At 39.5% G+C, this 144,179-nt stretch overlaps 5 protein-coding genes and 1 long non-coding RNA gene across 12 annotated transcripts; 4 read left to right on the top strand and 2 right to left on the bottom strand.

The window, feature by feature from the left end:
- Positions 1-5,075: 5,075 nt before the first annotated feature.
- On the top strand, positions 5,076-8,354 carry pou3f3a (POU class 3 homeobox 3a). 2 transcript variants are annotated; one of them, XM_066686925.1, is made up of 2 exons: positions 5,076-6,937; positions 7,197-8,354. In XM_066686925.1, exons 1-2 carry the CDS (start codon positions 5,708-5,710, stop codon positions 7,302-7,304), a joined length of 1,338 nt encoding a protein of 445 aa, XP_066543022.1. In that variant the 5' UTR covers positions 5,076-5,707; the 3' UTR covers positions 7,305-8,354. The 2 variants fall into 2 exon arrangements, with proteins under 2 accessions (XP_066543022.1, XP_066543023.1); XM_066686926.1 differs by having other exon boundaries at positions 5,076-6,977.
- An 8,864-nt stretch (positions 8,355-17,218) lies between these two features.
- gpr45 (G protein-coupled receptor 45) lies at positions 17,219-31,107 on the top strand. Of its 2 annotated transcripts, none has more exons than XM_066641248.1 (3): positions 17,219-17,335; positions 28,965-29,119; positions 29,537-31,107. In XM_066641248.1, the coding sequence occupies exon 3, from the start codon at positions 29,612-29,614 to the stop codon at positions 30,755-30,757; it is 1,146 nt and encodes a 381-aa protein (XP_066497345.1). In that variant the 5' UTR covers positions 17,219-17,335; positions 28,965-29,119; positions 29,537-29,611; the 3' UTR covers positions 30,758-31,107. The 2 variants fall into 2 exon arrangements, with proteins under 2 accessions (XP_066497345.1, XP_066497344.1); XM_066641247.1 differs by lacking the exon at positions 17,219-17,335 and adding an exon at positions 24,138-24,432.
- Positions 31,108-32,669: 1,562 nt separating this feature from the next.
- c12h2orf49 (chromosome 12 C2orf49 homolog) lies at positions 32,670-38,509 on the top strand. Of its 3 annotated transcripts, none has more exons than XM_066686629.1 (4): positions 32,670-32,817; positions 33,649-33,803; positions 33,900-34,242; positions 36,971-38,509. In XM_066686629.1, exons 1-4 carry the CDS (start codon positions 32,692-32,694, stop codon positions 37,025-37,027), a joined length of 681 nt encoding a protein of 226 aa, XP_066542726.1. In that variant the 5' UTR covers positions 32,670-32,691; the 3' UTR covers positions 37,028-38,509. The 3 variants fall into 3 exon arrangements, with proteins under 3 accessions (XP_066542726.1, XP_066542725.1, XP_066542724.1); XM_066686628.1 differs by having other exon boundaries at positions 33,646-33,803; positions 36,974-38,509; XM_066686627.1 differs by having other exon boundaries at positions 33,646-33,803.
- A 9-nt stretch (positions 38,510-38,518) lies between these two features.
- fhl2a (four and a half LIM domains 2a) lies at positions 38,519-47,277 on the bottom strand. Its single transcript, XM_066686625.1, has 6 exons — positions 47,100-47,277; positions 45,451-45,627; positions 42,317-42,491; positions 40,681-40,850; positions 39,880-40,066; positions 38,519-38,830 (listed from the first exon to the last, which is right to left on the bottom strand). The coding sequence occupies exons 2-6, from the start codon at positions 45,604-45,606 to the stop codon at positions 38,679-38,681; spliced, it is 840 nt and encodes a 279-aa protein (XP_066542722.1). The 5' UTR covers positions 45,607-45,627; positions 47,100-47,277; the 3' UTR covers positions 38,519-38,678.
- A 30,982-nt stretch (positions 47,278-78,259) lies between these two features.
- Positions 78,260-134,182, top strand: nck2a (NCK adaptor protein 2a). Of its 3 annotated transcripts, XM_066641402.1 has the most exons (5): positions 78,260-78,431; positions 105,927-106,002; positions 120,038-120,279; positions 131,519-132,318; positions 132,596-134,182. In XM_066641402.1, exons 3-5 carry the CDS (start codon positions 120,054-120,056, stop codon positions 132,788-132,790), a joined length of 1,221 nt encoding a protein of 406 aa, XP_066497499.1. In that variant the 5' UTR covers positions 78,260-78,431; positions 105,927-106,002; positions 120,038-120,053; the 3' UTR covers positions 132,791-134,182. The 3 variants fall into 3 exon arrangements, with proteins under 3 accessions (XP_066497499.1, XP_066497498.1, XP_066497500.1); XM_066641401.1 differs by lacking the exon at positions 105,927-106,002; XM_066641403.1 differs by lacking the exons at positions 78,260-78,431; positions 105,927-106,002 and adding an exon at positions 111,064-111,077.
- LOC136664273 (uncharacterized) lies at positions 106,564-124,464 on the bottom strand. The gene is made up of 3 exons (XR_010795104.1): positions 124,202-124,464; positions 121,173-121,320; positions 106,564-107,848 (listed from the first exon to the last, which is right to left on the bottom strand). It is a non-coding gene; the product is annotated as an uncharacterized lncRNA (long non-coding RNA).
- Positions 134,183-144,179: the final 9,997 nt, after the last annotated feature.

The raw sequence follows: 144,179 nt of genomic DNA, 5'->3' as shown, positions 1-144,179 counted from the left end.
CTGGGGCTTTAATGTCTGACATGCAGTAGTGGGCTAGTGAGCTGGTGCTGTGAAGGAGAGAGGAAGAGAGGAGGACAAAAGGAAAGATAATCCTAGCCATCCTGCCTCTGTAAAAGGAGCTTTCTGTCAAAGAAGGCCTTGTGTGTTTAGCAGAAGCACTAGCTCTCACCTGCAGGAGAGAAAAAAAAGATATTTGAATGGTAAACACTTAAAGAAGAGAGCACTGCACATTCAAAACTTTTCCTCAGATCGTGATGAACTAGAACCACACCATGGTGTGCAAAAGTCAGGGACCTTTCTATTTAATTTAATTTCCAAACCATACAGGCATTGCGACATGTCAGTAAGTTTGGGAGATGTTATAAGAACATATTGCTTAAGGAAGAGGAAAGTTAAAAGAAATTAAATTAAAAAATGGGAGTTGGTAAAACTATAGTTGTAAAAGTTATTTAAAAAAAACAGAGAATGTAGAACCCCTAACAACCATGCAGAAACCTATATCAACATATCTATCAGTGACCGCAAAGACTACATTTCTCTTTAAAACAAAGAGGAAAAAAGTCATGTGTCAGGCTTCAGATCTGACAAAAAAATCCACAGGTGTTTACGTCCATCGATAGACTGTGAGAAGACAACTCAGTTTTCAAGAGTTTTTTTAACATATGCACAGACACACACAGCTACACAGCACAATGTAATTCCTACTCTATACGTCCTCATGGACGACAACACTTTTTAAATGCAAATGTTTAAGGTGATGAGTAGGACGTCCTGTATTAACTGAAAGTGTTTTAAGAACTTATGCTGAAATAAACTCCAAGGATGGACCCAGTGAATAATGATTAAAGCAGTTATATATAAATGTAGTATCAGTAGCCCTGTTTAGTCTGGATCAAAAACAGAACTTGGGCGAGAACACATTCCATATTTCTTTGGTTGCTGTGTGTTCTATGCACTGAATTCTTCTTGCGTTCATATAGTGGAAATCTTGAAAAAAAAATAAAAAAACATGTATAGAAAATAAGGGCTGAGTTACAGAGCTACGCCGATGTGTGATTCAATTTCGCTCGGATTTACTGTGATCCATGAGTGGACTCCCTTGGGAAATATGTACTTTGATTAATGTAATCCCACAGAATGGGTGAAATAGGTGTGTGTGTGTGTGTGTGTGTGTGTGTGTGCGTGTATGTATGTGTGTGTGTAGTTATATGTATGTGTGTGTGTGTGTGTGTAGGTGGAGGCAATGCAGGCGGAATCATTGGGGAAGAACACGGACACAAAACAAGCAACAGCACTTAACTCGCACCTCTAGAAATCAAATCCCACCTTGTATACTTATTTTAGTGATCAGTAGCAGGCATGAAGCATTTCAGCATGTGTATTATTAGCCAAACAGAAATGATGCTGGCTCACTGACTCCCATATCTGGTGTTACTATTACATGTGTGAGGCCATAGGCTGCTATAGAGCTGTATATGTACTGACAGTTCGAAAGGGGTTCACAATACTTTGGAGATGACTGCAGAACTGTGTAAAATAGCCTAATCATAAAACTATAAAAAATGACTGCAATAAATATACTAAAATACCTTTAGAAACATAATACAATATAACATACAACAAGTACAAAAAAATTAAAATAAATAGGCTGAGTAAACTTACAGAAGTGTAGAACATCTTAATGCATCCAGCGTCCATCAACACAGGAACTGAAGTGTATACAGGGCACTGTTCTTCAGTTTTGAAACTTTTTTCATCTAAAATACAACACTAAAGCTACAAAGTCAGTGTCGTGACCAACAACAAAGCAGCACACCAAAAATAAGCAGTGAAATTCATAACCAAAGATTAATGGATAAAATGACTCAGAATCAAAAGTAGATTCCTTTACTGTGTAAAATAGTACAAAACTAAATAAGTAAAAAATAAAAAGCATTACAATTTTAAAATGCACAAAAAAAGTGCTTATTTAACAGTGTTTTACTCAAGTATGTGTTTCAGGGTTTACACAAATAGGACCTTATATTGTAAAGACCAATAAAGTAAAGTGTGTTTTCAGAAAGGCTGTGGGATACCGGAGCTAAACTCGTCTGAATATTTTGCTCATCGTTTCTCTGGAGTGAACAAAGGTGAGACTGTATCTTCACTATGGTAAGCTCCCAGATTCTGTAAATGAGGTTAGAAAACTCTAACGAGCACTCTGTGGCTTTCAGTGCAGTGGTCCAATCAGCTTCAGTTCATACCTGAACTGTCAGAGTAAAAACATATTTCCAAATTAGGAATGTACTTCCATTCATTCAAATAAATAACTCAATAAATAAAACACATTATGTTTGGCCTGTTGTTAAGCTATATTTAATAAGCTTGTTTTCTACAAGGTCTTCAATGGGACAACAGTGTCACTGTAGCTCATGCATTGCTAACAAAAAAGAAGAAAACACACAAAACCTGATATGTACTGAGAAAAGTAAGTGCAATGAAGTTACATTGTAGTCATTCAATTTACAAATAAAGTTAGTGTATAAAGTACAAAATGTTTTTATTTGTTTGTTTGTTTGTTTGTTTACACTGCATTTTCCTATGGCAAAGTTATTTAACTTCTTATGACTCAATTTCTAAATGAAATATTCAGTATGTGGGCTCAATTCAAATTCAAAAATATATAATGATGGAATGGACTCTACCCTGTAGGCACTGAAATCTTACCCTTAAGGGTTCCACAGCCAGTAAAATATTTTGCCATATTTAGAGAACAAGCAAATTAATGTACTTTATCATTAAGTGTATACTGGCTAAGATAACTAAATTAGCAGGCCCCTCTCGCGCTCATATGTTTACCTCACTGAAGTTTAGCAAGCTAAATAGCCATTCAACGGAACAACTGGCAGGTTCCTCAGATATTAATCCTCATCAGACTTTCACTTCGGACTCACACTCTCAATCAAACTTTTCCTCCTCAGTCCTTTTATCAGGTTTTTGTTGTCGGACCTGTTTCACCACACCTTTCCCTCATCAGAAGCTAGTGACAAAACTGCGCCTCTGCTCTTCAGAGGAATATGGCGGGGGTCTATGGAAAATGCATACGTTATAAGAACATACTTAACAGCAGGGCATATGTCCTTCCTGACCACTTCCTCTGTGAAGCTTTTAAGTCAGTTGCCTGCAGGTAGTCAGTGTAAGTGAGCGTTTAACACAGTATGCGATACTAAAGTTCCTGTCCCTGCGATATAGATGTTTAATAACATGGTAAATGTAGGTTAGCTTCTGTTTGCTAATGAATCACTCACCTTGAGAGAGAGAGAGAGAGAGAGAGAGAGAGAGAGAGAGAGAGAGAGAGAGAGAGCCTACTGGTAGTGTGCTGTGCTCGGCCTCGTGTTCTCCTGCGGTGAGTTCAGGTTCTCCGCTCTTCACTCCGTTCTCCAGCTCTGCTCTCTGCTCTCAAACAGACTGAGTCCCGCTCTCCTGCGCTCTGCTATTATTTTGCTTTAAACAGATGAAAATTTATGCTAATGAAAATCAGCACTAACTGTTAGTTGTTATGCGGGAGAGTCTCCCTCTCTCTCTCCGAGCGGCTCTGCAAACAATAGAGCACAACCCGCTCGAGGAGGATATCCTACACAGTACTACCCCAACAAATAAACACATGCGGAAATCACTTCTTCCACCAAATTTCACTTTAAAATTCATACTCTAGTTGGAACCACTTTTCAGGGGGTAATTCAGACGTCTCTGAGACACCGCTGTTCGGTTTTCTAGCGCTATTCTTATTGGAATCTGATTGAACTCTATAGGCTGTATAATTAAACAGGTTACGGAGTTAACACAGAAATGGTGATAAACGCAAAGCTGCATTTCACAAATCACAAGAGCCTGAGCCACTCCAACGGCCTCAGTCCTAGTGTTAAACAAATACAGTGATATGTTAAATATAGCCAATGAGTAGATGTTGTATAATCAAAAAGTTAGGTCATATCAGGACGGGACTGTGTGAACAATTCGGTATGTAAATTTAAATATCAGTCTGTCAGTTTAAAAACTAAAATCAGACGTTAAAATGTGTTTTAAGCACAGTGTGCTGATGGCACGAAGACTACATTATAGATTATTATATAAACTGAAGGATATTTAGTTTTATGTTTTCAAATTCATAAAACAAATCCACATGTACTCCGCAAAATTCAGAGCTTTTACCGTCGTCTACAGGACAGAGCCGGTATGAAAAATCGACAGTTATGGTCACATTAACGGTTTTGTGGATTTTCTTACACATCCTCTAAAGGAAACAAACCTAAATTATACTTTTTATGTGGCTTTAAATGCACATTTATGGTTTAGTGTTGAGTTTAACATGTTAGCATATTAACTTTTTTTTCACAGGCCATATTTAATGTCTTATTTATTTAGATGTTAAATTCAGTAAAAACCGTAATTATATATTGTAACATTGGCTGTGTTTCTACGTCAAACATTCATTTCTTTCCAGTTGAAAAATCAATAAAATCTGGTCATTTAACCTGGGCCCAACTTTTAAAAAAATTAAATATTTTTCTTTTTCTTTAAGCAAGGTTTCCTTTTTTATACTTTACAATAGGCTATAATAAACAAAAGTGTGTATTAAGCCAGCCCTTGAGTTCCTCCATTTATTGAATAATTTAAACTGGTCTTAATCACAATTTAGAGAGTACCCTCTTTAGTTTTTCGACTAGATCAGAACCCGAGGGACTCCAGCCTAAAGACACACAGGCGGTGTAAATGGGCCTTTTTAAGAGCTAAAGTTTAGCTATGCCCCTCTTTAGTGAGTAACCCCCCCAAACCCAGCGTCTCCTGAGAAGCTCGAGCGCGTTCAGAAAGCCGCTGTGAACACACTCCGCTGCTCCGCGTCTTAAAGCTGAGAGCAGAGATCTGCCACGCGCACCGCTCACAGCCAATCATCGGCGACCTCGGGCGGCACTGGGCGCTGTGATTGGCTGCGAGCTGCGGAAGGATTTGCGCACGCCCCGACTGAACGTAAACATTGGCGTAGTCTGAGGCACTGAGGCAGGAACGCATAAAACTGTCAGAGGACGAGCGAGAGAGAGAGACAGAGAGAGAAAGCCCGAGACAGAGAGAGAGAGATTCCTCATCAGCCGCGCCTTTTAACACACCAAACTTGTATTAGATTTCAGTCAGAGGCGTCTGAAGTTGCAGTTATAGAGAAAATACAATAAAATACAATTGCGGACCAAGTGAAAGTGAATGGATCGAGGGCCGAAACAGCTTACAGGACGAGCGGGAAGTTTACAAAGGAAAAAATCGCCCTGATGTCTCCTTGAGGAAAAAATATATATAGCAGTCGATGATGTACCTCCATGTGGGATTTACCGAACCGTCATCTTGAGTCAAATTACACAGGACGTGAGACTTTTCATCTGTGTTCTCATTTTTGTCATTATTTTTTATTTATGATTGTTTTGGAATGCTGAGTTAAACAGATGTAGAAGCGATTTCATATGGACATGTGGATTTCTACGTTCAAAGTCTTCTCTAAAATTTGATGGATATTTCCGATTACGTTTTGGTGGATCAAACCACAATACCACATATTTTTCCAGGTTTTTAATAATTTATGAACTAGAGTGTCCTTCCCTGGAGTAGAAGGGGAAAAAAAGTTTGGACTGTATACTGGGAGGGGGAATAATTAATAGACTCCTACAAAGTCGTGAGGGGGATGGCCACAGCGGCTTCCAATCCCTACCTGGCTAGCAACAGTGTTCTCTCTTCAGGCTCCATTGTGCCCTCAGAGTCCGGAGGTGGTGGCATGCAGCCGGGAAGTGGTGTTGTGACTTCAGTGTCAGGAGGATACAGAGGAGACCCTGCAGCTAAGATGGTGCAGAGTGACTTCATGCAAGGGAGCATCGCAGCCAGTAACGGGGGCCACATGCTAAGCCATGCCCATCAGTGGGTCACCTCACTGCCACATGCCGCCGCTGCAGCCGCGGCAGCAGCCGCTGCGGCTGCAGCCGAAGCCGGTTCTCCTTGGTCATCAAGCCCCACTGGGATGGGAGGCAGCCCCCAGCAGCAAGACGTAAAGGGTAGTTCAAATAGGGAAGACCTCCATTCGGGCTCGGCAATGCACCACCGCCCTCCGCACATAGCCACTCACCAGTCCCACCAAAGCGCTTGGGGTGGCACGACGGCAGCACATATCAGCACCATCACTGGAGCTCAGCAGCAGTCGCAGCAGTCCCTCATCTACTCCCAGCCTAGTGGCTTCACTGTAAACGGGATGCTTAACCCTGCTGGGAGCTTAATGCACCCAGGGTTGATGCGAGGGGATTCACCAGAAATGGACCATCACCATCATCACCACCACCACCACCAGCACCAGCACCCTCATCATCATCACCAGCAGCACCACAGTGGCGTCAACAGCCACGACTCGCACTCAGATGAGGACACGCCAACCTCCGATGATCTGGAGCAGTTTGCCAAACAGTTCAAGCAGCGTCGGATAAAGCTGGGCTTCACACAGGCTGATGTGGGCTTAGCCCTGGGGACCCTCTATGGCAATGTCTTCTCGCAGACCACCATCTGTCGCTTTGAGGCACTGCAGCTGAGCTTCAAAAACATGTGCAAACTAAAGCCACTCTTGAACAAGTGGCTTGAGGAGGCAGACTCGACCACGGGCAGCCCAACCAGCATCGACAAGATCGCAGCACAGGGCAGGAAGCGCAAGAAGCGCACCTCCATTGAGGTGAGTGTGAAGGGGGCTCTGGAGAGCCACTTTCTCAAGTGTCCCAAGCCCTCGGCACAGGAGATCTCCTCCCTGGCGGACAACCTACAGCTGGAGAAGGAGGTCGTCCGGGTCTGGTTCTGCAACCGCAGGCAGAAGGAGAAGAGGATGACACCACCAGGAGTTGGTCAGAGCCCAGAGGACGTGTATTCTCAGGCCGGCAACGTGAGTGCAGACACACCGCCTCCGTCCATGGACTGCAAACGTATGTTCACTGAGACGTAGAGCTTGCATTTTGTGTACAGTTCAGTTAACTGGACCAACAAGACATCTGTTATTACCTTTATGAATGAATTGCACTTCTGCAGATATGTGCTTTTAAGAAAGACAGGAGAAAGACCCAAAGTCATCCTATAAACTTTAATCTGCCTGCTGATCTCCATTGTCCCTAACTCTAAATGGCTGTCTCTGCTCTGTGTTACAGGAGAGTTTTGTGATAGATTGCTTAAAAGATGCAAGTTTGAAAGGTGAACCAGAGGACCAGGTGGGGATCTCTTCCTGCTCCTATCGCCAGGTGGTCCTGGCCCATTGACACTCCGACCATGAGTAAACGCCACACTAGATCTTTTTTTATGGATTGCCCTCAAGAGAAATTAGAAAAATTTACAGTCATGGACATCATCCACGGTGAAGAAAAACGAGCTTCATGACGCTTACCCGGAGGGATAACGTTATTCGTGGCAACAAAAGGGAATTGTCTTGTTGCCTCAAGTATTGGCCCTAGTCCACTTCCCGAAGACTCAGCTTTTCTATTCCAGTTTTTTTTTTTTTTTTTTTTTTTTTTTTGTGGACCGCACTTCTGTGAATAGTTTTCACACAGGGAAAACACTATGGGGGAACCGAGGATCCAAAACTGCACTTATTCGTCATTCAGCCTGTTCTCTTGTGAACTCTTCTTCCTCTTCTCCTTTTGTTCCTTTTTTTTTAGTTATTATTTTATTGTATTGGCTGAATAATTGTGAACTCTGACCCTTTTTTTACTGCTATTTCCATGCAGTAATTTTGGCGAATTTTGATAAATCTGTGTAAACATTTGGCAATATGAATTCTCAGTGGTGATTGACTTGCTTTATATTTTTCACTGAAATCCCACTTTGGAATATTTTTCGGAAGTTCCCCGAACTGTGGCGAGCTGTGATCTTTCTCTTATAGACGTAGCATTTTCATGTGCATCGTTTCCCTCTCCTCTTTTGATTCTGAATTATATTCTATACACGTAGTAGGCTACCACAATTGTTATTCAATTTGCCTACAGAGCAGCACATTGATAAATCTGATAGGCCGACAAGTCATTGTCAAAAACCTTTTTTATTATTATTATTTTATTTTAATTTCTGTGGTTGTTATTTAAGTTCGGTATTGAGTCAGTCAGAGGTGATTGAGAATAATAAATTTGATAGATCTAACCCACAACTCTGTGTTGTTTTATTTCACTCAGGGCGCAACGTGGACAAAACCAGACAAAACGTAAATGAAAATGAGATTTTATTTGAGTTAAACAATATTTCAGTCAGCAAGGCTTATGTATATATGTGTTTGTTTTTATATTTTAAGTTATGTTTTATGTTGCATTAACTGTTAACTGGCTCGCTGACGTTTGGCATAAATGAAGATTAAACATTTAAATATAAAATATACACGGGATTTTATTTTATTTATTTATTTATTTTGTGTGTGTGTGGGGGGGGCGGCAATATCTAAATGTAAGGACATTTCTGTGTTATATAATTTATTTCTTCGGGATATTGAATTTATTTTCTTTGGTTTAATTTCATCTTTTGAAATAAATAGTTTTGACGGCTTTTTGATGAGGGGTTGGCCCAATCACAATCAGCATGCAACCTGTGCCAAATTATTAATAATTTACAATAGTGTTAACAGAATGATCTATCAGCAGTGCTGAACTTAAATTAATGCACATCACTAAAATATAAAACCACGGATGACTGGATTCAGATATGGACACTAATATAATACAACATTTAACACAGCTCGTGATGCAGTGTAAGCACAAGAACGGCACTGGTGTTCTATATTTAGTTGATGAGGAATTAAGAGACACGTTTGAGAAAATTAAAGCACCGTAGTTTTCCTGAGTTTTATTCTTGATGAATTCTGCTTCTGCGCTTAGAGTGAAACTTCGCGTTGTAGAGAACGGCATGGTGCAGACCGAACTATTTATATGATTACATTCCTAGTGATGAACGAACTGGTTTGTTGACATTGCTTTATTCTTGTTGTTGTTTAGAAAGGGAAAATAGATTTTTTAGACAACCTGCAGCCGCGTGGTGTGTAGGTCACTGCATCAGCACTGTTCATTCTGTCCGCTGTTTGTCAATACTGTCTCTTCAGTCGAATTTAATTGTTGAATTCAGTTACCTTTGCGTTCATCAACAACACTGACCCTTGTTTTAATTACAATGACTTTCGGACTGTAGTGAAATGTCCAGGTCACTTGATTGTGAACATTGTTTTTTTTTGTCCTTCTCACAGTATGAGAATAACCTAAAGGTCTCGAAATAATGGCAGGTTTTAAATGATTCTCAGTATTTTTGCTCTCTCTTCCTCCCTCTCTCTGTGATCTGTAAGGCCTGTTGTGTGTGTTTGTGTGCGCGCTCGCGTTAACGCGCTGCAGCAGAATAAAAGCACGCGCGTTCCTCCACGGCGCGCTGACGTCATGTGCTTGCTGCGCGCGGGTTCGTATTCAGTCCACGTAGCGCGCGGAGTGCAGCAGGCCGAGCTCCTCCGGCAGCAGCACAACACTGCGGAGAGGGACGGATGAAGAGAGAGAGAAACCCTAAGTAAAGCCCGCGGTTCTGCCGAGGCTCCTGACACACGCTCTGTGTGTCTCTCTCCCGGTGTGTGTTCCTGTGAGGGGCTGCGCTCTCTCTCTCTCGTTGTCCCTGCAGCTCTAAATGTAAGGAGCAGTTCAATTTGTTGCGTTTTTTCCTGCTCCTTCTTCTTGAAGAACTTTTGTCTCCGACTGACTGTTACCCCCCCCCCCCCAACCCCCGTTTTAAATTTCGCGGATGATTTACTACCCACCGGTTGCGTGGCAACCAAACCCAACCTGCACCCTGCGCGTAGCTGACTTAAGTCGGATTGAGCCCGTTACAATAAACCAAGGAATAGCAAGTTGGGTCACTAAGTGTTTTTTGATGCTTTAAAACAACAGCTATATAATCCATAAAATAATATAATTCTATAAAACTGTAGTGCGACAACAAGAATGTTCATTAAAAAAGCTAGAACAATAAAAACACTAGCGATTAGCAACACACCCAAAAACACCAATTACAAAAATAATATAACTAGCAAAAAAACTAACATCCTCAACCGGAAAACGAAAATAATTTTTAAATTCTAACAACAATAATGTTTTTATGAAAAAAAGTATTGAAACATTTAAACAACAATAACAATAATGATACTTTTATATTATGATTGTTATTATTAGTAGTATTCTTATTAGTATTAATATGGTCATACATAATACTGGGGTGATAGGATTCTACCACGCTAAGTATGTTACTAAATCTGTACTGTAGTATGTTGTAATATATTTTGCTGAAATAAACGTTAGAAATATTAAGAATGATAAAGTGTTCCACATGGCTGTTAAACATATAAAATCGTTTTATAATTCCTTTTTTAATTTACAGACATTTTATCACCGTCCTGCACTCGACAATCAAGGCTTTAAACCAATTCACAAATCCCAAAAATAAATCTTTTATTTCTATTGCATTTATTTTATTCATTGTTATTCGCTTCGGGTTTTTTCTTTTAAACGCTTTAACTCCTTGCTGAGGAGGTGTGCGGAGATCCTTACTTGACTTCAGTTTCAGACTCGAATATCTCCACTCGTCAGCGTTTATAATCAGCCTTAAAACACAACCTACATGTCCGAATATATCACCCACTTCTGCTTTTATACAGAATATAAAAATAAGATTTAGTATATAATGACTTTAAAGCGTGGAAAGTTGCTGTTCATTTCTTTAGCGCCATCTTTTGGACAAAGCGAGCGGTGTAGCTGCAATGGATCTCAGTAGAGCGGTGGTTGGTAATGATTTGTAGATAACTCGGGCAGCACGTGCAACGTGTGACTGCTGGCTTTATAGAAAATAGGGCATTATTTGTTCTATGCCCTGTTTCATTTTTCAAATGTATTATTTTTTTATTTGAGTTCTATGACTTTATATTATAAAGCTCTGGAATTTGCTATTCCAAATAGTTTATTATTACTATTATTATTATGATGTATTTCAAAGATGCAAATAATAATGAAAAAAATGTTAATTTCACTGGGATTCTGGACTTGAAGAGAATCAAAATATGACATTGCATGGTGATTTTATAAAGTTGTATATAATCACAGTAAGTACAAAAAATAATAATCTAAAACAAATAAGAAATATAAGATAATCTTTTTTTTTTCTATAAAATAGTAGGTGTGGGACTCAAAAGTGTCCGTAGGTGTGAATGTGTGAGTGTGTGTCGCCCCGTGAAGGATTGGTACCCCCTCCAGGGTGTGTTGCTGCCTTGTGCCCAATGATTCTGAGTAGGCTCCGGACCCACCGCGACCCTGAACTGGATAATCGGTTACAGACAATGAATGAATGAATGAACAGTAGGTGTGAGTGAGTGTGAAGAACAATGTTTTGTTCAGATTCTTCTTGATTGCATGAATTTGTTAAATCAATAGCACACATTAGTTAAAATCATTATTTATTAACCGCTAAAACTAGGTATTGAATGATAACCTCAAATAATATGGACTCCACAGTGAGAGATTTGGAAAAAGTTAAACCCACACATTCACACACAGAGTATCACACTCACTGGAATAATGTTGTTTGGTTTTATTCTAATGTTGGGCGTTACTTGCGGTTTGTTTGTTTGTTTGAGCAAATAAACACTCACTGTGCAGATAAATAGATTTTAAAATCTCATAATCTCTGGTGCCTAAAACCTTTGCACATTACAATATATAGAGAGAGAGAGTCCGGAAAATTCACTTTTGGTGTGAGTGAGTGAGTGAGTGAGTGAGTAGTGAAGTTAATGGAGCAGACTCTTCCAGTGGTCAGGGCTCCTCTGTCACACTCCTGCTGAAACCGGTGGCCAAGGTGTGGAGGGTCAGCTCTCGCAGCAGCAGGCCCCTTGCCCCAGCAACAGTCGCCAAGGTGACAGCATGTCACTTGCCCAGAGTTTAGGAACTGACTCGGAACGCATCACTGCCTCTGACCGCTAGCTGGAACTGCAGGGAGCAGGACAAGAGCATAGCAACAAACTAGTCCCTACACAAAGCGAGATTCAGCCTCTACATGCAATAATCCAGCAAATACAACAAAACGACATTACACTTAATGCCTGTTCAGCACTTAATTTCACCAGATGCAGAATACAGGCTGTGAACTTGAGTGACTTACATGATGATGTTTCATAGGAGGGAAGCAGGGTGAGAGCGAGAGATAGAGGGAGAGACCACAGAAGTGTAATAAAAGGTAGAGAATTAAAGAAAAGGAGGTGAAAGGTACTGCTGCTGGTGCTGTAGCTATCACATTAACCTGAGGATTTGAGGCACAGAGGAAATAGTCTGTGGGCTCAGTGGTTTAATAGATTACTTACAATTGAGCACAGGTATTTGGAGTTAGCCATTATACCCTAGAGGCCAGTGAGAAGTCTTAATGTGTGCTATGTGTTGGTTATGTCCAAAATAATAAAAATACTTAAAAAGTGATTTAAAAAAAAAACAATGCATTTTTATTTTTTGCCTGTTTAGTTTCACTTGCAAAATGTCAAATATATCTCCAACAAAAGCACGTGAGCAGGCATTAAAATTCTATAGGAATATCTTTGTTGTTTTTGGGGACAAAGTTCAGATCTTAGTCGGTGAGATGGGAGTGGAGACTGTATTGAGGTCATCAGAGGCACAGGCATCATTCCTGAGGGTTTCACGCACAGTTTACACAGCCATGCCATCTCTTTGATGGAAAAAAGGGAAGATCTGCACCTGAGCCTATTGGAAAAAGAAAAAAAAAGAAATCCAGTGATTAATACTAGAATATTTAAGTCTGTATTTCTCTGTGCATTACATAATGGTGCATGCAACAAAAAACAAAACAGATCCAAAAATGTAGATACGACCCACAATGAAGATAATGCCCTTAAACTTTCCTGGTAAAAACGGAGGATTCATTTGGGACGATAAACTCAAAATGTCAATTCACTGATGGATTATTTTTTTTGGTTGTTGTTGTATGTTTCATGGGACAACATAATCATTGTAATTAGACAACAACAAAATGGCACACTAACAAAATCAACAAAATCCTTTCATCGATAAGAGGATACTTTTCAGTTTCTATTCTATCATATTCCCATGTACTTATCTGCATTTAAAGGGGATAAGTGCAGGAATTCCTGTTGTTGGAGCTCGTCGAAACAAGCCACACGTTGCAAAGCAGAGAGTTTGGAGGCTGAAATAAAAGTAGTTAATTGGTGCAATACACCAAGGACATAATTATCTCTTTGAATAACTGGCGGTGGTTTAATTGCTGGTAATTGTTCTCCAAACCTTGTGTAGAAGTGATGAACACTAGATGGTTATTGTGCATCATGTGCTAATCCTGCTATTTAGGCTCAGTCATTAAAGTAGTGTGATAAGGACTCCGCAGTGGAAGAAAATATCATGAATGCACATGTTTAGCTGTAGTATTGCTGCTGTAGAATAGTACACACTCTCACGTGCAACGTTCCCCCCCCCCCACATGTAGCTAAAGAAGAATATAATGGGAACCATAGTTCTGAAAAACACAGACAAACACACACGCACACACTGGGATATATCCTCAGACATTTGGCATATTCATTTCAGTGGGCTTGCTGTTATCCTGTGTTTGCTGTTAATTATTGCCACATTGCAAAACCAGGCTTGGAGCTCCACAGGAAACAAACACTGATTAACGTGATTGGGCCTGCTGAGAATTAGAGTCCAGTTGAAGTGTGTTGACGGCTAAACTATTCCCACCCTCTAACCCCAGCAGTCTTACCCCACTGCCCTCTATGCCTTCTGAGGAAGATCAGCATTAAATTCCTACTCTGCCTGCCTCGGATACACAGGCTTTCGGCTAATTCAAGTCTTTAAAGGCTCAAATGAGGTGTTATGTTTGATAAATGTAATGACTTTGTCCATTGCGTCCAAAATTGGATTATGAGTGAGAGATGATAACAGTGAGACAGTCCAAAGCTCTGGAGTCTAAACACACAGACTGTTTTATACATGGAAGGAATCATTTTTCCTTACACTTAATAATCATTATTCGTAAGACTACATAACACCTACCTAAGACTTTCATGACACACGACACCTACAGAAGCATCTCGTATGCATCAGTGTGTCATAAAGGCTGCTTTTGTCTGTTTAAACCTTGAACCTTGATAACTGATGCTGAATGGATGTTCATGTAGGTTTATGTAAGGTGTCATGAAAGACTTATGCTGATGTACAGAAAAGTGTAAAGTGTTGCCAGTTTCTTAGTAGAAAGAGAGGAATGTGCACTTACAGTGTTCATTCATTATCTGTAACCGCTTATCCAATTCAGGGGCGTGGTGGGTCCAGAACCTACCTGGAATCATTGGGCGCAAGGCGGGAATACACCCTGGAGGGGGCGCCAGTCCTTCACAGGGCAACACAGACAAACACACAAACTCACTCACACACTCACACCTATGGACACTTTTGAGTCGCCAATCCACCTACCAACGTGTGTTTTTGGACTGTGGGAGGAAACCGGAGAACCCGGAGGAAACCCACGCGGACACGGGGAGAACACACCAACTCCTCACAGACAGTCACCCGGAGCGGGAATCGAACCCACAACCTCCAGGCCCCTGGAGCTGTGTGACTGCGACACTACCTGCTGTGCCACCGTGCCGCACTTACAGTGTTGTCACTTACAATTAAATTGTATTTATTTATTTATAAGCTCGGGAAGGAAAATTAAGGAGCACCCCAGTCTAGTCATTCATTCATACGCTCAGGGTTCATATCCTTTGGTCTGTCTATATGTTTGTTATGTGTATATGTTTGTGAATGTATGTGCATGTTAAATTGTGTGTGTGGGTGGGTGGGAGGGGTGTGGTTTAGTCTTGCCTCAGGTTAACTTATGAAGCATATATTTCAATGGTGTATTTAAATACACCTCAATAACCATTCATAAGCCATAAACGTATGCAGAAGGTAATGGTGAGACAATGTAAACCCAAATGTATTTACTCAGTGAAAGGGAGGCATTGTTTTTCATTCTAATTATCACTGCCCCCTACTGGTCTTTTGATCGAAATCTTGCACTTCACCGAGGGTAAGTCATTGACAGTATTGTGAAGGACTAAGGGAAGCACTGCTGCTCTACATTTGAGCTTTTATTGCTATTTTGTTTGCATAGTGAACAGAATGAGTCCTGTGCTCTTCTATATAATCACTTTTGTGACTGTCTTACACTGTAAATGTCTTCACAAATATTGAGGTGAGAGAAAAATGTCATCTGATGTCAGCTGAACTGATGCTTTGACCAGGGGGTCTTGTGGGCTTGGGCCCTTGTAATATCTTGAAGCTGTATCTTAATGACGTCAAATGATATTTTCACCAATCTGGTCATTTCTAAACGGCTAAACTGTCAGCTTCTTTAAACCTTATAACAATGCACTGTCTGTGTTGGGGTTTATCACTGAGTCCATAAGGGATAAATCACATTTAAGCATGACGGTGGTGTTCAGAGGGATCTTATTATCCATGCCACCAGCTGCTAAAGCTATTAGAAAATAAGAGTGCAGTGCCCAGTGAAGGGGATAACTACTCTTACTAAGCCAGTGGATCACAGAAAAAAGCCTTTTCTGCTCTAGCTTAAAGCTGTTAGTCCTATGTGTAGCCTGAGAGCTCAGGAGTATCCTATACATACACCCCTCACTGCAACAGTTACTGAGGCTTTCTCACAGCACTGACGCAGGAGGCTTCTCTGATTTTAAGAGGTCTACAGGTACAGTCCATAACTACACTGAAAATCTGTTTTTTCTATGTGAAAATTGAACAACAGAAAAACAAAACAAAGAATGACATCTTCACACAGCTGTTTCTGACAGAACACCAGCTTCAAAGGAAGGAATCTGACCAAAAAATAAACTGCTCTTTGTGTACGAAGGGCATAAGAATGATCTCGAATTTGCTTATATTTGAAAAGTGACTTTGAAAAGAGCAAACTATTGGACATTTTTGCTTCATTTCTTCTTACCAACTCCAGTGCACATGCTCCTTAAAGCAAAAGGAGGACATGATAAGTACTAATGCGATACAAAATTCAATCAAAGTGCTAACATGGGGGATACCAATGCAGACACTGAGAGATCACACCAAAATCCTCACAGACACTGAACTCAGTCATGAATTGCACCCAGGACTCTGAGATCCTGGTGCAGTGTGGCAGCAACACTTCCTGTTGTGACATCACACTGCCATATAGAAGTTATGATTAAAACATTGGGAAAAAATGAAGTAAAATTTAACAGACTTGTGCTCCTCACTTTTCCACTTTATTGTTGCTTCTTGTTGTTTCAGATTCAGCAACAGGTAGTTCCACTGTCAAGCCTCCAGATTCTGGGGTTCTAGGTTCAATCCCCGCCTCCGCTGACTGTCTGTGAGGAGTTTGCTGTGTTCTCCCTGTGTCAGCATCTTCTCCACGTGCTCTGCTTTCCTTCCAAAGTCAGTAAGTGTGAGTGTATAAGTAAATGTGTGATTGTGTGATGCCTTGTGAGGAAGTAGTACTCTGTCCATGGGCTTTCACCTCATGATTCTGGGTAGCTCACTGACTCAACACAAGTCGGTTCAAGATTATATGACTTTATGTTTGTGGTAACAAGCATGTAAACTAGCTGAAGTCCTAATTCTGTACATTATAATCTGTAAAAAAAAAAAACATACAACAACTGTGAATATAAAAACTTCTCAGTTTGCACGTGCGCTCCTGTACACTCCAGGAGTTCAGTGGAAGGTACTGGTGTAAGTGTCAATCTTTAAAGCCAAACAAACACTGTGGAAGGAAGAAAGGGCAATCTGGGCAGTCCCAGCCAGTGTTTGTTGAATGGTGAATTAGACTCAACAGGAATCAGCATGCATTCTGTTATCAGGCTTTAATCATCCATTCAATTACAGGGCAGAAATATCGCCTCTAATTGATCTGGCCTGCCGATTTGTTTCGATTTCTCGTTACCTCAAGTCGCTTATCCCCTCTACCCACTGGCTGCTAATGAATGGACTCGTTAGGAGAGGGCGTGCCTAAGTGAAAGTGACTCTAAGCATGGAGCTGCCAGATGCATGATGGCAGGGAAAAGGCCGAATGTTAAAACAGCAGGCAGTGTAATGGGCACCTCATTCCTGGAGAGGCAGGCAGGAGAGTGGGCACCTGTCCATTAAGCCCCACTGCGGGGGCAGGAGTTAAGTGGCCTAGTCACAGTGGAGCTGCGAAGGGACAGCTGTCTGCACAACACAGCTGCAGAAAACCAGAGGTACTGACTGTAATGTGGAAGACTATAGAGTTATGGAAGACTTAGATGTAGGCTACTAATGACTCCTTAATACACACAGTGTGTGCAAACACTGGGGGTTTATCCTACATTTTCTACTGAAATCTGAGGTATGGGGAGTTTGTTCCATGTTTTTTCCTCAACAGTTTCTGCTTTAAAACTGTGAGGATTTGATTGAATTTACATTAACATAAGGTTAGATGCTGTTGTTGGATGCTGGACTCTGGATGCCACCTCAGCTCATCCCACGTGTATGTAATAGTGCTCTGTCACTTTAGATAAAACAGTTACACAGCCCAACGCTGAAAGAGTTTCATGTTCCTAGCTGAGTACATGTGCAGTTGCTTCAGGGCATTATTTCACAATTGAATGTCTATGTAAACATTGGCCAAAACTTAAAGTCGTGTAATTCAGTCATTTTAAGTTGTCTACAACATTTCTTCATGATCATTTTCTCCATAATCTGATGTAGTATGTGAACACAGGGATGGGGAGAACACAAACAGGTGATTATGTCCTGGGGTTGCGGCAGTTTTTCTTTTCCCGGATTAAACCTCTGATTAACCATCTGTTTTTTTTCCCTGTCTCTGTATTAAGGTATTTATTTCAGTGCTGTACTTTCTTGTTCGATTTCTCTTTGTGCCTCAGTCTGCAGTTGCGATTAAAAGGTTCAGTATTTCAGTCCTCAATGAGGACATTACATACACAAGGACTCCGTATCCCTTAGTCATCCACTTACACTGACAGTGCCTTTCAGTCCTTATAAGGCTGACTCTACAAATATCTCACCCTCAAGTATATGTTAATGTATACACCTTTGGTCTACACACTGGTATTCATTAGCATTAGAAATATTCTCCCACTGTAGAATAATAGAATTTCTAACTAGCTACATGACTACACCTCATGGGAAGCAGATTTGGGAGCATAGTATTTAGTGATTAACCTTTACACATATCATAAGCATTCTTCTGTTGTACTATTTTAGTGGTGGAGGAGAAGCAATCACTGGTTTTACATTGTTTCATTGTTATTATTGAATGAATATAATTATTATTCATTCATTCATTCATTGTCTGTAACTGCTTAGCCAGTTCAGGGTCATGGTAAGTCTGGAGCCTACCTGGAATCACTGGACGCAAGGCAGGAGCATACCCTGGAGGGGGCAGTACAACAATTAGTTATATATAAATAGCTATAATTACAATTAGTAGTATTTACATGCCACTTGCCTTTTTTTGAATATTTTTTATTCTATTTTTTCAGTGTTAGCAAATGTTAGCAGTGTTATTCTTTAATAATATTTGATAATATTTTCAGTATCTAATTATAATCATATATGAACGAAATAGCAAAATATATTCTATTTTATTTATGAATATACCTTGGTCGTAGCTTAAACAGTTTTGTTTATATTTTCTACAGAACTCCATACTATTTTCTATGAATTATAAGTGAGCATCATTTAATATCCAATTACAGCATGGTTGTTTACAGTTATTTGGTTCAAGGGCTTACTCTCAATACGGAGGCTGTTGTGGAAATATTGTGGGTGGGGCAGTGAAGGAAGAGTGATTTCTCCTTACTCAACATCCATGGCTGAAGTGCACATCAGCTGGGCACCTAACCACAACTGCTAACCAGGCACCGAGCTGGCTGTGTGTGTGTGTGTGTTCACTGCCACTGATGGGTTAAACGTGAAGTCCTCATTTTGATATAAACATGATGATAAAAGCATGTTTCATGTTTTTATTTCCACATGTCACACTTCCAGCACCTTCTCAAATAAAATTCTTTATTAAACTATATTAAAGTCTATATTCAGCTCTGCTCATTGAGCTCTGTAGTCATGCCCTGGCTGTAGGCTTTCCTGTGCTTTAGCTTCAGGGCCATGTATTTGCGCTTTAAGGAGAGCTGGAGGATTAGAGCTGTTCTACCCAGATAGAATTAGAGCAAACATCTGAGGGGTAATTGACGGGGAGATGAATTCTCAATTCACATCCAGTGGCTGCTGGCGTAATCAGCATATACGTGCTGCTCTGTGTTCAGAATAAGCACTGCAAAATGCAGGATGGGCACATCAACACATGACCTCGATGCTAATTTTGACTACTTTTTGCCACCAGCTCACGTCAGTGACGTGGGGAAGTAACATTTGAAATTACTGATTTTGAAGGCAGATCATATTTTTCCCTGAGATAAATGTAACCTTAAAGGCAATGTTTATGATTTTATTAAAAAAAAAAAAACAATTTAGAAAAACTCCTCAACATTTGCTGCTCTCCAGTCTGTTTGTGTGCATGTGTTTACAAACCCCAATGTCTGTAAATGGGTAAACATTTCTCGCTTCAGTATGCTAGGCTTTCTCTCTCAGCTCATGGCAGGAAAAACTGCATTTTTTAGACAAAAAAGAGACTTTCTAATGTTGAAATGCTTGATCCAAGATGGATGGATGGACGGAACTGACTCTAAATTCATGAGAGTGCTAACTGCATGAAAGTAAACACAGACTGTAAGTGCTAGAAATATATACTCGATTAACAAATGAGTTTCTGTGGTAAGTTAAATTTAAGCAATGTACAGTTTCCCCCCATCCCCTCAGAGAACAACATCTCATGTAAGAGTGGAAACATCACAGAGATTACATTGTTGTTACATTACTATCAATTTGTAATTACAGTTATTAATAGAATGTGTGTCTTATTGCCAGGGCATCAGTTTATATTTAGAGTTGTATAATATCAGTTTCTGAATCACCTTTTACTTCACTTGTAGTTGAAAATGCTTTGTTGAGACAAGTGTAGGAGGCTTCTCTCTTATCAGCTCTTAGTTTGCATAACCCATTTGATGCGCTGATGCTGGATAGCTAGGCTTAGCTGGAGAAGTTTGATGTCAGAGTCAGATCTCTTCATTGACATGACATTTCCAGTGGTTCCTTTTTGATCAGGCATGTTTCAACAGCATTAGCTTGATCATTAGGTCATTATTATCATATCATAAACTCGTGAGTATAGTTTTCACACTGAGAATGCACTGTATATGACAGCAAGGAAAATGTTCCTTTGACAATGTGGCCATCTTCTGGTCAGGCTTGGTATGACAGGATGTGACTGACCTATTACTAACGAGTGTGATTAGAGATATTGATTGACACAGAAATGTTATCAGACAAAATCAGCAGTGATAGTGCTGGATAGTCAATCATAGGAGGCAATATAATTTTATATTCAAGCTGTTTGCTATTTTCCATTCTCAGTCAGCTGATGGAGGCCAGTGGAACAGATGATCTGGGGCTAAAGCTGCAGTGTCACTGACAAACAGGATGTGAGTTCAAACATTTCAGGAGTTTGTTTCTCTTTTATTGCAGTAACAACTTCTACTCATATTGGATGGCTTCACACTATGGTCTTAGAATGTTTCTGTGAGGATTTGATTGTACTTAGCCATGACAGCCTTTGTGAAGTCAGGTACTGGGGTGATTGAGCTTTGTTCAGTGTGTGTTATGCTGAAACAGTAGGGCTATTAGGAGTTTAAACTCCTCAGTGTCACTGCTGACTAAGAACACTCAACCATCCAGAAATATCCATATATATATATATATATATATATATATACATACATATATATATATATATATATATATATATATATATATATATATATATATATATATATATATATATATATATAAGAGATAAAGTGATTTAAACACATTGAACACTTAGCACATAGAACATGGGTTGAAGGGGCCATGTCCATTGTTTGTTAATTTCCCGCTCTTATGGTGTTTGTGTTGGTTTATTCACCAAATCCACATTTATATTTTTTTAATTTATGGATTTATTTTTTAACTGTGCAAGCCTTTTTATGATCTATTTTGCTTTAACACTCACACAACAAAATTGAGGAGCAGAATACATGTTCCATACCTCAGGTTCACAAAGGGTTGTATTAAACTAATAATAGTCACATGACTCTTCTGTGGTGGCCATTTTGGGGACAGTGTGCTCTCCTTCCTAGAGCAGCTTTAATGTAAATAAATGTGAAAAGTGGATATATTTATCTCATAGACAGCTCCTCTCCCTGCTCTGGAGAGCATAGGTGTCTCCATTAAAAAGCTCCACAGCCTCTTTGCGTCAGTGACTAAAGAATTGCACTTTGTTTCCTAATGAGCAGGAGCCAATATAGGCAGAGCTAGCTACATTAGTATATTTGTTATAGAATCTGACAAAAAAACTGAACATTTTAAGGCTGGTTTATAGTTGACGTGGACACGGGGGCAGAGTGACATCATCATTGCTGAAATGGCCGAGTACGCAGGCCACATATCACTTGAAAAATGAAACAACGCACACAGTGATGGAAACGTCTCATTCGCTCATTGGCCACAGAATGTGTTCCAGGAGGTAGGATGGGGGCGAACCAAGAAGAGTCTGCTTCTCTCAAAAGGTGTCAGATCAAGCAAATGGTTAAGACTGTTTTTTAAATTCATATTTTGCAACAATAGATTGACATGACTAGAGGTACTGGTAATAAAAACATCTTGCCATGGAATAAGGCCAGCAGATGGCATAAAAAAGAGTTCTTTAGATTTTTCTTTGACAATGTGAGTAAAGACATCAAAATTAATGACATCTTTTTTATTTTATGAATGCATATACACACTTGGGTGCAGCCGTGGCCTTGAGGTTAGAGAAGCGAGCTTGAGGCCGAAGTATCGTCAGGGCCTGCAAAAGAAAATTCATTCACAATTGAAGTACACTTGAGCAAGGCACCTAACCCTCTGCTTCGTTTGTGTGTGTGTTCACTGCTTTTTGTGTAGGTCAAGAATTGTTTACTAGTCTGTGTGTTCATGGATGGGTCAAATGCAGAGAAGCATTTTCCCTAAGGAGATTAATAACTGTGTTTCTTCTTTTTCTTCTTCTTCTTCTTCTTCTTGTACAGCTCTTAATTCATTGATTGTTTTAACTTTTTTATTGTACTTATTTAAAACTATTTTATGTGCAGTGTAGGGGCGGCACGGTGGCGCAGCAGGTAGTGTCACAGTCACACCGCTCCAGGGACCTGTGGGTTCGAGTCCCGCTCCAGGTGACTGTCTGTGAGGAGATGGTGTGTTCTCCCTGTGTCCGCGTGGGTTTCCTCCGGGTGCTCCGGTTTCCTCCCACAGTCCAAAAACACATGTTGGTAGGTGGATTGGCGACTCAAAAGTGTCCGCAGGTGTGAGTGAATGTGTGTGTGTTGCCCTGTAAAGGAGTGTCGCCCCCTCCAGGGTGTATTCCTGCCTTGCGCCCAATGATTCCAGGTAGTCTCTGGACCCACCGCGACCCTGAATTGGATAAGCGCTTACAGATAATAAATGAATGAATTAATGTATAGCGTAGACAGTGTATGTGCAATCTCTGTTGGTTTACACTGGGACTCTACTTTGTCCCTACTTACTGTGCAAACTTCTGTAATTGTGTTATTACACTTGGGTTTTGTTTTAGTGTGTAAGACACATGCACAAGCCATGTGTAATTTTGTCTCATTGTTTTCACTTTGCAGTGAGAGAATGGAACTTCTCTTATTTTAATTGCACTTGTAAATCCTGTCTGTTTGGGCTGAAGTGTGAGTTGTTTTTGTCTGAAAATGCAAGATGTTTGATGATGCTTCCACACCATGACAAAACTAAGGCTGAATCTCAAAATTCTCCCCACACCCTATGCAGTGCACAATGTAGGTCATAAAATAATGTTTTTTGCACTCACGTAGTGTATGTCACATTATAAAACCATTTATATTCAGCTATAAGATTCACATGCTGCCAAACACAACAGCTCTGTTTAGAAACTTGCTATGAGTAAATGGGCCAGGGTTCCTGAATTAAATATCTATAATGTTTCTTAATGAGATATAATGGTTTTAACAGAAGAAGTAAATCTATCTAAACATCCCAGTGTATAAAGAGACATAATAAACATGGAATGGGAAGAAAACTTCTTAAAAATGAAGGAAATATGTTAATATCTAGATTGTTGCTAGCTAGGCTTTACGCTGTTAAAATATTTGGGACTCATCACAAAGGTAGCTACTGGATGGCACTCTAATATTCAAGAGAATGTAATTAAACTGACCCAGAGCACAGAGCTGAGGGTCTTTATACCTTTATTATTAAACATGGTTAGCGTACTTCGTGCTTTTCTGTGGAGATAAGAACTGAGCTTCACTGAATGTCTGTCTGTGTAGTTTAAAGTGAAGGCCTGGGTGTGTGAGCTTATATAGAAATAGTGCCGCATTAGGACATCTGTTAAACTCAAGTTCAGATCTAATATGCAAATCCACAGACTCAGTGAGTGTTTGGCGAATCCTCTCAGGAGTGTGATGATGTAAGAGTGTGTTTATGTGTGTGTGAGTGTGTTTGTGTGGGAGTGTGTGAATCATGCTTGGTGGCTCAGGTGTGAGGAACTGACGTCAGGACGGACAGACGTGGAGTGGGTACATGCTGTTCTCCTCATGGGTCAGTGAAAGAAGAGGCTTTATGGTTGCCCGGGCGACGCTTTACTTAACGCTGGTGGCACTTTCAATTTTTACTGCTGTATGTATGTGGTGGTCACTTGTGTTTTGCCATAGGACACACACATGCACACACACACACACACACACACACACACACACACACACACACCTCAACTCCTAAAGATGATAAGAAGGTGATATACAGTGATTGATGCTAATATATGTCACTAGTGGGAAATGTGGAGACATACAGGACACAAGGAACGCGTGATTCCCGTCAAATGTTTTGGGGTACGGGCTTGAGGACATCCACAAATGAAGATGTTTTTGATGTAAGCGATGTTTGGATACTGTCTGTTCTTGGTGGTACCCGGCGATTAAAGACGCGCTGAAGGTGTTATAACACAGCAATATTCGGTCTTTGTTGTGGTGGCTCTTTAAGAGTGAGATTCCCCTCTTGTACGCAGCACGCGCCTCACGCTCCGCGCGCGCCCCACGCAAACAGCGCGAGGGAGACTCTCAGCAGCGACAGCACGCGCGACCCCTCAGCTCCTTCTCAGCTCGTGCTCCTCTCGGAAGAACAGGTAAAGCTTTATTTCTCAGAGTAGTCCGCTATCAGTCTCGTGTTGATCAGGAAACACCGCGCGCTCTGGTTCTGGCAGCGATTGAACAGACCCGCATCGACGAGAAAATACCGCGTCGTTTCTGTAGCAGCTCTCATGGCCATGTACATGACAACAAACCGAATGCAGCGCGGACACTGATACCGCTGCTAAACTCATACTGACTCGCTTAGGCAGTGATGTGTTGACAATGATTCAGTGATGTTATTTAGCTGATACTCTCTTTCAGTGAGAGACTAAGCTGTAGCCATGTTCATGCAGATACACTGTAATTGAATTTACACATCCATAATATACACATACACACACACACATACACACTGTGTGTGTGTGTATGTAACTAAATTGATACAGTTTATTAAAGGGTTAATAAATACATTTTAAGGCATTTTTATTTTTATATATTTATTTATATCATGTCCACAAAAGTATCAAATGCACACATTCACACATTCAGTGTTTCTTACATCACAAACCTTTGGAACAGGTCCCAAGAACTTGCATGTTCATAGATCCACAAGTACTGAATGAAGGCAAAGGTTAACAATTAAATCTAGGCATCATGTATTACATAAGAATATTCATTTCTTGGAAATCACATTGAGTATTGAGGTTTAGAGGTTATATCTAAGTCACAATAATTAAGCAGCAACATTGATCAAATCTGATTGAACTGAAATGATCTGTAGCAAAGTTTACAGCTGTTGCAGGTAAATAGCTCTAATAAAGTTTCACTAATACATTTTAACATGAAATACAGCATCCTAAGAATAATCTTTTTGAAAATATTAGTCTATATTTTCTCTCTTTTGATTGTAACTTCCTGTTGTGACTGTGCTGCTGTGTGTAAGATGTGACCACTAGGGGCTGAACCAAACTGCAATACTCCAAAACTGGTTCCTGACTGAGCTGCACATTTTTGGTTCTTGAAGGTATTTGACTCCACATACTGGTTAAAATGAGCCAGTCTATAATGTACAAGCTGACAAAACTAAACCAGAGGACTACAGGGAAAGGCAAGGGAGAGCTGATAATAGAAGGATGCAATCATGAAGTAAAGCATGTGATGTTTATTATAAAATTTGATTAAGGGTCTCCGTAACATGAACTAGGTCTTTAAACGTGTGTCTATTTTCTTGTCTGGGCAATGTGCATTTTGCAACTAGTAGGGAATCCCTACAGAGACTCTGAGACTCACTGAACCGAACCTTATTCAAGATTGATTCAGCGTAGCTTAATTACTCAGTTACACCAGTTCAGTGAGCTGATTTATTGCCAAAATTCGACTGGAAACTAGTCAAAATATCTGAAGAACCATTCTCATGAAGCATTGCAATCGACCTGCGTTTTTAAACCACAAACTACAGCTGAAAATTCTGATACTGTCAGAGTACTGTAAACACACACAAAAAAAAAAACCCTGGATATTCCTATAACTCTTTGAACTCTCTATTGTTGTGTCTGTATTGCTCTGACGTATGATTAATTTAACCTGACATTTGGAATTATAATATCCATAATAAATTTATGCAAGTGATACATTGATAAAAGTGCTACTTATTATTATAATCATACACAAAATAAGATGTAAAATACCCTATGCCAGTCCATTAGATCTTCACATAGGGCCCACCACACTCTCTTCCTAGCTGCAGTCACCAAAATTCCTGTTGAATCCTACACCTCAACACTACAGTTGCTGTGGCCTATGAGTACCCAAACCACCCACTGTATCACTAGCTATTTACAGGGGTCATCCTTTCGTTGGTGTATTAACTGAATTAAGCCCACAACTCATCCAAAATGCTCAACAGTGTATTGGTACAAATTTACAATGATACAAATAATACTCAGATATTAATGCAAGACAAAATGACACACTGATTTGTTAGTGGTTCACTGTCCTGGAAAACCATCAACTTATTTTAAAACAGGATCTTGAGTATTGTGCATTGTGTTCATATCAGTTGTTTGCAATAACTTACTTTGTTCAAGAAAGTAAACTCTTCAGACAACTGGTTTCTATCGCCAGCGACTCTGCTCATTTTCTACAATGGAGCATTTTGCACCAAACCTCTGTGAATGCCTTTGTTTATCCTCTCTATTGTATTTTTAATCCTTGTCCTGACAAAAACTCTGAGGAATCACTTTTTCATCATTGCACATTCACTGTGCCGGGCTACTTTTCACTCCAACCTGCCACGAAGTTGTGGTTAAGAGTTTTTCATGTGTCCTCTGTGTACCATTTAGCATTACTTAAGTAAACAGTGTTTCCACCAGCAACCATATGGATTAAAAGCAAGCCATTGCACTTTAGAAGGTGATAACACAAGGAAATGATGTTCTGTGAAATGCAAACTGCAGAAAACGGGTTTTGTAGCTCCACAGCTTTATGAAATCCACGATGAGAAAAGGTATGTGTATGAAATGGTCTGAGTGGTTTTAATGGAGGAGTGCTGGGCACCGTATTCAGTGTCTTTAGTGGGGTAATACAGATCAGTGTATATAGAGGGATAATACTGAGGAGTATTATCTTAACTCTGGCTCTTGAGGAACAGGAGAGGAGCTGTTGAGTTTAGTAATCACTGCAGGGCTTCAAGAGTTCTGCTAGGTCATGAGTGACACATCGTACAGCATTCCCTTCTGACCAACCCTCATTTGAAAGGGTAAATGGCTTCTGTTCTCTTAAACATCAAAATCAGAAATCTGCACAGCATTTCACACAGAGCAAACCATCAGTCCTGACGTTCACCGATCACAGCAAACCTGCCCATTCAGGTCTATTGAATATCAACATATTACATTACAAAATATTCAGTCTATGTTTATCCTGTTTTCTATTAGAAACTCAAAGCTAAACCTATTGTCAGACACTTCCTTGTTGTGGCTTTAAAACACAAACAGATTCATCTTTATTCAACTAAATCCCTGTTGGCCTTAGGTGTCAGAAACAAATTTTCAATTTGGAAATTATTGGATTCTATCTGGGCAGCATGGTAGCGCAGCAGGTAGTGTCGCAGTCACACAGCTCCAGGGACCTAGAGGTTGTGGGTTCAAATCCAGTCTGTGAGGTGTGTTCCCCCTGTGTCCATGTGGGTTTCCTCCAGGTGCTCTGATTTCCTCCCATGGTCCAAAAACACACGTTGGCAGGTGGATTGATGACTGAAAAGTGTCCGTAGGTGTGAATGTGTGACTGTATGTGTTGCCCTGCGAAGGACTGGTGCCCCCTCCAGGTTGTGTTCCTGCCTTGCACCCAGTGATTCCAGGTAGGCTCCAGACCCACTGCGGCCCTGAACTGGATAAGTGGTTACAGACAATGAATAGATTTTATCTTAAAAGTCTCTGAATTGATTAACAAAAATTTAAAAGAAGATTCTTATTAGGTTTATTACACAGTGTCTGTATCATATTATTAATAAATATTTTCAGGAAATCAATAGATGTTAAAATGCATAAACTCTACATTACACAAAGTCTTGTGTAAAAATATCAGGGAGTGTGTTGGAATATTTCAGTAAGGATTTGATGACCTTCAGCCATGAGAACATTAGTGAGGTCAGATAGTGATATGACATTTCTGGATCACTATCACCACTCCAAGTCATCCCAAATTTATTCAAAGATGTTCCATCGCATTAGTTCCACTGCAGTGGGGCTTCAGACCCTTCTTGTCCAACTCTCAAGCTCACGTGTCACTGCTTCAGAAGTGTAGCTTTATCAATATCTATAGAGAACTGGTTTACAGTCATATTGTGGCACTCTGAATTGAAATGAACCCAAACTACGAGTTGAGCAGGAGTTCCCATTCCTGACTGGTGCTATCTGCCCTTGATCATTTCACCTGAGAATTCTCATCTTTCACATTCTGTCAGAATCTCACTCCAGCTATAACGCATATTCCAAACTAATTCCATACCAGGGCAAAGAATAAGCCAAATCATCTACATGAGAAACTCTCATTTAATGAATGCTTTTACTGATATTTAAACATTGTAAACAGTGAATAAATCCTAATTCATCCTAATGAATTGTCACTGTAATGGAGAATCTGCATTCAAGTGATCATTTACAAAATAGGTCACTGTTACCCTGCCAGGGAGATTCAATAATGCTCTCCCTGGCAGAAAGGATCGACTTGTTGCTATGGAATTGACAGTCTGGTTGCTAAGGCGAATGCGTATGGAGAATTCTGCTACAAAATGTCTTCAGGAGAAAGTAAACACAAATTTTACATATGAATTTTTATTATATAAATAATGGCCTGCAAAATCTTTACAAAGTTTACACTCTCCAGTCTGTTTACTGACACTGACTCCAGTTTCATTATCATTTAAAAATATATAGTCATTAGTGGTAAAGTGAATATATTATAGTGATCACATTCCAGGGAAATTTAGGCAGATTTTATATCTTCAATACTGTAACAGACCAGGCTCCAGATTTAAGTGGAACTCCGTATGTTAACATATATTGTACGTGTGTGTGTGTTGCAGGTTCTTGCCTAATGCACCTTGACGTGTTTGACCATGTGTGTAAGAGAGATCTTCAATCATCTGTGTTGAAATTATCCTTTGCTCTGAACACTCGACCCTGTCCTCAACTGAGAACAGCCTGCTGCAGTTACCATGGCAACTGCAGCATCCAGTGAGTGAGTATCTTTGATCATTTATCTTTATTTCATATCTAAAATCTCCTATGCTTCATGTCAGTCACTTGGTTATGAGCACTGGACTTGCAAAATCGTATCATTGATGTCCGGTTTGGAAAAGATATGGATGGTATTGTTGTGAATGTCTTTAATGTTTAAAAGTTTCCCTCTTATCTCATCACTAACTCTGAGCCTTGACCTCACTGTGATTGAGTGTCAGCTTGTCTGATTATGTAATTTTCAACTAGCGTCAGAGAAACGTCAATCCCTTGCATTCCACCTCAGATCTCTCTCTGTGTGTCCTTCTAATTCTGGCATAGCCATTCCCACCTTCAGTTTTCAGCATGAGGTGGGCAGACGCTCCTGCTTTAGATTGTTTCACTTAACTTACTTTTTTGTTTTGGGTTATTTTAACAGTAGAGAGTGACTTGACAGAAGACCATGGTGGAGGAGTAGAGCGGACCCTTCAGCTATGGACTGACATTGGTTGTAATGGACGTTTACACCATGTCCATGTGTAATACCAGTACATTGGAGCCATGTGACCTGCTGGAGCCAATAGAGGCAGAGCTGCCCGACGTTGAGACGTCCCTCATGCCTGCCATGCTCAGGGTGGCACTGGCTGCCATCATGATCTTCATGATCACCATTGGTTTCCTGGGCAATGCCATTGTGTGCCTGATCGTCTATCAGAAACCAGCTATGCGATCGGCCATCAACCTGCTTCTGGCCACATTGGCCTTCTCGGACATCATGCTCTCCCTGTTGTGTATGCCTTTCACCGCTGTCACTGTGGCAACCACGGACTGGAGTTTTGGACCTGGGTTCTGTCGAGCCTCTGTCATGCTTTATTGGCTCTTTGTCCTGGAGGGTGTGTCTATTTTGCTCATCATTAGCGTGGATCGATTTTTGATCATTGTTCAGAGGCAGGACAAACTGACACCGCATCGAGCCAAAATTTTGATTGCAGCATCGTGGGCATTGTCTTTTTGCGTGTCCCTCCCTTCTGTGGTGGGCTGGAGGACTGCAGGAACAGCTAAACAGGCTCCCCAGTGCATCCTGGGATACAGTGACTCGCTGGCTGACAGAGGCTACACTGTACTGTTAGCAGTGGCTGTTTTCTTTGTGCCATTTAGTGTCATGTTGTACTCTTATCTGTGCATTCTGAACACAGTGCGGAGAAATGCACTCCGTATCCACAACCATGCCACTGAAGGCAGTGTGGGAATCAACCATGTGAGCAAGCTGGGTCTAACAGGTCTGCAGCGCCCCCCGCAGGTCAATGTTGACATGAGCTTCAAGACTAGAGCCTTCACCACAATCCTCATCCTCTTTATCGGCTTCTCTGTGTGCTGGCTGCCTCACACAGTAGTGAGTCTGCTGGCAGTGTTCAGCCGGCAGTTCTACTTCAGCCCGGCATTCTACCCAGTCAGTGTAGGGGCCCTGTGGCTCAGTTACCTCAAAGCTGTCTTCAACCCTGTCATCTACTGCTGGAGAATCCGCAAGTTTCGTGAGGCCTGTTTGGACTTTATGCCCAAAACCTGCAGGTTCTTTCCCAAGGTTCCAGGCCGAAGTCGCCGACGCATAAGGCCCAGCAATATTTATGTCTGTAGCAGTGAGACCCAGTCTTCAGTTTAGGATTTGGACAAAAATATGCTACATCAGTGTTCAGGGTACATCATTGGAAATACTTTTCATCCGTTCAGCACATACACCATTTATTCTGTCCTTTGCAGTTATCAGTCAGGACATAAAAGTTATGTATTTCCAATGGACTGTGATTTTGAAATACTTGCTAACAGAAAAAAAAACATGCATGTTTGCACTCTAAATTCAGGTCATCAAGATCATTTGTTAAAAATTTAAAACAATTTATTCACATTGTATTTGTCATGAATGTTCATCAAAGCAATACAAGTATGTGTTTTTGACCTATGTTTTGTGTAATATATGTTAAATCAATGTTCCAAATAATCAATGTGTGAATAAAGCAGCTGTCTGTGAACTGTGTCTTTACAATAAACTATATTATTATTATTTTTATTATTATTACATGTGTAAAATGGAATAACTCGACAGTGAATATTCAGATCCGATTTTTATCAGTAACATGGGGTCAAATACTAAAATTATTCATTCATTCATTCATTCATTCATTATCTGTAACCGCTTATCCAGTTCAGGGTCGCGGTGGGTCCAGAGCCTATCTGGAATCATTGGGCGCAAGGCGGGAATACACCCTGGAGGGGGCGCCAGTCTTTCACAGGGCAACACAGACACACACACACACATTCACTCACACCTACGGACAATTTTGAGTCGCCAATCCACCTACCAACATGTGTTTTTGGACTGTGGGAGGAAACTGGAGCACCCGGAAGAAACCCATGTGGACACAGGGAGAACACACCAACTCCTCACAGACAGTCACCCAGAGCAGGAATCGAACCCACAACCTCCAGGCCTCTGGAGCTGTGTGACTGTGACACTACCTACTGCGCCACCGTGCCACCCAAACTAAAATTAAGGTTGTAAAAAAAAAAAATTAAGATTGATAATTTTCTGTAACAGCTTCATCCTGTTCAGTGTCACAGTGTGTCTGGAAACCACCTGGAATCAATGTGCGCAAGGACAAACATAGGGATCCAGTCTATCAGAGGGCACCACACACACAGTCACTTATACACAAAAGTGGACTCTTTTAAGTAACCAATTCACCTACCAGCTTTAGTTTTTGAATTGTGTGAACAAATCAGAGGGAATCCACACAGACATAGAGAGAACACAGCAAACTACTTGCAGTCACCTGAGGCAGGGTCTGAATCCACTAACTCAGGACCCTGGAGCTGTGTGACAGCAACACAACTTGTTGCAGCACTGTGCCACCCTTATATATAAAATGGTAATATTCAACCAGTTAAGAGTCAGCCTTGTATTTGCTGCCACCTCCACCAGAAACATGGAAGGAGCTCTAAAATATCATTGCGGATAAGTATTTCAATCTCATGCTGAAAATCACATTTTTAATTTAAGTACATTTCTAGGAGGCTAAAGAGTTGTTTGACTGCCTTTTTTGCTAATCATACAAAAGCATACAGTGTATTGGGGCACACCCTGGACATGTTTCTGCTTGTCATTTCCAACCTGATTAAAACTGATTAATATGTAATAATGTGTAATTGCTTATTCATAAATAAGTTATAATTAAATCATTATAATGATATATTTAATTTAGGAAATTGGAGCAATTTGTTCTAAGTCCAGAGAATCAAAAAAATTATGTTTTAGAAAAATTATGTTTTAGGGTACTCATACATTCATTTGATTATATCTTAACTGGCCAAACAATCATTTGTGGAGAGAAAAAGGTAAAATAAAAATAATTGTAATTATAATAACTAATTAATAATTATTAAATAAATAACTTGGAAGTACTAATATAAACCCTGTCTGAGAGACATCGCTCTGTTTGTGCTCAGTATGAAAAATGTGAACTTGTTCTTTGAGGGCTTTTATTTGGACTAGTGTCACTCCGTCCCTCTACCGGTGTGTTGCGGAAGTGTGGGAGAAAGATGGCGGCGCGCGGCGGCGGAGGGAGCGGGAGGATGAGGAACTCTGACGGAGAAGCGTCTGAACCAGACCTCCTACTTCACCCCGAGCTCCTGTCTGAACACTTCATTAAACTCATCCTTCAAGAGGTCAGAACAGCGGTCAAACCTCCTCTCAGAGAAACAGTTAGCAGTTAGCAGTGCTAAGACCTGATAGAGGTGCTGAAGGGCTGTGTTTACAGTCCCGGGCCGCCGTCTACACAGAGCTCCGCACTCAAAATTTGGGTACGGGGTTACAGCTCCGTTTTCACAAGGGGCTGTGTAGTGGTCGAGAGATTAACAGTAAAAACATAATAAAATAAAAATATCCTCCTGGAGCGATTTACATTGTCCGATCGCGGTAGGTTGTAAATAACGTCCGGACCGATTTGTTTTAAAAGTCTGGGCAGTCCTGATTTATTCTGTAATAGCCCTCTAAATAGTTTATAAAGTAATTTCTTTATTTCTGAAAGGGCATCCTATTACTCTCGGATTTAACATGGCAGTAGACCGTGTGTAACCCCAGAAACGGTTAATGCTGTCAATACTGTCAGTGTCATTTCAGTTTTTTTAGAAACAGATTCAAATCCCATCGCATTGACCTTAAACCATGTGATTGGATTCATTCATTCATTGTTGTCTTCAAAATTAAAACAGAAAATTAGGGTTTATTGGTAAAATGATCAAATAGATACTCAACATTAATTGCACACATATTATTGTTTGAAATTCTCCTAGATGTTTTATTTTTTTATCATAAATATAGTGAATTTAATTATATTTGTATTATATTTTATGTAGAGACTAGCACACACTAACACACTGCTTCCACTACAACAAGCAGTATATTTCCTCAGATAAACACAACATGACATATAATATTACAAGATGGTATCTTTTTTTTTGGATGGTTTACCAACTCTTCATTTACTTTTCCAGAAGAAGATAAATACAGAAGATGATGAAGATCGCGACAGACTCACTGAGTTATACATCCAGCATGTTATCCCACTACCGCAGAGAGAACTTCCCAACAGTAGGTGGGGGAAGAGAATGGAGAAGACGAAAGCACGCCAGGTTTCGAATAGTGCACAGAGGTGACTGAACTGAACCACAGAATGGGTCTTTATATTTTTTCATATTTTTAAACTTTATTGGTATCTCTGAAATAGTTAACTGTTGTCTTTGTACAGCTCAAGTGCAGATAGTGGCAGGAAGAGGCCTTTGATTGTTTTTGATGGAAGCTCCACTGGAAGTGTTAAACTGAAGAGAGCTGACGAAGCACCAGCCGTTACAGATCGCTTAAAGCCCCCGCCTTCCAGCATCAACCTCTCCAATCCCATACGCAAGCTCTCAGGGTCCTCCACAAACTGTTCTCCATCCTCATCCACTGTGTCTTCCACCCAGGCTCCAGCATCAGTTTCAGGCAGCACCAGGAGTCCTACAGGCAATGGTCACCATAGTTCTTCGGGACAATCCAGCAACACATGCATGAAACTAAAGCGTGCAGCACCAACTGAAATGCCCAAAAGTCCTGTGAGTACAGCCAGAAAACGTAGACCAGGCTTTTGATGTGATTTAGCTAATATTATTATCTGTATTTTTCCATATTGGTTATTGATGACATAGTCATTTGTGATAAATATAGTAAACTAATCGCCAGACAACAAAAGGAACAAAATTAGAAGTTGAAGAATATTACTTGATGGTTCTGAACATTGCCAGCCTGATCAGTGAGGTGAGGTCACCAGTGAGGACCACTGAAGTCAAGGCTCAACTCTCAAACCACGAGAGTTGTGTTTTATAAATGTTTCGGAACATGCACAGTTTGGGATGTTGTAACCATCTCATGACACAGCAGTGAATGATGGGACTATTCAGATGGTTCTTGTTGACAGGTCATGAATTGATGAATCCTGGTTATTTAAGGCAGATCGAGAAAAATATTTGGGCATTTTATTTTGTTTGTGAACAGAACATTGGAGTGTTGGGCAGTGGAACACACAAGTATGCATATTAAGAAACTGATTTTATTGGTTTCTTAGAAACTATCTTGTAGTTAAAGGAAGTAGTTCCATATAAGACTGAAAATTACATCTAAAATGCACAAAAATGCTGTGTTTCCAGCCTCGGTGAGGTCTGAGGTACTGGTTTATTGTGCTGTTAAACAAGGTAAGCTGAGAGGTTGTGTATTGGTGCTTTTCCACTGCATGAAACCTAGTCTGCTCCTTTTGGCTCTTTTGCTTTTCCACTAGGCAAATCTGGTACCTTGTTCCTGAAAGCCAGTGCTTTTTTTAGTCCCTGCTCACATTTGGTATGAAACGAACAGAGTAGGTACAAAATGTGATGTTTAAACATTGCAGAGCCCTGATTGGCCAGAGAGACTTGTCAATCACCATGAAATGCAGACATCCACCACAACTCACCATCTGTAAAATCTTCAAGTTACAGCAGTGGTCACAGTTTGGTTTTATCTGACTCTCAGCAGCAGCTTGTAAAATTATGCTGTAGTCTCTTGAAGAGGTTCAAATGCTCCTTGGATCGGTGGCTGATGGAAAAACTCCAGTGAGAGGCAGACGTGCAAAAGGGGGAAAAAAAATCAATCCAGAAAAACAAAAACAACACGCAAATAAGCATGTTACCACTGCCATTGTGTTTTTCAAAGTCCACAGTTCCTGTTCGAGATGGGGTTTTGGGATGTCACTGGTTACATTTTGCAGGGGAGCTCTGGTAGTGGAAAAGCATGTTTACGCACTAATACACAAGAGGGAGTGCTATAACATGAGATATTGGCACTGGTGTGCCGTGTCATAGGCACCAGGCCAAAGGTCAATACACCAGTGCCAATATCTCACGTTATCGCATGAACATTGAGTGTGTAATTACGATTATACCACAGTTTTGTTATCAGTGTTTATTATTAGTTTTTAAGATAAAGAAGATCGTGAACATTTTTATGTTTGTTATGCCTTCCGTGAGGAAAAATAGTTACATTCCATCACACATTCCTTTTTGCTCTTTTCAACGAACTCTGGATCTTTAACTTGTGCGATGTTAAAACCATCTTAATCAGGACAGAAGCAGAGATAAACGAATCAAGTCAACAAAATGTCATGGTTTAACCTTTTGTTTACAGCGGATTCAGATCGTAGTGCTGTATATCATACACTGAACGATGCATGTTCTCTGTTTAAGTTAAAAGTGAGTATTTTAGAGTATCGCTCCAGAGCCGTGCCGTGGAGCTGGTGAACGAGAGCAGTGGAAAATAGGACGCGCCTTGACTCACGTTAAACACAGTCACAGAAACCGCATAGACGTAGCATTTTACTGTTTGTTTGTTTTTCTTATAAATAAGGTGTGCGAACAAACCTTTTCCCCATTGGGTGAAAAAGTCCAGGCACAGTCTTGTACAGTCTTGTAAGCGACCAACATAAATGGCGTTTTTATGGAAGCAAATCTGTCTCATCAGACAAATTACCACCTTTGAATTTGTAGCACTGAATTTTTTTGCACTGAAATTTTGCATCTGAATTTTGTTGCTTTTGAATTTAAGTCTTCAGCTTTCCATCTCTGAATATTTTGCTTCACAATTATGCATCTGAATATAATTGCTCTTAAATAGAACTGGTGAATTTTCAAGAACACGTTTTCACTCTTTTCATTCATTCATTCTGTAACCCTTATCCAGTTCAGGGTCGTGGTGGGTCCAGAGCCTACCTGGAATCTTTGGGCGCAAGGTGGGAATACACCCTGGAGGGGGCACCACACTCTTTTCAAGGTTAATAAATTCAGATAAAAATTCAAGCTTAAATTCAAACAATATATTTCGAAGTTGCTCAAATTCAGATGCCAAAATTTGTGTAAAAAAATTCAGATTACAAATTCGGGATACAAAGGATAAGCAATCGATTCATTAGGATTTTCTCTTTCACCTTAAATGCTGCACTAGTTGCATTCTGTTGCCGCTAGATGGCGAAATACGAACACAACTTCCACACCGTGGAAAAACTACACGTTTAGCTTCCTTCCGCGGATATTATTTCTTTATTTTCAAAGTGTCACAAACATCTGAAAGTCTCACTAAAGACACAATGTAACAGACCATTGATATCCTGAAGATGAAGAAATTTTACTGTGGAATTTTTTTTGTAATGGCCCTGTGAATAGCTTTCATATGTTTTTGAAAAAGGAGTGTCTCATTTGTCTTTTCACCGTCTCTGTTACTGAAAATGTACTTCTTATAAATACATTGTTCTTTTTGCAGCAGGAGCTGAAGTCACCTGAAGTGAAAAAGAAGATTCAACACGTCACATGGCCATGATCTCAGATGCCTCATCAGAAGCCCTGAGCAGGAAAGACTGTCGTTAGTTTTGGAGGCTCTGTTTGCTGTCGCTCATCTTTGTGCTTTACGACAGAAGAAGCCATAAACGGGACAGTGGCAGTGATGTGCGCTGAGATCCTCTTATTCACCTGCCTACGGTGTACTAGTTCGGCCGGAGATATACTTGCTGTTTGGTCAGGAGTTCATGTGGATAACGGGTTGCATTGAGAATGTAGCCTTTGTACTACATGTATTACCAGAGGCTTTCACTAGAGGGCAGGCCACTCTTTGTCCAACACTTTCTGCTGTTTACAGACACAGTGGTCTTCGTTTGTTTCCATTTATTTTTTTTAAATAATCCTGATCTCTCACTGGCTGTTCTGCCAAGCATATGTCACTGTGCAAAGGCAAGAGCACATCATTGGGGACTTGTTCACGCAGCCTGTCTTCAAAGCATTCTGCAGTCTGGACACTGCTGATTGCATGCACTGCCTCTACCATTGCTGGGTGAACAGGACCTTATGTATGCGTATTTATTATCTGACGACAGTCAACGCCTCATATGGACATAGGACACACAAGGCTGCCATCATGAGGGACAGGTTTTTAACAGCAAGTATATCACTAGCCTAACAGGACTTTTATCTGCTCCCTGGTCCCTTTTAACCACCTTGGTTATGGAAAACAAAGTGTATGGATTCCCTGGGAAACACTGTTAAAATGTCATTTTTACCTGAATAAAGAATGGTGTGTGTTCACTGCATCTCTTTCCAGCGTGCAGGGCTTTGTTTATAGAATCCATCAAAACTGACTGTTAAGGGTTCTGGGTTGTATATTTAATATTTTTAAAGCTTTCCTTCTAATAACATATTAAAGTGAATTTCAGTTCATATCTGCACAAGGATCCTCTGTTGATTACCTTATTATTAATAATATTAGTGCTTAAAGAGATGGCATTTGAAGTAAATTGTTACATGTTTATATACATTTACAAAGACCCTGGAATGAAATTAAACCTAACATGGAATTTTTGGTGTGTTTACTAAGAATGTTTAATATTTACTGAATTGTTCTGTTTTGCAAAGTGTTGTACTTGCCATGTTAACTCACTAGGCGGTGCTATTTCTTTGGTTCCCTTTTGGTACAGCAAGCATTTTTGGATACAACAAAAACAATGCTCAGTTTGTTCATATTTTTTATTGATGTTCTTGGTTACACACAATCACAATTGGGCCATTTCACAAATATAATGCCAGAGTGGCTGCATATTCAACTGTTAGTTGCAGGATGTTAAGTCACAATAATTATTATTTAAAAAGTGGAACTGGGGCTGCTCATTATGTCCACATCAGAGTCAGGGTCTTTAAGCAGATTAACTTATTAATGTGCATCACCATAACAACCTATTCATAAGATATCTTTTCCTAAGGTTATTTTCTAAGTGTCTAGGATTTATCATGAAACATTACTATTACTGCTCATGCTATAATAGTAAATAAATATTTAAGGCAAAAAAACTTGACAATTGTTTCGTCTACTACTGAAGCTGTTTATGGAAATTTCTTTAATTTGCCTCTTTCTATACGTGCACCATTGTGATAGCTAGTGTTAACATCTGAAATAATTCTTTTGTTATGTGTGACTCTGTGTTTCATATGTCTTTGCCACATTCAGGGCACAGAATGTCATCTCTCTCAGTCAGAAAGCCTCGGCCCACAAGAGAGACAGAGCACTTCTTGCAGTTGAAACAGTCGTTGTGCCACTGGCGCTCCTCAAAAGAGATGTATTTGCTCCCACCAAGACCTACAGAACACAGGTGACAGTTAGAGACTGGCAGAAATGGGGCTGTTTCACAAAACAGGATTTTAAAATAGCCAGCAGAAATAAGGCTTTCCTTGAAAAAGGGAATGATGGGATTTTTTAACCAGTTTTACTTTGGGCTTAAAGAAGCAACCAATCTATTTTGGAAAGAATAATTTTATAGGTATTTATTTGACTTTTTCTCTAAAAAGTACAGGTGACGAATCAAATTGCTTTGTAGTCCTTGAATGAACCTTTTTAACAGAGTGAGTCATCCACATGGGGCTTTGATTTTGTAAAATAGGTTTATTGCAAAAAGTGATTCATCCAGCCACTAGGTGTCACGTGTAATGGCTGTTCACCAAATTAAGTAGGATCATTGGAGAAAAGGAATTAATGCACCTGTGAATCTGGTTCTTCTCTTAATAATTCTGAAGAAAAGACTTTAAAACCCACATTAGTTTGCTCTCACACTTTCATCTATCAATTCCTTGAATTTATCAGCTTAAGTAAACTGTCCTTGATAGATGAGCCCTCTGAGGAGCAGGGCAGAGTGTACAAAAGATTCTACTTCAACAGCTTGCCAGGAAAACAACAATCTGACACAATTTGCTTTTAATATCATTGCACCTACATAATGTATAAAAATATTAATTTACTTAAGTATATGACTTTTCTATGAAGAGGAATTTGTGTGAATGTTGACAGTAGTTGTTGATTGTATATGTGACTGTGTGCATGTGCGGTCTATATATATATATATATTTCCCGAATGATTTTAGCTAAGGGGAGTGCACTGTCGAATAATGTGTTTAAAAACACCTAGTAATTTAATAAGCTTAACCAAATGTTAGAAAAAATGAAGTGAAATTTGATAAACACACATTTGATGCTGACTCATTAATCTTTGCATCATTTTCATACTTCCATTCTCCACCCCCTCAGAGTTATTAGGAAAGAAAACAAGAACAACCGAAGAAATAAGATCTACTCATTGACTGATATTGTCTTTTTTGTGTGTGTGTGTGGTGTGTGCGTAGATGGAGATGTACCACTGATGGGGCTGGTGCAGGCAGCACACTTCTTGGCATAGAGGTTGCAGAAGCAGTTGAGGCAGTATGCAAAGTCATCACGAGAGGTGAAGCGCTGACCAGACAGCTGCTGCTTGCAGCCGGTGCACAGGAAGCAGTCCTTATGCCACGGCTGTTCATGGTAGGTCACTCCTCCAGTGGTGATGGGCTGTGGAGAAAGAAAAAAGCAGAGCCATGAATATCCACACCGGGATTAAGTGTGCAATCCTGACATTCTCAGTACGTTGGTAATGACATTTGCTCTGTTTCTAAAATTCCAACCTATTTTCAGCTTTGGTGAGACGATGCGTTAAAATGCAGAATGTTAACAAAAATGAATTAGGCCAGAAATGTGACATTAAGCACTGTTCCACTCAACAGACACTCAGCAGCAGAGCAAACATACACACAATTAACTGTGTCCCTTTTTTATGTGTAACATTACAGACAAAATATATATATTTTTTACTCTTCATGTTGGAGATCAAGGTGTAGAAGGACCAAGAACATACATAACGTACACATAAACCACCCAAACCGAGTCAGAAAGGACATGTCCGGACAGCCAAAGAGTACAGTATAACTACATGTGTTTATCTCCTTATATATTGTCAGATTTGTTGGTTCTTTTCTGTTTTTGGTACAAACTTTATCATTAGTGATGGTTTAGTTTCAGCCAAGAATTTACATTTCAGTGCATTACTGTATTTGGCTGTTATTCAGTCTGTGTCTACTGCTGCTCTGCATTAACAAAACATAAATACATTTTTAAATAGGCTTTACCTTCTTGCAGTGCACACATTGCATGGCAAACTGCTTCTCATAGCAGGGCACACAGTAGTTATTGTTGTCCTTGGGGATAAAGCTCTTGGTGCCAATGGGCTGCTGGCAACGCTTGCAGGTAAAGCATGTCTCATGCCAACTGTTGCCCTTATGCTCCATCTTCCTGGAGCCTTTCAAAACAAGGAAAGTTACTACTTAGCGTTATTGGATTGATATAATTGTGGAAAATCTAAGACAATCCTAGTTTCAAGGTTTGACCCAGATCAGCCTTTTTAAAGGCCCAATATGTGGGTTTTCCTCACTTCTTTTTATTAAACTGTATTTAAATTCATCTTTATAACTGGCATCACAAAACAGCTTTACAGAATTCAGCCTCCAAACAACAAGTAAACATTGCTGAGGTGAAAGGGGCAAGGAAAACACCCTCAGAAAGAAAACCCATCCTCCTTTGGTCAACACCAGAACAAAAAGAACAAACAGAGCAGGTGAGCTGGAACCCCCAGTTCTTTAGTATTATATTTAAACTCTGCTAAAGGTCTATTTGCATAAATCCCTCCTGAGTCAACACAGTTCTGATAAATTAATGATAAGCCACAAAAACAGTCAGTATTTACTTTCATTATGATGTTAATAATTTAACATATTTCCAGCTATACCACCGATGAGATATTAACCCCTCCCATTTACAATTTTCTTTACGAATGAAACAGAAAACGAATAAGAACAGTAATAATTTACGTTTCAGTTCTAAAAAGGCATATTAATGAAAAAAAGTAGTACGAAATAAAAGATGTTTGGAAATGGCATTGTGATGATGATTAAGTCTTATTTACTATCATAAGTGGGTTTCTAGGAAGAAAAAAGTACTAAAAATACATTGAAATATTGTGATCCATGGTCAAGTCTGTCTAAAAGTATATACCTGATATTCAGTATCCTAAATAAAAGCTGAAAAGAGTCTTGTCAAGAGTTGAAAAGTCTTGTCAAAACATCAGATTAAACTGCTTTCTCCTTATTATTTTTGGAGCCTTTATGATGCAGAGCGTCCAGATTGAAATGCTAAAAAAAAGCCAGTGCTGCTGTGTAAATAAGAGCACAGAGCTGCATTGTTTAATAAATGATCTGGCTCGACCCATAGATCTTTCCTCTTACTGAACTTGGGATGGGGAGTGTTTCTCAGAAGACAGTGAGAACCTGGCTTATCTTTATAATACGTGGCCTGTTTATATGAATTTATAATAGATAACATTATTTAGCTTCCATACATTCACAGTTATAAGTTAACAATATTGCTTTGTGTACGAGATGAGCGGTCTGTAATTTTGTAGTGGACTGAATAGTGGAAGGAATTAAGAGTGATATGTCAAGTAACGGAAATGATCATTTGTACTATCTCCAGGTCTGAAAGTATAAAAATATGTAATACTTTAAAGTGACACATCTGTCTCCAGAAGTCCTCGGCTATTTTCCCAGTCTCAAAAGCAACACCTCATCTACTCTGTAGAGAGTACAGTGAGGCATTTATGTCTTTCTTAAGAAGAGGGGAGTCTGTGTTCCCTGGAAAAGCATTTTCATGAAGTAAATTGAGACGGCAGGATAAACTTCTGCTTGTCTCCCACACTGAAGTGTATCTCACCCGGCATTATGGTCTTCTTGCATTCATGGCACTTGGAGGAGTACTCATTGGAGTAACACTCAGTACACAGCAGCTGCTCGTCCTTGGTGGAGAAGGGTTTGTCCACTAACGAGCGCTTGCACTGGAAGCAGTGGAAACACTCCTCATGCCAGTGGCGGTCTTTGTATGACAGGTCCTTTAGCAACAGAAAAGGGAGAGTCATCATCCCTGAAGAGTATTTTAAGTACAAATCTAATTACATTTTTTTGAAAATAAAATTATTAAAATCTTGAAATAACCAACAGAAAATACGGTCAAATGAGCTCCACCATTGGTTAAACCTTCAGGAGCTGAAATGAAGGCCTAATGCATTAGATTAATCACTAACATTTTGGGAATCAACCCATGGTCAATTTGGATAACTTTACGCCAGCTCCCACTCTGGCCACTTTTATTACTGTAGCATGACGGTTCCTCATGTAATGGTTTCTGATGTAATCTTGCAGGCTAGACAGTCATGCACATACCAAAATGGTTACCAGCCTTGCATTAAACGTTTCTTATTTTTGAGCTGTTTGATGATTCCATGAAAATTGGCACTAAAAGCTGAGTCATGACCCATCTTTCCTGCAAACACTGAGCCTTTTGTTGAATCTCCATTTATAGCATTTATATTTACTTTTACATTGTCGGATGGTTCAAAACTGTGTTGTTACCATATCCTATAAACTGTGCACGTGTATTTTCGTAAAAAACTGTCCCAGCTTTTGGAGAGCGTTGCAGGTGTCAAGTTATACATTTGTTTATGTTCACAAAATACAATCAAGTGAAAACACTCGAATTCTTTTCTTTGTTGATTCATTCATTATCTGTAACCGCTTATCCAATTCAGGGTCGCAGTGGGGCCAGAGCCTACCTGGAATCATTGGGCACAAGGCGGAAATACACCCTGGAGGAGGGCGCCAGTCCTTCACAGGGCAACACACACACACACTCACACCTACAGACACTTTTGAGTCACCAATCCACCTACCAACGTGTGTTTTTGGACTGTGGGAGGAAACCGGAGCACCCGGAGGAAACCCACGGGGACAACACACCAACTCCTCACAGACAGTCACCCGGAGCAGGAATCGAACCCACAACCTCCAGGTTCCTGGAGCTGTGTGACTGCGACACTACCTGCTGCGCCACCGTGCCACCCTCTTTGTTGATTATATCCGTTAAATAAAGCTTCAAGAGAATAAAGAAATCACATTCTTGTTACTGTATTTAACAAAACAAAAAACCCTGTTTACTTAAAAAACACTGTTCTCATCTATGTAGACTTTAACACCAAATAAAACAGTACTTGGGGGAAGGGGAGGCTCTCAAACTACTGAAAACACATTGTTGAAGTCTAATAGATGAATCGACTTTAATCACACTTGTTATTTATAAGAACAGCAGATATAACGGAAACAAATCTCATCATCCCATAGAGGTCATTCACATGTGTGTTGTGTAATGTGTATTTTCTTGGCTTTCTTGTCACAATAGTGTGTGTCCGAATCTTCTATCACTTGAGTTAGAAGTGTTGCAGAGGAGTGTGTAACTGGTGAGTGCATGTGCTGGTTTGCATTTTTGTGTATTTGTCTTTATGTTCAGTGCTGCATTTCTCATGACTCTAATATTCACAAGGGAATTGTTTGAGTAGATAAAATAGATTATATATCATTGCGAAACATCCGTTTCTATTTCCTTTGGAACAGGCCAGCAGTTTAATTCTTTAGTTCATTCCTCATGAAATGCTCAGTGGATGTGTTTACTTTTTTGTGCCAATGTTTGTGTGTTTAAAAAGTAATAAATAAATATATATATTTTTAAAAAGCATTCAGGAGTGCAGCTCCAGTGGATATTGAAGGTTTCAGGAATAATTATTTAAATGCTGTCCGGATAGTATTTGGATAATAACTGACACAAAAAAGACATTTTCTTCATACAAGTTCTATAATTAAAAATAGTGTTGATGTGATTGCACCCCTTTGTGTGTGTGTGTGTGTGTGTGTGTGTATATATATATATATATATATATGTAAGAATACATATTAACACTTTTACACAGCTCCAGGGACCTGGAGGTTGTGGGATCAAGTCCCGCTCCGGGTGACTGTCTGTGAGGAGTTTGGTGTGTTCTCCCTGTGTCCGCGTGGGTTTCCTCCGGGTGCTCCGGTTTCCTCCCACAGTCCAAAAACACACGTTGGTAGGTGGATTGGTGACCCAAAAGTGTCCATATATGTGTGTGTGTGTTGCCTGTGGGGGATTGGTGCCCCCTCCAGGGTGAGTTCTTGCCTTGGCACCCAGTGATTCCGGTTAGACTCTGTACCCAGCGTGACCCTGAACTGGATAAATGCTTACAGACAATGAATGATTGAATATTAACTGGGCCGGTTCGATGCACAGAGTCTGCAAGCTATGACTGAATTGCCCTTGAGCAAGGCACCTAACCCCCAACTGCTCCACATGTGCCATGACTAGAGCTGCCCACTGTTCCGGGGATGTGTGCTCACTGCCCCCTAGTGTTCATTGATGAGTGTTCATTGATTAGAATCAATCTAATGATTCTAATCAGAGGACACATTAGTGGAGAGGCTGATGAGACTTTGGGTGGTGGGCACTTGCCAACAAGTTAATTGTTGCATGTGATATGTTTGGCCACTTCTTCGTGTCCTCCTTCCTCTGGAAAATAACTCTGAGGATGTGGTTGAGACTCAGTGTTTCTGTCTGTGTTGTATACATTGAGAAATGTCTCATAGCTTTCAACTCTGGCCAACAACTAACACAGCAAACAGGAAGTCTCAGACTGGAAAACAAATAAGGGCCATTACATACTTCCATGTTTCAAAATAAGATGGAGAGTGTTGCTTGTAATGCCCTGGTTTTAATGACATCTCCAAGAAAAGGGATTTGAAAATTAAGCAGCTTATTTTTGCTGCTATATTTAAATACATGGGTTATAAATACCACATTCTCAAACTTATAACAAATAGAGCTTACATTACACTCTTATTTGAAATAATGCAAGTAATGTTCAGGTTGTCACTACATGGACCCTTTTAAAGTTTTCCCTTTAAACGTGTTTGGAGGTACGAGTGAACACTATGTATGTAGATTACCCTGCTGTTGCAGCCAATTGGCTTCTTGCACTCCTCACAGGTGTTGGAGTAGAGGCTCTCATAACACTTCACGCAGTAGGGGTTGTCTTCTCGCAGGACATACTTCTTCCCAAACAAAGATTCCTTACAATAATGGCAGTCGTAGCGCTCCGTCATCCTTCCTCCTGGCTGCTATTCCTGCCCAAAAAAGGTGATACGAGTGTGAGCGAGACAAAGCTTTGAAGGAGTGTGTGCTGCATGTGCCAGAATCATTAGAGGAGTTAAGAATGTTTTGGATGGAATGAGAGTTCTCGATTTTGTTGAGGTTGTGTAATGCTGCGGGGGAAGTGAGCAGTTCCTCAGCAGTCTCTCTAAATCCCCCAATATCAGATTCATGAGATCAGATCATCAGGTATTCAGGGAAATGCCAGATTGTTAGGTAAGCATAGTTTCAGCATACCTCTCCTCCATTTTTAACAGTCTGGCCATCAGCCAAAGCCAGTTCTCATATCCTTTAATGCAGGGCAGAGGGACAGCAGGCCTTTACGCCTTTAACAGGGCTGAGGATGAAGCTGTGCACCATTCCTGACCTTACTATGTCAGAACATAGCAACCAGTCCATTACCTTCCCTCCAGCTGTCAGCTAGGACAATGGTGTGTGTGTGTCTGTGTGTATTTGTGTGTGTATGTTGGCAAGGGATGTTTTAAAACCCAGCAGGATTGATATATGTCATTTTTGTCAGACTGTTTCATATACAGTTGCTCAGAGTATATGCTGAAGTGCTACTATCTCTCTGATCTACAGACTCTGTGTGGTGACAGACTGAGAGAGAGAGTGCTTTACTATTGTTCTCATAAGTTGTAAGTGTAAGATAGATGATAAAATAAAGCATTATTTCATAAAAGTAAAATCAAGGGCTAGGACTGAGGTACATAAACAGTGAATGCAGAACACAGAATCCAGAATATGTAGCTGTTAGTGGTCACAGTACATAAACAGTGAAGTGTCTAGGAATAATAAAAAAAAATTCAGGTCATTGTTTTTTAAGCATTAAAAAAAGTTTTCTTATCTGTTTCTTTGGAACTGGTGTCCAGATCCTGTCAGTTGGAATACATTGACAAGTCTGATATTTTTATGACAATCTGTGAAGACTAGTTCATGTAAACTCCGTCAAACAGTGATAAACCAAGAACTTTCTAAACGAATGTAAATACATCAATGATTCTAATGTTTCTGCTTATTCTGATAATATTTGTAATATTTAAATTAGTAAAGGTTTTCAGTAGTGGTTTCATAACTATGGAATATATATATATATATATATATATATATATATATATATATATATATATATATATATATATTTATATTTATATTTTAATACAACCCTTTATTTATCTTATATTGTTTGGGAAGGAAGATATTCCTCATTTACAACCCACATAGACTGAACTGTGACACAGTTATTATCATCTAACAGCCACTGTGAAACTTGTGGAAGAGCTGAGTTTCATGGTAATTTAAAAGCAGTAAATATAGATGCTATGTTAAGGGCTAAGCTGAAAACCGTGGGGGTCTTGGCAGACAGGGAGAGTTTGATAGAGAGAATGATTCCTGCTGAATGATGGAGAAAGTTGAATGATGGCATGCTGCTATAATGACTACTCACGGCTGCAGCTGTCTCAGTCCTGGCCCTGTTAATCCCCTCTGTTTATCCCTCCCATGAGCCCTGTGGCACTGTGCTGCCAAGGGCCTGCTGTCTGTTGTCCTGCTGTCTGCTGTCTCCAAGTCGTGTGCGTGTGTGTCCTGCACGCGTTGGTCCAAATGCACAGCCCCCTGCTCTCTCGCAGAATGTGCCTCACTGAAACAGAGCACTGGTCGGCCTGTATTTCTTCACCAAATCCCCTTCAACAGTTTGACCATATATGGCAGTGAAGGCTGGAAACTGGGAGAAGCACACTCTCTTGCTTAAATTCCCTCTCTAAATTCTCTTCTCTCATTTACAGTCTCTAACTGCCCCCTCCATTTCTCTTTCTTTTCTCACTCCTTCCTGTTTGTCTTTGCCCTTTTCTGCACTCTCACTCATCCACACTCTCTTTGTCTTCCTCCATTTGGAATATATGGCAGGCCTTTCCACAAGTTTGTCTCCTCTCCTTGATCAGAAAAGTATGCTTCTGATTTGGCCATATTTCCTTCTTCCGCAGTTGCTCTGTCTCTTTATTTACCCTCCCACATGCTGAAATCCTGGGGATAGTGTTACTAAAGGCCTGAGCACACTGCAAAAATGCACATCCACTCGCTAACCCACCATTTGTTTCAAATCAGCTCTCTGCTAACTGCGGAGTGGCTGATCCACCGAGCTTTACATTTCTAGCATTTGGCTGGTTCTCATATCCAGAGAGACTTACAGTGGATATGTATGTGACAGAGCTAGGTTCATGTAGCATTAGGAGTCTTGCCCAAGGATTTGGGGATATAGAGTGATGTGCTTGCACAGGCATGGAATCAAACCACAAAAACCTTGACAACATATAAGCACAATTTTCTTTTATTCTTCCTCCTGTTGACCATCCATTTCTCCCTGTTTTCCCAGTCCAAGTTGTTTCCATTTATCCCACTCGATTAACTATAGCCTTTCCCAAAATAAAGAAGATTAACCAGATTATAAGTGTCACCATAAACTATTTTGTAAAGTTTTGCAGCTGTTGTTGGGATGAAATGACGTTCTCTCTTTGATCCTCCTGTATAAAGAGGTTCTAGATTTGGAACTGTGTTGGCCTCTCTGCAAGGGAGTGATTAGAGGGTATCAATATACAAATTTACTCAAAGAACAGAGTGTGATGAGTTCACAGACAGGCTTCCTGTCTCATGGTTATCAGCTGACTGACATTAGGCTTTATTTGTTGGTGATTAAATTATGGTTATACTGGAATGTATTTCTGTTTCTGAAGAATGCTAAATCTGTTTAATTGCAATCATCCACTAAAGTATAATGTGTTCCATTATGTTTCAGGGAGACGCATTGGCACTTGACACAAAGCTTTGAATTTGGAGTAAGGGGAAAAACCATTAAAGATTATTAGTGCCAGTATAATTTTATCAATATTATGATTGATAATTAAACATTGCTCTTCATCTTTGTCTTGATTAGATCCAAAACTTAGTCCTTCTGTCTTACATGTGTTTCAAGTCTATTAACAAGGCTATTAATAAACCTATTGGTTTATGTTTATTATTTCACTCTCTTAATGTGGAACCTCTGATTTTTATTGTTCATTTATTTCTATATTTATTGTAGAATTGGAAAGCACTAGTTGCTTTTTGCAAAGTAGTGAAATTGCAAGATGATCATCATTAATCACACATATGTATTGATTAAGAAATTGTAGGAGCCAAATTTTAATATCACATCTTGTTTTTAGGCATTTCCAACCATAATATCAGCTCCTTTATTACATTTAAAATTATACACAACTTTGTCATTTTTTATTTGGGACATTCATCCTTCACTGACCTTCAGACCTCTCTCAAGCTTCCATATAGTCTCCTAATCACATCCCCTTTCACTATCTCTGCCTATGTTTAGCAACCCTGCTTCCAGAGCTGCAGAACTACATCTCTCTCACACACACACCAGCTGAGAGTGGATGCTAAGACTTTTAAGAGGCCAGAGCAAAAAGACAGAGAAGACAGGTGGAGGGATCTCCCAAGAGATAAAAACTCATACTCTGACTCAGAACCACATCCATCCTGTTATCCTCTCAGTCCATATCTAGAGTCGATGAATGGAGGAATCCGACCACCCAGTATGAGCCTATAAACACCTCTAGAATTGTAGCATAGACTTTTCATAGACAACGTAAAGTGTCACATACAATCCCAGTGGCAGCCTGTTAACACTACAGCAGCAGATCAATGTGAAAATGTTTACCTCACATTTACATACTCTAAATCTCAAAACTATTACTAAACAGTACCCTGCCCAGTCCTAATGCTTCATTAAAACTATCATATACCGCCTTTGCTCTTCTGGGAAGGATTTACACCAGCTGTAGGAACAGTTCTGTGAGGATTTGATGGAATTCTGCCATATAAGGATTAGTGAGGTCAGGTCCTGATATTGGATAATTAGTTCTGGATTAGTTCACAAACGCCACTCAAACTTATTGCAAAGTTATTCTCCAGGGAACACAGTTCCAATTTGTACCTCTATATCCAAACCTTGCAAACAAGCATGGGTGACCTTAATATCATGCCTTTCTAAGATTTTACAAGTTGTGTGGGTGGTATTGAAAATATCCACACAGGGTGAACCTTAAATTATGAACTCACTCTTTCAAACAGGTGTCTACAAATGCTTGGCATACTCTGTAGCCAACAAACTATTTTCTTTCAATTCAATACAAATGTTCATGCATCCGATTCAACCACCCCAAACACACACACACACCTTCTGCCTGCATTTTAAACAGTGAACATATCCTTCCCCTGAATTTCTGGCACCCTCAAACAAACTAGCCGCTGTCCAGTGCATGCAAACTGAGTGCAATTTGACCTCATGAAGGAATGAAGATGGAAACAAAGAGGGATAAAGAAACAGTACTGGGTTTTGCTCTAGGTTTTTGAAAGGCCTGAATAATAACATGCACTAAATCATCAGACTTTGGCAGGGTTTACAGCTTTACTGAATATCACAGTGAACCAAATCCTGTCCAGATCCTGTTTTACAATCACATACAAGGCAAGCATTTGCAGGAATTCTTGCTACCTGACTGGAAGAAGAGAGTAGCTGAGGGAATATAGAGTTACCGCTTTAACCACAAGGAACGAAGAGGAAAATGTCTAGAAATTCTTTTAAAGTTCATTTGCCCTCACATGCTCAATGACTGGAGCACAAAGAATATTTCAGCAAATCAGTGGAGATGTTACATCCTTCGGATCCCAGGTTCACATACGGACTGTGATTTGAGATTTATGTGTTCACCTGGAAGTGGAGCAGTTCGTGTGTTTCTCCACCAGTATCTGGGTTAGTGATGTGTCTTAAGTTAAAACTATGAAAAGCTGCTGTCTAGCTTAAAGTAAGTGTTATTGTTAGCAGCATACCTGTGAGAGCAGTGGTCCTTACCTCAGAGAGCAGGCTGGTGGGATGAGTCTGGCTCAGACTGAGCTCTGTTGCTCTGAGACAGTGCTCTATGCTTCTCCTGATTGAATTACTCCACCTATGCTGTGGCTAATTGAGGTGGCAGGATCTGAACAGGCCCTCTTTATCTACATGGGCTATAAATACCCCCCAGTGCCACCAAAGATAAAGCCCACTTGCACTCATGTACACACACCCTCTTCAGTGCTGTGCCCTTTTAAGGCCCTTTATTGTAGTTCTAGTAAGGGTACCTATGTTTGCACACATCCAAACCCCAATGCCCCTTACCATTTTTTTTAACCATTGGTAAATTTCAGGCAAACAGCAACTTCCACACAACTATGATAGAAAACAACATTATTTAAGATTCAGAAGTTTGCCATTATCCTGTTATATATCCTCAGTTGAGCAAATGTGGTGGGCCTGACCACTACACATTACAGATTTCATCAAGTTTTCGTACTATTCTGTTGATATTATGCACTGTGAAGTACCTAAAAGGGCAGCACAGTAGTGTAGTGGCCACACCGCTCAAGAGCCTCTGGGTTCTGGGTTTGAACCTCACTTTGAGCTTGTGAATCTGTTGGTTGACTGTATCTGTGACTCTGTTGGTAGGTGAAATTGTCCACTTGTGTAAGTGACTGAGTGAGTGTGTGAAGCTATGTGGTAGATTGGCTCTGTGCCCAATATTCCCTGCCTAGCTCTCATTGATGCTGGATAGGCGTGTGGATAAAAACTGATGGCTACAGTGTAACATTAGGAATTTTTATGTAACAGAAGTGCTGAAGACTGCAATCCCATATAATTACTGACAATTGGTGATTACAGAGATGAAGATGACTGAGGAGCTTCAGTGGAGAGAATATGTACTAAGCAGTTCTCCTCCTGCATTATGCTTTCTACACAAATAGATTTAAATCAGGAGGGAGCCACACTAATAAATCTTCTCTACCCATCCCCTGCCCTCTCATACTCCCCCTGAATTTTAACAAAATACACACTGACTAATAGAGAAGAGCCAGAAACAACAAACATCCAGCAAATGTCTTCAGACCCCGTTTATGTTTTCATCAGAAAGAGAACTCCGGAATCCTCTCCAGTATAAGAAGGGTCTTGCCCTCCTGTGAAGCCAGACTGTTCATTTAATATTGTTTGCCTCCAATATCTAATAGGATTAGGATATTCTACGATCTAAAAACTGATGTGCCTGAAAAAATATGATGTGCCACAGATAATAATGGGTTTACTACTTGCTTCATTCATTCATTATCCGTTACCTGCTTATCCAATTCAGTGTCGCGGTGGGTCCAGAGCCTACCTGGAATCATTGGGCACAAGTCGGGAATATACCCTGGAGGGGGCGCCAGTCCTTCACAGGGCAACACAGACACACACACACATTCACTCACACCTACGGACATTTTCGAGTCGCCAATCCACCTACCAACGTGTGTTTTTGAACTGTGGGAGGAAACCGGAGCACCTGGAGGAAACACACACAGACAAGGGGAGAACACACCAAAGGTCCCTGGAGCTGTGTGACTGCGACACTACCTGCTGCACCACCGTGCCACCCCTACTTGCTTCAGTCCTAGTAAAAAATGTTGTTTTTTGTTTTGTTTTTGAGCGAGAACTTCACGTGATTTATTTTATTATTATTGTTTTTTTTTTTCATTTTGTTTAATAGTTTTTTTCATTTCATTTAATTTATTTTTGCCTGGGCAGCATATTGGGGACAGATTCTCAGGATTCAGAGTGTAGCAATAATGTAAATGAATGTGAATGATGGACAAATTTATGTCACACACAGCTCCCCTCCTTGTGCTGGTCTTATAAAACTTAGAAGCACAGATGCCCACCACCTTTTTGCGTCAGGGGCATAAGGGACACCAAAGTGTAGCATAATGAGGAGGAAAAAAGTCAGTTAAAATCAGTTCGAGACAGTGGCATTTTCATCATAGGATCTATAGCACGCCAGACTCTAACGCGTTTCTGTGCTCTTGTGACTGAATCTGAGTGAGTTATTCATACACAGATCATATACAAGCTTCAGTAATTGTGTTACTTCACTCGTGACTTGTTTCAGTGTGTAAGAGACTACAGACACAACATATTTTTTTGTCTAATTCTTTACCCCCCTGTCTACAGGGTAAAGAATCTGATCACACTGTCCCTGTGCTCTGAGAGTGGAACAGATTTTGGAGGGCAATGTTTTATAGCGACTGCCTAAATTATTCCTCTAGTTTGGTTTAAAGTTGAATAAAATAGCTCTTGTCTGAAAGCGTGAGTGATCAGTGAGGGAGGTTTCTATGCTGCAGTGAGGCCGAAACCTAGATGTCTCCATATACCCTCCATAGGGCACATTGTTGGTTATATTCAACTCACATAGTGCACTGAATGTTGAAAATAATTTTAAGTATGTAATTACTGTCTGTGTGCCATATTTGCAGTTTTATTAACTGTGATGTACACCATGTAGGGAGCCTGGTGCTACTTTGGGACACAGCCTGAGTTTCTCTATTGACTGAATAGAGCTGTTTACAAAACGTGACTTGAATAAATGGGTCAGGGATTCATACTTATATTTCTTTCATTTTTAACATCTAAACAAGGAATAAAGTTGCTGTCAGAAACAATAAACAATTCAAATATCACAGATTTTTATTTGAGTTGTGTGTTTGCGTAATGAGTAGGTACTCAATATGGCAGCTACTCTGTATTGTGACGTCAGCTGCATCCCATGGATAGACTTTAATTTGTTTATATTTAGAAGGCTAGACCCCTCAGACCCCCATAAATGCTACAGTCCTGTGGATAACTCATCAGCCCTGAAAATGTAAAGAAATTCCCCTTTTAAATGGGTTCCAGAAGGCTAAATGGTTCTAGCAAATCCCTTAAGATGTTTCAGTTCATTCATTTTCACAGATTCAATTGTTGATTTTTTTCTTTGGCTTCACTCTTCCATTCGGATATATGAGGAGGTATCTTCTATATAGATGGCTTTAGTACATTCTCCAGTAGATAACTGTTGGAACACAGTGCAGAGTTTATCACGGCCCAGAGCTATGTGTGCCTGAGTGAAGTGTGCATGGCAAGAGGTCAGAGATAGAAGGTTCTCTTTGTTTTTAACATCCTACTCAGTCTAGAGGTGCCAGTGGGTATTCTGGGCTCCTGGAAAATTAGTTGCATTGCCACACTTCATTTTCTGCACCTTTGCTGGGTCTTGGCCCTCAAATAAAACCCTAAGATTAATAAGTATGACATATACTGCTACTGGAGCAGGAGCTTCTTTTCTGTTAATGTCACCTACATTTGAATTGACAGACCTTGTGAATCACTGAGCATTTACCCAAAGGGACACTCTGGAGGGCTAACAGAATGCATAATGCAATATTATTGGCACTTTATCTAAAATTACTCTAATTATTATGCAATGAAAGAAGAAAGTTGATTAAAAATCACTGGGTCATCCTGAGTCCCCCTACGCTGTGAAACACATATAACTCTATTTCTCTCTATCTCTGCTCCTCCCTCTAGCACTCTCTACTTTTCGAGAAGTGTGCTGGGATGCTCTCCAGCACAGCTGTTGATAGATTTCCAGTAACTTCTCAGAGGCGCCACAACTCTTTTACACTAGTGATCCTCACCTACCTCAACACCTTCCATTTCCTACGTCAGTGAAGGCAGAGTCATATCCTGTGGATCTTTGGCCTCTTCCCCATTCAAATCTTCATCATTACTGGTAGTGACAGGCTTTGGTCCTCGTACAGTGCCTGGAAATGGAGGCACAGTTTGGATGAAGGCCTTGTTGACGCAGGTGTAAACAGTCCTACTCTGTAGTGAGCACACAGTGTGGTCCCAGTGTGTCTCTGTAGAGCTATCAAATGATACTGGCCTTTCCTGGAAGAAGCAGAAGCGTTGAGGGATGACATTGAGTGTGAGCATTTGGGAACTCCTTTCATCATCAGAGCAACAGATGGACCAATGAAGGCCTGTCAACTCTGTGCTTAAATTATTACCAGCAGCCAGGGTCATAGTGGAGGAGAGTGGCAATACTCCCTGTAGGCTGTTAATGAGCCACCATGTCTCAGGAACCTGCAGCAATTGAAATGTGGCCTGAGTTACAGCTGAAGAAGGATGCTTGTTTCAAGCCACTGGTTAAAGTCAGCACTCACCTGAACATTATCAAAACATTCCAAGCTCAGACTTCAACTTCCTTTGATTTCAGTTCCCGTCCAAGCTAATACTAGAAATGTCCAAGGATACATTTCTTAAATTCATTGCTTATCAGAACATCTACTTAAAGAAGGAAACAATCTAAGGACAATACGTAGAAGAAGCTTGAGGTTCAAATCTGGAGAGAGATTTAGAGAAACTGGGGCTTAGGGAAGCCTGGTGGTGCTGCTGGTAGTGTAGGTGTCACATAGCTCCATGTGTCTGTGGATTTTGGTGTGTTCTCCCAGTGTCCACATGGGTTTCCTCCAGGTTCTCTGGTTTCACACTGTGTACACACATGTGACTGTGTTGGTGGTGCTCTGTGAGGGAGTGGTGCCCTGTCCAGCATGTGATCCCTACCTTGAAAATGTCTCAACTCTGGAAACAATTAATCTGTGAGAAATAAGATAAAGTCAGGCTCCTCTTATTGATCAGAAAAAAAAACCCAGGAATTCCTATACATCTTCAACTGTGAGATGACACCTCAACCCTATGGGTCTGAAAGGGTGTGCAACTGTCAAGAAGTCATTATTGAGAAAAGGAAACAGAAAACCTAGGTAGAATATTAGAGGAATTGGGTTGTGGTATTCACAGAACAATGGGTGGGCCAACCCAGAGCCCAGAGCCCAGAACAGTGTATTTAGATTGATTCCTGTCAAAAAAATACGCTTTAGCCCTCTCCTGAATGGGCTACTGTGGAAATTCGAAGTCGAAGTAGTCGAAGAAGTGGAAATTCATTAAAGGAGAAGCCTGTTCTCTTACGTGCACATGAAATAGCAATCAGATGATATTAATTTGTTTCCCGCTCTTTCTCTCTTCCTCACACTCTGTATGGTTGATCTAATTCAGTTCTCATCAGAGGTATGTCTATTAGTGGGATAGAATAGTCATTGCCGACCCAGAGGAATCTGCTCATACCATAAAACTATCCCCCCTGCCACACTAATCAACAAATTGATCTACTCAGTCCTCCCTTCACTGACAAATTTATACCAACCAAAATATTCCAAATTCCCATCTAAAGATGACATTGTAATAATGCCTCTGATTCTCATCAGCTTTCTTCTTTACTCATCTCAGGCCCACTCAAGACCCTTTTTCCTCCTGTTCTCTCAAATGATCTTACCGCATCTGGAGGTATACAGTTCTATGATTAGTTTCAGATGTTGTTGTTTGGGCGGCATGATGGTGATGCAGTTGGTTTCACTGCCATAAAGCTCCAGTATCTCTGGGTCCTGGAATCAATCCTGACATCGATTCAGTGACTGGGTGAGGGTGTGTTTGCCCTGTGATCCCTGCCTGGTGCCCAATGACTTGGTAAACTCCACCACTGGGTTAGCTTCTGCCCTCCTTTCCACTGTGAGAGGATAACTCACTGATATAGGTCTGAAAGGATATGTATCAGCCAAGAAGCCATTACTAAAAAAGGAAATAGACAAAAAAAGAACACAGTTTGCAAATCAAACAAAGAAGCTGCTGGTGTTCTCACAATGTACCAACCAGAGTCCATACCTCAACATTTTTGAATGTGCTTGGACTCCTTCACTGGAGTGGTTGGACTCTTAGCCACTGTTTAACTTAGCTCTCTCAAATAAACCCTCCACATCTGGATTCATCCACACTTATACCAGCTCATCTGCAGCTCGTTTGAACAGATACTTCACTGTGCTTCACTTATCTCCTGACTGTCCCTGCAGCACTGACCAACCTATTTATAGAGTTTCATTTCACAGCATGGTTTAGGGAGGCTTTACCCACCAAGAGGTAAGGTTTCAAAAGTGGGCTCACACACACATGCAAGCCTTAGCTGAACCAGGATAAAACATGTGCCTAACAATTGGAGCCTGAAAATAAATTTCGTGGAAACAGACCTATATGCCATTGTTAAAGGGCCAGATGAAAAGAAATTAAGACGAGCTTGTCCTGTTGTTGCATGCTCTAAATGTGTTAGCATTGATGCTATCCCGTGCATGTGTTTTTGTATGCCCAGAAGTTTTGCAGACACTACTTACAATTAGTTAATCTCCTTTATGTAGTGTTGTGGACACACATTTGTACGCAAACATTTATACAGTCTTCACATTCAAGGAGGATTTGGAATGTTGTGCTGTTCATGGTCCAGAACTAATCATCCAACATCACCTCATGGCTGAATGCAGTCCAGTCCTTACAGCAATCCAGAAGAGCAGAATAAAAATATGTACTCTAAATATCTGGTCATAAAGTATATATGGTACCTAGTATATTTTTCTCCCATTTGAGTTGCTGATACTGACCAATTTACTCCAACTCTCAGGTCTTAAAACTGGATGTTAAAATTACTCATGACCCTTACTACTTCTTTTTTCGACTGATAAATCCCATGGAAACAGTCTAAGACCTACCACTTTTCACCACTGCATATAGAACAGTTGCACAAACAAACACAGTTTGCCATCAGGGAACATAGGCAAAATAAATCCAGCATTCTTCAACAAACGCCCACCCAATCAAACTCATTACAGAGTCTACAATCTGAGTCTGAGACCCCTTTCACATTGCTATATATTTCTTCTCTTTACAGGCATGCTCTATGAACCCTTTACAGTGTCACCGGACAAAGAGTTTTAAACTGGAGCTAACAGCAGCAGCTACCTTAAGTTTCAGTCAGGTTTAAATCGTTAAGTTGTGTTCAGTTGGTCAAGAACATTACATCTTAAGGCAGGATATGCATTCCCTTGTATCTGCTCATCCCAAGCCCATAAAACTTGCAGATAAAAGTCTGCTCTGCTTGTAAAAGTTCTAATAGGAATGCTGTAGGTACTCACACTGATTTTTTTTTTCCAAGAATAAACTCTGAACTTAGATTTATATAAATATATGTACATGATACAAAGCAGCTGGCCTATGGTAACACAAAGTAGAAAGCAATTGTTGCTTGGCAATTGTACCATCCTAGTCCAGTTATGGAACTATTTGATTAAGCGGAGCCAAATTAGAAAATAAATAAACAAATAAATCACAATCTATTGTCATTTATTGCTGGTAACAATATGGAAATGAAGATTTAACTCTAGTCCTGCACCATAGCTGGGTAATATAAACTTATTTTTGCTGGTTCGGATCACTTAAGATGGAAATCTCTCCTAATTCAGGAGACGGCTATCTGCATTACTGAAAGTGCTACAAAACTAAACCAACTTGAGCTACAAATAAGTTCCTGTGGTAGTTCAAACAGTAAATGAAACTTACAGACAAATTGAACTTTGTCGGTTTTGTCGTTTTTTTCTTTTGCCTTAAACACACTGCACCACCTTAAAACACACAAAATAGCAAAAATAAACAAAAAAAACCCAGCAAAAATAAGTCAACATACCCACCTAGAGAAGGAATAGAGCAACGTCCTTATCTTGGTTTGCGATTTTCAACATTTGGAGTTCTAAGACAAAGAGAAAGCCTAGCATATGGAACAGGGACACTTTTTTTTTTTAGCCATTTACTGACACTGGGGCTTTGTAAACACATTAGCCTGGTTTCGAGCTTGTAGCGAGACCTGAGTGCAACAGATTAAACTTCTGAATTTTATAAAAAGTTTTCTTTTTAATTACAATTATGAACGTCTCCTTTAAGTTCGAGCTGTTATGAATATCAGCACTGCTTTAAGTACCTGTGGTACTGATGTGATCCTTTGAAGAAGAGATGGTTAAAATATAATGACTATAGTCTTTTGCACTCACACTACAACTGTACATCCATAATGCACAGTGAAAAAAGTGTTTCCCTCTGTTTTTCCCTCAGGGCAGTAAATACTAAAGCACTCCTATCTGCCAAGTGATCTGACCTTCGTTATTAATAGTGCTGAAGAGAGGGTCTTTACTCTGTCACTGTTTATGCTGCTAAATCTAGCAGCATTGAGGTGGGGACAGCTGGTGTTCAGCAGGAACATAGATCTCCCTCCCAAGTTCTTAACCGATTAGGCTCTAGGGAATGAGACCGGGTGAAGGCCGGTGCTCCAGGTGTCAGATACATTTTATCTGGTATAGAGCTCTGGAGAAGCAGGGGGGTTGAGAATAATCTATTTTGAGTAGAGCTGAACATGTTGAACAATTTCTAACTGTGATTTTTCAGCCCAATACTGCAGTCACCATTTAAAGTGACACTATTTCTTTAACTTACAATCCAGGCCTGTTTTATAACCAAGAATATCTGGCTTTACTTTTGGACGCTGAATATAGAGCTACATTAAATACAGGTAGTTATGTTCACTATTAGTTTGAAAGCTTGTGTAGACATTATTCCTTATAATGTAGGCTAGAAATAAATATTCCACTCTTGGAATTTGAAAATTGCACTAATTAAACTCAGTTTTTAAATCAAATTCAACACTACTCTGCCTTTTTGCTTTTGCTTAAGGCAAATTTGGTGTGTGGTCGGGACTAAACATGTAAACCTTGCAGAGTGTTGATAGGCCAGAGAGAGTCTATGAGAGGCAATGAAGATATCCTCACAAACTAGCAGTTGGTAAAATCCCCAAGCTACAGCAGTGATCACATTTGTTGTTATCTAACTCACAAATGATGCCATGGTCAAATGCTTGTTGGATTTGTGCCCTAATTAAAGATCCCAGCGAGAGCCAGACCTAAAAACTGGGCTGATTTTCCCAAAAGTATCTTAGAACAAAGTACTGTTAAGATAATCTTATTACTAAGATGTTTTTGGGAAACTGGGTCCTGATCTGTGTACTGATCTGTCTGAACTGATGTGCAGCTAAGCTGTGTTCAGTCCCATAAAAACAAAGACAACACACAAATACATGATGTGTAAACACTGTTTAACATTAGAAGCGGGGTTTTTGATGTCACCAGTTACATTTTGGGGGGCAGCTGTGGAACAACAACCAGATGCCAAGGAGCAGAGAATTAATAAATAAAGTAAAATAAATGTTAAAAAAAAAGCACCAACATTGTGTGCTATGTATGTTACTGGAGGTTTCCACTAGAGGGCAGACAGAAGAAAATTGACCATAGTACATGCACTGCACATGTGCAAAATTACTACTCAAAACCAGGCAGCACTGCCTTTGAGGCAGAAGGAACTTAATTGGTTACCAGCGAACAGGCAGGGTTGAATGTGATTGGTTAAAACAAGCTTTTCAAATATAGCACCATAAGACATTAGCTGCAAATAGTTTATAAAAATAATTCTGCTGCATCAGAGGTAGCAATCATTTGCTGTTCCACTTTGTCTCAGTACCAGAGCATTATTAACATTATATAACATCCTGTAGCTCCTTCAGAGACAGCAGTCATAACCCTAATGTGCAGAAAATGGAATTCTTCATTCAAGAAATACAAAACTCAGATTTTTGTAGCACTATCAACAAATTATGAAACAGAGCTAAGCCTACTGTCACAAAAAAAGAAAGTTATATTACACACTTCCAGAGATATTTCTGATCAGAGCAGGCATACATGAGGGTCTAGGTGGAGCTTTTGAGTTTGAAAATCTCCATTCATTGCATTTTACCCAATCACATTCATCACTGCCTGTTGGCTGGTAAACAATTATGTTCCTTCTGCTTCTAATGCCAGAATCAGACTACACAAATTTAGCCTGTTTTTGGCACTGTTTTGTTGTATCTGACAAATTTCTAATGTTTGGACCAAATTTGAGCATCTGGGGCAAGTGTAGAATTCGGTCGTGTAGTGTGACATAACCAAAGATCAGCAATGTGGCAATGTGGCACCACAACAAAAAGTCCAGCATGTTAGAATTTTTTGGCTCTTTTCGCCTAATCAGATATATCCTACAGCATGTTCCTTGACGATGACCAATAGGAGGACAGGGCACTGTCTGGCACATATATGTAAACACAGAGGAAAAAAAAGAGGGAGGCTGCAGCTGCAAGGTGGAAAACATGTTACCTTAAATTTATTTTGCATTAAAGACAGTCTATTCTCTCCTCCTCAAAACACACAAGAACGGGTCCCCAATTTTGTTTTCATCTTCTTTTGGAACACAAAACCGCCAGCAGCACACACAGGACTTCTGTAATCATGATTGACAGTTTCTTGACCCACCTCACAGAGAAACTCTGAACTCACACAATGACGTGAGTGAAGAATGATCTGTGTCAGACGTGTGGTGTTGCCAGTCTCCAGACCAAGACATGACACAAATCTATAGCACTAATCTAACATAGTGAACTTTGTGAAAGAAAAATTTATTGTGTAGTGTGATCCAGGCATAAGACAGCGCTGTGATTTTACACATGTGCACCTTCACTGCCCCTACTATTTGTGTGTGTACTAAACCTTGCATGGGTGGCACGGTGGCGCAGCAGGTAGTGTTGCAGTCACATAGCTCCAGGGACCTGGAGGTTGTGAGATCGAGTCCCACTCCAGGTGACTGTCTGTGAGGAGTTTGGTGTGTTCTCCCTGTGTCCGCGTGGGTTTCCTCCCATGGTCCAAAAACACACGTTGGTAGGTGGATTTGCGACTCAAAAGAAAAAAAAAGATGTGAGTGTGTGTGTTGCCCTGTCAAGGACTGGCGCCCCCTCCTTGGTGTATTGCTACCTTGCGCGCAATGATTCCAGGTAGGCACTGGACCCACTGCGACCCTGAATGGGATAAGCGGTTACAGATAATGAATGAGTAAATTTTGCATCGACATATAGTTTATTCTGAGTATGTGCAAAACGCAAAATGTCCGAGTTTGTTTCCTCCAGGTGCTCCAGTTTCATCTCACGGTCTAAAAACACATGTTGGTAGGTGAATTGGATACTCAGAAGTGTCCATGGGTGTGAGTGTGTGTTGCCCTGTGAAAGTCTGGCACCGCCTCCAGGGTGTGTTCCCTCCTTGTACCCAGTGATTCCGGGTAGGCTTCGGACCCACGGCGACCCTGAACGGGATAAGTGGTTACAGACAATGAAGGAAAAAACTTAATAGTATAAATATGAGAATGTATAAACTTTACTGAAATGTTACAAAGTTCCCTTGTGTTTGACAGCTAGCAGATGCAACAGAGAGTTTCTTGTTGAAGTAAACAGCAACATGTGACAAACATTCTTCACACTTAACCATCTTCACATGTGGAATGTAGGCTAAATGACATCACAATCCTAAGGCAATAGATCAGCAAGTGATTACTGAGCAGTTACAAAGAACTAAAATATTAGCCTAACATCTTTCAAAACAAGACGATTTACTACTTTAAACATTTAGAAAATCCAGTTTATTTATGAATGAAACTGTTGGAATGTTTGCCTTTGTGCTTCTAATTTTTTTTGGAGGGTTCAGTGTTAACACATCTGTCATGGCTCTCCCAAGCAGGCTTGAGCTGCATGTTTCACAGACAAAGCAATGATAACTTGAAAAGAATTCTGCAAATAATTCATTGATAATGTGGAGGATTTTAAAAATGAATTTATTTTTGAGAGTGTGGGGTTTAAAATGGGTAAAAAGTCAGTCTTTAGATACATTATTTATTCTAGTTAGAAATATTTGGGTTTACAAGTGTTATACTTTTTTTTTCTAAATGCTACCATATCTGACTTTCTAGGCTCTGATAATCACATAGACTGCCCACAGTAGAGATGTCATTTATGGTGTCAGTTTGATTTTATACAGTATTCCTTGTTTTTACCCTGAATGCCTGCCTAAAGCCTGCAGTGTGGGGAAACCCCTGTGGATGTTGGTCTGATGGCAGAAAGGAACAGGTGAAGTTGAGGGGAATGACCGCCACACTAACAAGACCCCATCTTGTGAGAGGGGTAAGTGAGTGAGGCGGTGGATCATTTCTGAAAATATTTCACGCCTTCCCAGTCTCCCTGATATTCCTTCCCAGGCCTTGGCTTGTCTTACGGATAATTGGTGGGTGTGGACAGAAATTAGGTTCAGGAGTCACATGATGGCAAGAATATTTATATCATTCATTATGAAACGCCTGCTCACAATTTGTGGGTAGAGGGTTATGTAATTACTTCAGCAGGATCTTTGATCCCATCTCTTAGTTTAAATGATGGTGCTATCGCAAATGTAAGCTGATAATAAATGACCACATCCAGCATAGCCCTGCCATGGAATATACATTTATACAGTGGTAGGTTCTCTTGATCTATATCTCTTTAACAGATTAACAGAGGCAGATATTTAGACGTCTCTGGGCAATCGTTTTAGGAGACACAGTCTTGTTTTGAATTTAATTAGTTGATTAACTCAATTAACAAAAAAAAAAGAAAGAAAGAAGGAAAAATTACATAAAGAATAAAAACATCTTTCCAAAGCAACAAATGGAAGGAAATGTAAGAATACTTTAAGGTCTAAATGAGAGGACACCAATGAATCATTGTATAATGAATCATTGCACATAAGATAACAAATACTTGCTTACAGATCGGAGTCAGATCTCCTGTACACAGTAAGGAAGAAATCAATTCTCCTTCCAGTGTGCCACTCAGTAAACAAAGAGCATGGGACTGAAAATGTATTAAAGAAATTCAATAAATCTTTTACCCCAAGCAGTTTCTCAGATAATGATTCACCAGATTACCTTTTTTTCCTCAGATCTTACTTTTATGCCATACCACAGCTCAAAAACTACGCAAGCTCAGGTGCATTAATCAAAATACAATACCAAAGAAAGAGTATATAAAATGCACCTAAACCCGGAAGGAATAAACTAGAAATGTTCACGCAATAGCAAATAAACTTGTTGTTTCACCTGTGACTTTATTTACTTTTTAGGAAATAAAAAGTATTTATTTTATTTTTATTATTTTTTTTAATTTTATTTGCAACACATTCCAAAAAAAACAGTCGGCAGAATAAAGTTTACCACAATATTCCATTGCCTTTCCATTGATTAACACTGTATAATTATTCAGAGACTGTTTGAAAGCTGATATTTGCTATTTTTCCATGTAATAAATCTTCAGTTTGAGTTTACAGACAGTCATAGGTCTACATTCTGAGTTTTTAATTATATTATGTGCTGTAGGCAGTGGTGGACAAAGTACACAAACCATGTACTTGAGTAAAATACAGAAACTCAAGGTAAAATATTACTCCAGTAAAAGCAGAAGTCCTCACGGTGATCCCCACTCGAATAAAAGTACAAAAGTATTTACCCTCAGATGTAATTCGAACGTACTTTTACGTATCGAACATAAAAGTACCATGATGTATTATGGCTCTAATGTCCTATTATAATTTTGTAACTATTACATACACCCAAGGTGCTGAGTTTAAGAAGATGAAATTCAACCCTAGTGGTCTGATAGTGTAATTGACGCAGACTCAAAAGAATAATCTTCACAATGGCGTAGGACACTTGTGCATAACAGTTTTTTACTCATTTAGGAACACTAGGCAAGATTTTTTTTTCTGCTCCTGGGGCTCCTCCTAGTACAGTTAAATTTTACAGCACTGAACTGAAATTGGTAGGGAGGGTAAAGTAAAAGGGTGGTTTCCTACCCTCCTCCAAAATGTACAAAGTGCAGTTTCGGCAGTGCTGAGCCGAGAGTAGCAATGATAGAGGTTCTATTCTCCCTATCACATGTCAGTGAAGCAGTACAATGATTTTGTATTTTTAAGGCAAAAAATATTACATAGTGTTCCTTTAAGCTCTGTTTTGTCTACATATTTGCAGAGCATAATTTGAGTTATTTGTGCAATTCTGAGACACCTGTTTCTTAAAAAGGCTGCGATTCAGACGTTTTGCCTGATACTCATTTTTGTTGTTTGGACTTGTTTATGTCTGTATTGGCTCATGGGTTTTGGAATATTTCTTCTGGTTTAGACCTCGCTTCACGAATTGTGTTTAATAAATCTCCAACTGACTCTCACCTTTAGTGAGTGATTTATGACATCTACAGATCCGTAAACTGCGTTTATGATTGAATAGTACTTAGCTACTGATGACTCAAATACAGTCGGTACAAATAAATTTGTTAATTCATAACGGTTATAAGAAATTACAGTTATTACGTACAGTCTCAAACTCGCACAACAGTTAATAAAAACAAAGTCTATATTTGGTATCATTGGTTTTAATCGGAGAAACATTTTAACTTGTTTTTAGCACAGCGACTGTGTTATTCGTCTCTTAGCAACAGGCTTGCACTGAGAGCTGTGTGGAGCAGGGAGATCTGCTCAGGCATGTTACGGTTTTATTCACACATAAACCAAAATAAATGGCAGACTTCCATAATGTAGTGGAGTAAAAAGTAAGATAAGTGACTTCAAAATGTAGTGGAATTATAGTAAAAAGTTGCCCAAAATGGAAATACCTCAGTAAGGTACAGATACAGTAAGTACGGTAATGAATTTACTTCGTTACTGTCGACCACTGGTTGTAGAGGGTGAAATATGCAGCAGTCACTTTGAACTACTGTAATATTCACTGGTTCATCTTTTGTAAAAGTGACAAGCCTTGTCCCAGACTTACTCCCAAAAGACAAGGCCTTTCCCGGACACAATTGTTTCCACAATGTTTCCTGTATAAAATGGCCACTGTCCCATTTTGTTTGAAGCTTATTTATCAGTTTCAGAATGGTGGTATGTTTAAACAGCACAGCAAAGACTACACACTCTTTGTCCTGTATTTGGGTAAATAAAAGTCAAATGGATTTACTAATTTCTGTTTCTGATTGACCAACTGTCCCAGCACTTTTGGACAGGATCCTCCAAAGAACGCATTTTGAAGGAATCCTACTGCAATCCTGAATATTTATGCAATTAGGACATCCGAACAAAGGCATGTTTCACTGAGAAAATTCACTTAGGAGACCACAAGTCACGAGTCTTTAGTTACTATCACTTGGACAGTTTTCTGTCCTTCCTTTGGCTGTTATGATCTTTGTTTGCTTTGTACAGTAGGCCAGAGTTTAGGTCTGTTTAGTTAAGGGACAAAGCGCCCCCTGTTGGTACATATAATGAACTCAACTTCAGGCCAAGAGTTTGTTTGTATGCTCGCTTATTTATAAAGTAACAGATAAAACATTGCTAGATTGAATCTGATTTGTGTTCACTGATGGCTATGATGTAAATAAGTATGCAATAAATGTATTGGTAATGATAAATGTAGGCTGACTACACATACTCTTTTCACTGGACACATTCTATTTTGGGACTTGCCCCTGGCCGGGATTTCTAAATGATCAAATATGTTAATTATTCAAGGGGTCAGAGAGAGAATAAAATTGGGACAGACTTTTTGTGTCTATATGTGTACGACACCATGGCTTAAACACCATTCAGTGTGGTTTTCACACAAGCACCAATAAATATTTCAGTGTTTTACTAAAGCCTTTCTTTTTCTTTTTATCATCACTAAAACATGTCTAAATAAGTACGTTTTACAGGTAGAAGCTAAAAAATGATTGACATTTAATGTAAGATGTAATGTAATTGTATTTCATTTCAAGTGATGAGAGTTTTCTCTGTTAAATGTTCTCACAGTGTCAGGAAAATCCACAATTTATTATTATTATTATTGTTATTAGAAACAGAAGGCTTTGAGAGGTGATGAATTTACTAAACCTGTGTCTGTTTGAAGACTCCTCGGCTGAAGTCAGTGTCGAGATATGTCACTGTGAAACAGCAGAGGGAGCTAAAACTGCAGGAGTTTCTCTCCCTTGGTGGATTATCCATGCACATAAAAAATTGTTTGTACTGTCCCTATTTAACAGCCCGAGAGATCCTTTTTGGGAAAGAACACTACAAACACAAATATATTAAAGCTACTGCTCTTTCAAGTAATTCAGGGTGTATAAAGCAGCCTTTTGAGACTTGAAGATTTGTGAAATGAAATTCCACTCTTGGCTGTCCTGGGTAGAGGTATTTTTCTGCCCTACCTTTCTGCCTGAAGGATTTGCTTTGAATAATAGTGCTGTGGTCAGTGCACGGTCAAGGCTGACTTGCTCTTGTCTCACATAATGTTCTCTTCAACCCACATAATCCCCTCCCAGCCCAGCATTTTATGAGGCAAGTAGCCCTTTGCTGCCTCCACTGAACCTTAGCCCATAACGAACAGTCTCACTGAGAAAGACTCAAAAATGTAAAAATTGCACTTTTAAGGCTGGGTTAATGGACAGTGATTAAGCCTAGTCTTAGGCTAAACTGTTGTTTCATTGTTAAAACTCCTGTTTATTCCAGGCTTAGGTCTATCTGAGAAAAGTCTTTGGAAAAGTGTGGTGTCCACACACATCAAGCTCTGATGTTTTACAATACTGCATGCATGAAACTCCACACTAATCTCTGTAGATCAGCACATTTTAACTATGTAAAATGTCTTTCTCTTTACTGCCAGTAGACATCCAGACAAACAAAGGTGTGTTTTGCCTAATTATTTACTAAGGGGTCAATCTGTAGTCATTAGCCATTAGTTCACATAACAATTTGAGTGATGTGCTCTTTCCAAATACACAAATGACCTCATTAATCAATTGTGTGTATCTTGCATAGTAGGGGCCTATACATTATAAGTGCATTTCATACAAGGAAACAAAAGATAACTCACAGTTTTCCTCATTAAAAAAACAACAATGTCCTTTGTGGCTGTTTATTTCTTATATTTAATGTTTGGTCTTCATCCAGTTTTGCTATCAGAGCAGAGAGAACAGTGTGTAACAGGTAAACTTCAGGGAACCTATTGGATTGTAATTAGAGATTGTAATATAATGGAATTATATTGTATTGGAATCTAAAGTCACAAAGTGATTTAAAAATTTTCTCTTGAAACCTCAGGATCATTTTATTATAACTTTTACAATTAAATGATACAGTTAGTGAACTTTAGTGGACTCGCTATGAAGGAAATAGGACTTGATATGATCTTGATATTTTTATTTAGATCATTTCCCCTGGAGCTTATCTAAATATTCATGAAAATTGATCTTCTCTTTAAAATCATAAAAGCACTGCTGCCTCAGCTTTCATTCACTGGCACCACAGTGATTTACAAGCTATACATATTATATGCGAGGAAGATTTCAATCCATCTGCTTGGTTAATTTCTCCTGACTGTGCAATGTTTTATGGTTTTATTGGAGGTCCAAGCACATTATCCTGGAAACCTGTTTATATTTGTGAGCATATTTCTTATTATAAATTACGCATTATATTATGGTGTCAATTACATATTTATGGAAATTTTTATCTCAAGAGCATATGGATGTTTAGGACAAGTGTCATCTGATTTTCAGAGTCTGAATGTATTGGCTCATGTAAATGTAAATGTCAACAAAGGTATTATTCAGAATTTTGAGACAAAGGAACGACTGAATTGTCCATTCGGAACAGATGTGTTCCTATTGTTTGTGAGGGAAGAATGTGTGAGATTTGTCTATCACTAAAGGCTTAGGAACAATGCCCAGGAGCCACACATGAGCAGAGAATAACAGCCTGCAGCTTTAGATAACACTGAATAAGATGAAAAGACTACTGCAATATTGAATGGACTTAATACTGATTCATGTAAAGTACCTTACATCAATAAAGTGAGTAGTGTATGTGTTTGTTTTTGTAGGGAACTGAAATAGATAGATTTTTAACACATGGCTGGCATCCACTCATATCTCAACACTTCTCAATTACTATCTACCAATTACATCTGTGCCATATAGCTAATAATAAAACAGAAAAAAACTATCATTCTACAGTGAAGGGAACCTAGTATGTAGACCATTTGTTTTGCTCAGTAATGACACCTAAATAATTTGAATTTTAAAGAAATGTCTGGATGAACTTTAAGAATTTGAGAATGCAGTTATGAGTAATTAGAGGCAGCAGTGCTGCTGGAGTTTTGTTACTGCTGGATTGACAATTGTCCAGTTCGCAAATCATTCACCCTACAGTGACCCGTGACTACTGGTTAAGTAGATACTACAGGAGAACCAACACAAACTGTCACTGACTGTTATCTCCAGCAGCACTGTTGTGTCTGATCCACTCATAGCACACCATGCACGCTAACAAACCACCACCAGATCAGTTTTACTGCGGCACTGAGAATGATTCACCACCCAAATTATTATACCTGCTGTCTGGTTGTCCTTACCATTAAACAACAGAATGAGGGTTGACAATTTTAGCAGAGCAACAGCGGAACTACTTTCTGTATTCTAGTTAAATAGACACTGAATGGTGTAAAAATATGGAAGTTATTTTTAAATCATTTTAAATCATTTTTAGATCTGTGGTCCATTTTATCAGCTCTTCTGAACATATAGGTGCTCGCTTTGTTTTTCTGCAACATTCTGCTATATTCTGTGCTACTAATCTTGTTTAAACCCCAAATGTTCTTTGTGCACTGCAGCATTGCCTCTCTTCAACCGTGTAGGTTATATTTTAAAAATGACTGTAGTAAAACTGGATTGAAATGAGATGAAGCATGGTGAGATCATGGATACAGCATTTTAGCAGGCTGTAAATGCTATTACTTGTCACTTTGCACTCATTGCTTTTCCAGTGCATTCAGAGCAGTGTAGGCTGTGTCCTTCAGGTGATATTGAGTGAGTGTGATGTAGCTAGCTGCTGATTTAAGTCAATACACTCCTCTCCCTCCCCTCTGTGCCTATCAGCCCCTGTGCAATCCAAATCAATTTGGCTCACAGTGGAAATGTGATGAGCAATATCTTGTACATCTATCAGCAAAACATATTTTGATATACTGTCAATTAGAGAGATTCAGGTACTATGAGGAAACAAACAGAATTTTAGAAATGTAATCAGTATGTATTGCTCCATAGTGGACAGGATTGTTTCTTTCAATCCTGTATTAACATGGACCATATGTTTACCAGATTGTAATATATTACCAGATTGTAAACAGCCATCAATCTGTAATGCTTCTTTAACAAATCTCCTCCCAAAATACACTTCCAAACATTTGTATGCACTCTTTATAATCAGTGAATCCAGCTACTTCAAGGTGAACTCATTTTGGACACAGACATTCAGCATGAAATAAATTGGATATGCAGAGAGCTTAATGTTAACATTCTCAAAGCCAAGCACACACTTCGAGGGTATAAAGCTCCCACCTTTGTGTTGGGAACAGTGGAATTAAGTTCTGTGGAGTCATGAAACAATAATCAGTTCTTCTGGGATGAGTTAATAGGTGTTTGAGATCCAAAATTAATCAACCAGCATCAGTTATTGACCTCAGTATTGCCCTCATTGCAGAATGTCATCAAATTCTCTCAGCAGTGTTCCAATACCTATTGTGAAGCTTTTCCAGAAGAGTAAGCTGCTAATTCAGCAAAGGGGTACAAACTGCCTTATTTTAAAAATCAAAACAGATTTCTCTGTTGTGCAGCTTTGTGTCTCATGTTTAATTTTATTTAATATGTCAGCCCAACCACAACAGAGCTGAACTAGGGCTATACAGTTTAAATAAACATGATAAATATATGTGGTTGATGTGGTATGGCTGATTTGCATAAGACCACACTGGGGCAGAATCTGAGTTTACAGAGATGGCAGTAAACATGTTTGGTGTACAGCTAGATGCCTTCAAAAAGTTTCATTTGGGTTCCATATAGTTTTAATATTATATTACTGATGGTTGTGTTTCATATTGATGCTGTACACTATGGCTATAGTATTTCCTGTTCAGTAGATTAATGTCCTTTGTGCTGCATTTTGTTAAACCTAAGTAACTGAATTGTTGAGGGAGTGAGTCTATTTATTTCATTTTCACCATCAGGGGCACGCACTCACAACAGCCTTCTGGGACACTTGGTTCCCTTTCTGCAAGTGTGCATTAGACAAGACGAATTTGACAAATTAACCACTATCCACTACCACTACAGTCTTTTAATATTTTACACATAAACCAGTCATAAATGTATCATAAGATGGAGACAAAAATACAGTTTTTTCTTCTTCTTCTTCTAGTAGATATTGTTTGTAAAGTTGTGTATTTGAAATTGCTTAAGTTGGGAAAGTTAGTGCGATTTTAGTTTGGTGTTAAAGTTTCTTGTCTGTATACGTCACAACTGTGTGACGTCATTTTTGACATATCCCCTATTTCTGACGCATTGTGTGGCTCTGCTGCTATAAAAAACTATGTATAAGTAATGGTATAAGTGTTGGCCAATTCTGTTTCCTAGCTTCTGACACAAAAGCGTACACTTCAAAGAGGGCCTTAGGACATAGAGCAAGATGTGGGACAGAAACCAAATGTGAATGACAGTGAGTTATAAGCCAGCTCACAGGAAGTGCTATGCAATTAATAATGTCCCTTAATTATTTTTCTTACACACTGTGAAGGGGCGATTAGGACTTTCTTGCAACATTCCATGTTCTCTCACCATTAGTAATTTGGCTTCTCAAAATTTTTTTATTCTTTTTTTTTCTTCACCCTCATTGAGAACCCCAGTCACTTGATAGGAAATGTTATCTTCTATTTACACATAAGCCAATCTGCAACTTTTTCTGAGTGTGTGTGGTGCTGAGGTTATCTGAATTTTTAGGTAGGGTGTTCCTTCTGACTGTATGCCTTAAGTGGCAACTCATTGCAGGAATGATCCACACACTGTCGGAGATGTTCCACTCCAGGAGAAGTAACTAAAAGAGAACAAGCTATTTCTCCAAATTGGGAACACCACATCAGTCTCTTGGAAAAAAAGTTGGGACAGTCTGATGAATTCAGCTTTTAGTAAATGGCTGAAAAAAAAACAGTCTGTGTCCGCTGCTGATAATGAATCTGTGAAACTAGTTTTCTCTACCGTGGTAGAATTTTCTTAAATATCTGACTTTTTTTCTTCACCATCTTTGAGAACCTTAGTCAATTGATAGAAAAAGTTATGTTTGAACATAAGACAATAAACCTTTTCCTCCAAATGTGATTTGGGTGAGCTTTCTGATTGCATGCCATTAGCTCTACCCAGTGAGGGAAAGGCCAGTGGGACTACTTACTGCTGGTCTGCTCAGCCCTCTTTTAGTCAGAGAGGCTAGCTGGCCAGCCTGAATTTGTCTTGTTCTTTGTGCTCTCTGGGCCAGAATGCATTGCTGTTTCTGTGTGGACCAGAGAAAGAGATGAGTCAGAGAGGTGAGCTCAGCTTTTGGGAAATGGTTGAAAAAGCAGTCTGTGTTCTCTGCTGATACTTAATAAGTGGACTAGTTTTCTCTATCGTGGTAGAATTTTCAAAAATATCTGACTTATTTTTGTTCAAAAAGCCAGTTTCAGTAACCGAGGATCAGAACGCCAGGGGCCCCGACCCCCACGACCCGGACCCGGATAAGCGGTGGATAATGGATGGATGGATGGATGGATGGATCTGATTTATTTGCATAAAGGCAATATCACTTAACATAATTTGTTGAGTCAACATAGTTCTTTTTCCCTTAAAATTAAATTTTTAAGTTAAGGTAAATAAGTCACAATTCAATTCTAACTGAATTTTATAGTTGCATGCAATTATAACTCGACAGCAATTTAATTAAACTAAAATCCCCTAGTTTAAACAGCTTGATTACATTAAAACATGAATAGAATTGCCCTGTTCAGTTAAAATGGTTTTGATTTTTTTAAAATTTAACTGTGTAGTTTATATAACTTAATCACAATTAAATTACTAAAACATGTATTTTAGCCAAATTGATTTTAATTAATTTCAAAGTCCATAGCTGATTTCTCTTCATATTAAATGTGACTGACTTTAAGTCCTAAGTTAACACATTCAGACGTTCTATAGATTATTTACATTATTTGTTACAATGACGCTCAGTTACTGGTAGCTCATTAGGGAAAAAAGGCAATTCAACTGCAAGTTTTTCATGCATTTAATAACCAGGCCAAGCATGAAATGGTTTAAATCAATCCAAACTGCAAGTTACTACACTCTAAAAAAATATTTGTTAACTTAACTTTATAATTTAACTCGGTTAAGTTATAAAGATATGACATGTTAAGTTAATTCAACTTAATGAACTGATTTTAGTTCATATATCACTGTGAATTTAATTTGAACTGTTTGTTTCAAATATTTTTGGGCATATAACATTTATTTTAGACAACATTGGGAAAAAAAGGTATTCTATCAATTTTCAGATAGTTCATTTAACATGACACAAATCATTTTCTCAAATTACTTTACTGAGTTTATATAAGTTTAACAAAATAACATTTCATGACCTATTCAATTAAACATTCTTAAAATGATTCTGAAATGAGAAATACATTTTTGTTAACATTATTTATTAACAAAATCCACTATTTCCATTCAGTTAGATCAACAATGTGGAAAGGTCAAGGGTTTGCTGTAAAACACACAAAGCAAAATTTAAACAGTAGCCTACCTTTACATAGTACAACTACAGTTCCTGTTAATTCACAGTGTAGGTTCAAGAATGGCTTCACATCAGTATACCATATAACTTTTGCGCTTCCATTAATTGGCTGAAGCAAATAAAGTGTAAAAACACTGAACGATGGTACAATCTCCAACTACAAAAAGAAAATAGGAAGACATTGTATTCATCTGACTTCAGCTCTGTAAGGTATTAATAAACATGTGTGAACATGACCTAAAGAGAAAGTGCCAGAGAGAAGGATAATACTTCAAGCTATTCAGGGTGAACAGTCTTGTTTTACACACTTTAAAGTTTGTGCTCAGTAACACCCCCGTATATACTACCTTCCGATGAGCACCTGAACGCAGTGTAAGCATAATTTAATCAACTTCAAAATCAAAAATACAGTTATAGTTTGTAACAATGTTGATTCATAGCAGAGTCAAACAGCCAGCATACACTGAAAAAATGTAATTGGGCCAACTTCTACTAATTACTTTAATTTGTTACACCTAAATTTATCAGGTTTTTCTCAGGTTATATTTATGATTTAGTTTAAATCCACTTTTAGATTTAATGTGAATCAAAGTATTTCTTTACAAGTACAAAAATTGTACTTTCTCATAAAGTAAAGAGATTATTTGCAATAAAGACCACATGTTTTTCACTTTGTTACAACTTACTTTTTTACTTTGGAAAATCCTTTTATATAATATTTTTTTCAAGTATAGTTTTACTTTTAAATAAACTAATAAAAATAGTCTAGTCTTGTTACAGGTCATTTTATTAGCTTTTTTCAAGTTAATTACTAACCAATATGTCTAATTTCACCTTAATCAATCTATTTTCTGTAGTCCCAAGCCTAAAACGTACAAAATACAAGTCAATAATGTATATTTTTATTCCTCACAACTCAAAATCCACAAACAAAATTTACATTAGCTTTGATATGAAAGTAGAATTTTCACTTTAGTTATAACTAAAACAAGTTTGCTATTCAATGTTCACTTATTTGCAACAAAAAAAACAGGAATATTTAGGCACCATAATGTTTTTATTTATTTATTTTTATAAAAATCTTTATTTAGATTTTTTATTCTTTTCTGCATATACTTACACATCAAAACAATAAATAAAATATGTGTATAGTAAGAAATCAATATTAGGTATGTCCCAAAAAGTTTTATGTTTTTTTTTTTTTTTATTTCCCTCTCTTTGGCTGTACCCACAATTACCGCTTGCTCCTTCGAAAAGGTGCAACATTGGCTTGTGTTTGAGTTTGGCTTTATATGCACAGCTGAAGCTGGTCGGTGCTGATTGTTGCTAAGGATTCTGGGAATTTGAGTCCTGAGAACCAGAACCTCCAGCTCTTCCCCTGCAACGGCCAGGCTCCCTGCTGGTGGCTGGCTGCATCCACCGAACTCTAACAAAGACCATATATTTTCAAATATATTGAAATCCATCCATCATCTGTAACCGCTTATCCAGTTCAGGGTCACGGTGGGTCCAGAGACTACCTGGAATCATTGGGCACAAGGCAGGAACACACCCTGGAGGAGGCACCAGTCCTTCACAGGGCAACACATATATTTGGACACTTTTGAGTCGCCAATCCACCTACCAACGTGTGTTTTTGGACTGTGGGAGTAAACCGGAGCACCCGGAGGAAACCCACGTGGACACAGGGAGAACATACCAAACTCCTCACAGACAGTCACCCAGAGCGGGAATCAAACCCACAACCTCCAGTTCCCTGGAGCTGTGTGACTGTGACACTACCTGCTGCACCACCGTGCCACCCCAGTATATTGAAATATTTTTTCCTTTTCTAAAGCTAAAGTGATTAAAGCAAAACTACTTACCAGATAATCCTTGACAACGCTGTCCACATCTTCCCCAATGTACACAATACGACAGACACTTTCGTTTCAAACTGACTTCCAGGCTCTAGGAAAAAACAAAAATCAACTTCACATTAATGTTGAAATTAATTTTTAAATTCTGCAAACCATTTACATTTTTATACTAGTCACCATTATGCAATCACACATTTATGTAACATTTGTCTTGGTTTTGAAAAAAAAATCATTTATTAAAAAACATACAAAAAAAAAATACTATCACATTGAATTTGACAGTGCCCTCATTACAGCCATTTCCCTGGAGCAGACTTTACTTGAACAAATCATATCACCTTTTTGTAGCATTGTGATACTTCATGATCCTTGATAGCCTCCAGTAAAAAGTTTTGTTCCCACAATAAAGCTATTAGTCTGGTTTCTGTCGGGAACCTGCCACTGAAAATGGGAGCAAAACATTGACTGCATGCAATAAAAACACATGAGGCAAATGGAATTATATTTCATATTACAACTGTGTAGAGGATCAGAAGCAGTGCTTATTAAATACTCAAATACTTATAATAATTTGCAAGCAAATATTTGTGGTAGTGTCAACCATATTCTTTAAAATGCTGCATATCTCTTTGGGTTTGTCATTCCTTTTTAAACATATATGCAAATGTTTGCAGTTGTTTGTTTTGGGACTTACCAAAATCAGCATTATGGTTCCAAGGTAGACCTTGTCAGAAAAGAAGAGCTAAATGAGAGATTGGTTAGAACTGTTAGCAAAATCCATAAACAGTAAAGATTTCAATTTATTAACTAGGAATTACACTTACTGGTGGCATAATGTAAACTGCATCTTTCATTAATCAGTAACATTACTCACTGTCTAGTACTTCGTCCATTCTCATTGCTTATTATACATACGAACAATAGTATTCATAGAATTTCACAATATTTACTCACAATCAGGACACAATGGTTAATGGTCCATTTTGCCCCAAAACTTAAATGAAAACTCATTCTAATGAAACGTAGTATTATAATAATAATTACAATACATACATACATTTTATGGGGCTGCACGGTGGTACAGCAGGTAGTGTCACAGTCACACAGCTCCAGGGACCTGGAGGTTGTGGGTTCGATTCCCGCTCCGGGTGACTGTCTGTGAGGAGTTGGTGTGTTCTCCCTGTGTGGGTTTCCTCTGGGCGCTCCGGTTTCCTCCCACAGTCCAAAAACACACGTTGGTAGGTGGATTGGTGACTCAAAAGTGTCCATAGGTATGTGAGTGAATATGTGTGTGTGTGTGTTGTCCTGTGAATGACTGGCGCCCCCCCCAGGGTGCATTCCCACCTTGCACCCATTGATTCCAGGCTCTGGACCCACCGCAACCCTGAACTGGATAAGCAGCTACAGATAATGAATGAAAAACATACATTTATGCATTTATTATAAGATTATAACATTATTATACATTATTATCATAGGGCATATGATATGGCAAAAATACATTATCATGATTCTTTGATTGCATGATCACGATCTCAATTCTTTTTTATGCTGTTTATGCTGTGTTAACACCCTAACACTCAATTTTTTCAAATTACACAATTTTATGAAGTAATGTTACTGAAAAGCCTTCAGAATTTTTAAAGATATTGAAATGAATCTTTAGTGGTCATGATCAAAACAACAAAACATTTTAGGCACTTTTCTAAATTTAATTTGGAATCTTCTTTGAAATCTTCTTTTGGATTCTTCAAAGACCCCAACATCTCCATAAGGAAAATGATTAATTTTACTGCAGAAAACAAATGTATTATCTAAGCTTAATGGCAACATTTTACATTTTAACTTCCTTGACAAATGAATCTCATGCACCTCTCCAAATTGCTTTTTACCCTCTCCAAACAGGAACACCTCGAATAATTCTTCTTCTTCTTATTATTTTTTTTTGTTTGTTTGTTTCTAACCCAGTACTCTTCCCCTTTAAGGCCAGACTTGCTGAAAGGAGGGAGCTTTCTTTGATTGGCACCTCCCTCACTCCCCTCCTGTGTTTAAATGGTCTCAGTAGGGAAAGGGCAGACAGTGAAAGGGATCTAAGCTTTGAAAACGTATTTATTGTTTTGATTGTTGTTTATTTTGATTGCTGTTGCCATATGAAACTGTCTGCATCATCTCTCGTGGTGCGTGTTAAGTGCAGAAGCTTGGTTGCTTCCCCGCATCCTTGGTTGAGCATCTCCCCTGACTGGTCTACAGACTGACAACATGTCGTGAGACATGAGAGCCCAAGCTACACGGCCATAGCGGAGATCCACAGGGAACATATTTAAACTATTTATTTATTTCTTTTGCTGTATATTATTTTTAACTTTTTTTCTTTCTTTTTGCAAGTCATCTTTACAGAAACATGAGGACTGACTCAAATTTGGTCCTGTTTTGTAGGGGACAACCAACGTAAGCACTGGTATCCTTTGTGTGTTTGTGGGCTCTTCGGGCTTCGTGATGGTCCATTCTTTTTTTTTCATACAAGAGAGCTCGTGTATGTTTGCTCAAATGGGAACTATAAGTACCAGTACTGAGAACTTCATTTTAATGTGACTGTTTCTATGAAGTGGTCACTTACTTAAGGTGGAAGCATAAATAAAATGGCTGATTTATTTTAAGGTGGCCTGCAAAATACATTGGCAGACTTTTTAAGATGGTATTAATTTTAAAGTGAACGTTTATATGAAGTGGTCACCTAATTAAATGGCTGATTTTTAAGGATTTTTTAAAGCAGCATATAAACTAACGTTACAACGATGCTATAGCAATACGTGACAAGCCAAATCCAAAATTTGTTTCCCTCTCTAGTTTTCTCTTTTCAGTTTTGTCACACAATAACTAAGGTGCACAAAGAAAAGTACCTACATTGCTACGCTTGCAGATAAATTTGTTAAAGTGTAAACACGCGTAAGCACTGCTGAGAGAGCTCGTTTGACCCTGTACCAGCTGTCTACTTTCCTGTCCGACTGGCAGAATGGCTTTATGATAACAGCGCCTCGTTTGCACTCCGTCATTGTTGCCTTATTTTAATTCCCACCTGTTTTCCCACAAGCTACTCCTCCTACTCTACGATTGGCTGATACTTTATTCACTATCTTGTGGATGGCCTGTCATAGTGAATGTGAAATACTAGCCAACGCTATCCTACAACGAGGAGCAATAGCAGCCAATCTCAGCGCAGGAAGGGCGGGGCCTTTCTGAAAACGGGTGTGGACACAAACAGAGCGCCTCCCGCGGAACGCTGGCAGGGGCGGTGACGTCACTGGTCGAGAGCGAACGGCGCTGAGGGAGCGTTGAGCAGGAGCCGCCTGGGTCGCACACTGAACACAAAACACTGGACCGCAGCGAAACAGACAGAAACACGGATTTATATTCACCGCGGGTGTGTTCCTGAAGAGTTCAGCCAGCGGACGGGGCTGGTTCTAACGCGCTTAAACCGCCTGTGAAGCCGAACTGAGAGCAGTTACTCGAAGGTAAGAAAGAGGTGAAATCAAACAGTTTGAAGCTCACTGAAGTTCCCTGCTCGAGCTTTAGACACGGGTTAAGTATTAGTGCTGAGTGCTCGGGTAAGTGAATGAAAGTACGCTCTATTTCGAAAACAAACTGCCCATAAAAGGCTTCTGTCGGCAAACCACTTTTAGTCCTCGCTGCTCTGTCGATGTCTTTGGTGTTTTGTGTTTTTTACTACAGCAGACTGCTTTTCTCACAGCGTGGTAAACGGCTCTCATAACACAGTGGTGAAGTGACACATTCTGAAACACAGAAGACTGTAAAGTGCCTTTTTGATTTTATATTTAATTTGTTTCTCGCTCTTTCTCTGAATGGAGCACTGTTAGAAATAGAGAGCTTGCTGGATGTCAAGCAGCCAATTGTCATACACTGTTCACTCTCTCCTTTCCCCAGAGCAGGTCTTCCAGTATTTCACTGTCTGAACTGAGCTCACAGAAAGCTTTTCCAGATCCACAGAGTGGATGCCACTCTGTTGAGATGAATTTGACGTAGAAGAAATGTAAATTTTACTGCTAGTTTTTAATAGACCTTTTCCCATTACAGCATGGAATGTTCTAGTAAAGGTCTGGTTAGAAATCTGCATATTACACAGCTGTTCCTCTGAATGTGTTCTAGACTACAGTTCACTGTGGAGTTAATATAAAATCACATGAAAACCATTGTCTTAAATAGCTCCTAACTTTAATTTTGTCAGTAAAGGACATTGTGTGTTTTTCTGCCTCAGAAATATTTATAATTCAGGTTTGACCACATCAAAGATTGTCTCTTAAAATAAACCAGGGTGTTTTTGCAACTGATATTTGTAAATAATATCTGTTCTGATTAGGTATTGTATCACATAGTGCACAACATGTTGTTTAATGTAATTATACAGAAGTTAGTTCTGACCTAGTAATTTGATTGGATGAGAGAGTCCATGAGCTGTGGATATAGAGGATTGAAACTTTTAGCTCTACATATCTTTCCCGTTTACATGACGGTTAAAGCAGTATCACGAGAAGGAGTTGTAAGGGCACTCTACAGCATCCGGGTGGGTTTAAAAACCATTGTACCTATAATTATATTATATTGTACGACTAATTTTAGTTATATCGGATAGACATTAGCTGGTCTGTGGTAATATAGACCTACACAAAGTAGCAATCTGATGTACAGGAACATTTGTGTGTTGTTTGTTAACAGTCTGGTTCTTGTTCAGTAGTGCAATAAATTGTGTTGGTCAGGACACATGAATGGTTATATAAGCAAAATACACATTATTTGTTGGTTATTACTATTAATTAATAAAAGACACTTGTTGGACTGTAGAACAGTATAAAAGTATAAAATAAAACACTCAAGATGGAGCTGTTATGAATATCCACATGTGATTTTCTTTGTTACTTGTCCCAAGGCAGAATCACAGCCATGCTTATAATCGGTATATCGGCTTTTCCTCTCCGAAAGGCACTGGCTTAATCTGTGAAGGTGCATGGTATCATATCTATGGTCAGGTGGGAGATTAGTGGATAGCTTAATAAAGAATTGTAAAATTTATAATGTGATTTCATTCATGTTTAATAAGCAAAGAGTTTCACATGACATTTTTATTGTATTTGCAGATCTGAATAACAGTTTACGTAAGAGCCAGCATATGAGCTAATGACATGCCATTAAATAGGGGCTCTCTGCCTGTTTGCTGCATGAATTGGAGTGAAAAGTATAACTAATAGCTGTTTGCAGTGTTTACATACTAGTCTACATCATATTTATTTATTTCAAGAATGTAAGGGAAGTCCATTTTCCACATTACAGGTGATTTTACAGCTAGAGGCTTTCTAATGTCACTGTTCTACAATTTTCTCATCAGAATTCTCACCTGTATGTTAAGTGTCTGTTTGAAGTACAATCATTGTTTGCTCCTCAGTATAATGATGGTTAGATACCAGTTGTTCTGAGGTTTTAGATAAATAATATAAAGCTATAGCAATGGATAAAGTATAGTAACCTGGTTCACAATTACTATTATTTGCTCTTATTATTTTGATCTATGATTGTGTCTTCTTATGTCTTTGAAATATATTCTTAGACTCTGAGATTATGGTAATTGAATATTACACCAGTCAGGATTTCACTGGCTCAGCTTATGTGTTGTAAGTGAATAAAATAATGGCTGCAACTTTGAAGACAATTATCCTGTTTTTTATAGAAAAAAAAAAAAAAAGAAACATCTTTGGAGAATTAGTAGAACCCACTTGCTTACTCAAAGTACATGCAGGTGTCAATGCAAATTCCTCTCCATGTCTGCAGATGTATGGCATTTGAATGAAATGTGATGTCTTCTTGTACTTACATTGGCAGAATTTGATATTATCACAAGTATCTAGAAGGTTCCTCATGCACTCAAATGTTACACATTTTTGACAGTTATGCAACTTGTTATCTCTGGTTTTGATGGACAATCATTTCTAGAAACCGAGATGCTTGAGTTGGAGTTATAGTACTAACATACAGCAGCTTCCTGAAGATATTCCTAACCTTTCCATTGAAGTTTACATAGGCTAATGTTGTTAATTATCATACAGATAATTGTATCATACAGATTTGTGAGAAAAATACTACACCCCACAAAATTCTCTCACTGAATCTGAAATGAAGCTGTACTGAAAGGTGCCAGGTCAGGTGCATGACCAGTAAACAGATGTTTCCTTTACTTTGCGTAATTGTTTGCTCCACTCCAGCCTGATTTAACCTGCCCCTAGTTAATATCTCAGGTACAGAGGTGGGGGTTTCCTATGCTGTCATTCAAAATCAAGTTGTTGAACTCCAAGTTTGTCTTTTCTCATATTTTGTATGATTTGCTGGAGAAGGTCAGAAGTAAAATGTGGAATCTGAGGCATGTGAGTGACATTCCTTATTTGGGTTCACTTTGTACCATTACACAAAACATGTCTAACATAGTTTCTGTCTGATATCCTCCGGACAATATTACACAGTGCTGTCCAACATACCATTCAACAGAAGAAAGTTGCATACCACAAAACACTTTCAAAAACAGTCTGAGGTTTAACATGGTGCAGTGATCTGATTAGGTTTCATTATTTTTCCTGTTCAGTCAAACCTAGAAGAGGCCATTTATACCGTCCTGTGCAGACCGTTGTCTACCACTTATCTAGGTCCAGGGCACAGGGAAAGCAGTCAGAGTCTGCATTCTACATTATACTGTTGTTACATTTCTACAGAGGCTAGAAATCATTCAGGCCGAATATGAATCTGTTTAAATTGATTTCCTCCTTTTCCTCAACAACACTCAAATTTGGCATCGTTGGGCTGGTGTGTTTTGATGCTGGGTTCCATTTTCACCTCATTGACCTAAGAATGCTTCTGTTTCTCAGCAAGGAAATAGTGGTAAAACTGCTATATTCCTCAGACCCTGGTTTGTGAACTTATTTATAATCCTGTTGTTATTTGGGCTTGAGCAGTGGAATTCGTATCCACTGCAGACTTTCAGTACCAGTCACCAAGTTTCAAACAAAGAGCTGCTCAGTATTCTTAGATGCCTTGTGTGTGTTTCCAAAGGGGTTGCTCCCTAGCCTTGCTCCTGAACTATGTCTGCATTGTTTAGACTCAATTTGAACCCCATCTATTATTTTCATGATATGCAGGGGATTCAATGAAATCCAAGAACAGTATCGTAATGCCTAAACTTATATGAATTAACACAACAAATGCAGTGTATATGTGTATAAGGCATGAATTCCTATTCTGAGTTCTGCATGAGCAAGAGAATGAAGCCCAACTCCAATATCTACACATGAATTTACTTCTATGTTTAAAGCCCAAAACAAACCCAAACCTGTTTTAGATGTACTGAGATGGATTTTTACAGATATGGTTTTACTGTGCTTTGCTAGAGTTTGACTTGTGCAGTCATGCAGTTATAAACGTGTCAAAGGGTAGCCTCCACCCCCTTCAGATCAACGGGTAACATCACAGCACTGAAGTTACTCTCACTACTGTAGAAATGCTGTAGCAAGTCAAAACGGAATCTATTACAAAGACCCTGAGATGTAGTTGGACTGATTGAATTAAGGACTGCATTCACACACTCCTTAAACTCTGTGGCTATTACAATCTTAGTTACACATGAAAATGTTGTTAGAGAGTTAGACGAACTCTTATGTAGACTGAATTCTTTACGTTAAAAAAAAAAAAAGAGTATGCTAAAATGTTTCAGAGGACACATTGAAATAGTCCCATTCTATCTGAAAAATCCTACATAGTTTGGTCCTGTCAGACTGGGCAGCAGCCCTCTATTTCAGTTATATCTCATACCTATCTTCTTACACTGATGTTGATTTAATGGGCATGGGAGAGTGCGTAAGATTGTGAGGAATCAGAGTTAGGCAGTTAATGTCAGAAAGTGTTTTGCCTTGGTTAAAAATTTTTGAATTAGCGGGCTGTCTCAGACATAATTTGTACAAAATTATAGTGTGTATCCTCACTGGTAAGTGTGTCTAGCCATGAATTCTGCAAGGCAAGTGTTTTGTGTGTCTCCCAACTAGCTTACTCAAGTCTCTCCATGACTGGCTCTCTCAGAGCACAGACCTAAATATACTTTAACGTCTCTATAAAAAGCTGTAATTACAGTGTTTATGGACTTGGCGATGTCTTGTAAGAACACAGGCTAGCCTCAGATAGTTTGTGGTTCAGAACTTTTGAGAGTGTATTGATTTATCACATGTTGGCATGTTAACATTTCCAACTTTACATTACAGGATAAATATCTGCTAAAAGAGTAGTGATCATGTTGGAGTTAGTAAACGCACATAATGCGGAATTCTTGTCTTAAAACCCCTCTTTTTACACCACAGACGTTTGTTATGGCTCACTATGATGGAACATATGATACAAAATCCACTGAATGTCACAGTCTATGACTTGTAAATGTTGATGGGGAATGGAATCATCCTGTGTTTGAAACGTCATATTGCAAAACAGATTTTGTAGCTTGGAGTGGGAAATTACTCTTTGTGTGTCCCGCTGGCACGTGGAAATTTTAATCTTTCCCCAAATAAGATGCTTCAGAAGAGAGAAAAGCCCAGATTGATGCCCCCAGAGATGGACAGTCCTGTCTAATAGATCATACAGATGGTGATGGGCAGAGGTCAGGGCATTGTTATTTTTACTATAATCATTCGCAGTCTTCAGACATTGCAGCCATTAGTGCTGAAGCTGACTCAGTCTGTGTAGAACTGAATGGCTCACAGTGGAAAAGAGGATTTACCATCAGCACTGCCTTTCTTGTTCTTATGTGCAGGGAATTGTTCAAATAAGTGTCCCTCTGCTATTGGATTCATGCGTGTGCGCCTGGAAATGGTTGACTGTTAAAGCTATCAAGGAAGCATTATTCCCAGTGCTTTGCTGTTCTTCTGAATCAGCAGAAATCTTTCCTTACAGTTGAAATTGTGTATGTATTTTAAGGGGTTTCAGAGATACCTCTTTTTTCTGTGATTCACTTTTACGATGAACTTTCTTTCAGTAATCCACATTTATTTTACATGTTCATTGTGACTACTGAATGGTGGTTGTTGAATTAATACATGAACCAGAATTCTCATCCACACTTGCACATAATAAACATGCACTGTATCCTAAAGTAGCTTATTCAGTTGTATTGTTTATTTAAAAAAATAAAAATTAACGACTGTTAGTTGATTTATATACGGTTTGATTTAGGGATGTATCTGATTGGTACAGCTGCAGTTTTCTGATACACTAACATTTATAACACATTCACTAGAGGTAGATCCACTTGGATTAACTTTACAGAGATATGTAATACTTATCATTACTAGGAACATAATACATACTAGTAACATAACGTAACACATTACAAAAGCAATGTTTTTAAACATATACCTGCTGATATCTATGTTGATTTCTTCTAGTATTTTATATACAAAGGGTCCTAGTATTATTTAGTTGCACTTAAGAGAAATAATATTTTTTTTTTTTCATAACTGAAGCTTACAGAGTCTCCTAAATGCATTAGAGAGATTAGGATGTGTGTTAGCCTGATACTTGCTTTTACCCTGCAGTGCTTTGGGGAAAAGTAGGCTGTGGTTGTTTTGGTACACATGAGAACTTATCTGCTCACTTGTCAGTTTCACTGGTTGATTAAAGGAATATTTAAAAAAGCTTGCTTTGTGAGCGATTACTCAGGGGGATTTAACTGGGAATTTGTCCCTTAGCTGAACCTCTTCCTTTCACATTCTCCCTTTAGTGTAGACTGTCTTAAACTCCTGTGAAACATAAAGCATCTCTGTCTGTCTTGGCTGCCACCCACTAGATGCTGCCAGCCCAGACTCTTCCTCGCTGTTATCAGAATAACCCAGCTTCCACAGTTCTCTCTTTCCCTCACTCTTTTTCATTCTCCCTGTCTCTGTACCTCTCTCATCCTCTCTCCCCCTCCCACGAATATCTCAAAACCTTCCAGGTCGATCTGACTATATCCAGTCCTGGCTGAATCATTTACTTGGATTGTATCCTGATTAGAATTTAACCACTTGCACTTTATTCCAAAAGGCATCTTCGGTTGCCTTTATGTAGCACATAATATAACAAATAAAATTTAAATAACAAGTACATCATTCTGTTATGACTCATTTGGACCCCCTCCCCCACCCTACCCCTTTTTTTTGTTCCACAAAATTGAATTATTTTTTTTTTTTTTACATACCAACATCCATATTGTCTTATTGTATTAACAAATAGTTGGCAGCATAGTCTTTGCATTCATTGGGCTAAAATGCATCAAATCACTTTTAAAAGAGGTTTAATAAATAGCTCTATTAAATTAAGTTGGGACACTTTCCAATAAATTCAATACAAATTGAAACCATTCTGTCATTCATTATCTGTAACCACTTATCCAGTTCAGGGTTGTGGTGGGTCCGGAGGCTATCTGGAATCATTAGACGCAAAGCAAAACTGAAACCAGTGATTTGTTAATTCACATAAATATTTATCAGAAAATTAACAGAAAAAATGGACAAAGTAAAGATTTTCAGTGTTTTCAAATACCTAATTATATTGGTTATACATTGATGCAAAACAAAAGACGAGGATAATAATTGTTATAGCAATTTTTGTTAATTCTTGCTGTATATAAGACTTGAGCTGCTCCACAACTTGTGGATTTGGTATCGTGCTCCTCTTCATGATGCACCAATAGGAGACAGATCTGGACTGTAGACAGGTCATGTCTATAAAGCCACCCTGTTGTAACTCATGCAGAATGAAGTATGCCATTGTTTTGCTCAAATAGACATGGAGTTCCTGGGAAAAAATGTAATCTTGATGGCAGCATATGTCTCTCCAAAACACTAATAGAAGCCTCAGAATCAATGGTATCTTCACGTATTTGCAGATCTACCATGCCATGGGCACTGATGCACGTCTATATCATCACAGATGCAGATTTATGCATTTTCCACTGGTAACAGACTGGATGGTCATTTTCATCTTTGGAACGTAGAATCAGACGTTTTTTTTTCCCGTAAACAAGCTGAAATGTGGGCGCCACTGATCATGGAACAGAATGGTCTTTCAGTTCATCTCAGATGACTCAGTATTCAGAGAACTCACTTGCATTTCTACAGAAAATTAGCACGTAGCTTCCTTTTTTAATAATACCATTTCAGGTTGCATTTCTTGATGCAGCAGCAGGCTGTGCTAACTGACAATGATTTTAAAAAAGTATTCCTGAGCCCATGTGGCTGTGTCTATCTCAATATCCTGATAGTTTCTCCAGCAATACGGCCTGAGGTCTTGCTAGTCAGACACATTCAGTAGCAGTTTCCAAGCTTGGCCTTTACTCATTGGGACTTCCCCTGACACTTTGTATCTTTTCATGATATTATGGTGAAAGACCTACATTCTTTTTGCAAACTTGCACTGAGACAAATAGTCTTTAAACCGACAGACAAATTCTGTTTTGTATAAAGTTATGAGCTATGTTTGTTTACAAAGATTGAGTGTTAATGTTTATAAAACACAATCAACCTGGTCAGTTGTAAAAGGATATTTTTAGATACATCAGAACGTAAAAATCATGGCCTGCTTGTTTGTAGCTGAAGTGTTGGAAACTAGAACAAAGTAAATTTGTGAACTAGTGGGGGGTCCCTGAGGACTGGATTGAGAAACTCTGCTTTATACCGTCACTGGGCAGTGGGCCTAATCTTTTTTATGGAAGAGGAGTCGTCATTTCTCTCATTCTTTCTCTTTATCTCTTTTTGTCCTCCCTCTCTCTCTCACACACACACACATACACAAACAAACAAACAAACAACATACAACTCATTGATGTAATGTCAACGTACAACTGCATTAATACAATGAGATGAAGGGAACTGTAACCAGGCACAACAGCTAACAGCTTGTTAGTCACAACAGCTAAAATTACATTCCTTTTACCAGGGTGGTCATTAATTCATTCTGTAGTCATAAACACCCTCCGAAGGGCTCGTTATGGGGCAATTAAGGGTCGATCACAGCTTTGCACCCTCTCTTAACTGCATGGCTGGTTTTGAATTTCCTCTCTGAAATGGCCAGTCTGGACTGGACAGGCTGGCGTGAGATGGGGAAAAGAAGGAGGGGTGAAATTTAACACCAGCATGAAGAACTCCACCACAAGCCTTGCTGCTTTTCTGGTCCGTCTCCCATTATGATTAAATAGCACACATAAGCAAGATTTATACGTGTGCATATTTGTTACTTGATGAGTTAAACCAAGACTTTGCTGAGCTGAAATAACAGTATATTGCAGGGACAGTGAGAGAAAGGTTAACTATCTGTTTACTGGAGATGCTTGAACAGAGATGAGAGAGAAACACATATTGCAACGTTACCAGTCTCAGCAAGCTTCCGAGTTTTAGGTCATGACCACAGATTTGTACTGGCAACCCACAGACAAAATGAAGAGTCTGAGATGAAAGAAGGAGAGAACGATTAAGGAGGAAGAAATGGGGGATGGGGTGAGCGGGACTGATGCAGAAACACACGCACCGAGTGGCAACAATGTAGTAATTGGAGGACAGATGAGCCAAAGAGGGCAAGAGGTGAAACATGGAGCTCACAGATCCCTTTGTGCTGGAAGGGTATAAGGCTAGTTTATTTATCCCAAAGTTCATTTGCTGTGGTGTTGGCAGCTCTTGTTAATTTGATTAGCAGACTTTGCTCTTGTTTTCTGTGTGCTTGAGCCAAGATATGACTTAGAGGTAGACAATAATATATGGGTTATTTTATGGCATGTAGCCACTGAGATCCACAGAATGGCATTTTAGCAAAAACTATATGGAACTGGCGGAGGCACGGTGGCGCAGCAGGTAGTCTCACTGTCACACAGCTCCAGGGGCCTGTTCCCGCTCTGGGCGACTGTCTGTGAGGAGTTGGTGTGTTCTCCCCGTGTCTGCGTGGGTTTCCTCCGGGTGCTCCGGTTTCCTCCCACAGTCCAAATACACACGTTGGTAGGTGGATTGGCGACTCAAAAGTGTCCGTAGGTGTGTGTGTGTGTGTGTCTGTGTTGCCCTGTGAAGGACTGGCGCCCCCTCCAGGGTGTATTCCCACCTTGCGCCCAATGATTCCAGGTAGGCTCTGGACCCACCGTGACCCTGAACTGGATAAGCGGTTACAGATAATGAATGAATGAATGATATATGGAACTGGGCAAATTAAGAATCTGATCATTTGTGCTTCCAACCAGGAATCCACTGGGTTATTTTAATCCTGATGTTTTAATTTCGCAAATAATACCAGACCGACACACATGACATGACACTTTCCTCTTTATATGTGGAATTTTATTTCATTCTGGTTATTTTAGTATTAATTTTTAGAATTTCAAATATTTTAAATATCTTATAATCTTAAACATACTTCTCTGGAAAATAAAGGAAAGGTGTGTAATATTCATTGGTCAAAATAGGATCAAATTAAACAGCAGCATTTTCACCTGGTTTAAAAAGTCCTGTTCAGATTGAACAGTTTCAGCACCTGTTCCTTTGAAATATTAAACTGGGCACTGCTTATCGCAGTTCTAAGCACACGGCAATAAGAAATGAGGCAGAGTATCCCAAACGAGGGAGTTTTACAATTTACAAGCCTTTACACTTGAATTTAAAACTTGAGCAAAATCAGAAAGCTTGTTGAATCCACTGTTGCCTGATTTTACAAACCACAAAACACAGACTGAGTTGTCTTATTTCAGTTTGTGGGTTGGTGGCCTCCACATACCCAAATTAATGTGCAAATACATGGATGACACGTCCCCTTTTAGAGCAAATTACCTAATTTATGGTGTTACATTTGATAATCAAAATTACTGGAGATTTACTTATGTTTTATATGTTCATTTCACCCACATATGAGCTTTTTAAAAACTTTTGATAACTCAGATCTTAACACGTTCCCTAGTAAAATGTTCCAGTATCACATTCATTTTATATTCAGTAGTTTCTTGCTTTTGTGAGTTCAGGAACAGGCAGTTGCACTTGAGGAAGTGAAGGTACTAATTATCAGTGTTTGCACAGAGAGATTGGAACGTGATGTAATCTACCTGACTGCAGCCTTCAGTCTCTTAAAAATGACCTTTGTACATGGGCGAGGTTATGATTACAAGATTATTGTTGCCATGCAACAGTTTCAAAGGAAAGCTATATATTACACCCTTGTGACAGTTCTTCTTGGAGAGAACACCACTGAAACACCCCCATCCCTTTTCAGAAACTAGAGGAAGCATTGCTGCTGTGTTTTTTCACATTCCCCCTCTTCAGAAACCTCATCACACCTTGTCTTCTTTCCATCTGCTCTAGCCTCATATCTACGTGCTATATTTCCTCTGCTGCTGTAGTGGCAGACAGGTCCATGCTGTGATCAGGTGAGATTCACTGTGATATCTGAGGTCAGTAGTGGTGAAGTCAGCCATTACCGTGATGATCCAGGTCTGGCTTTAGAGCCACACTGTGCTGAGTAAGCTTTGGTGACTCAGAGCAAGGCAGCAGTGTGCTTAAGAATCACCAGTTATCAGTAAAGAGTTGAGTGTCAGCAACCTGCTAATGTGTATGTACCTTTGCTGTAACTATCCACCCATACATGTCTGTGAAGAGGTGTACAGTCAGCAGACAGCACTCTCAATTATAGGGTAGTCTACTATAGTGTTGTTGATGAATTTATATAAGGGTTTTGATGTAACAAGAAGAAAACAATTAAAATTTGAAGGGCAAATAAGGGCAGGAAGCTACACATAAAAGAGGGAGGTGGAATTTCTGTTGCATGAAAATACAAATAATTTAAGGATGTCAAAATAATTAAATAAGAAATATTATTCTCCTTTTTTGAATACAGTTCTGGGTTCATATTGAAATGGCTGAATATGGGTGGAGTGAGGGCATTCTGGGAGCTGATTCTGGGAGCTGACCCTGACAATGGGTAGATCGGAGCATTGCCTTTAATGATATCCTACATTTAGTCCACAGAATAGACCATCCGTATCCCAAATAAAAAAACCTACCTGACAAAGGATTATCTCAATACCCAAATATTCAGATGCAGCGCTATAGTTCATTCATTCGTTCATTGTCTTTAACTGCTTTAACAAGTTCAGGGTTGCAGTGGGTCTGGAGCCTACCCAGAAAAAACGGGCAAAAGGCGGGAACACACCCTGCAGGGGGCGCCAGGATAGGGGTTCGAATCCACAATCCCAGGACCATAGAACTGTGTGACAGTGACTCTACCTGTTGCGCCATATACATATATAAACAACCTTTCTCAAAATGTAGGAACATTATTTTCAGATTGTCTTACATTTGTTGTAGCGGGGCATGTTCAAGACATGAAGAAGTTCCATTACAGAGCAATAGGCTTAAGCCATTTAGAAACACAGTTCCCTGTTTCCCTTTACATTTACTGTTGTGTGTGTGTGGGTGGGTGAGTGAGTGAGTCTTTTCTAACAGGGACAAAGAAAACAATTCACATATTGATGCATCCCCAATTCCACCTCTTCCTTTTGACGTAGTTTCTTTGCTGTCTTTCATAAGTCTGCATTCTATTGAGTTTTTGAGGTAATGTTGTGGCCATTGGATGTTATGCAGGTTGTGCTTGCTACTTACCATTGTTGGCCCACCCTATTGTTTTCCATGTGGTAGAAGCCTCCGGCTGTGTTGTGAAATGCAACCCCCTGGGTTTTTTTTTTTGGTGAGGTTTGGCCCTCTGGCCTTGGCTCAGTTGTCTGTGCTACTGGGTGAATCGCATGTCTGCTGAGAAAGCAATACAGCTCTTGTTTATTTATGAGTTTCTCAGAGGGAAGATGCAGAGAGGTCTTAGGGACAAAGCAAGGAGGTTTGCTTTCTCCTGCTTCCTCTCTCATTGTTCCAGACCATTTTGATGTTACAGTAAATGACACTTTTATAGCTGCACACATTATTTGTTTACATGTCAACATATAAAGATATTATGCTGGTATAAGTTTATACTGTGTGTTGAACAAATGTCAGTGGGCAGCTATTTTAGTGAACCCCAAATGTTTTCATACATATGCCAATTTGTTATTTATTTTTATTTATTATAAGACCAGTTGATTTCCAATGTCTCGAAATGAGCTTAACAAGTGGCAAATAATGTTAAGATATTGTGCTAGGAATAAAGATGGAAAAAAACTGCTTCTATACTCCCACAAAAAAATGCATGGTAGAAGTAGATTATTGGTCACTAAAGGTGCACACAGTGTAAATGTACCTTTAAAGGTACAACAGTGCTGTTAAAGTCCAGTTGTGTTCCCTAAAGGTACATTACATTCTCTTCTCTAAAAGGATAGGTGAATATCTGTATGGTTTCATTATAGCACTGTGTGATATATAACGACATAATATACGTTTTGGAGATGAAATGGTGCATATGAAATCAATCATTTTAAAATCTAGAATTAATATAGAATAAGGTAGAGCTGTGTCCCCTAAAATGTACCCTTGAAGGTACCACCTCAGTGACAGCAAAGGTACCACGACAGTAATAATTTTTTTGACAGTTTGTGTTGGTCTTTACATTTTTATGAAAGATATTTTGTAGAACTGTACAAACATTTCTCAGCACTCAAGGCAAGAAATTCATTTGCGAATGCTTCATATTTGCAACTCAATGATTCTTATAATTGCTAACATGCTTTTAGCAGGGCTCCATTGCAATCATTGCAATAATTTCCAGGTCTTTCAGGTTGAAAGACTTCCTTGTCATTTTGTATTTTTAATTTTCTCTGGTGTGGTCAAAGACTTTATGGTTTGGATCGGGATGCAAAATATCCAGAGTTAGTGATTTAGTTCAGAATAAATCCAAGAACCTGGTTATCTACCTTGTTGGCGAATAATTAAGTATCTGTAGATTTCTACTACTATATTATAATAGGTGATATATAAATATACAAATTATTAAATGCTTATGTTTATCACAAACATAAAAACAAATAATGACTTTCTCACACTGCTTTTTTTTAATCTCACAAAAAATAGAAAAAATGGAAGGTCTGGGTATAAATGTCAAGAGCATAGATATAAATGAGCTAAGAGTTTTACAAAACACTTTACGATTCTGGAATTTTTGTTTTGGATCTTTACCTATGATGTTGTTTACTTTGGTTACCGGGGCCATGTGCTAAAAACACCCCAAAGGCATTACTTTCCATCCTGCATGCTTATGGATTACTATGGATTGCTTCTTTGAGCAATCCATTGTTTATGGCCTTAAGTTTTGTTCAGATGAGATTGTGCAAATGCTAGACAAGCTTTCCTGAGCCTGTCTTGGATAAATGGAGTGCTCCTTGGTTAACATCCATGGAGACTAGCCTTGTTCTTGGAGTGTCTACCTTGAGATGCTGATACCAGAATTGCTCAGATTCTTAATGTTGGCTTTGATGGTGTCTTTGGACTCTTTTTGACTCCTTGTCTTTTTTGATTATGCTTTGCACTAGGGGTGGGTGGTACTTCTATCATACCGTCTCAACACCATAGACAGTACAGAGGTGGGAGGGATGTGCCTGCTAAATATTAAACAGCTCAGTGCAGCTGCTGTTCTATTTGACTCATGAACTATCGACACTGGTGCTGAAGATACAAACTCATGTCTGAATGTGAAGTCCTGCGATTTGTGCTGGACTAACAGAAAGAAAGAAGTGAGACAGGTTCTGCAGTGTTTGGAACAGTAGCTGGCCAGCTAGGCTTAGTTAGATATGTGAGCTAAAAGGCTAAACACAGACAGTGCTCCAGAGAACTGAGGCTCCAATCACACACATAGAGGATAAATCCTTCTATCTCTGATCAAGTCCAGTGAAAGTAAGAAGTGTTTTTTTTTCTGTTTTCAGACACGCATTGGCTTCCTTAGTTTTTTTCCCCACCTGTTTTCAGAGTATGACATCACCACTTGGTGAGCTCCTACATTGCCCCTCCCTCTGGCTCTCTTACATGCACATGAATGAGGTCATTAGTCATTTTATCGTCTAGAGAGACACAACAGACATTTCATAATTTTGAAATACTGTCCTCATTTAGAAAACCATCCGTGTTTTTATATTCTAAGGTATATGTTTGCACTTTGCACTGTGGCCACTGGCACTTGAAAACAGTTGTAAATGGCTTTATAGCCTTTTCCAATCTTGTGAGCAGTTGCAGTGCTCATGTAGTGGCACTCCCTAAGCCCCATGAAAGTCTATGAGTTGCAATTGACTGGTAATTGAATGTAGAAATAATACATCAGCAGTTCTCATTTCATAGTTGATTAGAATACTCTTGAATATAGTAGATATTCTCAGGTGCATTTGAAAAGTTCTAGAAGATTTTCACAAGAATTAGCTCCTGTTTCAAGGGATATCAACTTTAGACAAGGCACATAATCAAAATTGGGAAAAAACGGTTAAAATATATCATTAGCATCTCCAACACAATGTTCTAATTATCACTTGTTTATGTCATTTCCAGCAAAAAGAAGCCTATTTGTTTAAAAAAAAAATACTATAAATTAAAATTTGTCATGGATATGAATAAGCTTGGGCTTAAATCTATATCATGCCAAACCACTGTTGCAGAAGATTTGCCCTCAGTTTAATTACATCAACCACAGTTTCCTGTGCATCAGTGTGACTTGTATATTGGCATTTGTTTTGTTGTTGTTCCACAGTAAGGGAATATTAACTTGAATATACTTGAATGCTGTTTATACCTTACTGACTAAAAATCTTTTTACAGGTGCAGAAAAACAAGAGTGTTATCAGTCTACCTTTGAGTGACTGATAGAGTGAAGTGTACATCAGTGTATTGATCATCAGAGCTGTTAAAGGAGGCATAATCATTTGCAATGGTAATTACAGGACCAAGGCTAGACACATAATGTAAGAATCAATCTCTCTGAACCTCGGTGCATTAGGATTGGCCCGCTCTGAGGGCACTGAAAGCAGATAGCTTAGTGAGAAGGAAGTCTTGACTTGACCTGAACCTGCAGGCCTGACACCAGAGACTTGGGCCACAGCCAGCTCTCTTTTCATATTGAGCAGAGCCAAAGCTGGGCTTCCAACAGCCAGCCACAAAGCCACACATACATAATGTACTTTTTTTTTGCCCTGCTGTATTGTCGATGGCTTAATGAGGCTGTCCCAAACACTTTCTCCTACAAAACCCGCTGCAGTGATTTATGTGTTGCCCTTTATCATGACACGTCTCTTGTTCCTCTGTGTTTGTACTGGCAATTATGTCTGACAGAGTTAAGAGCAGTTATTGAACCGCTTACAGGACAAGTTGGTTGCCATTTTTCTCTTGCCCTGTGTACCACATTCACAGACACATCCAACTCTGGCTGCTGCTGAAAGCCGTCCATACCGCTCTTTATACAGGAAGTGATGTGTTTACTGACCTCACAATTTCCCGTACAGCATGTGTTTGTCCATTTGGTCAAGTGTCACATTCCAGGGCTCGATTTGGCAAATAATGTGCATACTGTCCTCTGCTTTCCCTCCCTTCACCTTTTCTGCTTCCCTTTCCTGTTCTCTCTCTAATCTGTTGTTTAAATTTCTAATCATGTTTAGTCTTTCAGAACTTACTGGACCTTTCTGTGCATACCTGGATATTTCTGGGAATGCATCTATCTCTGGATGTGAGGAAAAAAATTCATACCAACATCATTTTCCTAAATCTCTCTGGCACCGAATTAACAAAAAATTTGAAAGTGCCAGAACAGGAGGAAGTGATAATATGTCAAATATTTGGGTAATTTTTAAACATTATTATAATTGTGATTTAAGTATTCCTTTTAAGTATTGAAGCCCCATTAAGGGCTTAAATGACAGGATGCCTTATATAACCTCATGCATACATCACCTGGCTTGCAATCCCAGTTCATCCCAGAATTGTTGGCTGGGTTTGGGGTCAGGGCTCTGTGCAGGCCAGTCAAGATTTTCCCATATTAAACTCACCTAGCCATGCTTTTATGGACCTAGCTTTGTAAACTGGGGTGTACACAGTAATGTTGGAACAGTAAAGAGCCTACCCCAAACTGTTCCCACAAAGTATGTCAAAGAATTAAGATTTCTCTTCACTGGGACTAAGAGGCCTAGGTCAGCCACTGAAAAACAACCCCATAGCATTATCCCTCCTCCACCAAACTTTAAAGCTGGCATGGTGCAGTCAGACAGATAGCATTCTTCTGCCGTTCACCAAACCCAAGTCAGACCTCCATCTGACTGCTTGATAGAGAAGCCTGATTCATCAACCCACTGAACATGTTTCCACTGCTCCAGAGTCCAGTGGTAGTGTGCTGTAAACCATCCCATCTGAAGCTTGCCTTTATGCTTGGTGATGTAAGGCTTGCATCCAGCTGCTCGGGCATGGAAACACATGCCTCAAAGCTCCCAGCATAGAGTGTTTGTACTGAGAGGAGGTTTGAAACTCTGAAGTTATTGAATCAGGAGGGCATTTGTGACTTTTACTCATTCTGAGCCTCAGCTCTCTGTAAACTTACATGGTGCCACATGGTGGCTGAGTCACTGTGGTTCCTAAATGCATTTACAAATGTCTATGAAGCCAGACTACATGACTAGGTACTTGATTTTATACACGTGGCAATGGGACTGAATTCAGTGGTTAGGTGTATCCCAATACTTTTGTCTATACAGGGTGGGCCATTTATATGGATACACCTTAATAAAATAAGAATGGTTGGTATTAGTTTTTTTTAAATTGTTTGTGGCACATTAGTATATGGGAGGGGGAAAAGTTTTCAAGATGGGTGGTGACCATGGCGGCCATTTTGGATCCAACTTTTGTTTTTTCAATGGGAAGAGGGTCATGTGACACATCAAACGTACTGGGAATTTCACAAGAAAAACAATGGTGGTTTTAACATAACTATATTCTTTCATGAGTTATTTACAAGTTTCTGACCACTTATAAAATGTGTTCAAAGTGATGCCCATTGTGTTGGATTGTCAATGCAACCCTCTTCTCCCACTCTTCACACACTGATAGCAACACCGCAGGAGAAATGCTAGCACAGGCTTCCAGTATCCGTAGTTTCAGGTGCTGCACATCTCATATCTTCACAGCATAGACAGCTGCCTTCAGATGACCCCCAAAGATAAAAGTCTAAAGGGGTCAGATCGGGAGACCTTGGGGGCAATTCAACTGGCCCACAACGACCAATCCACTTTCCAGGAAACTGTTCATCTAGGAATGCTCGTACCTGACACCCATAATGTGGTGGGGCACCGTCTTGCTGGAAAAACTCAGGGAACGTGCCAGCTTCAGTGCATAAAAAGGAAAACATAATCATGTAGCAATTTCACATATCCAGTGTCCTTGAGGTTTTCATTGATGAAGAATGGCCCTAATATCTCTGTACCCCATATACCACACCATACCATCAATTTCTTTGTTCCAACAGTCTTGGAGGGATTTATCCAATGTGGATTAGTGTCAGACCAATAGCGGTGGTGTTGTTTGCTGACTTCACCATTCACATAAAAGTTTGCCTCTTCACTGAACAAAGTCTTCTGTGTAAACTAAGGGTCCTGTTCCAATTTTTGTTTTGCCCATTCTGCAAATTCAGTGTGCCGATCTGGGTCATCCTCGTTGAGATGCTGCAGCAGCTGGAGTTTGTAAGGGTAACATTTGTGAGTAGCTAATATCCACCGAAGGGATGTTTGATTGATGCCACTCTCCACTGACATGCGGCGAGTGCTACGCTGTGGGCTCTTGCTGAATGAAGCTAGGACAGCCACTGATGTTTCTTCATTAGTGACAGTTTTCATGTGTCCACATTTTGACAAATCCAACACTAAACCAGTTTCACGAAACTTGGCAAGCAGTTTGCTAACTGTAGCATGGGAGATGGGTGGTCCTCATGAGTTAACCTCTGCAACATGTCAACGGCTGTAAACAAAGAGAAACTTGTAAATAACTCATGAAAGAATAAAGTTATGTTTAAACCAAGCACACCATTGTTTTTCTGTTTTTTGTCAAATTCCCAATCAGTTTGATGTGTCACATGACCCTCTTCCCATTGAAAAGACAAACGTTGGATCCAAAATGTCAGACTTCAAAATGGCTGCCATGGTCACCACTCATCTTTAAAAGTTTTCCCCCTCCCATATACTAATGTGCCACAAACAGGAAGTTAATATCACCAACCATTCCCATTTTATTAAGGTGTATCCATATAAATGGCCATCCCTGTACAATTGTGATTTCACACAATGCTCAAAATTAAACTCAACAAGTTTTCAACACCCTTTTTTATTTTAAATAATTTGATTGAAATTATTAAATGATTCATTTAAATGATGTCCTGCATACATTGATGACTGTATAATAAGGGGATGCAGCCTAACCAGTATAGACTATCACATTTGTGACTCACATATTGAATACGGTCTACGGTTGTGTGTCTAGTAAACAAAGTCTGAACCTGACTCTTGTAGGATCTTGAGTAAGCCTAATTGGAGGGCACATTAATTGCTTGGCCCAGGGCTCAGTCGAGTGGAACAGTAATTACTGAGTTGGGCGCCTGACTAAAGCACTTACTCTTTTTCCCCACTCAGTGCCCGATGCAGTCGGGAGGATTGTCACATTTTGAGTGCTTTTGCATTGCTGGTTTATTAGGCAATGGGAAAAGAGAGCAGGGACAGCTGCTTAGCGTAGCCCCCCAACTGAGAGAGAAACACTGAGGGGGGAATTTGGATGGAACACACACACACACACACACACTAACACACACCCTGCCCGCTTTCTGCAGACCTACTGAGTCTAGGTCCATCTTAAGACACTCATTTCACTGTTATGGTTCAGAACTTGTAAGAGACATTAAAGAAATGAGGAGGAACCTATATGTGAGCAGCAGGAGAGACATATTTATGCATTATGAAAGTGTGAACAACTTGTTTGTGTTCCATTTTGATAAGTCCCATTTTTATCCCTCTTCTTGCCAGCTCTGACTGTGCTGGCACATGGCTTAACAATGACATCATCTGCATAAAGATAAAGACGGAAAAGGAGAGAGAGAGAGGCCAAGACCAAGACCTCAGGCCTGAAAAGCAGACGGCAGAACCCAGAATTTGCAAGAGGAAATGCACAGTAACTTGGGAAATTTTCCCTCACGGCATCTGTGACAGGGCGAGATGAGATGAATGCAAGGCTTAGAATGTAAAAAGTCTGGTTTAACCCTTAGAATTTAGTCTGTACTGTTGAAACCTCATTACACAATCAGCTACATAGTTATGTAAAGAAATACAGAGCTGTGAGACTATGACACTACCTGCTGCCCCACCGTGCCGCCTGTATGGATACAATCCAATTAATGTTTATACTCTTGTGTTTTTTAAAGATTTTTCTGCTGTTTATGTCTAGGTTTAAATGATTTTTAAAAATCTCAGATTTTGCACTCCACTACAATAGGAAGGCAACACTGAATGTTGTTGCTGCTGCATAGCTGCAGGATCTCAGCGTCCTGGGTCTTCTCCTCCAGGTGCTCACCTTTCCTTCCACAGTCCAAAAACACATGTTGGCAGATTGACTGGCTATGGAAACTGCCCACTGTTTTGAGGGTTTGAGTAACTGGGTGGGTGTGTGTTTCCCTGTGAAATACTGGCGCCCTGTCTAGTGTGTGACTAGTGATTCCAGGTAGACTCCAGTCCCACCAAGATCTGAATCCAATGAAGTCCATACAGATGATTAATGTAAATGTACTGCAATATCTGTTTTGGTTGCAAATAATCCCTTAAATATAGTCACCGAGTCATTCAGTAGATTCGTCCTTGCACTGACAGTTGATCTGATACCCAATAATACTGCATCTCTAATAATTACATATTGTACTTGAGCATGTTCAGATAGTATATTTTTCTCCAAAACATCACAATATTTGTCGATTAAAAAGTGATTGTGAGACTATGAGCAGTTCCGGTGTTTATGCAAAAGTACAGCAGTGAGTCAGTAGTGGGAGCTGAGAGTGGACACACTGCCAGACTGAGCCCTCTAGGAGCTCAGAACACGATCTGCTCTCAAAGAGCAGCTTCCTCTGTGTTCCATAGTCTCTAATCCACCAGAACTGTGACAACAGGGACATATAAGGATTGCGTAATCAGCCACCATGCGGTCCCCTCTGGTTCCGCCCCAGAGTTGGCTGACAGGGCCAATGTGACTCGCTCACTGTTGATCTGTGGATTGGGTTACTATGACTATGACTATACTATGACAATACCCCCCCCCCCCCACCGTTCTCCTCCTCTTGTTTATTTTTTGCATTTTAAATAAATGCCTTGTCCTTCAAACATTAGTGGAGAATGCCACTAGCTAGTGGCATGGTCAAAACACATTGTCAAAATAATTTCCTGACTGAACACCACATGAACAGTCCAGTGCTTGGTGGTGTTTACTTAAATGCCTTGTCAAAATCTTTAGGCTCTTTTTGAGAACTGACACAGTCCTCAGCAAATCTCTGTCTTCAGGAATGTGGCTTTCAATCAAATCATCCATACACATCCATACTGATTGTCTTTAGACAGGGCCTTATTGTGTCTTTCATTAACAGGGCTTTTCTGATGAATGTCAGAGCCACAGCATCTTCAGATTACTTAGGCATAAATTAAAGCTGCTTTACAGTGAGCGAAAATAATCACAGTTTTAGCGGTCCTATTACCCTGCAGAGTTTGGTACCAGGTTCAGAAAATCTGTCTACAACAGATTGGAAAGATACTGCTTCCACATTGGATCTCCTTACATTCTGATGAACCTGTAGCTCTAAATGTTTCTCAGTGTTTTGCTCCACTTTTGACAGCCTGGATATGATGGATCTTAACATGGCCTGCATGTAGTCCTCACAACTGCTACTTAGGGGTGGGCGATAACAATATTCTTGGCGATATGAAAAAAATATATAATTGAATATAATTTTATTCATTTCAAGAACACCCCATTTCAACAAAAAATATATTAATATATAATATAAAATTATATAAAATATAATTGATAATATAAAATGATAATATATTTAATTATTTTAAAAATGATATCTAATTACATTTTATTTTAGTACAATTCTAACAATTTCAAATATTCAGATGAAACAACAAATGTGTAAACATTTGCTTATTTTGTAAATAACTAACTTACCAAGATTCTGAAAAAAATATTTAATATATTACATAATAGTTATATAAAAATATTTAGAATATTGATATTTTATATCCAAACCACCTCCACACAACTGAAATCACTTGTCTTATGGAGCAAATTTCCACCGTACCTGTCTCTGTGCCTAAGTGTCTCACGTAACAAAAGTATGCCATATTATGTGTAACTACATGGCATCATTACGTAAACAATACAGATCACGATATTGATTTTTTTATCGTTTAAAAAAAGTTTGCGATATTATTGTACATGATACAATATTGCAGAGCCCTACTGCTACCATCATACTGCTAAATTTGACAGTATATTTTAATTATTTTAAATGGGTGTTAATAAAAAATCATTCATTCATTCATTATCTGTAACCGCTTATCCAGTTCAGGGTCGCGGTGGGTCCAGAGCCTACCTGGAATCATTGGGCGCAAGGCGGGAATACACCCTGGTGGGGGCGCCAGTCCTTCACAGGGCAACACAGACACACACACACATTCACTCACACACTCACACCTATGGACACTTTTGAGTCTCCAATCCACCTGCCATGTGTTTTTTGGACTGTGGGAGGAAACCGGAGCACCCGGAGGAAACCCACGCGGACACGGGGAGAACACACCAACTCCTCACAAACAGTCACCCGGAGCAGGACTCAAACCCACAACCTCCAGTCCCCTGGAGCTGTGTGATTGCGACACTACCTGCTGCACCACCGTGCCGCCCTGTTATTAACAATAAATATAGATATTTTAAACTACAAAACAAGAATGCTTAAAATGGTTTAAATATGAAATAATAAATACATTTTAAGTATGACTGTAAGAACAGTAATTGGAAGATATATTCAAACAGGAAGGGTTTTTTCACCTGTAAAATTAGTTTGCTCTATTACTAATGAAGCCAGATCATCTCCGCCACTTTAAGAGGTTAAGAATGATACACAGTATGTTAGTATTATGCTGCTGTGTTAGATCTCACTGGCTCAGGCAATTAAAAACATTTTTTTAATAGAGTAAATGAGTCTTGTCTGATGATGGATGAAACAGCAGCAGTATAATTTAGTCTTAGAAGAGAAAACCTGCCTACTGTGTTTTATGTTTACCCTGTGATGTTAATGCTTTGGTTCCTCAGCTGTAAGACTGTTTGCATCTCTTTCATTTGTCTCCTTTTGGTACAGAAAGTTCCAAACCGCTTTTTAAATAAATCCATTTTTAGTCCTCAAAGAGCTCAGCGCTCGCACTCCCCTCATGGTGTGCTTTCATCTTGTAAAGACTTTGTAATGTTGAATGTTTTGTTTCAGGGATGACTTTAGGTTTCATCAGATACTGTGTGGAGCAGGTGGGTAGGAGGTGAATTTTGGCAGGCGTGTGTGAATTTCTTTAGTTACTGACAGTGAATAGACTTGGCAGTGACTTTGAAAAGTCCTGTTTCCTTATTCTCTGTCAACACATTACACCTATATTACAAACCAGTTTCCATTAACAGCACTTCTGTCATGTCTAGAGTTAAGCAGCCAGCTTGTAATAGACCAAGGGTTTGTTAAAGGTTGTTGAAGCAGTGATAAGAGAGGCACTTATTTTCCATTATGGCTACTCGGACACACAGTGCCCTAGATGTGACTTGCTACACCTACATAATTCTGCCAGATTTTCCATGATAAAGCTCACTTAAACTAAAGACCACATGCTGAACTAAACATGGCGTTGAGTGTTAAAGGTGAGAAACAGACTACAGTATCACTTACTTGGATGCCATAAATGGAACTGCTTCTGCAAAGCAATGCAGTAAGTGTTAGACAGTTAATGTTATGTCTGTCTGTAATAACTATGTTATTTTATCAACATAAAGTTTTTGTGCAAGTGAAGCCTAAAACTCAGTCTATAAAACAGCCGAACATGCTTAAACAACACATTTATAATGAAGCGAGTCGACACCACAGTTCATTTTGTCAGTTTTGTGCCTGAAATTGGAGCACCTCCACTCAAACTGGTTAAACTGTGTATACTCTCTTCCCTTAGTTAGCAGGTTAGCAAGCATAAGTAGCAAGCGAAGCTGTGCTGTGAGCCACAGCGCTGTCTGGACAGAGTGATATTAAAGCAGGGATCTGTAGTGGATTTTGTTAATGACAACAGTATAATCCACCCCACACTCAGAGTATTCGAATATTCACTGAATATCCCGGCCGAAGCTCCAAAGCTCTAAAAATGGTATTCGGGACAGACCTATAGTTTAGCTGTTGTCTCTAGTCATTTACAGACTGGTGTTTATGATTTGAGATATTGTTTTTATATGGTATTATTGTGGTCGTAGGGCACATTCAGAATTCTGTTTGCACTTGTTGACTTGTTGAGAACTGAAACTGTAATATTGCATTGTGCTTGTTTACCACATTGAGACATGTAAGTCAAACGTGTAGGTCTACAGAACTGAAAAGTCAGATCTAAGGTGACAAAGACATGTAATTTCTTTTAAAAAAGAAGAGTTCTCATGGTCCAGTAAATCTGTCAGGTGCTCTGAGCACTGTTGCTAGCTGCACTGCAGGTACGTATGTGTGCACGTTGATATGGGCTGTTCATCAAAGAGAATTATTCAGCAGCGCGAGCACTGCATGGTACAAAGGGAAGGTGAAGGACATGCTCACTGCGAGACTGCAGTCAGTGCATAACCTGGTTCTCTCTCATTAGTCTGGGGAGGAGATAAGAACTTAGGTGAGTGAGGAAAGTAGACTGCTCTTGTCCCCACTCAGTTTATGGCTATGGACAATGTGGATTCTCCTCTGTTTTCATTTCTTATTGGTTCTTGTCCATATCGGTATACAAATAAACTTTCTTGTAGAGGCTCTCTATGGTTTAACTTTCTCCAGGCTACGGTAGGTCTGCTGTGCCCTGGCCAGCCTATTAAACAAATTACCCGCACGTCTGCACTGGCTTTGGATTACGCCTGACATGCTCCAACTGAGGTTCAGTGTATATGGAGTAATGAGAGCAAGATGCAGACCTCCATATAGACCTCTCACAGGGGCTCATCTCCTGTAACTGGGGGAATGAAATTAAGCAGATCTGCGTCTCTTTCCTTGTCGTCTATCATGAGGGCGGCATGCAAAGCAGCAAAGAGGAGATAGGAAACTAGTCCTCCCGCTCCAGGGGTTTATGGTGGATGTGTAACATGTCATATGCGCCAGAATTTAATTAGGCATGGATTCAGCGGTGCACATGGCAGGCTGTGAGTAAATAATTTCAGATATCATGAATGCAGATTGCTTTATTAGAAGCGCTATGTTATGAACAAATGCCAAGCCATCTCTGAAATCCTGCTTTATATGCTTGCACTTGTGTTTGAAACTCTGTTTCTCATGTGGTTTGTTACAGACAAAACAGAGATGAGTTTTCTGTCGTTTATATTAAATCCTGCCACTTCAGAATGTTCCCTCTAACTCATAGTGGGATGAAGAATGGATATCGGCTCCTCTGCTTTGCTGGATGCAGACTGACTTTTGCCGATGTTTGACTGCGTCGCCTTGGCCTTAATCATGTTTGCCCCACTTCCATTTTACAAAAGCCTGTTTCCTATGTGCAACATGTGTTCACAAGCCCTGTGTGATTACCTGAGGCTTGCTCTGCTGCTGGAAGAGAGATGGTTTCAGTCTTCCTCTGTGAAGATTCTGTTCTGTTCTCTCTCTTCACAAGGGCCTTGTTTGACTCTATCTTGTGTGTGTGTGTGCATGTGCTTCCGATCTCACACTCGAATCGCAGCACCAAGCATCGTCATCACTGTCTGTTTGGATGGCACCTCCCCTGCGCGAACAGACAGGAATGAGGCAGAACCTGTAGGCGCATGTCCTCTTAAGATGTCTTTTCTTACTGTGACTTTTTAACTTGACTAAAAACCTGTTTTCTCTGTCCCTGGTGGTGTTTACTACGAAAGTAAACATTTCCTGTCTTTTCTTATGTGTAGAAACAAATATGAGTTATTTTCAAAGTATATCTATATTTGGGTCAGTGTTTATTCTGTAGATTATTGTCCTGTAAAATAGGTTTTATATAATAAATGCACAGGGAGCCACGGTGGTGCAGCAGGTAGTGTCGCAGTCACACAGCTCCAGGGGCCTGGAGGTTGTGGGTTCGATTCCCGCTCCTGACTGTCTGTGAGGAGTTGGTGTGTTCTCCCCGTGTCTACGTGGGTTTCCTCCGGGTGATCCGGTTTCCTCCCACAGTCCAAAAACACACGTTGGTAGGTGGATTGGTGACTCAAAAAGTGTCCGTAGGTGTGAGTGAATGTGTGTCTGTGTTGCCCTGTGAAGGACTGGCGCCCCCTCCAGGGTGTATTCCCGCCTTGCGCCCAATGATTCCAGGTAGGCTCTGGACCCACCACGACTCTGAACTGGATAAGGGTTACAGATAATGAATGAATAATAAATGCACAATCTATAACATTATTTTACTAATGTAAGTATTTTATCAATACATAGGTGAATACAACTGCATCAGATTAAAATGATAGGTATTTAGGTCTAAAATGGGTTCAAGCATCTACCATGTATAAAGATCAAACGACAATAAAGTGTTTTGTATGATTTAAAAATAAATAATAAATAACAGGTTATAAAATGAGAAAACTTTAGAAACTGAAGTAATTACAAAACCTTTAAACGTAATTCATGATTTCCTGTCATGATATGTGTGTGACAACAGACATAGAAGCGTGCTTTTAAGAATGAATGAGCACCAATCTGCCTCAAGACCTCAGGTGACCCTAATGGTGGATTAACAAGAACAGTAGCCCTTTTTGAAACCTAAAACACTCATTCAGTTTAGACGCATATTCCAATACCCTTTGAATGTGATATTATTTGATTATATCAACACATTGAACATCTTAAAATACAACATGGTTTTAAACAATGTATATGTTTGAAATTCCTTATTTATATCAGAGTGATGTTTGTGTTATCAGTGTGTGTAATACTGCATGAAAACATGAACATTAAAGTGTAAGTGTTTTTTAGTTTCCCTTGATGCTCATTGCTGAGGGGAAGAGGATGTGTGTATTTCTCCCAGTGGAGTAGCTGGATGAGGCAGACTCAGTGAAACCTCCAAACCTCCAGGCAGTTTCATTCTTTAGCATTCTCACTTCTTCACTGTGTGTGGGTGTGTATGTATGTGGGTGTGTGTGTCTATTTGTTTGTGTGTCAAACGTGTTCAAATGCTTGTAGCTGCTGATAAGGGATTTGGGGTCTTGTGGAATATGGAGGGTTCTGAAAATTCAGGGGTATTCAAAAAGCACCCCCCCGCCCCCCAATCTTCTCCATGGCAACTGTTTGGGCCTATAGGGTCTATTGTTCCCTTTTTTATGCCTTTATTACTGTGAGCCTCTGAGCTGGGGTTGGGAAGGTGATTGTGATTCTGAGGGCTAGAGCTGGAAAGTTTTCTCATTCATCCCTTTCCATCTTGTACTTTTACCTGGAAATTTTTATTTAATTAAATGGGAAGCAAGTGTGAAGTTAAAAAATATTGGTGATATCAGCTATAAAAATTAGTAATGTAATTCCTTGAAATATAAAGTGGTCTCTGCTCTGTGAGATTGTGTGTTTGTGTGTATTAGTGATCGACCGATATATCAGCCGGCCAATTAATTGAGACGATTTTCCCACAATGCACAATGCAAGAGGCCGATATTTACACAATGACACACAGGCAATGCTGTGGGCACCTCTGTCATTCTGGCTGTTGGAGCGCCCATTGTGTCCATTTTGTCATCTTACAGGCAGACATCACTGAGCACAAGTACAGGAGTACGAGCCTCCAACCTGTAGCTGCATGCCGTCTCATCAGAGAAAACGGTATGAATTATTTTCTCTTCTTCAGCTCTCACTATTTGTTACTGGCTGCTCTTTGTAACATACACTCAATAATCTACATCATAAACGAATGAGTTGACAGTTGTAACCTAGAAACCCAGCGTTATTTAGCCTCTTAATTTGCTCATTGGTGGGCGGCACCTATAAAAAAAAATCACTCATTGTTATATCTGTCAGTATATCTCAAGTACTACAGGTCCAAAGTCGACAGTCAATGTACCAAATTAAAGCTTAAAGTCACTGATTTTATATATATGTAGCACAGGTAAAAATATGAGTGAACTTTATTGATTGTTTGCTTCTCAAATGTGACAGAGCACTTTCAGTAAAGCAGAATATTTAACTGTGTCTATGGTTAATTGTCCTTTATATTACAAGTGTGTTACTGTAGATAATCATCAATAACTATATGTCAAATGAGATAAACCTACATACACATATATAAAGATGCATTTAAACAAGCAGCAGTTATCACAAACCTTTAATGTTTGCCTTGTGAAATAAAGGGGCTTTTGGTTTTTTATGCCGTGAAGGTTTGTTTTTATGGCATCTATGAGAATATACACTTGAAAGATTCTTCATGTCTGAATGACACAAAGCATGAAAGTTCCTATCCTGAAAACATCCTGAATTTTAACATGTGAGAGGGGGCTAGAAAATGCTACATTGTACACAGAGTGTGTTCTCAACATGTGACGTGTGCTGAAGCTCTAGCTCTGCAGCTGCAGGTGGATCTATGCATGACTAAGAGCCCATGGATCAGACAGCGTTGGTCTTTGCACAGTTTTGGTGTCTGGCGTAGTGTTGATGGAGGAGAGAGTAAGAGGGTGAACACTCGGAACAAAGTCACTGACACTGCAGTCAGATTCCAGCTGTGGGGCACAATCACTCCTGTGGAAGTTGTGGAAGTGACTTTTATTTTAGAGTTTTTCTCAGTCACTTTGGTGCATTTCTCAAATCAACATTAATACACAAGAGTAAGCACATTTCACAAGACAGTTAATACATACCAGAAAAAGCCCATAAGTTGCTGAAAATCATTACTTGTGCTGAAAATAAATATTTATGCCCGTGCTTATAAGCACTCATCAATTAGGTTAATGAATGAGGAGCTTGGCCTCTGTGGCTAATGATATTTTGGCCAAGCCTTTTTGCCTTTAGCAAGGTTGAAGCCAGTCTCGCATAGTGAGGAGGACCACTTGCTTCGCATTCCCTTTTACATTATATGTAGTATAACTCACAAAGCCAGTTTTTTAAAATAGACTTAGATATTGACTATACATCAAATGTACACATTGAATGTTCTTGTCTAAAATCACAGCAAATGTGTACAAGTCACTCTTACTCAACTGTTCTTCACAATATTTAACTATTTACTGTAAAGTGCAGTAATTGTATGAACAAAGATGTTTTATCTGAATGTACTGATACTGTAGCTCCTGCACACTGTGACCATTCCTTGCACATGGTACAATGTTGTATTTTTTATTTTATTTATAGCTGCTTTGGGGGGGGCGCGGTGGCGCAGCAGGTAGTGTCGCAGTCACACAGCTCCAGGGACCTGGAGGTTGTGGGTTCGAGTCCCGCTCTGGGTGACTGTCTGTGTGGAGTTTGGTGTGTTCTCCCTGTATCTGCATGGGTTTCCTCCGGGTGCTCCAGTTTCCTCCCACGGTCCAAAAACACTTTGGTAGGTGAATTGGTGACTCCAAAGTGTCCGTAGGTGTGAGTGTGTGTGTTGCCCTGTGAAGGACTGGCGCCCCCTCCAGGGTGTATTCCCGCCTTGCGCCCAATGATTCCAGGTAGGCTCTGGACCCACCGCGACCCTGAACTGGAAAAAGCGGTTACAGATAATGAATGAATGAATGAATGAATAGCTGCTTTGTGACTAGACTTGTAAAATGTCCTTAATAAATAAAATAGAATTGAATTGAATTTTCAGTGCCATGTTGATAGGTGAGACGCTGACTGATTGAATGTTTGCAAAGACATTGTGTTTTGTCTTCTATTATGGCATTCTGTATCTTTAATAATCTAATAGCCTTATTAGCTGCTTGACATCAGCTGGTCTAAAGCTTCACACATTCTTCATCAGAGAAACTCATGATTCACCTGAGAGCTAATAATCAGATATTTACCAAAAATGTTTAAGAGAAATGTATAAAATGTTTGACTGGTTGTGATGACTTGTTCAACACTTTGGCATGTAGTAAGTAATGCATTATGATTTAATGTCTAGATATTGATGTGAAAACTAACTGATAATGTGGGAAACAGAGGAAAGTTGTACAAAATGATACAAAAGCTTGGCTAGTTATTCCAAATACACGAGAAATGGCTTTTATTTTGTGCATGTTGTTCTAAGAAATTAATTTCTGATTTGACTGAGTACCTAAATGACTGAGAAAACCTGTACCACACATAACTCACAGTAAAATTTCTAAACTTGCTTTTTAGGTCAAATTGTTGGAATTTTTCTGTGTGATGCCGATTTTATTTTAAGCCTGATTTTAAAACCGCCCCCTCCAGGGTGTTGCATTTTTGCATTTTGAAATATACTAACCAACATGTGATGACAGTTTAAACCTGTACGTGGAGTACACCTATTGGACTTGGTGGGGATTCAAGGTTTATTGACCCACTTCAAAGCCAACTGAAATAGGACAAAATGCCCCGTAAAGACACATGAGAACAATTACAAACACATGGTTGTAGTTTGAGTGTGTTTAATATCCATGTATGATGTTACATCAGTAACTATGATTTCTGAGATTGGTTCAGGATAGGTTTACTGTAGTAAAAGTGATATTTATTTAACACACTGTACTTGTTTGAAATAAACTCAGGAAATGCTTATGTTGTTTTTTAATGCTCCATTAAAATGGACTACATAATACTTATGAGTGAAAGGAAGTTGGGTCTCTTTGAACTGTATGAACTGACCTTTCCACAGCCCCTGGGTTTCCTGCGAGTTGAGAACACCCATATTTATTTAAAGACATATACACACGCATGTTGGAAACTTTGTGCCCTCTTCTTTGGTGCGGGATCATTGAGTTGAGCATTAAATCTATTGTATGCAGCAGATTTTGTCTTTCGGTTTAGCAGTCTTGGCTTTGTCGATTCCTGCTCAGGGACATGTTTGTACTCCAGCTCCATTCGGCAACACAAGGACGAGTCACACATCATCAGAGAAAAGCTCATTTCTGGGAGCACAAAATGAGATTTCAAAACGCAAAAAGGCAGAGGGAAGAAATGTAGGAGTCACAGCAGGGGGCTGCAGATAGTCAACAGTGCACAAGCCTCACAGGAAACGCAGATGATGACTGAAAGGACAAGTGGGTCTCTGAGCAGTTCAATATGAAAGTGAAAAGAGGGAGTGAAAGGGAAGACTGGTGGTTAAGACTTGAATGTCTAAATGAGCTGTTCATATACAGTTCTGTTACAGAATCTAACTGTTCCTTTCTCTTATCTTAAATGTATTCAGTCTTCCTAACTACAGCTAGAGTATGACAGAGGGACCTTAACTCTATCATCTTTAAACAGGTCATTTCTGTTGGGTTTGTATACCACTTTTTAAGTCGTTTTCGACATGTAATATAAACCATCCAAGACTTGCTTTTATAGTTCTCCCTGTGCTGACAACTATTTAAGCATAGGTGATTTTTGTTTTAGTATCCTTCTAGTTGACCCAACCTGGTACTCTTGGGTCAGCGTTAATGTCCTGCCCCCTTGCCCCTGACTGCCCCACACCCAGCATGGAACACGCTGTCTCACCGCTGCTATAGCAATAAAGCAAACAATAGCCAAGAGAAAGCCCAGCAAAGAGAAGGCAAGACTGAGTGAAAGTGACGTGAGTGGGAAAGGGGATCTGTGGCCATCAGCTTCTGTTCTCTAACTTGGTCAGCGAGATGAGCGTGAGAGTGGCCAGACCTCTGATACAGACCAAGGATACCCACGTCACTTGTGCGGTGGAGGAGGTGGGACAAAAGAGCAGTTACTCAATCGGAATGGCATAGCATTCCTCTTGTGTCCTGGGACATCACTGACTGATTGTGAAGGTCACCTCAGGATGATTTTCCATTCAGATGGCACTTTTGCTTTCATATATGGGGCCTAATTCTAGGTTTGAAATTCTTTCACTTGTACTTTACGTAGGCTTTATATAGTAGTTCTGAAATGGATTGTACTGAATTTTCCTCACAACTAACTTTTTTCAAACTCTCGTTTTCAGAAATGGTTAATGTTGGTGCTGACTTGTTTTAGAGTCCACACCATGGCGACCAATGACTGACTGGCATGAATTCTTAGGGCACCATCCACATGTTGAATGGGCAACAACAAACAGCAGCTCCACACCAACTGAGAGTATTTTTCCGTAAAGCTCAAAGAATGCAAGTAAGCTGTGGAGTTATGTCAAAGAGTTTGGGCGGTGTGTCGGAGGCTTAAGATTTCAGAGGTCGTTCCGGGGTCAGAGGCTGATCTAGATTGTCTCTCGCTTAAGGTCCATGTTAACAATAGAGATTTTGTCTTGTGTAACAATAATGAATTCATTAGCTGAGAGGCTAGTCCGAGCCATCACAGAAGTAGAACAAAAAGAAGTGCACTCTAGCCATTCACGTTTATTAATTCTGATGATGAGATATATGTAAACAAGACCCACCAACTAAACAGAGATCAATTAGGATCGTCACTGCGTTTTTGTCTCGAACAATGACAGTAGAATTAATTTATTTTAACGGTCATCTCTCTCAGCAAACTGGTATGTGTTAAATCAATTCCCCTGTTGAAGCTTGATTCTGATCAACCAATCCTCCATTTACAACTGCCATCACTTACTTGTCTTCTGTACAACGATCAGACATAAGATTGTCACTTCCATCTTTTTGCTGATCATTGCCCATTATTAGGCTCTACTTAATATATTAGCACACAGTATTTCTACAGTTACAGACTGTAATTAATTTGTTATTATGCGTATACTGTTAACTCTCTTTTATTGTGTTTTTCAGTGGTCTGGACCCCCACAGCACCACCACAGAGCAGGTGTTACTTGGGAGGTAGACCTCCAGCACTCCATTGACATTTACATTTTTTATTATTATTTATTTATTTATTTACAAGATTTGTCCAATACACTCACACATTATCATTACACACTGCTGGAATTTGGTGACCATTAGAAGTCATCCATACTACAAGTAACTACTAGTCTCAAAAATAAATAGGCTACCTGAGACACCAGCTGATTTTTTACTGTCATTCATCAAAACAGGTAACATTTAGTATGTTTTTTCACTGTCTGGATATGGTGTTATCCGTTATCCATGCATGTTTGTGACAGTATAAAAGCAATGGCAGAACTCAGGCCATAGAAAGAAAAAACTCGTGTTCATCTATAGCCTGTTACTAGTAAGCCTCCCTCCCTCAAGCATGCCTACATCTCCCAGCTATTATCCATAAATCATGTAACACACTTACACAGAGACTTCCCTGTTGTCACACAAACAGAAATGATTAACAGTAATTTTGTGTTGCCAGCAGAAGAGGAGTCTAACCACAAACCCCACAAGGGAATCTCTTAACTGTTCACATGGTCTCAGATTTTAATTAAGGACCGGCAGTAGTGATAGAGGAATGCTTATTAACTAAAAATGAAAGGCAGAAATTTGTTACAGAAGTACTATTAAATGCTGGAGGTTCTGCAGGAACAAAACCTCATCTCAAATTGTAACATTACATGAGAAGGAATTAATTAATGCATTTTTTTTTCAATTAATCTGGGTCCAGTCATCCTGCAATTACACCATATAAAGTGCAGGGAACACTTCTATATTATGTGATAAAATGGAAAACCAAGGAAATGGATTTGATTACTACCTTCTCTGTACATGCAAACACTTAGTATACTTACACATGGAATAGATGCAAATTTCAGGGCCATGTGTTTGCAGCCTGCACTTGTCACATCTTTGTATTCTCTATCCATTTCATGACTGGATTATTGTTTTCTTTTCTTTCTGAAACCTGATGTCTGTTCCAATTCTTATTTTAATACACTCTTCTCCAAAATCTGTGTCGTAATTTGTCACATTATGTTGTCCAAGGCAGCCAGTATGGTGTGTGTGCGTGTTAGGTTAATTAGCTGGTCAGGCAGCAGCAGGAGGTGTGAGACAGGGAGATGCTGGTCGAGACTAGTCATTAGCAAGGACAGTGTGAAAACGCATGTGAGGGGCCTGACCTTACTCCAGTAACATATACACACAGGGCCAAATGGACCTGTCTCTCAACTCGTAATTGTATTCTATTAGTCCAATCCAGGAACATTTTTATAAAGACCAGTTCTGTTGGAGTGCCGGGTGTTTGATGAATGGAGAGGAATGTGATTGTCATCTAATGTGGGAGACATAACGGAATTGGGCAGAGAGGAAAAGAGAATGAAAAGAAATCGGAGGCAGATTTGGGATCCTCCTCCAGTTCTGTTTGACCTGAATGACAGAGATGAGGGAGCTGCCAGTCTTCCTTGTTTCTTTCTTTTCTATTTGTCCTCTCTTGCTTCCCCTCTTTCCTGAGGTTTTGTGTATGGAATAAAGAAAAAGCTCTAGAGAGGCTGTGTGTAAAGTGCTGAGGCTGCTGAAAGGGTCCCCCACTCCTCTCCCCATTTTAAACTCCCACTGAGGCGGCACACTAGGCCAGCTGGGCTTTAGGACAGTTTGGAACATCTCCTCCTCCCCACTTTATTTACTGCCCCTTGGTTTTTTTCCGCTCTCTCTTTTTATTCAATACTAGTACAGGGGCTAGTTGGCTACTTTCATTTGATCAGATTTATCATATAATCAGCTTAAATTTCTACATTTACAGACTGTAGAATTGCTCTGCATTCTTTATTTGCCCCCTTTCACCCTGTTCTTTCATGGTCAGGACCACCACAGAGTTTTATTTATGTGGTGGATGATTCTCAGTGCTGCAGTGACGCTGGAAAAGTGGTGTGTTTCACTGGTACAATTGGGTCAGACACAGTAAGGCTGCAGGATTTGTTAAACACCTCAGTGTCACTGTTGGACTGAGAATACTCCACCAACAAAAATATCCAGCCAACAGCTTCCAGTGTCCACTGATGAAGGACACGACCTGTGCAGCAACAGATGAGCTACTTTCTCTGAGTTTACATCTCCAAAGAGGACTATTGAGGTAAGTGTGTCTAACAGAATGGAAAATTAGTGGACAGTGTTTAAAAACTCGAGCATCACTGCTGTGTCTGATCAACTCATACAAGCACAACAGGCTAACACGCCACCATCACCACCCTATTCATACCTGCTCTTTTGTGATCTTGTTGGGGTCCTGACCATTGAACAACACAATGTAAGGGGGGAGAATAATGTGCAGAGCAGCAGATAAACTACAGTCAGTAATTGTAGAACTACAGAGTGCTCCTGTATTACCAGTGGAGCTGAGAGAATGGCCAGTGAGTTTAGAAACAAGGAGGTGGTCATAGAACGGGGTATATTTATATTGTAGACACTTGCTCCTTCAGTATTTTTCAAGAGTACCATGCTGTACTACACTATTCAGTCTTGAAAGGTTGTGAGGTGATGTTGCATGGTTTGTGCTGGATCAGAAACATCCATCCAGATGATGTTGAATGGAGCACCATCACTCCAGAGAATTCATACCCCTCTAGCCAAGGCCTGGCATTGGGCAGGGTGACTTTTAACATGTCCTTAATCTAAACTAGGACTGAAATGATTATTTGGGAAACTTGAATAATTTGCTTACTAAAAATGTTCAAGGCAAATTCTTTGCCTTGAGGCTTTGTTTAACTCATGTCACCAAAGGCCGACAATGTCTAAAGTGTGGGCACCTTTTACGCTGCCTAAAGCCAACAATGTAGTGTATGCACTGTAAAACGGACCTGTATAATGGGCCAACCATAATAGCACCTCGTCAATGCTGCAGCACCTGAACCGAAAGAAACGGGCGCGCACACACACACACACACACACACACACACACACACACACACAGAGCGAGAGAGAGGTTACATCTCAAACCACACCTTCCCCATACATAAGGTAGTGATTATAAATGCAGCAGATGGACAAATTAATTTGCATACATGAATAACCGCCAATTGCTTGCTCATTTTAAGGGGCCATTCATTTTGTATACCACTATTGATATAGATGTTTAAAAACACAAAATTATGTTTTATCCATTTACTTGATGAAAAAAATCAACAGAATACTTGATTCCAAAAATATTCGATAGTTGCAGCCCTAATCTAAACTACTTATGAATTTTTTGAAGAGGCATTCCATGACAAAACAACTAAGAGCTCCTGTTTTCTTAGCTGGCCTCCCATTAAGATAGAGACAAATCTCTGTTATGCTTTTGGTGCAAGATTACACATCTGTCCCAGCATAATTAAAATGTCTGTCTGAACACTTTTGGACATTTATAATGCATATGAGCATTGGAAAACAGAGTTGGGTTTACAGATATTACAGACGGACATTACTGTTTTTGTGTGCACTTCTGTTAGCTGAAGTAGATATGAACTGCTCATGGGCCTAATGCGTAGATTATCACAATTACTTGGTGGTTTTCCCACAAATGTCCTTGACAGGGATAGACTGCCTATAATGTTTGTTTTCTTTGCACTAAAATAACTATCATTTAATTTAGCCATTGACTAATTAACAAGACCTTCTTGAGTTGAAATGGTGTGGTGGAACTGGGTGAACTGAAACATGCAGGACATGGGGCTACAGGACCAGGAATATGAAACATTGCAGCCTACTGAATGAGTGCAGGCACTTTGTGACATACAGAGCTGGTTTTAAAAGTGCCTGTGTTTGAGACCTCAAAGAGAGAGCAGAGAGCTGGACCCGAGCCTAGTGGATGTTTTATCTGTATTAAATACTTTAGTCCCAGGAGTGAGGGGCAGAATATGGAGCAGTTAAGTGCTGCTGGGCTATGGGAAACACTCTTAGCCCAGGAGACTGTAGCTGCTCAAGGTCAAACTGGTGGCTTCTCTGCTTGCTTGATATAAAACAGTTAGGATTGTGCTTTCTTTAGAGACCTATTTTTTCCAGTATATAGCCTTTCATGTTTATGCAGTCTTGTAGATCATCAGATGTATGTGGGATTCAGAGTGGAAACAACTGCAGTTCTTCATTTTGCAGGAGAAGACAAAGACCTGCAGGACAAGGCAAAGCTCCAGAGATTTTCTACTGGTTCATTCTATTCAAAGTTTCGCACTGTGTGAAGGCCAGGCCCTGTATTAAAATAATGTACGTTTACAACAGAATTATTCTGACATAGACTTGCTAATGGCTGACACTTTATTGAGGTGGTATGGGTATTTATTATTCTCATGTGCCACTTAAATTTTAGAAACCAGTTTTGACTCTCCCCTGTAAATGATGTTTAAAAAATCTTCTCTTGCACGAGTGTGTTTATGTGCGGTTAAGCCTACATTGAGCTTGGTCAGATTGATTACTACTGAGCAGCTTTTCCGGCTTGTGAACCAATTTTCAGCTTTCAAGATTGATGTGTTTCCTTGTGGCAGAACCATTTCTCCTCTTAATGATCCTCATTATTAAGCAGGCGGGCTAAGTGGTGGACATATTAGTTTGGGTGGGGCTCCACTCCCTCCCACTACTTAGTGGTATGAGTGTCGTACATTATACCAATGCTGGCTCAGAGACCAAAAAGTAGTTTTACACTGTTGGCATGGCGCAGAATAAGACAGAAGACAGAACAGAGAAAGACACATTTTTCCCGACTCAGGAAAGAGATGTCTAGACCAGAATCAGATGACATTTTGTTCCAATCCCGAACAGTTCAAGAAAGAAAAAAACCTTGATTTGATTTTGACATGTTTCAATGCTGTTGCTTTGAAAACACGTTACACGTTAAACAAAATGTAGCATAACTATGAGTGACACCTTGCATTAAATAGGCAGTTTTACAGTATCACTTCATTAGATTGATATTTTTCATTCATTGTAACCGCTTATCCAGTTCAGGGTCGCGGTGTGTTACCCAGAATTACTGGGCACAAGGCAGGAACACGCCGGAAAGGGGGCGCAAGTCCTTCACAGGGTGACACACGCACATACACACATTCACTAACACCTATGGACACTCACATTTTTGTTCCCAATCCACCGACCAACATGTGTGTTTTTTTGGGGACTGTGGGAGGAAACCGGAGCACCCGGAGGAAACCCACGAGGACACAGGGAGAACACACCTCACAGACAGTCACCTGGAGAGGGACTTGAACCCACAACCTCCAGGTCCCTGGAGCTGTGTGGCTGCGACACTACCTGCTGCGCCAAGTCGCCCAGATTGATATTTTGCCATCGTTTATCTTTACTTGATAGATATTTTGCTAGTTTTCTCAAATAATAATAATAATAATAATAATAATAATAATAATAATAAATAATAATTTAAAGTGTCTTTAGCAAATAGAAAATCCTGGAAGTGTGCAAGTGAGTTTAAGGTTTCATTTAGCCTTGATATTGTGAGCTTCAGGCAGCAATGTTATAGTATATTTGGGTAACAGCAATTTCCCTAAATGAGGTTGGATTACCTGCTTGAGTAAACACACTACACCACAAACAGTCTTGAGCAAGTCATCAAAAGCTATATTTGCCTTTCTGCAATCTGCAATGAGTATAAGAAGGTGCCGGTAAATGCTTGCTATTACTACTGTAATAAATTAGCCCAAAAAAAATGTTTAATGACCTGCCATGTTAATTCCATCAGTACATCAATACATTTTTCCAAGCTTGAAGTCTGCACATCTTTCACTATCATTTCTGTTAAAGAACTACAGGCCAGTTGTCCTCACTTCCATGGTTTAATAAATGCTTTGATCTTCCAGTCCCCTCTCACACCACTAAACTGTTCTTCTGTCCATTGCACTTTCCTTACAGAGTAAACCAGCCAGTAGAGGCTTCACTTTATCCTCAGACATCTGGATAGTTCAGGCTCCACTGCAGGGATCCTAATCATGGGCTCCAGCTCTTTATTCAGTATTTTGTGTCTCAACAGTTCCACAGCAAACTGTCCCAGGCAAACATAAACCCCTTCATCTGCCTGTGGATTAGTGACTTCCTGATGAACAGATGCCAGAATGGGCACCGCTGACTCTCTCTATTACCTCTAATTCTGCACACAGTCATGTGCTTTAACCTCTCCTCTATTCTTTGTTAATACATGAATGCACAAGCAGCAACCCCTGTTTTATATGGAGGAGATGTACACCGTTACATCACACAGAAAACAGCTTGAAGCTTAGTCCTCAAAATATGTGAATTAATTCCTGCAAAAGCTATTGCCCTCTGGTGCGTATAAATGCAGCTGTTAATGTTAACGGCTAGCACAAGAGTATCAGAAGTTATTCTTACTGTAACACTTACAGAAATTCAATGTCTTCCAAGTAGTTTTCCTAAAAGCACAGTTAAGTATAATGAAGGGCTTGGTAAATTAGAAGCAGTAACCCTTCTGGACTTAACAGCTCTTGACAAAGCATGGTATATTAATGTGGACATTTCTATTCGAAACAGACTAACCCAGATATCTGTTCATTAGAAAAGTGTTGAATGAACCTTGTTTTGCTATCATGATGTGTCACAGTTTTTATTTAACAAGCTTGCTTGCTATGCACAGTGGCATTTGTCCAGTAATAATTCCCAGCATGCCTATTAAGTGGTGTCCAGCCTGTTCTTGTTTAATACTGAAGCATTCCCATTCCCAGTTACAGAGTCATAACATTCAAACTATGTTTTAAATTCCATTCATCATTGACTGGTCAGCTGCAGCTCTTAATCTATGCAACATGCATCAGCTGAGCATTCCCCGACCAAAGCAGTCACTCTCTACTCAGTGAAACATGGTCATTTTCTCTTTCTCTTACTTCTAGAGTTTGTCTCATAGCTAAAATTAATTGTCCTACATTTGTCTACATACATGTAGCCTGGTGCTTCCTTTCACAGTGCTGCTTCTTCTTGCTTTTCTTTTCATTCAGCACGAACCCAGCTGTTCAGAGAAACACTTTCACTACCCTTCTCCTCTCCGCCCCTATCCATTTTAGAATATGAGAGTCCTGGGTGGGCAGTCAGCGTTCTCTATCACAGTCTTCCACACCCTGGGACAGAAGACTGAATGAGATCACTAGCTGACCAAAAGGCTTGTGCCAAATACAGAAGGAGAGAGAGGCGGAGAGACAGAGAGAAAGAGATAGAGATGGCTCTTTCCTAATTGAAGTGTAGTTTAATGGCTGCCTTTAAAGAAAACGAGTGCAGCCTCTGAGCAGTAATATTTGCATTTATGAAATACAATCCAGCCTGGATGGTCTCTGAAGCTTTCCTAAAGGAATCTCTCCAGAGGTAATGGAACCTTTTATCTACTATAATTGTATGTGTGAGAGAGGCTTCTCCTGAGTTATGGGCTCCATTGTGGTACTGGATTTACTATTGGAATTGCCATGTTATTAAATAAATAAAAAGATGGAGGGCAGGGGTGGGCCTAAATGTGTCTTCCCACTCTTCTGCCTCTGATATGAGGCCTTCACATAGAGGCTCTTGTGAATTCAAAGGAGTGTCTATCCAACTCTTTAAACAGTTTCAGACCCAAGCTTTCAGTGTGATACTCATCATTTTCTAATACACACTCACACACAAACACACACTCTGCCTCTCACTCCATCTCTAATGGCTATTTTTATCTTCATGCCTGAGGCCTCTCCCAGCAGGAGTGCAGGGATTTTAAGTGTGTTCCCCTGCAATACCATTAATACTTAATCACTCAATTACTTTTCAATGCATACTCTGTCATGCAACTGTCTTGACTCATAATCCATGCAATACATTTGAGAAAGACAGAACGATTAACCATATTATGTTTCACAAACACCCTCTGTAATGATGTTCATGCCTCTCGCCTGAAAGAGTACAAACATGCATTTTTTAAATAATATATTTTATAGCTTTTATTAAAAGGCGCCTATGAAAATTCATAGTATTAGAAGCTATTTAAAAGTGACTGATATTTCAAACCTAGACATGGTTTAGACTTTCCAGTTTATATACTGGCAGATATTGCATAAAAAATATTAGAATTGATGTCATTGCGTCCCTATTTTCTCTGTGTAAAAGTTCAGTTCTGCATTTAATGATATAAACTGCATTCATTAGGTTGCTCAGCATTCAAGCGTTTACATGACAACTTTTTAAATTACCGGCAATTGAAGCTGTCTACTATTAAGAGTCTGTTGATTCATGCCATTGTTTAAATGCTTCACTATTATAATATTCCTCTGCTCACAGACTGTAGAGAGAGGCAGAAACATAACATGCCTGACTGTCATCTATGACCATAATTTTTCATGGCCTTACTGTAAATAAGCCTGCAAAAATAAACACATAAAGAGGCATAATTGAATAGTGCATGGAACAGCCAAGCAGTTAAAGTAATGATGGATTGGCCAGCTATCAGTGGAAGCGGGCAGATGAAAAAAAATAACATTATCACTATAATAACTGTAACGTGAAATAATCATAGAAATGTTTGGGCCTTGCCCTGCAACTCTGCACTGGGCCTCTGCCCAAACCATTACTTAGCTTCAGACAAAGGATAGACATGATTACATATGCTCTATTTCACTCAGCCATATAGTCAGGTAAACTCCCATTGTGTGTCAGAGGGAGACTAACAGAAGAGTATGCACAGAAACAGACCTGAATGCTATATAATCCTTGATGTTTAGGAAAACTCTGTTGTATTTATATAATGTATTGTCTCTCAGTAATTGTGAAACATGTCCATTTTGTCCTTTAACTCTGAGTTATCAGCATGTCCTTGTTTTTAACAGTTGCCATAAGTTTAAACTTCTGCTTTTAAATATCTCTTTCTGCCGCATCATAGATTACTACCTTCCCTTATCACACCTCCCCAACCTCCTCCAACCCTCTCTCCCCTTTTGTTTTTTATTTGACTACAGAAGGACTCGATGAAAGATGACAGAGGAGGTGATTGTTATAGCCAAGTGGGACTACACCGCTCAGCAGGACCAGGAACTTGACATCCGGAAAAATGAGCGCCTGTGGCTACTGGACGACTCCAAAACCTGGTGGAGAGTCCGCAATGCTTCCAACCGCACAGGCTATGTCCCTTCCAACTATGTAGAGCGCAAAAACAGTCTGAAGAAAGCCTCACTGGTTAAGAACCTAAAGGATACCCTCGGTAAGTCACCCGGCTTTGATACATGTAATGTAAATATGGAGGGTTTTTTCCAAAATGCATTAAACACAACTTTCACAAATTCCCTTCTCTTCATGTTCAAGTTATTATGAGAAGGCACATAAAGAATATTAGATTATATTTAAGTAAATTTTTCTATTTTAAAAATAGCTATTTAATGTATTATTTATATACGATAGTTATTTTTGGAACAAAAACCTCATATCCCCAAGAAGTCTGAGAGTCATATTGGATCATTTTATCTTGCTCTGTTCTGCAAATAATTTTGACAGTGTAAAAGCAGCTGCAAATTTAAACTAAAAAAAAATGTTAAAGGAATATTGTTCTATCAATGATTATTTTTAATACCATATTAATATAAAGCATTCATTTTTATTGTTAATGTTGTTGTTGTGAAATGTCATACCTGCTTAGTTTACACTGAGAGAAGTATATGCTTCTGAATATTTTCATATTTGAAAAGTGGAGCAGCCCCCTAAGCAGTTATTCTGTTTAAGATAAATTTGGACGTTAGTGGCATTGTCCTGCCATCAGGATTTAGTACCTGGCCTCTGTACCCTGTACTCCTGTGACAGGTAAATATCAGTCTCAGTCAGCATGCCCTACTTCATTCTGCCATTTCCAAGAAAAGTATATAGCTACCACTCAATATTCCATCTCTCAGAGTTCAGAGAATCTCAGGGGAACAGATCTTTTTGGAAACTCTTTGGCACAGGTCAAAGCACATGAATATTTCATCATTTAGACATTTGATTTACTCAACTTCAGCATTTCATTTCAGGACTGCCAAAATTGCACAAGAATAAACTACATTCATTACAGAAGTTATAATTATACTTAGAAAATAATCATATTTCAAATTCCTTCCAGTTTACCTGTGTCATGTTTCTAATTCAGCAGTTCTATTTCCCTTTGCAGTATTCCATCTTATATATTTCCTGAAAGTTGAACCCATCACACTTGCTTTTAGCAAATTATGGAATGGGACTGGCTTCAGCATGCACTCCAGAGTTCAAAAACAATCTGAAAGGAAAGAATGTAGAAAAGGTTGAAGGTTGGCATTACAGATCAGGTATATCAGGCCCATAGTGAAAAGTACCTTAGAATTGAATAATACTCACTATAAAGAGCTTATTAAAAATCTCACTAAAGAGTGAGATTGAAATGTAGAAACATATTTCACTAATTTTAATCTTGTACCTGTACCTGACACTGTATTTATTATCATGTTTAGGGCAAATCCTTGTATCCCCCATAATGATAACACCACCTCCCTCATGTCAGACAACGGGGATTACAATGTATTTAGGTTTGTTCAAGATATTTACCAAACTGGAGGGAATTATGGAATAAAAATTTACAGCAGCTAAAGTGTAAAGAATTCATACAACACCAAAACCTAATGATAATAGTTGTGCCAATCTCTGGTGGCACTTATATGGCAAAGTCATTTTTATTCTTGTTCTCTATGTTCATTAATTGCCTTTGTTAATGGGTTGTGAAATACAGAATCCAGAGGTGATTTATAATTATTTGGAACTGGGAGATTAACTATGTGAGACTGGGATTAATGGTGTCTGATTGGGTAAAAGGAAATGAGTTCTTATAATATTCAGTGACATGAGACAGAGAGCTCAGCTGAAGCAGGAGTTTCTGAATCATTCATATCAAAGAAAATTATTGGAATAGTTAATAATTTAATAAATTCATGGACTGGATAAATGGCCTTGCAATCTATAAAATTTTATTTTATTAAAATAAAATGTTAAACAACAGTGATGACAGCTTTAATTGAATTATTTCTGTGCTTTCTCATTTTCCAAACAAATTGGAGATTCATTATTAAAAATTCTTAATAACTTGTCACTTTTTTCTTTTAGCGTGGAAAAGGTACTTGTGGGGGAAAACACCATAAATGTGTTTTCTTATAAACAAGCTCATGAAAGCTATTTGGCTTTGGGTGGCGCTGTGTGTGAATGGTGAATGGAAGAATAGTACCTATGTTTGGCTTAATATTTTGAGAATGTTTTTTGGGAGCTGTAGCCATGATTCACAGGCTTCATTCACTTGGCAAACTCGATCTATTCTGAGTGCTAAAATAATTGTAGACTTGCTTGACTGGGCACTGTGTTTGACTAATGAGCTAATGGAAGTAGAAGTAAGTTTATGTAATGAGTAATGGATTGTAGGGAAGATGTTTGAATGCCTAGTAATTTAAGGTAAACCACTTATAATGTCCTTGATGAGTGACTTTGTATGTTTTTGATGATTAAATAATGGTATCTTCTGATGTGATTGGGTTCAGTGTCCAGTAAAACTCAATGAATCCTTGATGAAAGAAAAGACCTGGGACACCATAAACTATAAAGTATTTGAAATCCACAAAAAGCTTTTTTTTCATAGATTCAGAAGTGTATTGCAGTGACCTACCATAATGAAATCTAAGCTTTTGAAAGTATTGCATTCTAGGTATATTTTCCCCAAGGGGATGTCTGATTAGTGGTTGTCAGGGTGACATCCCTGCTCCTCCCTATTTCCACTTGAGCACAAAGGCCTGTCAATCTTTTAAGATCAGAGGTTCTTTCCCCAAGAACTCCAGGCATGTACACACAAGCACACACGTGCAAGCACACCGTTCTTCTGAATTCATGTTCACATCTGGTTTCTCATTTTAGTAAGCACAAATACTTTAGTTACCAAAACAATATTGACCTAAACTGCTTTTTGGCTCTTGGCTTGTTTATGTAGCATTGCCATAAATTGGTACGTTTTTTTCCCACACAACTCAATGGCTGGTATTTTGTTATTGAGTTTGAGTTTAAAGTTGACAGTGCTTTTTATTCTGTTCCTTCTATTGTTATTTATTTTCAGTTTAATACACTTCACTGTAAGTCTGGGTGAAAAACTATAGCAATATATGTCACATTAAAAGCATCATAGATTACTTTAAGAAAAATGTTTGATAGAGCATTGTTTTCTCACTTAAATGTGTAAAAAGTGCTCCACCAGGAAACTACAAATTGAATATTGTGTTGCACACTGACTCGTTGTGAATGAATGAATGTTTAACTGATGTTTGTCAGTGACCCGTCTAGAGCTTTAAAGGCTCACTCTGTAATACTGACACCAAGCGTTTAATATCGAAACTATAATAGTTTTAAAACAGTGGAGAGAGCTGTCCCCCTCCTCCTCCCCAGAAGTGAAGCTCGAACAGTTGTGAGTTTGAGGAAAACTGAACGAACAAGCAAGGGACGAGTTTAAGAACTTGGGCCATAGCTAAGAAGACTGTGCCATAATCAACATTATTGAATTATTCATAATATTTGTATTCAAGAATTTAGTTCCACCTTAAATATTTACTTTGTTTTGCAGCTTCTTATTGAATACTCATTTCCACCTTAAACAGCTATGCGAAGCTAAAGCTAGCTCTAGGTTTATAAACAAAACTAGTTTTGAAGCATTACTTCCCATTTTATCAATTTAAAACACGTGACCAAGTGTACATCATGTCTCTAAAACATCTACCTACTAGGGAAACGCATATATTTGCTGTGTACTACCAAAATTGATTTCTCCGTTCCACCTTAAATAGGTGAATAACGCGAGACTTTTCAAACAGTTCTTACTCCTTATTTTGTTTACAACACACACGCCACGGAGAAACACGCAGAAATCTGCATCAGTTTCATGAAAACAAACAAACAATGGTATAATTTACACTTTACATTCATATTGTTATTCACCTTCTTCGTATAAAACACACAAAACACCGTCCTAACACCTTTTAAACGCTGCTATGCCTCACGTTCTTTATATAAAACACACAACCAATGGCGTTTACTCCTTTTAATCTATGTATAGGCGTCTGTACTTCTCTAATTTTTCAGAAATGATTTGCTGTTACCTGTTCAGGAGAAAATTAGCCAGCTCTGACTCTGTTCTGTTGCTGCATCTAAACTGCCCCCATTTTTCAAACATAGGGCCAATATTTCCTCTCGTTTTACTTCGTCTCTGGTCATGGACATTTTTAGGAGGGCAATGGGTCTTTTTGGGTTCGGTAAAATATAACATTAACTATGTTCACTTCATTGTTCATGGTCATTTCCTAGCTGCGAGACACTGTTTGTAGACCTGGCCACACGGTGGACTGTAAAATGAGGGCAGGACGACAGGCAAGTTTAACTTAGGCCACGTACAAACAACGTGTCGTTTTCCCCCCTCAACTACACCATTGCGCTTTAGAAAAAGTTTCGAAATGTAAACAAACCAGAGTAAAACAATCATAATAGAGTCCTCTGTAAATGTAGCATTTTTAGTCTCTGGAGGTAAGGCTGCGCACTGATTATAATCATTGTGTTTATTTATTTATATATTTATTGAATATATATGTATTTATTTATAAACCGATCACATTTTCAAATAATTATGTAACCGTTTTCAGTGAGTCAGATTTTCTTTATCAGGGCAGGATAATCATAATGTAAGTTTACATAGGTCTAGTGAAATCTTTCTGAATTTGTGTAATTTGCATATTCTTTATGTGTGTTCTGAAAAATATTTTATTATTTTAAATAATGATATTATAATAAAATAATTAACATTAAAAGCAGTAGATGTATATAATTTTTAGAATGGCTTTCTTTTAAATGTATGATGTTAAATGTTATATTGCGATAATTATTGATTTGATCAATTTAGGGGGGGGGGGGGTCATTGTAATTTTTGTGTCTGTATCGCCCACACCTACTTCACTGTGCTTTTGTACCTTCTAATCTCTTTTTAGTCATTTTAAACAGTCTTGACTCTCTCTGCATGTGTAATGTGTCTGTGGGTTTGCATGAATAATAAAACCCTAGTCCAGTAGAATGGCGGTTTTGTGTACTTGTGTCCTGCTTCTGCCCCTTGTGTAGGTAGGAGGAAGGCAGCACACTAAATGCCTCTTTTAACTGGTCTTTTGAAGTTACTGCTCACACAGAGCTAATGCTCAGCTTCCTCGCCCTGAAAGCTTTACGTAATCCCAAATGCTGTGTTTGTGTGGTAAAGCCAGAAACTGCCTCAAACTGAATTCAGGTTTGGATGTGATTAAAAGGGCCTTTTTTGTACCTACACAGTTAATCAGTCAAAAATTTGGTTTTCTTAATTCTGTTAAACACATGTGGATCTCTGGAAGACTGGAAGATTTTTAGATTAAAAAGTTTGTTGTGAACCTAATTCAATGTTTTAAAAGTGGCTTACATTTAACTACACATTTATGCCTTCATTCACCCATTATCTTTAAATATGCTATTAGTCCCGCCTCTATCTCCTCCCACCCCTTTGCTGCTTTCCTGGACAGCACCAACCTGCAAGTTGATGGAATAGGTTCCTTAGGTTTTTATGTAACACACTGTCTTGAAATACTGCAGAAGTGGAAATGTTCAGTAATGGCACTGACAAAAATAAATCAACAAATCAAATAAAAAAAATATAAAAAAATAAATGTCCAGTTAGTTTAAAACTGGCAAATCTGCAGAACATATTAATTGAGAAATGTCAGCCTGATATAATGTTATTTTTTAATAGAGACACTTTTTCCTTTAACCTAGTGCTGTCAGTTGCTCAATTGAAGACTAAGAGTTGTTTCTCTCACTGCACAGCTCTGACCTTTGGAGCAGGCTTTTTGTACCGTTTTAACGAGTCTCAAGGAGTGATCTTTCATTTTGCTGTCGTGTGGAGATGCTGTAGAACTACGTACTTTACCCTTTCCCAACAGATATGAGTTAGATGTTTTTCCCCCTCTTCTCTAAAGGATTTGTTCTTGGCCTCTGCTCCCTTTTCACCAAGACTAAGCTGTGGTGCTGATGTAGAAGCCATGCTTCACGAGACTTAAGCTGAACATGTTCCTGTTCTTATTATAGCATCAGCAAACTGTGAAGAAGAGATACATGACAGATTTGGAACCACAGGTATTCTGCGAGACAGAAATATTAGATTTTCTGATCTAAATGTGACTTCTTGGTAAAATACAGGTTAAAAAATAAGAGGAAATTTCCAAATCTATAGTTAAGAAGTTATTTCATGCTGTAGAGAACAATGTAATACCTCCCTGAAAATATACAGCTTCCTTTTTATTCCAGATGTTCTGTGCATCTTTTCACTGACATGGACAACTCAGTATCATGGGTCTGAAAGGATGTGAATTCATCAAGGTGATGTTACTGAAAAATCTGACTTGTGGAATACAGTTTTACAGATTCATAAGTTTAAATATAACATGGACTAATATTATAAAAGAGAACAAACATAGGTAATTAAAAAAAATAAGTATTTGTTTTGTGCGTTCCTCAGTCTGTTTGTGTTTTATTTTCATCTATAAATTCATTCATTTCATTCATTCATTATCTGTAACCACTTATCCAGTTCAGAGTCACAGTGGGTCTGGAGCCTACCCTGAATCACAGGACACAAGGCAGAAACACATCCTAGAGGGTGCGCCAGTCCTTCACAGGGTGACACACACACACATTCATACATACGGTCAATTTTGAGTCGCTGATCCACCTACCAACGTGTGTTTTTGGACTGTGAGAAGAAACCGGAGCACCCGGAGGAAACCCACACAGACACAGGGAGAACACACCAAACGCCTCACAGACAGTCACCCGGAGCAGTGCTCAGACCCACAACCCCAGGACCCTGGAGCTGTGTGACTGACACTACCTGCTGTGCCACCATACCACCTTTTCATCTGTAAATAATGGTGGTTAACTGGTCTGAAAGAAGATCTTTGTTCAGTCGAGGTTTCCTCTCCACTGTTCTGCTCAAGTCGACAGCTTCCTGCCTCTATGGGACTGTTCAAAAGAAACTTGGAGGAACTATTTCATATCGTGTCATGTCAGAGGCTACACACATGCACATATACTCTTGTACGCAAGGTCTTTTTTTCTTCATCCCTCTTTTCCAACGCCTCCTCAGATGTTCAGCTCACGTATTCGCCACTCTTGGTGGGATGTGATTCTATTTTCAGATTTTCCCAAAAGCTTTTTTGTTCTGTTTGTGTTGCTGTCTTCATTCCCTGTCAGCAGAAGCCTCAGAAGTGCTCCCAACTCCCAGAGAAACACATCTTCAGATCACCAGCAGAGGAAAAGTTTGACTGCTACTCTGTTTGAACTATAAACTCGTCTCTGTTTACGCTAGGCCAAGCCCTCCCTCTGCAACAACCTTGCTGCCCGATGTCAGAGTTGAATCAATAAAGCCAACTTCTGTTTGGATCTTACGCTTTTGAACATTGACAGTCACAGCTCGAAAGCCAGACCTAACAGACCTGCACCAAGCGGAAGACCTCCCTACTTCTGGTTGTTATTAGTGTTCACCCTGGTAACCCAGTTGTTTCCCCCCCTCTTCTTTTCACCAACTGACCAGAAATACTGCTCTAACCTCTTTTCTATGGTCCAATCAACATATCCACACATCACCTTACATGTTGGATAAACACACCATTTGCACATTTGGACATTTTGGATACATGCCAGTGTCTAAAGACAGTATATATTATATTCACAGCCTCTGAACTGTATCATTTCAAGGATCCCTTAGTATATGAATGTACACCTTTATGCAATAGTATTTAGTAATATTACTGTGGATGCATTTTAATGATGCTCTTATGTCTTGGCCCATTTTTCAATTGAGGCTAAATCTATTTCGTCTCTGTACAGAATGCACACTACAAAAGAATTTCATAAAACAGTATGATTATGCTCCAAACCCACCACCCACCGTCTGATCAGATTATCTTTTGGCAAATTTACAAAAACTAAAGTGAAAATATTAATAAATCTATGTGTGACAGTTTATTGGCCAGAGTTTAGGGGCAGCCTGCATTATGCTAGATTTCTAATATCTCAGCCTTACACATACACACCTGTAATTCTCATATGACAAAAGCTTTATGTATGTAAATAATATTCTGTTAGCATTGGGCTGTGGAAATGCAGACTGTTTAGTGACTGGGTTCTGATCAATACCTCCAACATCAGCATCTGTGCTCATTCATAGGGAACATGTTATGAAAAATGACATTTTAGGTTCCAGTACTGGGAGTGACTGCCAATCCCAAAACTCTCATAAAGATTACATTTCTGAGAGTGCAAAGATTAAATGAAACGGAGTAAAAGAGACACAATTCGCGTGAAGAAATTAGTGTATTGAGGAAAAAATGGCAAAAGCAAGAACACAGGATGAAGAGAGCCAAGCAAATATGTCTGAAAACAACTTCTGTTCACTCCTTACTCCTGTGCACTTGTGTTGAGACAAAAGTCACCGGGTTTCCATCCAAAATTTCACTAATGTCATGCACAACAAAAGTGTTATAACCTTCAGATGATGTAGCCTCTCAGGATGTCGTGATCAGGGAAGGCATGGAAACAAGATGAAGAGATTTGAGTGGGTTTTTGCTTAGTCAAAATGTTTTTTATAAAACCACTTAAAGTGTGATGCTCAGAGATGTTGCACTTGAGGAGTGTGGTCTCTGACATTTGCGCAGTGCTGTATATGTGTACAATAATCTACACATGTTCTAAAATCTCAGAAGGTGGTGTTCCTAAAGCATGAATAGGAGGCCAGAGGGAGGGGAATCTGTGGAGTCTGTCAAAAGCCCATGGTCCAGGGCTTTGTCTGCAGTGTGTCGTAGTACTGTGTCGTAGGCGTGAACCTCCAGAAATACTATTGTTTTTTCCATCTCTAGTTTTCAGCATTATGAAATTCTAACCTTTCCACCTCATCAGAGTGTTTAAACATTCTTGTGATATTTGGGTGTTTTTGTGAGTTTTGGCCCTTTCCAGCATATTTTTATCCACATGATGGATGAAAAACCAGAGATATTTATTATCACTTAAAGGGTCATTGTTCTTTAACTGAATAGGTGTTGAAACCAGTTGTTCTAAACAGGGCTGTTAAGACAGTGGGAGAAAGGTGCAGTGTTGTTTTGATCCTTGTAGTATTTTGACCAAAGCATTTCACGGTCATTTCATTAAATGGAAATATGTTAGCTTGTGGAAAAAGACTAGAATCCGTCCCTGTTATTATTTTGCATCTAGCCTAATGCTTTCTGAAAAGAGTAGAAGCCAGTGCTTCAGCCTCGTTTCTGTGTACAGGTTAATGCTCACGTTGGGATATCACCTTTTTTTGGCTGACACATCTGGTAGAAATTGACCATGGAGTGCACTTCAGTAATCAAGGGCCCAGGAGTATGGGGCTTGGGCGCTGTGAAAGTGTGTTATTTTTTTCCCCCTGATACCTGTGTGCGTGTAAAAAGCCTCTCAGGTTGTGTGATGGCCTGTTGGAGAGTTGTGACAGGCATCAAATGTTCCCTTGTGTCCTCACATCTGTTACTGAACGGGTCAATGGCTGCCAAATATACATCTCTCTCTCCTGTCAGGTCTTGTCAAAATAAAGCTCTGACATGCACTCTCAACAGCTCTCTCTCTCTCTCTCTAGCTCTCTCTTCCCCTTTCTTCTCTCCCTCAACCCCTACCTCTCTCTTGACTTAAACATTACCCTGATTGTACACCGCTCTATACAATAGACATGGGTGACATTTTAACCTTTCAATCATAAACTATGTAGATGCCACTTGACCTTGGGAGACCTGTCAAAAATAATGGTTTGGTGTTCTACTGCTCTCCATCTCCTGCTGTGTACATTATGACATTTACTACAGTGTTGGTAAATCTTTGGTTACATCTTTGTCTGCTGTACCTTTGTAGACACACATGGGTTCATCCTATTAACTTTTGTACAAACACACACACACACACACACACACACACACACACAGAATGTCTTCCTTCCCTTGACATTACCTGAAAAATTGGGAGAGGCCTTTTATGCTGCTTCCTGTCAAGACCAGAAGATGAGTGTGTCCTACTTAGAGCAGAGCACAGTATCTGTCCCATTTACAGGGATTTAAATAGACACAGGAGATGTATTCGTACCACAGAGATATGTTTTCCAAATTATTTACATGTTCTGCCACACATCTGATTGATGTTTATTTAAAAGACAGCAAAAATTACACAGCAACGCAGAACTTTTCCAGATTCTCTCTTGAGCATCTGTATGTGTTAAGCCAAAATTACATAACATTTGTACTGGACATTACCCAGATTTGATCCTACTAGCCCCCCCTAGTACACATTCCAGGAAATGTCAGAGTGAACGCATGTGTGAATAGAGCCAGAAATGTCTCGGAGTATCATGCTATATTTCGCAGGTACTGCTGCATGCGTAAACCACATGGAACATTTACAGCTGTGAGAATGTGTGTGATGTAGGAGATCTCCGGTTGTACATCACTTGCTTCAGAATATGTTGGGACTCAGAATGCTTTCCATTGGAGTGTCCAGGAAGTAGTCATCAATGATTTCCTATTTCACTGAAATATTTATGGGGTGATAAACAGTCCAAATTGATGTTGTCAACATGGAGAAGATTAGGGAATATGTAAACGAATGACACACGTGAGTGTAGACCTCCGTGAATGAGTTCTAAATGTATTTTCACTTTTTTATGGCTATGTCCCACTTAAGTGCTACGCCCCACTTCTGCCCTGATAGAGTCTTTCCTCACTTTACTGGCCATCGCAGTATGGCATTAATTCATTCTCCATGAAATTTTCGGTTTCACCCGAATAAACCTCAGCTCTCCACTGCAGAACTGTAGGAGGACTAAATTACTCACGTTAGGAAATGGGACTCGCATTGCAGGATGCATTGCAGTTTAAGCTGCATTATTGAACCTCAGATGTGGGGCATAAAGAAAATAGCTTTTTAATGGATTGAGCTCTGTGGGTGTTAATAAAATGTGTTTTTGAGTAGAGAGAATTATGAGTAGAGGGCGTTGTATGTCATATCTAGATTAAACGGTGCCATAATCTTATTAATGGTGCAGAATGACAGCAACACCTTCCTAGTTTACCCTGACAAGTCCACTGTTTTTAAATGTAGTTTTACTGTACTACTGAATTTTAAATGTGTGATTCTGTTTTGGCGTATCGTTCACAGATATATTGTAATTGAATAATAATGAATTATGCATTTAATGTAATTTACATTCTTTACATTCTGTTTTGTGTGAGACCTTTAGCATATTGGGGGGAAAATAGAATGCAGGAAATGTTATAGTTGACAATTAATAATTCATATTTTCTCACTCTTTACCAACACCCCCTTCTGTCTTCTAGGCCTCGGGAAAACAAAGAGGAAGACAAGCGTGCGTGATCCCTCTCCTACACCCAGCACAGACGCAGAATATCCATCCAATGGCAGCGCAGGAGGCGGTGGAGTGGGCGGAGCTGAGCGGATCTACGATCTCAACGTTCCTGCTGTGGTGAAGTTCTCCTACACGGCAGAGCGAGAAGATGAGCTGAGTCTGATGAAGGGCGACCGGGTTTTGGTGATGGAGAAGTGCAGTGACGGCTGGTGGAGGGGCAGTCACGCTGGCAGGGTGGGCTGGTTCCCCTCCAACTATGTCCGGGAGGAGGTGGGGTATGGAGACATGGATGGAACTTTCATGGACTCTGTTGGGGGCTACCGCTCACTAAGGGCGGGGCCAGGGGCAGCTTTGTCTAATGGTCGGCCTGGAGGTCGAGGGGGCCCAGGGGGCTCGGTCCTTCATGTGGTTCAGACACTGTACCCGTTCAGCTCTGTCACTGATGAGGAACTGAACTTTGAAAAGGGTGAGACCATGGAGGTGGTGGAGAAGCCAGAGAATGACCCTGAGTGGTGGAGATGTAGGAACAGCAAGGGGGTGGTGGGCCTTGTGCCCAAGAACTATGTGGTGGTACTCAGTGATGGTCCGGTAAACAGAGGCCCCAGTTCAGGCTCTGGATCCCCACACATCAGTCAAATGGCACCCTCACGTACAGGCAAGTTTGCCGGTAAGGACTGGTACTACGGCAGTGTGACGCGGCACCAGGCGGAGTGTGCACTCAACGAGAGAGGAGAGGAGGGAGACTTCCTCATAAGAGACAGCGAGTCATCGGTGAGAAAGCAGAGATCATATTTCATACACACACACACAATCTACATGTAATTTGACCAACAGCACTCAAGCTTTTGTGTACAGCTGTATCATATTTAACATTAATTTAACATCTACTGCTGCCATCTGGTGGTGTAATCTTACCAATACAATTCACCACTTTTCTCTAAATAATGCTTTCTCTCTCTCTCTCTCTTTCTCTCGCTCTCATTTGTTTCTCTGCCCCCTCCCCATCTTTCTTTGTCATTGTCTAACCCCTCTCCCACTCTCCCCCCAGCCCAGTGATTTTTCAGTGTCTCTGAAGGCAGTGGGAAAGAACAAACACTTCAAGGTGCAGCTGCAGGACGGAGTGTACTGCATTGGCCAGCGGCGCTTCAGCACCATGGACGAGTTGGTGGAGCACTACAAAAAAGCTCCCATCTTCACCAGTGAGCAAGGAGACAAACTATACCTGGTGAAACCTCTCGCCTGAGCTCAGCTCCCTCCTGCTGGATACCGTCCGTCTTCACGCCTCGCTCTGTGTTCTTGCCTTCCCTCCTCTGTCCTTTCCCTCTGCCTCTGTCTCATTCCTGGTGAAGCCTTGGGGCTAGAGAGCAGAGTCCTCTCCTGAGGGTGTGTTGTTTCAGGGCTACATGCTTTTAAGCCCGGCTCTAGCTAGGAGTAACTCAATGACGTATTTGGTATGAGTTGGAATATCCTCATGGCTGTCAGACATCCTTTTTAAAGAGTGAGTTCTGACCTCTGTGGAGGTTCCTATAGTAAAAAAACATATGGTCTGATGTCGCCTTCACTAAGTGACCATTGTTAGCCCTCTATGCCTTTGGCTGACAGCTCCTCTGCTCTTACTGCATCTGGTAAAACAGCGTTAGTTCCTTGGCTGCCTCTCACAAGACTCCAACTGCAACATTTCTCCTTTCAGGGAACACTTTGGGCCAACGGTAGAAGATTATTTTTGTGATTACAGCATGTGATGGACTGCTTGGCTCATACTTAAGCTTCATACAGACATCACTGTTGCACTTCCTCTGTACGTACATTGCTTTTGAGGTAGTGCGTGAAGTGCAGAATGGGACGCAGACCAAATTGCATCTACGTTCAAAGGGTAAATTAAAAGGCACCTTCATCTTCTCCGCATGTGCCCCCAACTGTGGCCATCTCAGAACTGAGTCTGAATCTCCATCAGCACTGGACCCTGAGAGCTAAATAGACAAAGTTCAGACACTGTAGCTAAACATTGCTTTGAAGCTGATTCCAAATGCTGAACTCGACTGCTGAATCTGACTACCGCCCTCACTCACTCACAGCTCGTACTGCACTCAGCTCATCAACTGTTTACCACAGAGTCGAGTTACTCTTCAGGGTTTCTTCAGGTTCAGTGGATTTAATAATAGGGACGGACCTGCCTCGCCCAGTGACTTGAGGAAGAGGAGTGGGGCATTTCTGTAGCCCATCCAGGAGTTTGAATGCGTGTCTCTCTACAACCAAATGTGCCACTCATCTCCTTTCCTGCAATGCTCAGTGTCTTAGAGCTCATTATCAACTCAAACACACACACACACATCCTCTTCCAATAACACTCACAGCTAGCTGATTGTGAACACTAATTTAAGAGTAATAATACCTGAAAACTGATTTTTGTTCTTTTTCCATGTCTGTGTGTTTACCAATAAAAGTGTTGATCAAGGGTTTTCTCAGCTTTTTTTAAGTAAAAAGATAACGTCTGAATGTTATTGAGCAGTTATTTAATTCCTCTTTTCACTGTATGTACATAAATATATACATATATAAATATATTATGAAAAAAAGCTATGGTGCATATATTAATTGTTTAGATCCAGCATTATGGTACTGTACTGAAGACAGTGTGGTGAGAATTAAAATACTTTTGTTCAATAAAAGTTTTGCAGAATAACAGAAAAGCACATCAGTGCAGTCACTTGGCTTTTCAGTCATTCATCATCATCATCATCATCATCATCATCTTTTCCACTTATCCATTTCAGGGTCGCAGTGTTTCCAGTCTCATTCTCTTTATTGTTTTTTTCATTTTAATCTTTTAATTTTTTTAAACTGGCACAACACACATGAATGACCTCACAGCAATGAAGAAAATAAACCTGTAACACCGGACCCTAAAATGATAATCGGTGTTCACAAAAGACCAAACTAATTCCATTCATTATGATGTGCTTCCAGTGCAAATATAATGCGTGCATTGTTGCAGCGCCGAAAGTGGCGCAAACTCCTAAATACATCTCTGTTCAGATGGTCTACAAATAAGCTCAGCGTCTCTGAATTTAAAAAAAAATTAATAACCAGACAAAGTCACTGAAAACACATTTACAATGACAGCCTGACCCAGCACTAAGCCTGAATCTCCATCAGCACTGGACACTGAAAGCTACATAGACCAAGCTTTTACAGTTCAGACACTAGCTAATCTGCACTCCCTCAACATCCTGAGGCGGTTTCAGCTTTGACTGATTCCAGATGCTGAACTCCACTGCTGGAGCTGGCTACTGCTCTCATTTATTTCATTATGGGACATGAATTTAATTTTTTCCAAACAACTAAAACCTGCTGTTTCCATTGTTGGAATATTGCATTGTAGGACACAACATAAAAGGGACCGTTTTTTAGTCATTTATTTATTTACTTTTATTCCTTTTATTCCTTATGCATTGTCAGAATGATTGTACAGTAGCACACAGTCATGGTAAAATGAGTATAACACATGGAGAAAATGAGAACAGAGGAAAAAAGAGAACCAAGTAAGAATCAAAGTCCAGAGCTTCTGCATCTCACTCTTCACAAAGGTCTGTGCCTGGGCTGTTTAGACAGGGCGAAAAGTGCTGTTGTGTTTGATCCCTTTGATATTTTGATAGCTTAATAGCTTGTCACTTAAATAACATCGTAGAGCACTTTGTTAACTTGTGAAATATTGATATATTATGTCCCTTTAAACATATAAGCTGTATTTACACTAACACAGTTTAATAACAAATGGAATGGATAAGTAGAAATGGCCCTAAATGTCTTTCCTCAACTGGTTCCATTTACTGACCCTGACAACTGTCATTATTAAATTCTCTGCTTTTTTATAGATGTGAATTTTGCCCCTGTAGTGACTGCTCATATCACTCAATTTACTAGTGTTTACACTGGCAGCTGTTCGGCTCGTACTGCACCCCCTGAAACGGTGTGTTTCTGGAAGGCTAACTCTCATTTATTGAAAATCAAAATGGGTTTCACTATTTTCCCGCACTATTACCAGCTCATTGAAGCATTCAGATGTTTTGTTCTCAGCTGGCTTAACACACACATGACTTAACAAGCAGGCACTCAAAATGTGTTTGAATGTGTTACACTATCTGCAGTGGCGGATGCTGGTCTTTCAAAGAGGGGAAGCTCAATTTCGACCTACATCATAAAATGTGTCCGTTCCTTTTCAAGAAAATGATCTGTGACCCTGTCGTACCAACAAGGCGTCTTTTCCAGGGACTTGACTAGTGTCCTCTCAATGGCCAGCAGAGCTAGGCTGCTTAAACGGCCTTGGCCCATGTAAAGTGTGTCCGTCTGTGAGTGATCTGTGACGGTGGAGGTGCTCAGCAGCACCCGCTGGACAGAAACTGTGATAGAAGTCAGAAAGAGTGATAGAAGTCAGTCTCCAAACACAAGCAGCTACAAAAAACCCCACCAGAAATAGAAGCTCGATTTGTCGCTAGTCGTTTTTAACAAAGAAAATGCCACTAAGAGGTTTAAGAAAATCTCTGGTTCAACTCAGAACAGAATGAAAATTTAATGCTCTCACGGATCTTTACACCAAAGGATCGCTGATTCGCTCATTTCGCTGTCAATCAAAAAGGGATTCAGCCTCAGACAGATCATCCAATCATCATGCAGAAGCTGAGCGTCCGGGCCAGCCGAGGCCAGCCCACTGCCCCATAGACCCCCAGAGACGCTGAGCGCCCGATGGGCGGGACAAAGCCCAGCATTTATCCAATGGCTCGTCTCGTTTCGCTGTACTTCGCTATTGAACTCTGTGGACGCTCAGCGTCCGCACTGTTTAAATCACTATGAAGCTCCGGGAATGACTGAGAGAAAAGCCGCGTCTTTACCAGTGATAAGAAGCTGATTCTGAACAAAAGTTGAGCGCGTTGTAGTGCATATTTATTCACTGACATGTACACACAACAGAATATATTTGATCACTTATTTTTTGACATTTTAGGGGAAGCTGAGCTTCCCTTGCAGTCTTAGAGCAATCGCTTCTGCCTATCTGACTTTAGAGTACTTAGGTTTTATATGTACATATATCAGTCTTTCACCAGTGAGTGTCACCATTACTCACGGCATCGCAGGCTCCAGACTCCAGAGAAGAAACCAAAGGAAACGGAAGTGAAAATCCTCAGCTTTAGCACAGACTCTTAATAATCAGCTCCAGGAGGCACCATGTGTCTGTCGCCTGGACACATGAATGAGGGGTGGTCTGTATACATTAATATCAACAAGCCCTTCTACACTACAAAGAGTGTAGGAACAGACCTTTTGAGTATACTAAAAATAACCATATCTTTTCATAGTGATATATAACGTTTTCAAACCCTTTACTCAATATGTATCGCATTCCCCCCAGCGCCAGGAGTTAATAACTAACTCAGATATGTCTGTCTTCAAAGATAATCAGATCAAAGACTCATGACACCCAGCAGTGAACAAAGTTTCATATCGTCTCATTCATTACCAAGAAATCAGGATTTTAATATTTTTCTATCCATTTCACATGATAAGAATGTCGGATATCAGTATGTTATGCAGTCTTTAGATTATGAATTGAATCTTGCGGGCTTTATTCTTTTCTGTCTTTGCAGGCATGGCTTTATTTATTGTCACTATATGTGCTAGTCATGCCTGAACTGCACCTGCATTACAGTCGAGAATCATTTTAAAATAAAAGACTTGCCTGCAGGTAGAACATCACAATAGACTTCGTGGAAACAAAGAAAACCAGCAAATGTTTTCCTTTCTAACTTCTGGATGTTTAATATCTACATTGTGCTAATCTCAAATTGGGAATTCATTTAAAGAAAAATGAATACCGTTTATAAAAACTCAAACTTCAGACCAAAAAGTAACATGTACTTTGCAACAAAACAGTTTAGCAACTTAAATTTGTGTTTTAAATTATATTCAAATAAGACCCAACACCCCAACTTTAAACTATGAGGAGCAAACACTGACTCTAGAACTTACAATTATACCGACCTGCTGGTGATATACTTACTAGTTAATAGCATCAGAGCTAATGTCACTGACACATTCAGGCAGTCTGGGACAGTGGCATCTTGTGGCCAGTCATAAGGAAAGCTTCATTTGCTCGAGTAACAACTCCTGTAACAGGACAAAATTCATTCATTGTTTATAAAAGCTTAATTCTACATTAAACTTACATTCAGATTTTTATTTCCCAAAATAAAGAGAAAACTAAGTCACTACATTTATTTACTTCACTCACTGTGATGATATATATTGCTCTTCTAAAAGGTATCTGCTAAAAGCCTAGTCCTAGTGTCTTCTGAAATAGCTAGTGCTTCACTGTGGCCTAACTGTTCAGAACAGAAACCACCCTGCATACACTCCTTATTTCACAGCCCCCTGCCTCTGGTAAACTCTGATTTACCACTTTAAGGCAATGGTGTGTGAAACAAGCAGAGCTTTTATTGTAGCGGGGTGGGTCAGACTTAATATCTCTTATGTGATGATACCAGTTTTGAACAGAATATATATATATTTTCATTCATTATCTGTAAGCGCTTATCCAATTCGCTTTAGGTCCAAAGCCTACCTGGAATCATTGGGCGCAAGGTGGGAATACACCCTGGAGGGGGTGCCAGTCCTTCACAGGGCAACACACACACAGTCACACATTCACTCACACCTACGGTCACTTTTGAGTCGCCAATCCACCTACCAACGTGGGTTTTTGGACTGTGGGAGGAAACCCACGCAGACACGGGGAGAACACACCAACTCCTCACAGACAGTCACCCGGAGCGGGAATCGAACCCACAACCTCCAGGTCCCTGGAGCTGTGTGACTGTGACACTACCTGCTGCGCTACCGTGCCGCCCTCAGAATATATTTTTGTATTTTTAAATTACAAAATACTTATGTGTTAATTAAAAAAAATAAATTCGCCCGACAATATTTTATAGTTGATTTCATAAGCAAACATTTGTTACTTGCAACTAGATACATGTATTTATTTATAACTTCAAATGTACTTAAGTATCAAAAGTAAAAGTATCATGACGTATTATGGTTTTAATGTCTTCATTTTTGTAAGCGTAAGACTGATGAGTTCGGTTGAAAGAAGAGTCCGCTGATATTAAGTCTGTGTCTCTAGTTTTCTCTATCGTGGTAGAATTTTCTTAAATATCTGACTTTTTTTTCCTTCACCATCATTGAGATCCCCAGACCTGGGCCCCCTGAGTGAGCCGAGACGAGTGGAACAAAGGCAACCTCTGCCAGCCCAGGGCTTCCCGGAATCCTAGTCTCCTCATTCATGGTAACTAAAAACAAAAACCCGGCAGTATCACATGATCCAAACAGATCTACCATTTGTCTGACACTGAGTGCTAAAACGTAAGGTCCAATCTGACTATTCCCCCCAGTGTGCATCCCCCACTTTATCATGAGAGGCTAGTTGGCCAGCTCAAATTTGTCTCATTCTCCGCACACTCCGGGCCAGATCAGGAACACGACACCAGCTCCCTGGGGGAAGAGTAGGGTCAGACTGATGAGCTCAGCTTTTGGGAAATCGTTGAAAAGTGGTGTGTGGAATTAGTTTTCTCTATCGTAGTAGAAATTTCTCAAAAATATGGCTCGTTATTTACATAATGATAGCTGAGAGTGTCCATAATGTGAGAAATGGTGGAGTTCTATCTTTAGTTCAGTTGCAGATAAACATGAGTGTTGTTATCTGTACAAATCTGAGCGCAGTGTGAGACTTTACTGAGATCTTCACTACAACTTCAAAGGAGACACATGTGGGATTTTTTTCCCCTGGAGAAGTCTTGGTCTACCACAGAATTGAGTCTTGTGCTTGGTCACTCAACCGAAACTCTGGTCAAAACCAGACTGCTACAAGAGGCCTGAGGAGTGGGCAATGATGAAATCTCTTGTGAGACGTCTCACACTAGGTCACATTCTCACTTTTCAGAACTATCCGCATGACTGGATAGCAGCACAGGAGTTATGACTTAGGCCCTGAACACCAGAGACTTTACTCAACAATACCAAACTCAGGGACACTCATACTCTCCGTCTGGTAAATGCACCCAGACATAGATACCTGGTGAGACGAGGAATTGGATGGTGCTTCGTCACTGTAGAGAATGCAACTCAAGTGCCGCTGCATTAGAGCATCACATTCTATTGCCTGAGCTTCTCTGGACATTCTTTGGTATGTGCCATGGAGTTCAGAGTAGGTTCTAAGCCTGTTTATCTGAAATATTTTCTCTTGGCTGTTGCTACTGTCTGGTTTGTCAATGGCTGTCTTTCAGTCTCTGTGCGGCATGGGGATGCGGAGACTGGAGTGGGAAATCAAAATGATGACATGCTCCTGTGAAAAGTAAATAGGGCACTGGGACTATGAGGTGCCTTCTAATGGGGAGGTGGAAGGAGAGGTACAACTACCATGGGGCTTTAAAGGCGACTCTCACTGGAGACACTGGTATATGATCCACAGCTTATTCATCCACATCTGCTAACACCTTCAGGTAAATACCTGCGATTCTATTCTACTCATATTGTTGCTGCCAATGAAAAACATTTTTGTGGATATTAGTTTACTACATCATTTGAACACAGCAGCTGTCTTCACAAGGAAAATTATTGACGACAGAATCAATGTAAAGCTCCAAAATGACTTGGAATTAATCCTTTATACATTTACTTCCATTAAAAGTTAAGAAGGTTTTTTCCTTCTTTTGTAAAATTACTTTTGAAGATGCATGTTTTTAATTGGGCAGTGATATATTACATGATTTTCCAAACACAACCTTATAATTTTTTGCAGAGTTCATTTGAACACATCAGCTGCTCTACAGGGGTTGGATAATGAAACTGAAACACCTGGTTTAGACCGCAATAATTTTCAAAAATTGCGTTCAATTCATCTTGGGAATGACATATACAAGTCCTGCACAGTGGTCAGAGGGATTTTAAGCCATTCTTCTTGCAGGATAGTGGCCAGGTCACTACGTGATGCTGGTGGAGGAAAACGTTTCCTGACTCGCTCCTCCAAAACACCCCAAAGTGGCTCAATAATATTTAGATCTGGTGACTGTGCAGGTCATGGGAGATGTTCAACTTCACTTTCATGTTCATCAAACCAATCTTTCACCAGTCTTGCTGTGTGTATTGGTGCATTGTCGTCCTGATACACGGCACCACCTTCAGGACACAATGTTTGAACAATCAGATGCACATGGTCTTACTGGTGCAATGTGCAATTAATGAAGATTGGCCACCAATCTCCAATTTAGCCACGAAACCTCCCACACTAAAATGACAGGTGTTTCAGTTTCATTGTCTAACCCCTGTATACTCTTTATGAAAAAACAGAGGCTGGCCATTATTTTAACTTACATTGAAATGATGTATTTATTTATTAATATACAGCTGATAAGCAGCCACGCGTTCCTGAGAAATTTTGTACTGAAAGGTTTAGTGTAATGTAATGTAAAGTCCTAGTTCATACATTTTCTCAGAAACATTTGCTTTTTCTGCAGGCAGAGCTCCAGAATGTCTCACATGTATTTCTCATTGTTTCTCTGTACCTTGGTTTTGGGTTCCCTCTTCAGGACAGGTAAATATGTCTGGAAAAATATCAGTGGAACATATTAGAATTTCTCACCTTTCCATTTTGGTGTCTTTAAACTGTTGCAGATCTGTTGATATCTGAATGTCATTACTGAGGCCATGGTCTGGAATATGTATAAATCACTCAATCAACCAATCAATCAATCTTTGTTCACCGGTTTTTTATCAGAATGTAATTAATTAGTCTGACACTGATGAACACAACAGAAACGGCCAAAGAAGAATTACAACGAATGTTATATCAACTGTCACATACACCCAAGGTGTTTCCCCTCCAAACCACTCTCTGGAGTATTAAGCCCAATTTATGATTTTGCATCAAACCTACACCGTAGGGCACACATCGAACCGGACCCTACACCGTAACCTGACTCACACCATCCGGAAATATAATTAACTACATGTTTCATCGACGCAGACCGCAATGACTGTGACTGGGCAGCAGTCAGACAAACATGGATCAAGTTGAACTGAGCAAATCCAAAATTATGAACTCCTGCATGCTACAGAGACTACAGACAGCAGCAAATTCACAACCATAGATTCCCTCGGACATTGTTTTGAACGTCACAGAATTAATTAAAAGGTTGAACAAAGGGAAAATGTGGACGCCCCCAAAAACCTCACAAAAATATTCCTACCCTCCTCCAAAGTGCAGTTTCTGCAGCGCTGAGCCAAGATTAACATTGACCAAGGCTCTGTTCTCCCTATTACATCTCAGATATGCAGCGCAATCATTTTGAAGGTGTCATTTTAAGGTAACAATATTACACAGAGTTCCTTCAAGCTCTCTGTGTTGTCTTCATAGTTGCAAAGAAGGCCTATCGTTTGAGCTGTACTTATACTGAACTGTTTTTTGGGTTTTGGAATATTTCTTGCTTCAAGTATTTTGTTAATTTACACTGTAAACCTACTGATCTATAAACCCTCTGATAAGAATGAATAGTAGTCACTGCTGACAATAAAAAAAAAAGCACAAGAGTTAAAATTAAAAAATCTGCTTAGTTAGTTTTAGCTTCCAAACTGTATCATTCTTTTCATTGCAACAGACAGCTGCTTGGAGCCAGGGGATTTGTTCAGGCGTGTTACCATTTTATCCACACATAAACCAAAAGGAATGGCAGATTTTCATAATGTAGTAATGTGAACATTACTGTGTTAATATGAAGTAAAAAAGTAGCCCAAAATGGAAATACTTCAGTAAAGCACAAATACACAGTGAAACTATCGAAGTACAGTAACGAATTACATTTACTTTGTTACTGTGGTTATATGCCACAAGAACTACTTGCTGACTAGCATTTGTTCCAAGAAAGAAAAAAAAAAGGAAAAAAAATTGCTTAACAATCAGAGTTCACAACTAGTATTCTCTCTCTCTCTCTCTCTCTCTCTCTCTCTCTCTCTCAGGTGCGGAGGGTGAAGAAATGTCTCCTGGTTTGGATGAAGGTACATACCATTTATATTTATTTATTTAATGTTACACTTATATTGTGCCTTTCTAGAAACCCATGGACTCTTTACAATGAACACTCAAAATTGCATTTTGAAATACAGAAGAAAGAAAACAAAACCACCAGAGATGTTTTGTTCTGTCAGTTACAATGTGACGTGTGCTGTATTTCATTAAAAATGTAAAAAGGCAGTCTTGAATATTAAAATTATCTTTAAATATTGTCTTCATATCTCTTCATTTATTTGTGTATAACTGGGTCAAACTTTGTGTGTGTTCTGTTACAGATTTCGTAGATAAACGGGAGAGCGTCATGCCTTACTGGAACCTATGGTCTTCAGACTTTTACGGCTGGGTGGAGGAGTTAAGAGCACAAGCAGCATATGATGCTTTAAAGGAATTAGCAAAAACCTACTGGGCTCACTTTCCGATCGCCAGCTTTTTAGGTTATTTTTCCATCCCTGATGAGGAGGAGCCAGAAGAGAAAGAGACAAACAACTGACATCCCATCATCTCTTCGATTTCTGGCCACAAAGAAATCCATCTTTGAAACGCTAATGATTTAATATCATTTTGCAATTTATATATATTCTAAAGCATCCAAAGGTTATTAAGAAGTTATATTAATCAAAATAAAATTCTCTTTGTAGCCAGTCGATTAGCCCTCAATTTTGTGTGCATCACTAAAATAAACCTCATGGATGTATCTAATTTTGTAGCATGGTTTTGCAAAAGTAGAGCTATAGACTTCTGTAATTACGGTCTGTAATCATGCTCCTGTGTTGTCAGTGGAGCTGAAACAATAGACAGTGAGTGTAAAAACAAGGAGGTGGTCATAATGTTATAGTTGATTGGTGTAATATCAAATGAAATGCAAACTATATAGAAGGATTTATTAAAACAGGTGTAAGGTGAACAGTGTGACACACTAAGTGCAGGCTAACAGGCTCCTCCAGTAATATCCAAAGTTAAGTTTTACCATAGAATTTATAGTAACACTGCCTCAAAAAGCTTTTATGATTGCATTCTAACTCAAAAATATAGAGGATGGAAACATTAGTCAAAATAACTGCTGTGTTGTTTTTCACCAAAACGCTGGGCTGAGGCATTTGAGTTATTTTGCCACTCGATTATTCTTCATTTAGCTTAATGTTACCAGGTTATCATTTCCTGTTGCAAAATATTACATATTGTTTGGATAAATGGCAGTTAGGAGCTAATTTCCAAAGGGAGACAGCAGTACATTTGTGTTTCCTAGTTCTTTTAAATCGTTTTAATGTTTTCAAAACAGAAATTTGAAAAACAAATATGTATATATATTAATATATTAACATGTGTTATTTTCAGCCCATTATTTTTATGTTTTCAGCTGTTATAATTCTTGTTTTAAAAATCTCTGTAAAGCAGTTTGAGCTGCATTTTACTTTTTTATATACAAAGAAGAAAAAAAGATGATTATAATTTTTATTCTGCACGTTTTAACCAAGGACAGAAAGAAGAGTGAAAGGAATGGGGCTTTGTGAGT

Source organism: Hoplias malabaricus, chromosome 12, assembly GCF_029633855.1.
Source record: "Hoplias malabaricus isolate fHopMal1 chromosome 12, fHopMal1.hap1, whole genome shotgun sequence".
In the NCBI taxonomy this organism is placed as follows: Eukaryota; Metazoa; Chordata; class Actinopteri; order Characiformes; family Erythrinidae; genus Hoplias; species Hoplias malabaricus.
The sequence above is the reverse complement of the archived record's forward strand: the minus strand, read 5'-3'. Positions and strand labels throughout refer to the sequence as shown.

Excerpts from the sequence above, each read along its gene's own strand:
- nck2a (XM_066641401.1), top strand. The coding sequence starts at position 120,054 with ATGACAGAGGAGGTGATTGTTATAGCCAAGTGGGACTACACCGCTCAG. Across the intron at positions 120,280-131,518 it reads GAACCTAAAGGATACCCTCG|GCCTCGGGAAAACAAAGAGG; the intron begins GTAAGTCACCCG and ends TCTGTCTTCTAG. Across the intron at positions 132,319-132,595 it reads TAAGAGACAGCGAGTCATCG|CCCAGTGATTTTTCAGTGTC; the intron begins GTGAGAAAGCAG and ends CTCTCCCCCCAG.
- c12h2orf49 (XM_066686627.1), top strand. The coding sequence starts at position 32,692 with ATGGCGGCGCGCGGCGGCGGAGGGAGCGGGAGGATGAGGAACTCTGAC. Across the intron at positions 32,818-33,645 it reads TTAAACTCATCCTTCAAGAG|AAGAAGATAAATACAGAAGA; the intron begins GTCAGAACAGCG and ends TTACTTTTCCAG. Across the intron at positions 34,243-36,970 it reads CTGAAATGCCCAAAAGTCCT|CAGGAGCTGAAGTCACCTGA; the intron begins GTGAGTACAGCC and ends TTCTTTTTGCAG.
- pou3f3a (XM_066686925.1), top strand. The coding sequence starts at position 5,708 with ATGGCCACAGCGGCTTCCAATCCCTACCTGGCTAGCAACAGTGTTCTC. Across the intron at positions 6,938-7,196 it reads TGTATTCTCAGGCCGGCAAC|GAGAGTTTTGTGATAGATTG; the intron begins GTGAGTGCAGAC and ends TCTGTGTTACAG.
- fhl2a (XM_066686625.1), bottom strand. The coding sequence starts at position 45,606 with ATGACGGAGCGCTACGACTGCCATTATTGTAAGGAATCTTTGTTTGGG. Across the intron at positions 40,851-42,316 it reads CAAGAAGACCATAATGCCGG|GCTCCAGGAAGATGGAGCAT; the intron begins GTGAGATACACT and ends TTGTTTTGAAAG. Across the intron at positions 38,831-39,879 it reads CTGCACCAGCCCCATCAGTG|GTCTTGGTGGGAGCAAATAC; the intron begins GTACATCTCCAT and ends TGTGTTCTGTAG.
- gpr45 (XM_066641248.1), top strand. The coding sequence starts at position 29,612 with ATGGACGTTTACACCATGTCCATGTGTAATACCAGTACATTGGAGCCA.